Source organism: Bolinopsis microptera, chromosome 6 (assembly GCF_026151205.1).
Source record: "Bolinopsis microptera isolate Bmic1 chromosome 6, MBARI_Bmic_1.0, whole genome shotgun sequence".
Lineage (NCBI taxonomy): Eukaryota > Metazoa > Ctenophora > Tentaculata > Lobata > Bolinopsidae > Bolinopsis > Bolinopsis microptera.
The window spans coordinates 15,438,036-15,561,874 of NC_087077.1; the positions used below are offsets into that span (position 1 = coordinate 15,438,036).

General features: G+C 38.2%; 2 protein-coding genes and 1 long non-coding RNA gene across 3 annotated transcripts in view; 2 read left to right on the forward strand and 1 right to left on the reverse strand.

The window, feature by feature from the left end:
• The window catches only part of LOC134817431 (neurofilament heavy polypeptide-like), a 7,878-nt gene extending 5,005 nt beyond the window's left edge, over nucleotides 1–2,873 (forward strand). The window contains exon 7 of the mRNA XM_063826573.1: nucleotides 2,586–2,873. Coding sequence (XP_063682643.1) covers nucleotides 2,586–2,873 — 288 coding nt within the window. The remainder of the gene's footprint in view (nucleotides 1–2,585) is intronic.
• Nucleotides 2,874–38,480: 35,607 nt separating this feature from the next.
• Nucleotides 38,481–121,402, reverse strand: LOC134816359 (general transcription factor 3C polypeptide 3-like). Its single transcript, XM_063825172.1, has 20 exons — nucleotides 121,259–121,402; nucleotides 119,087–119,224; nucleotides 100,789–100,915; nucleotides 100,272–100,362; nucleotides 99,844–99,980; nucleotides 99,499–99,621; nucleotides 99,084–99,233; nucleotides 98,595–98,703; nucleotides 98,179–98,302; nucleotides 97,497–97,646; nucleotides 97,160–97,264; nucleotides 96,873–96,961; nucleotides 95,455–95,616; nucleotides 43,396–43,490; nucleotides 43,013–43,199; nucleotides 42,721–42,881; nucleotides 42,204–42,352; nucleotides 39,849–39,957; nucleotides 39,332–39,519; nucleotides 38,481–39,174 (listed from the first exon to the last, which is right to left on the reverse strand). The coding sequence occupies exons 4-20, from the start codon at nucleotides 100,335–100,337 to the stop codon at nucleotides 38,672–38,674; spliced, it is 2,607 nt and encodes an 868-aa protein (XP_063681242.1). The 5' UTR covers nucleotides 100,338–100,362; nucleotides 100,789–100,915; nucleotides 119,087–119,224; nucleotides 121,259–121,402; the 3' UTR covers nucleotides 38,481–38,671.
• Nucleotides 116,187–117,276, forward strand: LOC134816285 (uncharacterized). Its single transcript, XR_010160394.1, has 4 exons — nucleotides 116,187–116,267; nucleotides 116,415–116,520; nucleotides 116,852–116,957; nucleotides 117,125–117,276. It is a non-coding gene; the product is annotated as an uncharacterized LOC134816285 (long non-coding RNA).
• Nucleotides 121,403–123,839: the final 2,437 nt, after the last annotated feature.

Genomic DNA, 123,839 nt, shown 5'->3' on the forward strand with positions numbered 1-123,839 from the left:
TTACTATCTCGAGGGATGGCAGAAGAGAGGGTTGGACTGAGGGAGAAGGAGTTTTACTATCTCGAGGGATGGCAGAAGAGAGGGTTGGACTGAGGGCGAAGGAGTTTTACTATCTCGAGGGATGGCAGAAGAGAGGGTTGGACTGAGGGCGAAGGAGTTTTACTATCTCGAGGGATGGCAGAAGAGGGGGTTGGACTGAGGGCGAAGGAGTTTTACTATCTCGAGGGATGGCAGAAGAGAGGGTTGGACTGAGGGCGAAGGAGTTTTACTATCTCGAGGGATGGCAGAAGAGAGGGTTGGACTGAGGGAGAAGGAGTTTTACTATCTCGAGGGATGGCAGAAGAGAGGGTTGGACTGAGGGAGAAGGAGTTTTACTATGTCGAGGGATGGCAGAAGAGAGGGTTGGACTGAGGGAGAAGGAGTTTTACTATCTCGAGGGATGGCAGAAGAGAGGGTTGGACTGAGGGCGAAGGAGTTTTACTATTTCGATGATTCGTATTTGTTATAGTTGCTTTAATGATATAATTTCTCAGAATTGATGTAAATAAATGATGCAAAGAATTACGAGGATCTAGTCAAAACCGCTTTTTATTGTGTAGAAGTTCAGCAATGAAATATATATATATAGTGACTACATAGTGACTATATATATATATATAGTCACTAAATGTAATTTCCTTTAATTCATTAAATATTTCTAATTAATAATTGTCTAAATATGCTTAATTATAATAACTTTTCGTAGATGTTAACAATATTGATTTCTCGGGATATGATGGTCATCTTATCATTAAGGAGCTTAAAGTGGCAGAATGCTCTAATTTAAGAGAACTTAATACGCGAATATTATTGAATTGGACTTGATTCAAAGAGGAACGTATATAATAGAAATGTATAATCGAGAAGACATCAATTGGGCTGCTGTTACCATACCATCGATTCTTCTTCTTCGTAGGGGGCAGTGGTCTTTACTACTAAGGAATAGATCAAAACCACTATAAGATAGAGCATTGGAGCCCTGTGCTTACCCCGGTAAAGTTAATCTATGAAGAAAGCAAGGTTAAGCCTTGTCCTCTCCACATTTGGTAAAACGTTTTGTTGCTTGTATAAAGCCGATGATCCTTGGTAATGAGAACTTGTCCACTATATCTGTCACACTGAGGTAGAAGGAGTCAAAGTATCCTCCTCGCTGGTAAGACCATTTCGGGCACTGACCAATAAAGTGGTTCATTGTCTCCTCTTCCATGAGACAGTGTGGACAGGTTTTAGGGACAGTTGTCGGCTTGTACTTATTGATGTGATAGTTTAATTCACAATGTCCCGTGAGGAATTGTGTTGCTGTTCTTGTACCATCGATTATAAAGACCCATCCTTCAGATCCTAAGTAGTTCGATAAGTACCTTGAGACATGTCCCTGGTGACGTCATATCCCTGTCATCAGCAAGCTGTAGAAAGTGTCCTGTACAAGCCAAGTTTGACATAACTAACTATGATTCAGAGACTTCAGTACATCCTATGTCCGGTATTTTAGACGTGCTAGGTTTAGACGATAGCATTGATACGTCACAACCCTGTCATCAGCAAGCTGTAGAAAGAGCAGTGGCTCTGATGACAGAGGCTACAATCATGCAATGTATTCGATATATAGATTTATAATTGAATAGTAATACTAATACAAGTTAAAACGTTAATTAACATTCATCCCAGCAAACTGACCGTCCAACTGAGATCGGCAACAGATCTCTCAGAGGTTGTAAGATCGGGAACCTTTGACCTAACTACAAGCAGTAAAATGAGCAAGGAGAGAAGGAGGTACAATTACCACGCAATCGTCACGATGCACTAAGCTAAGGGGACAACCTCGAAAGTTCGAATAAGGGACTTATAGTTTTTTAACTATAAGGTTTCCGAACTACCAGTAACCTGCACGAATCATTGCTGTTGGCATCTAAATGTCCTAATCTGCTTAATTTAGAGATAGAATTTGAAGCCGGTGAGAAAAGCCAAACCTTGAACAGTTTTCTGCAACTTCCGTCAACTGTAACAGAGTTGCGGTGCACCGGTCCCGTACCGGAATGGTGGCTAGCTTCGGTTAGCAAACGGTTTCCGAACCTGTCGAACGTGGTGTTACGCGGCAATAGTATAACAGCTACAGGAGAATTCCTTGTGGGAGCCCCTCTGGTTTCTATTGAGCTGTCGGGTTGTGTGGGGATCCAGAAGGGGACCATACGCAAAGTGTAGATGATATGCAGCCCCTCTTTAGAGTGGATAACATTCAACGACAGGTGTACTTTTTAAAATATTCATATTGTTGTAAATTATTATATCACATGTAACATTTGTTCATACAACAGAACGATTTTAGAAGGAAGCAACCTCTTTAACTATTGAAACTCTAGTATAATATAGGAATCTAAAGCTAATCAGCTCTTTAACTATTGAAACTCTAGTAATAATACTACTATTATATAAATCTAAAGCTAAGAGAACATGTATCACATTTGCAACGTTTTTATTATGCTTTAACATAATGCCACCTTTCTTGGATTACCTTTTTCCACGACACCGATTTTGCGTATCCAAAGAAGATTACATTCTACGATCGGGGCCTCATTTCATTATCTGTTGTTGTCCCGAACAATGCTAACGGCGAGTACATCCGGGTCATATGCAATAAGAACATCTACATGACGGGTTATGATCCGGTGGAGGGCTTCCTTAGTCCGAAGCACTCCTTCAAAGTTGAACTCGAACAAGGAGAGAAATCTGGTCAGATGATGGTTACGGATGCAGATTTTTACCACTGCTACACATGTGGGCTTATCCCATGGGATAACGACGAAGATGTTGCGGAGGGTTTGGCTATGTTTTGAACTGCATTTTAAAAAATAATAATATTGTTGTAAAAAACAATATAATTTTTTAATTAAAAACAATAGATTTATATTTGAATAGTAATACTAATACAAGTTAAGACGTTAAATATCATTCATCCCAGCAAACTGACCGTCCAACTGAGATTGGCAACACATCTCTCAGAGGTTCTAAGATCGGGAACCTTTGACCTAACTACAAGCAGTAAAAAGAGCAAGGAGAGAAGAAGAAATCGTTGTAAGATTTTATCCTATAATATATAAGCATTGCAATGGATACAGATTTTGGGTAAATACGAAAAGAATATTTACAAATCTGGACTAGTATAAATCTTACAAGTATGTGGTCTTTGGCAAAAAAAGGATGTCAAGGCTTGCCTTTTAAACACTGTCAAACATCGATTAGGAGAGAAGGAGGTACAACCTTGCAGTCATCACGATGAAACTAAGAGGACAACTTCGAATAAGGGACGTTGGGAAGCAATAATATAAGGAACTTTGGAAGCCCAAAACAGGAGATTTTTCATTTTTTAACCGTTGCATATTTACAACCAACAATTTCAAATCATTTGTGTTGTCAATAGAAATAGGTATTTATTTATTTATTTTATAGAAGCAGACGCATCATTCCCTAAGGAGTGGCATGACTATTTCAGCAATTTCCCTCCAATGCCGGAAAAGATCGAAATCACGGCTAATATGATCTTCATACACCACTCAACGGGCAAAAGAACTGCGGTTTGGTGCCGAAAAAGCTTCGAAACTGAGTCAGGTAAAGCACAAAATTTTCGTGATATTCGACAACGATATGGTCGGGCTGGAATTAGCCAGAACTGAAGTTGTGCTGGATAAACCCATTTATCTAGGAGCCACAATTATGAAACTGGCTAAAGTTAAAATGTATCAGTTTTGGTACGACGTGTTGACGTGTTCAAAAAGAAATGCCCCGACGTGCAGCTGTGCTTCACCGGTAAATACTTTTACACACTTGTTGCAGGTTGCTAAAGTTAATTATAACATCAATCAAGTTTATAGACTTAATAATTCAAATTAACGTTTATTAACGTTTAAGAGTAACACCAAACCCTGTTTCAGATACAGATTCGTTTCTCTTCAAGGTAAAGACAAAGAATTTCTTTGCGGATCTTGCGTAAACCTATAAATTTGATTGTAATGTTTAAGTTTCAGATGTAGATATTATTTCTAATTGTAAAATACGTCCAATTTTGTCTTGTATAAATTCCCCTTCTGAGAAGCTTACTTGGATTGTTTGTCTCCTCTGCTTAATCATGTTCCATCTCACCTGAGTAACATACACACTCACCTATAAGAACTTCAAAACATGTCACAGCAACAACTCGCAGGTCTCTCATTCTTCACATGGCTGACGTCACAGCACTGTACACAAACATCAACATCAGTGGCTGCATTCAATACCTCGTTACACTCACTGAAGAACATTGGGAAGACCTTGACACCTGGGGTCTATCACTCACGCACATCCACATGATCCTTGAATTCGTCTTCACCAACTCATACTTTACATATCACTCAAGAGTCAAGACTCTACCTCCATAAAATTGGTCTCTTCATGGGATGCCAACCATCACCAATTGGAGCGATAGTGCGAGTATATATGTTCGAGAGAAGATCGATTTATACTTATCTACACGTCTCATTCTACCGGAGATATGTGGATGATGCCGGGAGTCTAGCTATAGCTCCAAAGAAGAAGCTCTGAGGTTAGTGCAGTCCATCTCAAACGAGGACCCAGACCAGTTACTCAAGTGGGAATTCGACTATCCTGAAAGCCGTCAGGATTTCATCGCATTCCTCGACACCCAGATCAAGATCGACGAGCAGGGAACACTTATACACCACAAGTTTTACAGAAAGAAGCAGAAAAATAAGATCACACTAGTGTAATATGTAGGCTGTTCACAGCAGGGTTTAGGCTTTTTAAATCTTTTAGAATATTCTAGTATAAATGTAAGAAAAACCGTTGGGACGGAGTGTAAGTAGGTAGATTTAGCAATAGGTTTTAGATGGTTTTGCGGAGTAGGAGACGTGTTATGCGGGAACATTAGTTAAGGAGGTTATAGTTGAGATTGTTCCGCGCGATACCACGTGGGTTGCCATGTCATGGTATCACGTGACGCAATGGTCTTTGGTGATCGTTTGCCCCGTTACGGGCAGTTCTTCGAGTGGCTTGTTAGGTAAAGTTTATAAAATTACCGCTGCCGAATAACACTGTAACGTGGCCGGTTCGTCACTAGTATAGTTTTGATTGACTGTAATTCACGCTTCGAAACTTCACGCTAACAGTAACAGCCACTACAATGAGGGAACAAAAGTAGCCACCATCAAGAACTTCATTATGTCATGCAACGAAAGTTGTGAAAGTGGCTGAGGATCAGGACATGGAAGGCTATACATAGATGCAGAATCGAGGGTAAGTTAATATGATTTTGATATATCTTTTCCTTTCATTATGCGAATATAAAATTACTACAGTTAAGTAATAATTATCATAGGGAAGATAGTATTTTTATTTTTATTTATTTGATGTTGCATCATGCATGATGATACTACCGGAGACGAAAGAAGACTTTAATCCCATTTTATGCAGTACTTTCAAGAAACCTGAACCAGTTGTGAAAGTTGCTGAGGATCAGGATATGGAAGGCTATGTTGAGTTGGAAAAGCACTTTCGCTTCGGATTCAGAGAGGATTGATAGACTAATCAAAAATGGAAGCGGATTGGCTGTGATTGATGTAAACAGTGTTTCTGTCAAAATGACCAAGTAAGAATAAAATTTGTTATTTCTTTAGCTCTCTTATTTAGGTTAGATAATTATTATAATTATAAGATTGACAGCCATTCTCCCTTTAATTTGATTTTGAATGAGATATCTCGTCAGATACAACCCCTAGCGGAAAGCAGTTGGATGGAACTTCCTGCAGCAATAGCTCATAAGACACACTCGCTTCTCAAAATTAGGAATATGTCTGGAGTGGAACCTCGTCGCAGCATTGGAAGTCATGCTTGGTTTGGGAAAGATTAAGAAATTCAACCGTTCCAGACCAGATTACTACAGGAAGCATTTATTGAAACGGGTCATGACAAGTGTCAGTTTCCCTACGCCTATCACACACGTTAGAATTATAATCAGCGTATGCCGTATTTAAGATATTTGTATATTAGTTATCAGTTTTAAAAATCTAATCATTCATGACCAAGAAGTTCAGATTCATTTATTCATATGCTCATCTTAACTCATCATTGGAGAAACTTGTAGCTAATCTCCGTTCGTCAGGCCCAGGAGCCTAATTCGAACCAGTCCAACGATTCCTTCGACTAAAGTATGGTGTAGTGGATCCTGTTAAGCTGGAGCTCCTCCTACGTAAAGGAGTGTATCCCTATTCGCATATTACATCCTTCGAAGTCTTTGAGGAGACGGAGTTACCGCCCATCGCTGCCTTCTATAACGACCTCGCCAATTAAAAGGGGCCTGTACAGAGGAGGACTACAACGATCGGAACAGAAAAACAACATTAATTACAGATGTAACCTATACCACGCGAGGAATGGAAGTTGTCCTGCTACCGTTACTACTTCACGCACAGAAAGTCTGGAAGGAGTTCGATCTGAAGAGTCTCAATGGGTTCACCTCTACATTTCCTCTGACGTTGTTCTCCTGGATTCGGTGCTGCATCAGTATATGACAGAGTGTTTAACATCATATAATCTAGATCCTGTTCATTACTATACCGCTACAGGTCTTACATGGGATGCAGGCTTTAAATATACTAAAGTTGAGTTAGAATTATTTAGTGATCCTCATGATATGTATACTTTCATTGAGCAGGCTATTCGAGGAGGTATAAGCACAATCACGCATCGGTATGCAAAGGCGAATAACTATAATCTCCCAGATTATAATCCTGAACTGCCTGAAAGCTACTTCGGATACATCGATGCTAACAACCTCTACGGATGGGCAATGTGTCAGAAACTTCCTACAAGTACATCGGATGAAAATAATCTCAATGAGATGATAAAGCTATAAAAACAATAATGTAATTTAATAATTTATCCGTTTTTGATTCGTTCGCAGTATAATGATATAATGTGACCTCTGATTGGGCTTTTTAGATTTTCATTATATTAACCAATATATCCCGTTTATTCACAACTTTTATTTGTATGATCTTTCTGTGATTCGGTTATTTACACAGACAATTATACAATAACCCTCTTTGTTACAGAAATCGAACAGGAAAAATGTCTAGGTATGATGCGCTATTTCAGCTAAACAAGAATAAAGTACTTACTTGTACTTGATTAGGTCTCCTCAATCATTCGAGTGGCCTGCACCAATGAACTCCCGTTTGTGACGTATCATCTCCCTCCAAAGTTTGCGGTCACTAGCCATCTCGCTCGCTCCTTCTAGGTCTATGTCAGTGTTTCCTGCAAACGATGCAGCATCTTCCAGCAAACATTTCCTCCAGTTCTTTCTTGGACGGCCCCTAGATCTTCTCCCATGGGCAGGGGTCCAGTTAAGCAGGTACTTAGGAAGCCTAGTGTCTGGCATTCTGGTGACATGGCCAAACCAACGCAGGCGGTTTGCTCCTATGTACGTCTCTACTGGATTTATCTTTGCACGCTCCAGCACTTCAGTGTTTCTAACCCGATCGAGCCATCTTATCCTAAGTATTCTCCTCAAGCAGCGCTGATGGAACACCTCAAAGCGATGTAGCTGCTTTTTGGTTGTGTTCCAAACCTCACTACCATATAACAATATTGTCAAAACCGCTGCCTTATAAATCCTGATCTTTGTATAAGACTGGATGTTGCGGTTTTTCCATATATTACTCAGTTGATTGAAGGCTCCGGAAGCTTTCTGAATCCTAGCTGACAGCTCACGGTCGATAGTACCGTCGCTGGAAATAATTGTACCTAAGTACGTAAAGTCACTAACTTGCTGCACTGGCGTGTCTTCAACAGTGATGTTCACTGTGGCTTCTTTCGTGTATGGCCGTTGAGAGGTTGCTTTACCAATGACCATAGCCTCAGTCTTTTTACCATTGATTCTAAGACCTCCCTGAGCACCATACATACACAAAAGGTCTGTTGTTTCTTGAAGACCTTCCTCGCTGTTATCCAGTACAGCCATGTCATCTGCATAATCTGTATCTAACACAGTGATATCATCAACAAGCGGACTGATAGATCTTTGAAGAACCGCTCCGTGGGACACCACTTTGTTGCTTTCTGTTCTCTCAGCAGCCACATTGAGGCAGACATTAAAAAGTGGGGGACCCTGAATGTCTCCTTGGCCACTGCCTGAACTTACTTCAAACCATTCTGATAGTTCACCATTGTGTCTAACAGCACTAACAGTTCCATTAAAGAATGCCTGTATTATTCGGATGTATTTACATGGCAGGCCATAATGACTGAAAGCTTTCCAAATATAATTCCTGTCGATGGAATCAAAAGCTGCCTTGAAGTCCACAAAATTTACATACAGGGGGAGATTATATTCGATGCAGTTATGTATAATAGTGCGGAGTGAATAAATCTGATCAATGCATGATCTGTTCTTTCTAAAGCCACACTGATTGTCTCGTAGCAAACTTTCTAAACCGTCACTCATGCGTTGTAATATGATGATTTGATACAGTTTAGATGCTGTAGATCTTAGAGTGATCCCCCTATTATTGGAGCAATGAGAGGTATCACCCTTCTTTGGTACAATTATCACGATGCCTTTCAACCAGTCGTCAGGCACTGCTTCTGAATTCCAAACTTTAGAGAACAATTTCTCCATCCTATCCACAAGACCACTTGCCCCATACTTTAACTGCTCATTAGAGATTTCGTCAATCCCAGCACTTTTGTGGTTCTTCAATTTTTTGAGACAGTTTAAAATCTCAAGTCTTGTGGGGGGACCATCACCATCACCAAGATAAGGAAAGCATGGAACCACTTCAAGATGGTCCAGGTCAGACATATCCGCATTCGTGGGAGGAGGGTTTAATAGCTCCGAAAAATGTTCTCCCCATCTCTCTCTCTGAGCAGAGGGATCAGCAATCAACTTCCCGGATTTGTCTCTTACAGCAGTTGATTTTCGATTCTTCTTACCGGACAGTGTTTTTATCCGTTGCCAGACTTCCCTTTGACGGCCATGGACAGCAGCTGTTTCCAGATCTGCTGCAACCCTAAGAGCCCAATTCTCGTCGTCTTTCCTGCAGCTCTTTTTGACAAGTTTGTTGGCCCGAGAATAAAGGCAAAGGTAAATTGTCCAAGGTATGTAAACATGCTGCATTACTATTTTGTTGAGATCTATACACGATCATGCAATATTAAAGCTCAGGTGGGGAGAGTCCAATATTTATATTGTTGTAAAACAATATAATTTTTCAATTAAAAACAATAGATTTATAATTTAATAGTAATACTAATACAAGTTAAAACGTTAAATATCATTCATCCCAGCAAACTGACCGTCCAACTGAGATTGGCAGCAGATCTCTCAGAGGTTCTAAGATCGGGAACCTTAGACCTAACTACAAGCAGTAAAAAAATCAAGGAGAGAAGGAGGTACAACCACGCAATCGTCACGATGCACTTAGCTAAGAAGACAACCTCGAATAAGGGACTTTTGGAAGCAATAATATAAGGAACTTTGGAAGCCCAAAACAGGAGATTTTTCATTTTTAACCGTTGCATATTTACAACCAACAATTTAAAATTATTTGTGTTGTCAATAGAAATATCAAATAGGTATTTATTCATTTATTTTATAGAAGCAGACGCATCATTCCCTAAGGAGTTGCATGACTATTGTATGACTATACACCACTCAACGGGCAAAAGAACTGCAACGGGCAAAGGAAGTTTTAAAAACTGATGAAGTAATGTATAAGAGAACACTCTTTCTGATCGTCTTTATGAATTGTTGTATTACCAAAACGAGTTCGTTAATGTTCTCCTTGGTCATTTCAAAGAACTGCGGTTTGGTGCCGAAAAAGCTTCGAAACTGAGTCAGGTGAAGCACCAAATTTGTATCCCATGAAGAGCTACAGGCTTTACATACGAGCATACGAGCATTTCCTCGACATTTCCTCAATCAAACGATGCGCAACATATGCTGCAAACATCATGATCAAAGTGCAACTTTGAGCGCTTCGTGATATTTGACGAAGAGATGGTCGGACTGGAATTAGCCAGAACTGAAGTTGTGCTGGATAAACCCATTTATCTGGGAGCCACATTTTGGAACTGGCTAAAGTTAAAATGTATCAGTTTTGGTAGGACGTGTTGACGCGTGTTCAAAAAGAAATACCCCGACGTGCAGCTGTGCTTCGCCAGTGAAAACGATGTGATCCCCAATTGAGTTCTAACGGATCACCGCAATCGTTAGGATTTGACGTGACACCATGCATGATAGATTAGATCAAATAACCATGGGTATAACGAGCCCCAAACAGACCTATCCCCACCACCAATCACCGACTTAGAACCTCTTCTACTTCAAGACCTACCCCACCCCCTCCTCCTCCCGCTGTTCCAGGACTAGCTCCTCGTACCGCTGCTGCTCCTCAACCGCCTCAACCTCCAGCTCCTCAACCTCCAGCTCCTCAACCTCCAGCTCCTCAACCTCCAGCTCCTCAACCTCCAGCTCCTCAACCTCCAGCTCCTCAACCTCCAGCTCCTCAACCTCTGGAGCAGATACACATTTCTCGGAGTCACTTCTCAAGAAAGCGATGTATCGCTGAAGCGGCAAAAGTTGACCTACCAGGTGTCCAACACGCACTGCTGCAACTACGAGACGTCAGACTTCCTAGTGTTTACACCTTCGCAAACGAGATCTGCAACCGTAATCTTGCCACTCTTAGGACCCTTTGTACCCAAGGCGTCGTCCTAGCGCCCAAAAACAATTACACTGCTCCTCCACCACGAAGAAATTGAATGTAATCAGTTTTCAGTATTTTTTTATTTTTCATAAAAATGTTGTAATCGATTTTGGAACTTACTTTCAAATAACGTGTTTCAAATAACTTGTTTCAAATAATTTGTTTATTTGGCAATAATGAATTATAGCCGGTCTGATTTAGAGTCGCCTAGAGCAGGTTAGTACTAGCCGGTTAGTAGCCGGTTAGTAGCCGGTTAGTAGCCACTTGGTGGGTACTAGCTGGTTAGTAGCCGGTTAGTAGCCGGCTACTAACCAGCTAGTACCCACCAGCCGGCTAGTGACCGCTTTTCAAGTGTCGGCTAGTAGCCGGTTTGGAACTAGAAGGTCCGCTTTAGAGCCGGCTAGTGACCGGTTAGTAGCCACTTGGTGGTTACTAGCCGGTTAGTAGCCGGTTAGCAGCCGGTTAGTAGCCGGCTAGTGACCGCTTTTCAAGTGTCGGCTAGTAGCCGGTTTGGAACTAGAAGGTCCGCTTTAGAGCCGGCTAGTGACCGGTTAGTAGCCACTTGGTGGTTACTAGCCGGTTAGTAGCCGGTTAGTAGCCGGCTAGTGACCGCTTTTCAAGTGTCGGCTAGTAGCCGGTTTGGAACTAGAAGGTCCGCTTTAGAGCCGGCTAGTGACCGGTTAGTAGCCACTTGGTGGTTACTAGCCGGTTAGTAGCCGGTTAGCAGCCGGTTAGTAGCCGGCTAGTGACCGCTTTCTAAGTGCCGGCTAGTAGCCGGTTTGGAACCGGCTACTAGTAGGTCTGCTTTAGAGCTCGGCTAATAGCCGGCTAGTGACCGCTTAGTAGCCGGTTAGTAGCCACTTTGTGGTCACTAGCCGGTTAGTAGCCGGTTAGTAGCCGGTTAGTAGCCGGCTAGCGACCGCTTTTCGAGTGTCGGCTAGTAGGTCCGCTTAAGAGCCGGCTAGTGACCGGTTAGTAGCCGGTTAGTAGCCACTTGGTGGTTACTAGCCGGTTAGTAGCCGGTTAGTAGCCGGTTAGTAGCCGGCTAGTGACCGCTTTCTAAGTGCCGGCTAGTAGCCGGTTTGGAACCGGCTACTAGTAGGTCTGCTTTAGAGCTCGGCTAATAGCCGGCTAGTGACCGCTTAGTAGCCGGTTAGTAGCCACTTTGTGGTCACTAGCCGGCTAGTAGCCGGTTAGTAGCCGGCTAGTGACCACTTTTCAAGTGCCGGTTAGTAGCCGGTTGGTAATGTGAAGTTGAGGAGCTGTTATGTATTACAAAAGTGGCTACTAGCCGGCTAGTAGCCGGTGTTCATATGGTACTGTGCAGGGACGTTGCATAGACGTTGCATAGACGTTGCATAGACGTTGCATAGACTGACCGTGCAGGGAGTGTGCATAGAGTGTTCATTGTGCAGGGACGTTGCATAGACGTTGCATAGACGGTTCTTTTGTTGTTGCATGGACGTTGCATGTGCATAGACGTTGCATAGACTGTCCGGAGCTAAACGACCAAGTTGCCTATTCGGCAACTTGAATATTAGTTAAGGAGTTTATAGTTGAGATTGTGCCGCGCGATACCACGTGGGTTGCCATGTGGTGTCACGTGACGCAATGCTCTTTGGTGATCGTTTGCCCCGTTACGGGCAGTTCTTCGAGTGGCTTGTTAGGTAAAGTTTATAAAATTACCGCTGCCGAATAACACTGTAACGTGGCCGGTGCGTCACTAGTATAGTTTTGATTGACTGTAATTCACGCTTCGAAACTTCACGCTAACAGCCGACACAATGAGGGAACAAAAGTATCCACCATCAAGAACTTCATTATGTCATGCAACGAAAGTTGCGAAAGTGGCTGAGGATCAAGACATGGAAGGCTATGATGAGATGGAAATGATCTCAATGAGATATAGACGTGCAGCTGTGCTTCGCCGGTAAATACTTTTACACACTTGTTGCTAATGTTAATTATAACATCAGTTAATATTGGTACGAGAGAGAAATTGTATTACTTTATAACCAAACTTCTTATTCTGTTGTTATATCTGTGTTTCATTTCTAGTAATAACTTAATAACTAAGTAGTATCTTAAAACTTAGAGACGGTAACATGTTCTTCCGAGTGTAATGCCACCTGTCAGGAGTCCTCTCTAGAATAACAGATCTAGTGGACCCTGTATCTGTCAACAAGACCTGCGACCTCCTGGGAACAACAGCATAAAACTTTTACGATAAGATAAAGTTATCAGAACTGCAGCACCTTGATCCCAGACGGCTACAGTCCCTGAACAATGTGCAATTACACTCTCAGCTCTCAATTATTATAATTAGAAGATTGACAGCAATTCTCCCTTTAATTTGATTTTGAATGAGATATCTTGTCAGATACAACCCCTAGCGGAAAGCAGTTGGATGGAACTTCCAAAAAATGCGCGGACCTTCACCGAAAACAGTAGACTCAATGATACAGACCTCAGCGTCTGTTGAGGTGCAAACAGACTTATTAGCTTATAGAGGAAACATGGTATCATTCACGAATGATAACATTCCAGGGCCGGTCAAGTTACCTCAAAACTTCACCCTTAATCTGGAGCACATCGTTACACAAGCGGTAAAGATGGCTGGAAGGAGAGAGTACCTGCAGCTGGGCACAAGATTCGTGACCTTGCTGGGACAAGGATTCAACGCCATCTAAAGTTACCCCAGTCCAGTCCTTCTACTAGGAGAGTGTTGCAGTTGCTACTGCTTAGACGTGACCAACACCCTAGGCTGCCTATTAACGGGATACTGACTTTAGTAGCTGAGGAACTCGTTACCGTCTTTGCTGAATCAGACTTTTTGATATCTTTGAACAGCAAAGCTAACATATTCAAGTATGTAGTTTCAGTTTCCCTTGTAAATATTGTTGGTCATCGTGGCTTTTGTAAACTACGTATTATAATGGAACCTTCCACCGACATTTTTTTAAATTACGGGGCGAATTCGACCTTGTTAAGATGGAGGTTACGAGTATCAATTTAAACAGGGGTATATTAAGTCCCCGCCTGCAATAGATGCAGAATCGAGGGTAAGTTAATATGATTTTGATATTATCTTTTCCTTTTATTATGCGGATATAAAATTACTACAGTTAAGTAATAATTATCATAGGGAAGATAGTATTTTAATTTTTATTTATTTGATGTTGCATCATGCATGATGATACTACCGGAGACGAAAGAAGACTTTAGTTCCATTTTATGCAGTACTTTCAAGGAACCTGAACCAGTTGTGAAAGTTGCTGAGGATCAGGATAAAGGCTTTGTTGAGTTGGAAAAGCACTTTCACTTCGGATTCAGAAAGAATTGATAGACTAATCAGAGATGGAAGCGGATTGGCTGTGATTGATGTGCACAGTGTTTCTGTCAAAATGACCTAGTAAGAATAAAATTTGTTATTTTTTTGGCTCTCTTATTTAGGTTAGATAATTATTATAATTAGAAGATTGACAGCACTTCTCCCTTTAATTTGATTTTGAATGAGATATCTCATCACATACAACCTCTAGCGGAAAGCAGTTGGATGGAACTTCCTGCAGCAATCGCTCATAAGACACACTCGCTTCTCAAAATTAGGAATATGTCTGGAGTGGAACCTCGTCGCAACATTGGAAGTCATGCTTGGTTTGGGAAAGATTAAGAAATTCAACCGTTCCAGACCAGATTACTACAGGAAGCATTCATTGAAACTGGTCATGACAAGTGTCAGTTTCCCTACGCCTATCACACAGGTTAGAATTATAATCAGCGTATTTAAGATATTTGTATATTAGTTATCAGTTTTAAAAATCTAATCATTCATGACCAAGAAGTTCAGATTCATTGATTCATATGCTCATCTTAACTCATCATTGGAGAAACTTGTAGCTAATCTCCGTTTGTCAGGCCCAGGAGCCTAATTCGAACCAGTCCAACGATTCCTTCGACTAAAGTATGGTGTAGTGGATCCTGTTAAGCTGGAGCTCCTCCTACGTAAAGGAGTGTATCCCTATTCGCATATTACATCCTTCGAAGTCTTTGAGGAGACGGAATTACCACCCATCGCTGCCTTCTATAACGACCTCGCCAATTAAAACTTAAAAGAGGCCTGTACAGAGGAGGACTACAACGATCGGAACAGAAAAACAACATTAGTTACAGATGTAACCTATACCACGCGAGGAATGGAAGTTGTCCTGCTACCGTTACTACTTCACGCACAGAAAGTCTGGAAGGAGTTCGATCTGAAGAGTCTCAATGAAATGGTTCACCTCTACATTTCCTCTGACGTTGTTCTCCTGGATTCGGTGCTGCATCAGTATATGACAGAGTGTTTAACAACATATAATCTAGATCCTGTTCATTACTATACCGCTACAGGTTTTACATGGGATGCAGGCTTTAAATATATTTAAGTTGAATTAGTATTATTTAGTGATCCTGATATGTATACTTTCATTGAGCAGGCTATTCGAGGAGGTATATTAAGCACAATCACGCATCGGTATGCAAAGGCGAATAACCATAATCTCCCAGATTATAATCCTGAACTGCCTGAAAGCTACCTCGGATAAATTGATGCAAACAACCTCTACGGATTGGCAAAGTGTTAGAAACTTCCTACATCGGATGGAAATAATTTTAATCTCAATGAGATGATATAGCTATAAAAACAATAATGTAATTTAATAATTTATCCGTTTTTTATTCGTTCGCAGTATAATAATATAATGTGACCTCTGATTGGGCTTTTTAGATTTTCATTTACCGATATCCCGTTTATTCACAACTTTGAATCCTTTCCAAACATGGTTACCAGCTACGATATCCTCTATCATATGCTCGACTACTTTACTTATGTAACGACCAACTTCTACCTCTTCTGGGGCTTAACAGCCTATGGAGGCAAATGGCGATGGATCGGGTCACGGTGTTGAAGATTACGAGCAACAACTTACGCGAAACGTTGCTGTTGGTGACAAACTGCCCCAAACTATCGACTTTGGAGGTGATATTTACAGGCGGTGAAGAAAGACAGAGTCTGAACAGCTTCATTAAGCTCCCATCAACTCTGACAGAGCTGCGGTGCACCGGCCCTGTGCTGGAATGGTGGTTGGCTTCAGTCAGTAAACGGCTGCCAAACCTGGCATCCGTGGTGTTATGTGACAACACGCATCTTTGAGGGCAAGGCAAGGGTTCTCAACGTGATATCCGGGGATAGAAGCTACGAGCTCGAGTTCGATGTTCGCGGATGGCGGTATAGAGCCAGCATCAAAAAGAAGCGCCCACACATCGAGTGGGTGATATACGCCCTACAACGCGATTTGCTCACTGGAGCAAAAGTTATGCTCGCAGCAACTCTGCGGCATGACCTAGAATACAGTCCTGGAGTTTTTAAGATAGTTGTTTGGCGGATTGCCTTGCGCAGAGACACAACATTTCGTTTTACAAATAATATTTTCAGATGGACTTGTTAATATTTAAGTCAAGATATGTAATATGTTACTGTTAGATATATATTTAGTTTGATTTGAATAAAATTAATGAATTTCTCACATTTAATAAATAAATTACGACAACGAAAATCATGCTATATAAAGAATAATTGTAGAAAATAATCTAGCAATGATATAATACGGACATTGTCAACGTAATAACCGGGGACATGAGCTACGAGCTCGAGTTTGATGTCCGTGGATGGCGATACACAACCATCATCAAAAAGAAGCGCCGACACTTCGAGTGGGTGGAATACCAGCTACAACGCGGGTTGCTAACTAGAGCAAAAGTTATACTCGAGTCTATTAAGCTAGTCCTTTGGCGGATAGCTTTAACCAGCAACTTACATATCTCAACCAACTCATTCACCACCAGCCTACCTAACGCAACCAACCCCTTCACAGCCCCATCCAGCGACGGAGCCTCGACCCCCATTCTCAGTCCTCCATTTTCCTCAAGAAAACGAGGAAATCCATTTTCCCCCGTGAAACGGTCGACAAAAGACGGCGACTGAACCCCGACACAACGACAAAATCCGTTTTCCTCCCCACCTGGTCCGTTAAAACGGTCTGTATAAAGAAGTCTTACTGTAGAGTAATTGAGTAGTTTACATACTAGTAGTTTACTAGTAGTTTACTAGTAGTTTACATACATTATACAGATTTTATAATATGCAGTATTTTATAATATACAGTATTTTTACTAGATAATAAACGTAGAATTTAATTTGCTGTTTACTAAATGAATGTTATCTTTGTTTTCAAAATACACAGCACACTCAAATACAGCTAGTGATGTCAAAAAATTATATCAAAATATTGAAGGATTATTAAAACCAAAATATTTGCCCAATAAAATAATTTCTGTCTAATTGTACATAATTCTGATTGCAACTTTAAGACCCTGTTGGACGAAAATATTGACTCATATAATCTCAGTCCTGCTCCATTTTCTTCAAGAAAACGAAGAAATCCATTTTCCACCGTGAAACGGTCTGTGAAAAGACGACGTTTACTGTAGTGATTTAGTAGTTTTTATATAACGGTTTTTCTATTATATTATAGTATACGGTATTTTGACATTATAAAAATATGATAATCGTAGAATTTAACTCTTTTCATTCCCTTTCTACTTTCTTATCTAGGTTCGATAATTAAAATTATTTTATTCATGAGATTGAAAGCGAAATTTATCCTTTAATTTTATCAGATAAAAGCCTCTATTGGAAAGCAGCTGGATGGAACTTCCTGGACCAATAGCCCATAAGACCTCTTCTCTTCTCAACATTAAGAATGTGGATGACAACAGATGCCTGGAAATAATGGAATGGAACCTAATCGTTATCAATTGTTTAGGGTGTTAACTGGCAGGTGATGTTTGAAGTTGATGAGATGATGAGAAGTATAAGGAGTGTTCAGGTAAGGATTATTTAGGCCAGACAATTGCTAAATTTAACTATCAGTTCCTTAATCAATTGCGCTTTCTAAAAATACTGGTGAATCATCAAACTATTAATTTGTTTTCACAAAGACCTGATTGTCTTCAAGAAGATAGATAAGAAAGTAGCTACCTTGTGTACCACTAACAAAGTCTTACAAAGACACACTTGGTACTTGACCCAAGAAAACATCACCATCGCCCTATTTGACGACAGCTAACAGCTTGCCTGCCTATATATTTATATTTGCAATTTTAAATACATTTGTCGACATTCGCTAATGGATTTGTAAGACTGATAAGACGACTGGCGACTGCACTGTCCAAGCTAGAGCTCCCACAGATAGACGAGTCATCAACCCTTGCCGACTTTGTTAGACCAAGATCACGACTCCTATTCGACTAGGTTGGCGTCTCAGCGGACTTTCTAAAGGAGCTAAAAGAGGACAGGTGGCCTCTGACAGCCGACTATCATAAAGTAAAATCGGCGTTAAACAACATATCGTCGACGAACGATTCTGCAGAACGAGCTATTGCCCTGATGACCAATTATACAAGGGTGACGAGATGGAGGATTTTCATTTCGGTTTCAGAGAGGAAGGATCAGTTTGTTCAAAGTAGCCAGGTACCTTGTTGAGAAAATATTTAATATTTTAGAAAAATTCTGTTACCTAACAGAATACCTTATTCCTTTGGCATTATTTGACGAGTCCATACCAATGGAGATAAGGAATAGCATCGCTACCAAAATCAGCATGCTGTTATTGCTGCCATCAGCCTGGCCTTCCCACCCTCAACAAGAAGTCCTGCTAAGTAGACTTCGCTGGAACCAGATCGGCCCTACTCATCGGACTCCTTGAAGTACCTCTCTCCTTCTTGAGTAATCTTGAGTGGACTAAATCGTCAGAATACAGAGGGGCACCTAAGATAGCAGAGCTACACTATCTATTCTGTGATAGACAACAAATGTTTTCGCTTATTTTTATATTTGGAGTGTGGCTATTGGCTAAGCATTATTTACACCAGAATTATCCAATTGACAGTGGTACTGTTCTTACAGATTTTAAGAAAGCTATAATGAACTCTTTTCGGGACATTCTGCCAGGATGGAAGGTGTCACCGTGTCAGAAATTTATTCTCCTCCCTTCACTCCAGAACAACATTTATTCGTCTACTTGAAGAAAGAGAATGGCGAGTTCTACCCTCGGCTTTCACAACTTTTTTAAACATCGAGCAGCTTAAGGGATTTCTGCCAGGATGGAAAATGGGCAACTGATTCTTCCATCTCTGTCAGTCTATTCAGAAGAATATCAGCAAGAAGTTTAAAATAAGATATTTTAAAGATTAGATATTTGCTAGAGGAGCAAGGCTGGTAGAGTTTTTTACTTTCTTCGAAATAACTTCATCCAATCTAACTATCCTGATTAATCAAGGACAAAGTTTCCATGGACATTGCACAATGCGTGTTCAAGATCAGACATAAACAAGCGTTTGAACAATATCCTGATTAATGATTACATTGTGAATTATTTCGAGAAAACCTTCTTAGTGACAGTCACTGTAGACAGCGAGGTGCGTTCCGATGTCTTCTGATTAATCAGCTGGACATTTTATTATCAATCAATAAATCGTCTAAATTTAAAACAATATACTTTGAATCAAATTAAAATATATATGGCCATTGTAAATTTGCTTTGTAATTTGGATAGAAGTTTTTGTTTCTGTAATTTCAATATGACAGGAATTTTTTAATATAAGTTGGTCAACAGATTTGATTAAAACTTTACAACAGTCGCTGTTCCAATGGATTATTCCGGAACCCGGACTTAAAGGCTAAATAATTACCGCTAATTACTGCTCAGCGTGTGTCGGGTAAAGGATTTTGCAAACTTTTGACCAAGTAAAATAAAGTGGTGGGGATGGATCAGAAGGTTACAGAAAAGAAAGTCAGTCTGAATAAAACAGAGATTATTTCCGGAACCCGGACTTATAGATTACACAATCCTCTTTAACAGCTGGTTTTAACCTCAACGTAGGTTGGATCTGATTGCGGAATCTATATCACCATTGTTGTATATTTATTGCAACGTGGGTAGAACCTGCAATCGATATGATTTTGATTACATTATTTTACACTTCATGTTTGTTGAGTATAATATACACATTCAAAATATTTTCTTATATTGATCAAGAATTACTAATTATTAATTAATCATTGTAATAGTTATGCTAATGTTATATGGCATTTATTTAATTTGCTCAAATATTTAACGCAATGCTACATTCAAATATTATTTCAGCTGCACTTAATGGAGGTGACCATGTCTATTAAGAAAAGAGGTGGTACCCAGTGGGGAAACGACCGCCCCGCTATGATACCAGCGTATTGTAATTAGAGTTGTTCTTATATTATTTTATACCCTCGGCAGCTCCCACCGGTCCTGTTTCGGCCCCTTATCCTGGTTTGAGCCGCACCTTCACCATCGACGGAGAAGTTTCAAAGTACGACAGGATCCTGGCACGTGTCCGGAATGGTGCTACGAAGAAGGAGGCACTCGCTGCAGAGGGGATATCTGAGTCCTTTTTCGGCAGGAAGCGCTGCATAGCAGAGGCAGCGAGGATTGACCTACCTTCTCTCCGACATGGTCTCCTCCAGCTGATTAATCCCACACGGAAAAACCTTCTACCAGTGGCCAGGGACATCTGTAACCGGAACCAAACTGCGCTTCGCACACTCCACGCTTCAGGAGAAGCACTCTCTCCCAAGAAGATAGTTACAGTAATACTTATAGTTTTTAATGGTTATGAGATATTTTAAATTTATTTCTATTGGAGTACTAACCTTATCTTTACTAGGTACTGATGATGACCGAAAATATTCTGCCCATGTTGTAAAGATTTAATTGGAACATTTAAAAACTCATTCGTTTGTCTGATTGCGGGAATTCCTGACTTTTGATAAAGTTATAATTCCTGCAGTGTCTTAAATCTTAAAATCGATATTTTTATTTAGGTAATTTGATTCTCGATTTTTTTAGATCTTCGTTTGTTTAGTACTAATTAAACTTACCAACTTAATTCCATTGTAGCTAATGATGTAATCTTACGAAGTATACACTTGCGTGTTTCACTGTCTAGCCCACCAACCAAGATCAATCTTTATATTTTTGTACGAAGCTAACTAAAATAATGGGCTAGACTGAGATCTGTCCCTTTGCCACCTGTGAACACTCAAACTGCATATAGGACATTTGAACAGTGTCAACACAGTAAAGAATGAGCTAGACCGAGGCAAGGACCACGAAGAATTTACTACAGGAAGTTAGACATGAAGATATAAGATATGACTACCCCGATCCCTGCAGCTGACTCCTCCCAAGCTACTCCGACTCGGGGCAACTTTTCTGCATTTAGAAATACATTATTGGAAAAGATCCAGAAGGCTAACAAGAAGCCATCAATCAGAGCAGTTCGAATGACGACATTAGGGACAAAAAAGGGAGAAAACAGCAAGCCCATAGTGCAGCTAGTTACTAGTTACTAGTTACTGCTAGACTTAGATGGATGAGCATGATGTCAAGGCAATAAGCTCATCGACAACCATATACTGCTTCAAGCTGGAAGGTTTGATCGATTGAGGATCACTACCAGTTTTAGTTGTTATAATATATGTGTTAGAAGATTATTATTTGTTATATATATATATGTGTTATAAGATTATCAATTGTTATATGTATATTGGGCCAGTTGGTAGATCACCGACTACCTACCTACTCCAACAAGTTCCATTATGCCAAGATCTACAAGAACAAGACGAGGACGACGACCTGCTGGTGAAACCCCTCCTACCTGCCCTCACTGTGGAAATGATGGTCACATTTCTACCCTCTGTCCCCGGACCTCCTACTCTACATCAGCTCCAGCTCTAACCTGCCGGTCATGCGTGCACAACGTCCAGTCTGCAAAGGAAGGAGACGCTCCCTACGGAATCCTACACCTCATCATTCCCTGTAGCGATCACTCCACCACTACCAACCCTCCTCGGGATACCTCTGCTGGTGCTGCACCTGCTCAGGACGCTTCTGTCACCGACCCTAGTCCTCCACCAGCCCTCCAGACGACTCCCTCCGATGCTGACCCTCCCGTCCAGCCACCAACCTCTGTTTCTATTCCTGTTGGCAGAAGAGTAAACGGAGTCAACCCCTCTCTCTCCCTCCAGCGGTACCAAAAAGTCGCCAGTCTGGTTCGTGGTGGCGATAACCTGTACGCTGCTCTGGACTCCATTGGAATCTCGAGAGGAAGCTGGAGAGCACAGAGGCTAATCGCAGAGTGTCAACTCCTCTACACTGAAGCCCTGGCAGACAGGATTGACGAAGACAACGCGGAGAAACACGCCGACGTTCTCCATATCTCTAAGGACCTCCTGTCTATGAACGGGACCAGAGAGCAGCTTCGAGGCTTTTCACTGAATTTCTTATAGCCGGCTCCTGACTATCGTTCAGTACGATGTAGTTGAGTTAATATCTTATAACCGGATTATAGCCACTTTCAATACCAAAACGGCTAATAGCAGGCTTATAACCGGCTAATAGCCGTCGCTCAACAACAAATGTGAGCGGCTACTAACCGGCTATAAGCCGGCTTATAGCCGGCTATAAAAATTGTAGCCGGCTATATATTGTAGCTGATGTAATAAGGTGAAGAAGAAGGAACAAGAGATCCCAAGGAGAAAGGAACAACAGAAGGTGTGTTGGAGCAGCAGTGTCCAAGTAGTGGGTGTACTTGGCCTGAGAAGTCCTTTGTGGATAGTTCGGGAGAACACCGGTTTTTTTAATTATTGTAGTTGAGTGTGTGAAAGAGAGAAGAAGTAGTAAGAAGTTGTAAGTAGTAAGCGTAACGAAGATAGAAGAGTCACTTAGAAGAGTCACCTAGAAGAGTCACGTATTTTGTATAGACATAGTTTTTAGTTATATATTTTAGGAAGTAAACACTTTTAGTTCGGGTATTATTTAGTGATATTTTAGTGTAGTAGTTTTAGTGATATTTTATTTAGTAGTTAGTTAGTTGTTATTATATACGCTAATGTAGTTTCACAATTTCAATATTTGCATTATAATTTCCTATAGTCATGTCCCTTTACACTTTACGGAATGGCAGAATATACTTTTCGGAGTCAGTGAAGACGTTTCTGCTTCAACATGTCGTCAAAACTCCAAGAAAGAGAAGGAACTGCCAAGAATGGAGGGACCTGTTAATAACACTAGGGATTCCAGATCCCGATGACAAAGTTATTAAAGCAGCACAAACATTTTGTAGAAACTCTAGGCATAACCTCAGGAGAGGACAAAGTAGGAGCAGTAGTTCTATTGTGTTCTAAATATTTTCAATAGTAGTAATAATAGTATAATTTTAACTAGTATATGTAGTAGTAATAGATTGGCTTTTCAAAATTCCTGTTCAAATCCAAATACTCAATATTTCAATTTTGGAAAATCCAAGTTCGCTAAATTTTCTGAATCCAGCATGTGAAAAGGATTTAATATCTTCTATACGCCTTAAAATCTTTAAGTTTCAATACAATTTACCTGAGGACCCCAGGCTATTATGTTCATTAACAAATAAAGATTTGGCGGAATGACAGGCTGAGCGCGGCCCAGTAAAATACAATTAAAACTGAGAGAAGTTTTAATTACTGCAGACCCTCTGTTTGGAATCAACTACTTAATTTAGTTGTGATAATCTAATTCAGTCGTGACGAATATAAGAAATAAGGAATAAAAAGAGATTTAAAAAATAAATAAATGGAAGGTAGAACTAGAAAGGTTAAGTTAATAAGATAACTACAAAGCCGTATATCACTTCACCCTTGAAGTCGATAACTGAAGAGAAAACTTTGGTGGTGAGACCTATAGACCACTGTATTTCAGATTGGACGAACACTACCGTAGTGCAGCTAATCCAACAAAAAGGTTCATGAAGATAAACCATAAGCGAAACATTACAAAAAATTCATCCTCAATACATAGGTTCTCCAAGATTAAAACTTCAAATCTTCGATAAAGGAACTTCACTTATTAACAGAACAATTAAAGAATCCCCGATTTTTAGTTAATAAAAAACCAACACTTAATAACAAAACAGAGTTGAACAATCTAGTACTGACTTTTAGTTGAATGACGTGTATAATGGCAGTTCAATAAATGCACAGCGGAGACTTTGATTGATTCAAAGGGAGAAAATATTTGCATTTGTTACGCTTTTTACGCTCTGCAAATAACCATTGTAATCGTGACGTGGTTACTCCTTATTGTCGATGGCGTGACTAGTATTGTTGCTGGAATATTTTCGTGCTATAAAGGAACAACAGGTTGTTACAGACTATCATCTGGATCGTCTGACTGTTGGAAAGACTCCTTCCAAGAAGAAGAGGTTTTCCAGCAGTATCCTGTACGACGTAATAATATTGAGTAATAATATTGAGTCATTTGTAATTTTCTGAAGAATTATATTATTAATCGATTTGATATGTTATTACCAACCAATATTACTCAATTGAAAACAGTACAATTTTAATAAAATTACAATATACAGGTGGTTCTACTAGGCTAACTGATTGGTTCCCTAATGTGAGCTTCTCTAATTTCCCACGGTGCTTCAAGCTTGCATGTTAATTACTTGATGACGTATATTGTGGATCATATCACTTATTTATTTATTTATTTCTCTATTGATGTATAGTCAAGACGTGAGTGCTAGGGCTCTCATTGACAAATTTATGTTTAATCCTGTTTAATCCTGTTTATCACTCCGGTTTAAACTCCTCAAAACTCAGCTCGCAAACAGCGTCGCTGATACTATCAACAACACCGATGATTCACGCCGTATGTTTGAAGCTGTCAGACAATTATCAAATAAAAACAATAAATCAACATCAGTATTTGTACATAATGAAGATAATCTGTTTGTAAATAGTAATGTTGATAAATGTAATATTGTCCGTGATTATTTTAAACAGCACTACACCAGCTGCTCAGTCAAAGAGCCAGCTATTGAGCCAATCATTGGACCACCTCAGCCTTTGAAGAACCCCATCACAGTTGAAGAAGTTGAAATGGCTGCTCAGAAGCTCAAAAACAAAAAAGCTCTGGGCCCAGACGGCATTCCAAATGAATTCCTAAAATTTGCCTCGCCTGCCTTTTATAGCACATTTGCAGAATTTATTAACCAGTCCTTTGAAAAGCATGAGCATGTCCCGTCCTTTTGTTTATTAGTTCCAGTTTTTAGTTCAAGATCATCAAGTATTCACCTAACAGAAGCCTTCAACAAACGGGAGTTTGTAAGAGATATTGTAGTTTATCCTAAGAAGTTAATTTAACAGTTTAATCTAAAGAAGACTTTATTTACATTTAATTTAGTATAGTGATGGGATATATATAATAGTATCCAGTTAGTAATTCAGTAGTATAGAGTGAGTTGAGTCATTCAGTCATTCACTCACCCTACATAGTGTTTGAGTAACAAGAGAACCAAAGTAACACAAGTTTATCCATTATTCAGTGTATTACTAATAATGATCACTCCGGTCCCAAAGTCTGGCAGTATGTCACCGGTAGACACAAGACCGTCAAAACAATCAATTCTCTGAGACCATTATTTTGAAAATTAACGGACAATAATTTCGTTTACATTGACATACTGCAGAACAATGTGCGTTTGTCTTTTTCAAGAACGATTATTTTTCAGATTTATGAAACCCTGGTAGTCGCAGTCTTAATTTACAATCGTAGCTGCTGGGCTGCATCAAGGCAGCTATTAAATAAACTTGATGTTTGTCACAGGAAAGACCTTAGGCATATCATAACAATAAAATATCCTAACATGGAATTGGAAGGATATGAAGCTATGGAATCACAGTTTCATTTCGGATTCAAAGAGGACTCCTTTAATGAAAGCTTGCCTAGATTTTCAATTGATTTAGCAGTTGTGAGTGTTGATGGCATCAACCTATCATCGAGGTTCATTCTCAAAGAAATGTCAATCAGATTGGAGGACGAGAACTCCTATAGACATTTCGTGTTCAACAAACCCGCGGATCTGGAGATGGCAGCCAAGGACAAAAAGACAAAAAGCTTTGCAAAGAGGATTCTAGGAGCAGCTGGTATTAACGACTTTGCAGCTGGTTCCCTAGATTATTACTCCTATATATAAATATCCTAACATTATCAGAAATGACACACTCTACAAGAAATGTGAAGTTAATGTTTTCCTCCTAAACAGTAGTCCTACCTAGTCTCTACTACCGGATATTATCCCTAAAATCATTATCTTATCATGAGACTGATAATTGATAAACAGTGAACCTCTCCAGGATCTCAAATGAGAAGTTGTTCCACCCATAATTGTGCACAATCTACATCTCCTGTGTCAAAGATTCTTAACTAAAATAACCGAGGTATAGTTATATTGACTACTAACATTAACTACTAACAAAGGTATTCATAAGTATTGCAAGTACCAGTGTGGACTGTGCAATACGACAAAATGATCCAAAAAGAGAAAAAGATAGAATATCTACTAAAACTGATAATTTACAGTTTTATGTCACGATCACACCAGTGCTATACCAGTGCTAATACCATTGCTACTACGACAGTACATAAACGTGTATTTAATGCATGCTGTTACATCCACATTTGATATATCTATCTAAAGTCCAAACCACCCTAAATTTAAATTTAGCGCACAAACGTGCATTAAACTTTTGAAGGAAAGAACGTTAACTGAAAAGCAAATTTTAAGAGAATACATAGTAACTAACTAACTAACTAACTAACTAACTAACTAACTAACTAACTAACTAACTAACTAACTAACTAACTAACTAACTAACTAACTAACTAACTAACTAACTAACTAACTAACTAACTAACTAACTAACTAACTAACTAACTAACTAACTAACTAACTAACTAACTAACTAACTAACTAACTAACTAACTAACTAACTAACTAACTAACTAACTAACTAACTAACTTACTAACTAACTAACTAACTAACTAACTAACTAACTAACTAACTAACTAACTAACTAACTAACTAACTAACTAACTAACTAACTACTAACTAACTAACTAACTAACTAACTAACTAACTAACTAACTAACTAACTAACTAACTAACTAACTAACTAAGTAACTAACTAAGTTACTAACCTCAAGCTCGGGCTCCCAGGGTTCCTCACCGCAAGACAAATACCAAAACAGTTTACCAATTTAAAGAGTTGGAATTTCAACAAGCTGATTTGGGGTGCAACGATTCAAACTGGTTTATTTGCTGGAGAGTTTTTGATAGAAAATCATGCTCAAAATATACGGAGTATGATGACTGTGACTTTGCGACAAAACCTAGTATAAAACAAACTGTTTTCACTCCTTGCATAATGCATACCTATTAAGTCGTTGCACCCAATTTGAATAGATAATAATTAATAAAAAAATAGTTAGCATGCTTTGAGCTCTAAAAGATATCTTAATTGCCAAGAACATACAAAATAAAATTATATATTCTAGAAATAGAACAATATATCAAACTTACATGCACCATGATATATGAAAGTTGACCTCAAGAAGTTATCTGAATCAGCTGAAGCAGTTGAGTTATGTTCATTCTTTTTCCGGATCAATGTCTTCGGTTAGTGATTTCTTCAAACTATCTAGGGAAAAAATTATGTAAACAATCTAGGATACTAAAATTTAGACGACGAGATATTGATGTTATTTCGTTGAAAAATATTTTACAGTTAAAACTACTTTACAGTAACATACAAATTTTTTAATTAAATTCGTCGTCAAATTTTTAAAGTGGATCGGATCTTGATCGTTATAATTGAATTAACACTATATCAGAATATGAGTATGACGTAGAAATGACGATACGTGATTTAACTATTTACTTTTATTAGAAACTGCTATCAATGAGTGAAAGAAACATCAATGATGATTAGTCAGGTGATTATAGGACAGACGTATATTTTCAGTGTATAAATGCTTTGATTTTTATGAACATAACTTGACTGAGGTCTGACGTTCCGAATCAATTACTTAGGTAACCTGTGATCGTATTCGTTAAAGTTATTTTGGTGACCTGTCTCGATCGTGTTTTGTTCCAAAACTATGATTATAAACAAGATTTTAAAACGTACAAAAACGATTGCATAGGAATTTTCAATTTCCATCCACATCTAATATACATATATAGCCAAAGAAACTAAAAAGATCTTTTATGATATTCTTATAAAGTTAAAAATAAAACAAAGATTGTTTGTAACCTTAAAATCGATCAGAGGTGAGTTAAACGTCGCCCTACCCGTGCCCCAAAACGTCGTACTCCAGAATCTCGTGCCCCATGTAGAGCCAATCTGCTGATCGTGTCCAGAGTATTCGTGACAAGTACTAAAACTGCGATACATTGTGATAAAAACCAAAATGTCTAACGTAATGTAACACCACTTATGATTACGAGGATTGTAACTGTAAGCTTCAACCGTCAATATTTCGTGATTTCTCGGATAAATGCTTAAATGGCAACAATAGCAAAACATTAAATTAGTCAATATGCAGCTATCAGCTGGTATCTGAAAAAACATCACTTGAGTGGGATCAGAAATAAAACCTGATATTGATCGGCCGCGTCCAAATCAGAGTGTCCAAATCAGCGTGTACAGTGTGTGCAGTATATTATTCTTTTGAATAACTACTAGTAATAGTACTACTCGCTCTGGTAGGTACTACTATAGTTCAGTGTGAGCTAGTGAGAGAAGTGAGAGAGATGGTTATCACTTATAAATACAACTAATTCATTACCAATTGCAATAGTAAAGTTATGTTACTATGAATTATAATAAGTAGTGAAAACTGGAAGTGAAAGGTGTTTAGAAGTTAAGATTATTAGATTATTTTATAAAATCAAAACTGTGCTAACAAAAAACTAGTTTAGAAAGCTTGATAAGGGTAGCAATTGTCAGTCCGTGACCCTCATCGTCCAGGTACGGAAATGGAAAGTTTTGCAAATGCTCGTGTTTCAGATCGTCATAATTATGGTGGATATTATTAACTATTGTCGTTGATATAATGAGAGTTTTATAAAACAAATGTCGAATCGTTCTCAAGATTTGTTTTCAGTTATATTGGCGGTATTATATATTATGACAAATTACGAGATATCCTGACAAATTAAGAGTCGATATCCTGACAAATTAATAGATATCCTGCTAGATACGAGATATCCTGCTAAATACGAGATATCCTGCTAAATTACGAGATATCCTGCTAAATTACGAGATATCCTGCTAAATACGAAATATCCTGCTAAATACGAGATACCATGACAAATTACGAGATATCCTGACAAATTAAGAGATATCCTGCTAAATTACGAGATATCCTGCTAATTTACGAGATACCATGACAAATTACGAGATATCCTGACAAATTAAGAGATTTCCTGCTAAATACGAGATATTCTGTCAAATTAAGAGATATCCTGCTAAATTACGAAATATCCTGCTAAATTACGAGATATCCTGCTAAATACGAGATATTCTGTCAAATTACGAGATATCCTGCTAAATTACGAGATATCCTGCTAAATTACGAGATATCCTGACAAAATTAAGAGATTTCCTGACAAATTACGAGATATGATCCTTTCAAATTAAGAAATTTCCTGCTAAATACGAGATATTCTGTCAAATTAAGAGATATCCTGCTAAATTACGAGATATCCTGCTAAATTACGAGATATCCTGCTAAATACGAGATATTCTGTCAAATTACAAGATATCCTGCTAAATTACGAAATATCCTGCTAAATTACGAGATATCCTGCTAAATACGAGATATTCTGTCAAATTACGAGATATCCTGCTAAATTACGAAATATCCTGCTAAATTACGAGATATCCTGACAAATTAAGAGATTTCCTGACAAATTACGAGATATGATCCTTTCAAATTAAGAAATTTCCTGCTAAATACGAGATATTCTGTCAAATTAAGAGATATCCTGCTAAATTACGAGATATCCTGCTAAATTACAAGATATCCTGCTAAATACGAGATATTCTGTCAAATTAAGAGATATCCTGCTAAATTACGAGATATCCTGCTAAATTACAAAATATCCTGCTAAATACGAGATATTCAGTCAAATTACGAGATATCCTGCTAAAGTACGAGATATCCTGCTAAATTACGAAATATCCTGTCAAATTAAGAGATATCCTGCTAAATACGAGATATTCTGTCAAATTACGAGATATCCTGCTAAAGACGAAGATATTCTGTCAAATTACGAGATATCCTGCTAAATTACAAGATATCCTGCCTAAAATTACGAGCATATCCTGAAAAATTAAGAGATTTCCTGTCAATTAAGAAATATCCATTATCCTGCTAAATACGAGATATTCAGTCAAATTACGAGATATCCTGTCTAAATTACGAGATATCCTGACAAATTAAGAGATTTCCTGACAAATTAAGATTATCCTGACAAATTAAGAGATTTCCTGACAAATTAAGAGATACCATGACAAATTACGTGATATCGCCCCACCTAATCTAGGGGTCCCGTGAAAAGTAAAACACAGCACGAATTAACTCTTCAAATTCTCCACAAAGAGAGCACTATAGCTAGAAATAAGAATACTGAGCCATACCACGTGATACCATTAATTAAGAGATTTCCTGCTAAATTACGAGATATCCTGCTAAATTACGAGATATCCTGACAAATTAAGAGATTTCCTGACAAATTACGAGATATGATCCTGTCAAATTAAGAGATATCCTGCTAAACTACAAGATATCCTGCTAAATACGAGATATTCTGTCAAATTACAGATATCCTGCTAAATTACGAGATATCCCTGCATAAATTACGAGATATCTGAACAAATTAAGAGATTTCCTGACAATTACGAGATATGATCCTGTCAAATTAAGAGATATCCTGCTAAATACGAGATATCCTGCATAAATACGAGATTATCTGTCAAATTACGAGATATCCTGCTAAATTACAAGTTATTCTGTCAAATTACGAGATATCCTGCTAAATTACGAGATATCCTGACAATTTAGAGAGATTCCTGAAAAATTACGAGATACCATGACAAATTACGAGATATCGCCCACCTAATGCTAGGGGGGTTACCGTGAAAAGTAAAAACACAGCACGAATTAACTCTCAAATTCTCCACAAAGAGAGCACTATAGCTAGAAATAAGAATACTGAGCCACGTGATACCCACGTGACCACCACGTGCCCTGGAAAGCAGGCACTGATTACCAGATAACCGATCATCTGATCGACAACTCAAACTTCCCGCATTCGCAATAAATAGGAGTTACATTAGCTGTTATCTTACAGTGTTACATTATCTGGCAGTGTTTTACACTGCACTGCATTTTGTAGGGCTGAATTATTGGACTATTATATCATATGTATATTATCACACTGAAAAGTCTGGTCAGTTAAGGATAATCACCTGCATTTCATTGTGGAGGGATGAAAATATATGTGGGGTCTTTTAAAGGTTTATAGAATATAGAGTCGCTTCAAACGCGTCAAGACCCAAAAATTCAGAATGGGAAACCGCTCATTTGGTCACACTCTTTTGTGTAATATTTAAGATCGAATCAGTTTTTCGCCGATCAGGGATCAGCATGTTAACTCTAAATTTGGAATCAGTATTCAAAGATACATTCAACATTGCATTGGGGGCCGTTTTAGAAACGTTTTGACGTTTCAGTGTAACTGTAAAACTGAAAATGATTAATACGCTTTATATCTAGAGACTGGGTTAAACTCTGACATGAACGGTAACCCTCTATACCTAGCTCTCTAGTATAACTAACGAACGGCAAGGCGCATGAAATTGACATAGTCACTTATAGTTAGAAATTAGAATGCGTGACCTTCTTATACAAATGTGACCTGCTAAGTGCTAGGCTATAACTATAAGTGCGTGACCTATAAAAGTGTATGTGACCAAGCTAGGTCTGCTAGTGCTAGTGCTCCCGCTAAGTCTAAATCGTTCACGGCCAATTTTTTTAGAAATCTTGTGAAACGATTTGTTAACGATTTGTGAAACGATTTATTAATTTACGTACTTTACTTTTAGGCTTAGCTTTTATATTTATAGAGTATAGACATAGTTCGACACGCACTTTAGTTCAACAACTAAAACTTAACTAGCTGTAGGTTTACAACCTACCAGGACGCGCGCCGAGTTGGACTCGTCGACGGTCCAATATATGGAACAGATATTTTACGAGTATCACCCGTTAAGAACTTAAGTCCGCCAAAATTGAAATTACCCCTGTCGATTTTCAATACGTGTCGAACTAGTATAGAGTCCAGGTAGCTGAATTAAGTTCGACAAATATTTTTGTGCCTGTGGTATTATTATTAATGGGGACTGATTTTGATCGTACGCGTATTCTTCCGTGATCACAATTCAAAATTCCCATGGCCATGGCATACACTGCTACTGCTACTGCTAGCTACTGCTCACTGCTAGTGGTGCAGTGCTACTCGTATGACATTAACTAAAACTTGTAACTGTTGCTATTGCACGCTATCGGATGATGTAATGCAGTTGACGGATGTTTGATGTTAGTGTTTGTTACTGAGTTTCAGTTACTCGTCTAAATTTCTTCGAAGTAGCGCCCGAGCCCCCGAGGCAAGTGCTACAAATAAAAGTAGCGCGGGCAGGGCCAGTATTCTTATAGTCCATTGGCATTAATATTAACAATAAACAAGTAATGCAGGCAAATGACTAGGACAACAAAATTTGGTATTTTTAATAAATGTGTTGTATAAGTTGCAAAACTTAGCTTAGAATATTCAAATAAATTGACTAAAATATAATATAATTCTGATAGAAATTATATTATATTAATATAATTAGCAATAAGGTTGTCTGGTTGCATATACTTGTAGCGCAATGCATTATTGACATTGTGTATTGTAGGTTTGTAACCTAAGTACAGCTACCAGGACGCGCGCCGAGTTGGACTCGTCGACGGTGATCCTGTATTTAATATTTGAAACAAATATTTTAAGAGTACAGAGTATCACTCGTTAAAATGCACTACTAACTTGAATACTACTTTTACTGGGCGGCGCTCATTCTGCCATTCCGCCGAATTTTTAGTATGTTTCAGTTTATTATTATACATGTTTATGATAATGAAGGGCACGATTACAGATTAGATTTTGACGGCCGTTCTGTGTACATTTGTAAATGCTGATTTCGATTTTAATGATAAGTATTTAAAGTTAAGCCTAAGGCTAAGGGGCACAAATTTTTACTTCAAATCTTTATATTATATATTATCTTTACGATTATTTAAAAACCAAAACTAATTCGAATCTTTTGTTATTTCAATTTAATCATAATTCGTCAAGAAATGATTTTCATACTATGTAATTAGTAGTACTAGTAGGTGTTATAGTTATACGAAATCAACGTAAAAAATACAATTACATAGCTTACTCATAAAACAAAAACGTATATACATGCGGGTCGGCCTCAGGTAACCAACTACTGGGCCGCATAAAGATCGGCGAGATGCATTAACAATTAATGATTAAGTTTAACGGGTGATACTCGTAAAATATTTGTTCAAAATAAAAAATATTAGACCGTCGACGTCGACGCTTACCTGGTATGGGGAGGCCCAGGCTATTATGTTTATAAATAGATATTCGGCGGAATAACAGACTGAGTGCCGCCCAGTAACTAAACGTCGACGCGTGCACTTCACACTTGCAGCGTGGACTTGGAGTCCGACTCTTAGTCTTACTCAGCGCGCGTCTTGGTATTACCTGAGGACCCCAGGCCCAGTAAGTCTTGGTACTGGTAGGTTTATTGTTAATGTTTATAACCTACCAAGACGCGCGCCCAGTTGGACTCTTCGACGGTCTTGAAACAAATATTGTACGAGTATCGCCCGTTAACTTTTGATTTGTGACGCTTGTTAGAAATGCAGACACATCTGACATCGCACTGTTATGTTGTCAGTTATGTTAAATTGTATTTGTAAAGTTTGTAAACAAGACAACATACTTCACTTATTTGTTTGTTAGAGCTTTCGCTGACGTGGAAAAACAAGCCAATATCGAGTTTTGTAGCCACAATCGCCCCGGAATAAAGCAGTAAAGGAACGTGAGGTGTGACCTGAACCAAAGATAACATTATATGTTTATCGAGAGATTTAAAGCCAAGATAATTGGTTAAAATAGGAGCAAGGTCAGTGGCAATTCTTTCACTGGGTGTACGGCTATATTTTCCGCTTCCTAGTTCTCACTTTTGTACACCGAGTTTACACTTTGTGTTTTTTTTCTGCCCCATGAGTTTGTAACTTTACTATGGATTTTCAGATTAATAGATGTGGATACTGGTGGGGAGGTGAAACACATTTGTTTACTTTAATAGTAAGCACATGTTCAGCGGGTTGAGGAGGTGAAACACATTTGTTTACATTTTTAGGGTAAGCACATGTTCAGCGGGTTGAAGAGATGATACACATTTTGTATTATAGAAGGCTTGTAACACTTGTAACGCTTTCTTGTTACCCCCCTTTGAAGACCCGAATTATTTTCTGAACGAAAGCTCAAAAATAACCGAGAAATCGACCTTCTTATTAACTCATTTTGATGACTGTTTCTGACCTAAAATTGCACGAAAAATCGATTTAGTTAGGTTTCAGAACCTATAAACACTTCCTTATCCCTTAAAATTGATGTTTTATAGTTGATACGAGCAACAAGCAACATATGTTTTGATCCTTCGGTTCTACTCATGACCTAAGGAGTTAAGCTGAAACCGAAAGAGCGAGGCAATCCTCACCTTAACTGATCAAACTGGTACTAACACAATTTTCAGATAGAAATGTTCTTTGCGATACGTTTATTGCAGCTTTGCAACTTGAGTGAAGACCAGAGTACGAAAACACACAGCAGGCAAGCAACTCACTTTTGGTGACTGTTCCTCACGAACATTCTGATCCTGCAACATAACAACAAGGAGATCGTCTCCTTAACAAATTGAACAGGTAATATCACAATTTCCAGAGCAGAGCATGATAACAAAGTCAAAAGAAACATATTGAAGGTAGGTTACGAACACCACAATAATATAACAATCATACTAACAGCAGAATTAAATTTATTCTGACGACTGGCAGCCCTGATGTGCTCCGTGATCCTTAACGAGCGACCAATTGTAATAGAGGTGTTATGTCACGTGACACCGATACGTCCAATCACAAACAGGAAGAGTAAGCGGATGGATATCGTATGTTTACTTTCCTTATCTGTATTTGACCCTCTGTTCAAATTGTTATCTCTACCAAAGCTTGGCTCGGCAAGGTCAGCGTGCAATATCGGCACCGTGCAATATCGGCACCGCGGTACACACGCCATGATTACGTCATGAACTAAAAATAGTGTGATCGTTACAATATATAACCGTGCCCACTGCCCACGTACAATACAAACTGTTGGCCGTTGGGGGGGGGGGGGGGGGGGGCGGGTTGCTTACGATAGGCTGTGGTCGCTCCTCCAACTGACTGTGGTTTTTACCGTCCAATCATGAACAAAATATTAACATTGCTTAGTTATAGGGGGGGGGGGGGTGTCACGTCCGTCTATGTCCGCTTGTCTCATAGAATCCAAAAAGGACAGGACATAGACGGACATAGGCGGACATAGACGGACATAGGCGGACATAGGCGGACTCGGACGGACATTTGCGGACCCGGACGGACATTGCCGGACTCGGACGGACATTGGTGGACATTAGCGGACATATAAGAGGTCTAAAGAATCAAGATCTCACCAATATTCCCAATATTTAATTAAATCCAGTCACCAAATCCGGTCGCTAAATCCAGATCTATTTGTGTCGTCAACATATCTTTGAAACAGTTACACAGGGTACACAGTAGGCACAGTACCTATTTAACGAAATATAGGGAATATAACTTATTAATCACACTAAAGCTATTAATAGCTTTAACTTATTTTATCAAATTATATAGGGACCCAGGAAAAGGCCCCAGGAGGAGGAGGATGACTGGGGAGGAGGAGGACTGTTGAGGACTGATGAGGAGGACTGAGGACGAGGAGGAGGAGTAGAAGGAGAACTGAGGAGGGGAGGAGGAAGAGGACTGAAGAGGACTCAGGAAGACCCAGGAGGAGGACCCAGGAGGAGGACCCAGGAGGAGGAGGAGGAGGACTGAGGAGGATGACTCAGGAGGAGGAGGACTCAGGAGGAGGACTGAGGAGGACTGAGGAGGACTGAGAAGGTGGAGGACTGTTGAGTACTGAAGAGTACTGAGGAGGATGGCTGAGGAGGATGGCTGAGGAGGATGACTGAGGAGGATGACTGAGGAGGATGACTGAGAGGGAGGAGGAGGATCCGGAAGACCCTGGAGGAAAAGGAGGAGGAGGACCCAGAAGGAGGACCTAGGAGGAGGAGGAGGAGGAGAACTGAGGAGGATGACTCAGGAGGAGGAGGACTCAGGAGGAGGACTGAGAAGGAGGAGGACTGAGGAGGATGGCTGAGGAGGATGACTGAGAGGGAGGAGGAGGAAGAGGAGGAAGAGATCTGAGGAGGAGGAGGAGACGGACTGAGGAGGAGAAGGAGGACCCAGGAGGAGGACCCACGAGGAGGACCCAGGAAAAGGCCCCAGGAGGAGGAGGAGGACTGGGGAGGAGGAGGACTGTTGAGGACTGATGAGGAGTACTGAGGACGAGGAGGAGGAGTAGGAGGAGGACTGAGGAGGGGAGGAGGAAGAGGACTGAGGAAGATCAGGAAGACCCAGGAGGAGGAGGAGGGAGGAAGAGTAGGAGGAGGAAGCATCTAAATGTTATTTCCATTTTTGTCCGTTTTTGTCCATTTTTGTCTGTTTTTGTCCGCTCTATTTTTTGTCCGTTTTGAAAATATAGGGTACCGAACGGACAAAAAACATGATATAATTAGCAAAAATTGAACATTTTATTTAGCAATTTAGGTGTCCATTAAATTTAATGTCCGCTAAAGTCCGTATATGTCCGTCAATGTCTGCCAATGTCCGTCTATGTCCGCCTATGTCCGCCTATGTCCGTCTATGTCCGCCTATGTCCGCCTATGTCCGCCTATGTCCGTCTATGTCCTGTCCTTTTTGGATTCTATGAGACAAGCGGACATAGACGGACGCTTGGAGGAGCGACCACAGCCTATCGTAAGCAACCCGCCCCCCCCCCCCCCAACGGCCAACAGTTTGTATTGTACGTGGGCAGTGGGCACGGTTATATATTGTAACGATCAAACTATTTTTAGTTCATGACGTAATCATGGCGTGTGTACCGCGGTGCCGATATTGCACGCTGACCTTGCCGAGCCAAGCTTTGGTAGAGATAACAATTTGAACAGAGGGTCAAATACAGATAAGGAAAGTAAACATACGATATCCATCCGCTTACTCTTCCTGTTTGTGATTGGACGTATCGGTGTCACGTGACATAACACCTCTATTACAATTGGTCGCTCGTTAAGGATCACGGAGCACATCAGGGCTGCCAGTCGTCAGAATAAATTTAATTCTGCTGTTAGTATGATTGTTATATTATTGTGGTGTTCGTAACCTACCTTCATTATGTTTCTTTTGACTTTGTTATCATGCTCTGCTCTGGAAATTGTGATATTACCTGTTCAATTTGTTAAGGAGACGATCTCCTTGTTGTTATGTTGCAGGATCAGAATGTTTGTGAGGAACAGTCACCAAAAGTGAGTTGCTTGCCTGCTGTGTGTTTTCGTACTCTGGTCTTCACTCAAGTTGCAAAGCTGCAATAAACGTATCGCAAAGAACATTTCTATCTGAAAATTGTGTTAGTACCAGTTTGATCAGTTAAGGTGAGGATTGCCTCGCTCTTTCGGTTTCAGCTTAACTCCTTAGGTCATGAGTAGAACCGAAGGATCAAAACATATGTTGCTTGTTGCTCGTATCAACTATAAAACATCAATTTTAAGGGATAAGGAAGTGTTTATAGGTTCTGAAACCTAGCTAAATCGATTTTTCGTGCAATTTTAGGTCAGAAATAGTCATCAAAATGAGTTAATAAAAAGGTCGATTTCTCGGTTATTTTTGAGCTTTCGTTCAGAAAATAATTCGGGGCCTTCAAAGGGGGGTAACAAGAAAGCGTTACAAGTGTTACAAGCCTTCTATAATACAAAATGTGTATCATCTCTTCAACCCGCTGAACATGTGCTTACCCTAAAAATGTAAACAAATGTGTTTCACCTCCTCAACCCGCTGAACATGTGCTTACTATTAAAGTAAACAAATGTGTTTCACCTCCCCACCAGTATCCACATCTATTAACCGTATGTTTACTAATATGACATATTCTTCTGATATCAGTTTATTAAATTTTTGACTTCTGCTAGGTGACACTCCTGTGGATGGCCCTCAAAGGCCGAAACTAGTTGAGTCTTCAGCAGATCACCCTGGAATACGTCGTATCATTTGTTTGATGACACTTAACTCACTTATTTGTTATTACTCTTAAAATATTTGTTCCAAATATTAGACCGCTCGACGAGTCCAACTAAGCGCGCGTCGAGTTAATTGAATGCCTTCTCTATTATATATTATATACCCTACGAAATGAGTCTATAATTTCTGCCAGTTGAAAATTTAAATACACACTTGAATAATAAATAACTGAAACATTCATGATAAAATAACATCTTTCAACTTCAATATCGTTCAACTTCAATATGCAAAATAACAATATCGAAAACTCAAATAAAAATAAAAATCAAGAAATTGAAACGTGTAAAGAACATAATAACATCGCAGTGAAAATTTTGTCAGACTACAGAATATCGGTACAACAACTGTCTTGCTAAGTGTTCACTTCCACAAGCCTCATAAATCTGACACATATTAAAAACTGCCTCCCTGGTCAGGTCAATATCCTTTAATTCAACATGATCTCCAGTTTCTAACATTTTCTCACTACCCTCCTCAGGAGGGTTTATCCCCTCGGGAGGGTTTATCCCCTCGGGAGGGTTTATCCCCTCGGAAGGGTTTATCCCCTCGGGAAGATTTGTTCCCTCCTTAGCAATACCACCATTCTTATTTGCGGGACTGTTTTCACGGCTGATGTCATTTTCAGGAGAATTCTCATTGTTACGAGGTGTAGTCTGACCCGACTTAATATCCCCGGATTTGTCTCTGTTCCTGGCGATGCTCCTGTTCATCTTGTCAATCTGTAGCTGTACTTCTTTGGGGGATGAAGGTGGGGTGGCGATGACTCTTTTGTAGTAGAGTATCGCGAAGTGGAATAAACCCAAGTGGTGGTAACAACGACCTGGAAGCATGTTTTAAATGTTAATTAATTATCGAATTAATTCGCGTGTGTAAAACGTTTACGATAATATTATGTGCATTTAGCAGGAATTTGTTTACAATGGACTACATTTTAGGGAAGTGAGTATCTAACTAAAATGACGTAATAAAGAACATACCAATATTATAGTAAGTTTCCTGACAAGGCCCCCTCAGTTGATGGTACATAAGAACACACGCAATGGCCTGCACCGCCATCTCATGACGACGTGAGACGAACTCAAGTCCCTTGCTGCACGCGTAGTGTAGGTAGAAGAGGGACAGGTGGAAGTAAACGGTGCTGTCTTTGGGTCTCTGTCCTAACATCCTGGTCAGTGGTCAAGTATCAACACATTGTTAACGTTATCGTCATGTTAGCATGGTATATCATTTAAATCATAATGTATTCTCTAAATAATAACTTCTATCTCAAAAGTTTCAACATTTCAAGGGGTCATCCAACTCCACATGTTACGCAATCACTGTTGGAGAGGGGATTTCTAAAATATAAATGCTTACGCTAGCATACGTTTAACACAATAGTTATGAGTAAAACTGAAAAATTTGCCAAAAAGTGATGACGTAATATTATGTGAACGATCCCTAATTATTACTGTCTATAAAGCTATAAGAACTGGTATAAAGATGATAACTTACTGCCGGAAGAATGCGATGGCTGCTTTATAGTGCCGAGAATAATAACTGTTCTGCATGTTGAGGAAGAGACCGTTGAAAGAGCCTCTGTTCTTGTGAAGCCATCTTACACCTGCGAAAATGTATTTTGGTTACTCATGGTTACTAATGGTTACTACTGGTTACTACCGGAAGAGACCGTTGAAAGACCTGTGAAGCCATCTCACACTGTTCTGTGCCCTTATATATTTTATTTTATGATTCCAATACAACCACTTTTAACCTGACTACAACATTTTATTTAACAAGAAATGCGGCCGCTTTTTTTTGTGCATGGCCGCTCAATTTCCCGATCCGTGATGGCGTATTTTATCATATTCTATACAACCTGGGGACCCCAGTTTTTACTGTTTGTAAGTATGCAGATATGGCGAAGTGACAGGCCGAGCGCCACCAAGTTAAGGGGGGGGGGGGGGGGGGGGGGGGTGGGACAATGGATATTTTTTTGTGAAAGTTGATTTCGAGATAGCAGTTGACCAACAAACTAGGACCAGTGACCGAACTTTTGAGGGGGTCCCGGACCCCAACCGCCAAACGGTGCCCGCGGGGCAGCCACGCCCATATTTGGTCCAAATTAGGCCCAATTTAGCCAAATACCCTGAACATGCCCAAAACCCAGATTTTAGGTGCTCTACTTGTAGCTAGTGGTCTCCTAAACTCGTATATGAAATTTCATCAAGATTGGACAAAAAATGACTGAGTTATGGGCCAAAAACCATATGCCCATATTTGGGCATACTCACCAAATTTGGTAGATTTCGTCCCATAAATTGAGCAAATATCAATATTTTTGAATGAAACTTACTTTATAAGAAAGGTAAGCCTTAACTACATATTCTCTGTAAGTTATAGCTTTGTATTTGTTTAAATGTGGATACTAAGGCGAAAAAACCACAAAAAATGAACTAAATTGCCAGTATCTTGGTTCGCGATATTCGCGGAATTGATCTCATTAAAATTGTAACAACTCAATCAGTTTTCAAAATTTTTGCATGAAATTTTCGGAATCGACTCAAAATCGCATTTCCACCTTATTTTGAGAACAGATTTTTGATTTAGGCCTCCAAAAAAATTTGGCTGCCAAATTCCAAAATTTTCCCGGAAAAGTTCAGAATTTGGCCGCCAAATTTTTTTGGAGGCCTAATTCAAAAACCTGTTCTCAAAATAAGGTGGAAATGCGATTTCGAGTCGATTCCGAAAATTTCATGCAAAAATTTTGAAAACTGATTGAGTTGTTACAATTTTAATGAGATCAATTCCGCGAATATCGCGAACCAAGATACGGGCAATTTAGTACATTTTTTGTGGTTTTTTCGCCTTAGTATCCACATTTAAACAGATATAAAGCTAAAACTTACAGAGAATATGTAGTTTAGGCTTACCTTTCTTATAAAGTAAGTTTCATTCAAAAATATTGATATTTGCCCAATATATGGGACGAAATCTACCAAATTTGGTGCGTATGCCCAAATATGGGCATATGGTTTTTGGCCCATAACTCAGTCATTTTTGTCCAATCTTGATGAAATTTCATATACGAGTTCAGGAGACCACTAGCTACAAGAAGAGCACCTAAAATCTGGGTTTTGGGCATGTTCAGGGTATTTGGCTAAATTGGGCCTAATTTGGACCAAATATGGGTGTGGCTGCCCCGCGGGCACCGTTTGGCGGTTGGGGTCCGGGACCCCCTCAAAAGTTTGGTCACTGGTCCTAGTTTGTTGGTCAACTGCTATCTCGAAATCAAGTTTCACAAAAAAATATCCATTGTCCCCCCCCCCCTTAATATAATTCCATATTGAATTTGAAAATTGTGTATATTTTTAAAAACCATATGCTTATTGTTTATGCAACCTGGCAGTGACACCCGACACGGATGTGTGCAAAATAGTATAAGTAACTCAAAATAATAATAGTATGCTATCAATTAGTATAGTGCCTAGTGGGATATGTACATGGTGAAATTAACAATGTACTTGGTCAGTTCAGCGCCGCGCGCCAACAATTATTTAATTCGTATTATTCCGCAAAATAACTTTGCGCAGGTAGTCAGGTGGGCGATTACAGTGTGTGCAGGCAGGTACGGTCGCACGCAGGTACGGTCGCAAAGCTACCATATACAAAAAAAAAACCTCGTTTGCTAACCCTTGTCCTTGACTCTTTTGTGCCTTCGGCACTTTGAGTCATGGATCGGGAAAAAATTAATAATAATTCTTTCTGGTATGACTTGCTACTCATTCGAGGAATATAATATTAAATCAAATAATCACGATGTTAATTTTTTCTGAGTGCAAATTAATGTTTTGCGGTTTTTATAAATACCCAGTCGATGAAGACGGTATTGAGGGAGTCTGTGTCGGATAGAGTAGAAAATATTCCAGATTCCGGGCGTATCTGGGTGGTTGTAAAGAAGGGCTCCGATATTTTCAGAAATGTAATCTCTCTGGTTTAGGACTCCAGCCAGGTATAAACTGAAATATTAAGTTTTACACGTGATCAGACGATTGTTTATCACTAACTACTGGTAACCAAGAGTTACTACTGGTTACTACTGGTAACTACTGGTAACCCAGAATTACTACTGGTTACTGCTGGTAACTACTGGTTAAACGTCGCTTGTTTATCACTACTAATTATGACCATTCGTGTTGTCCAAGCACAAATAAAATACTGTTTAACTATTGAAACAATTCATTCACAGTAACACGAAGCCGGGTCATACCATTGCATGATACCTAAAACAATTTAGTCTCTCCGAATTTCCTCACCTGGTTACTATTAGTTACCACTGGTTACTAACAGGTTACTACTGGTAACTATAGGTTACAAACTGCCTCACCTGTGTATCTGCATATCCTTGACAGTGTGCAGGACGTCAATGAGTCTGGAGGCGAGGGCAGCGAGACACAGGATAAACCCGTGCTGCAGCCTGTTTTCAGCCATGCAGCAAGCTAACATGTCAACATACCAGTCATACCACTCCTCCCTGGTTAGCATGTCCTGTGAGATAGTTACTATTGGTTATACATAATCGGTTAGCATGTCCTGTATCCACATATTATAATGTACCAACCATACCTCCTAAAATGTCCGCAATATGACTAAAATAATAAAAGTGAAGGATCCCTTACCCGGTAAGCCTCACACTGACCAGTGTTGTGACCCAGTTTCTGCCTGGTCACGTGACACAACATGTTGAAAGCTGAGGATGACGTGTGTGAACCTCTGAGGAATTCCCCGGTTACGATCTGCTTTACGAGGGACTTGGACTTCTGCACCTCGATGGACTCGAACAGGGCGGTTTTTATGACGTTGTAACTGTGGAGAATTTCGTTGAGAATACAGTTTTTTTGAGCTGGCATGTTTTTAAAACGTGAGACTCGAAAACAAATAAAAACTCCATATACACTAGAAGACAAGAAACTAATTAAGATTAAATGAACTAGAAGATAAGACACTATACTAGAAAACAAGAGATTAGAAGACAAGAAACTAAAAGATAAGATAAACTTACCCCTCGTCAAGGGCAGATGAGTAGTTGTTGCTCGTTATCAGCTCGTTGGATCTGTGGTAGGATAACTTCACTACATCTGGTCGTACACTCAGCTCCTACCGGTGTGTATACTGGTTACTACTAGTTAATACTGGTTACTACTGGTTAGTGGTTACTACTGGTTACTTTAACCGTAGAACGTAAATTATTGTATTGCGATTAAACTATTAAATTAGGCCTATATACTATTATACTATGACAATACAGCTTTGTATCGCTCTTTACTTAGTCAAAAGGGACTTTCACTATTTCTAACGTATGTTATTTCAGGTGCTTCCACTATACAGCTTGCCTTTTTCGCACTATACTAATGCTTTTCAAACAAAGTTACAACGAATTCTTCATGTAGTGCATCCTGAGTTTGGACAGGATATGCCCGTTTAAAATAAGGGCCCTTATAACAATAATTTAATAAGCGAGTTTGATTCTCATACGAATCACATCAAATAAAGTTAAATAAAAACGAAAAATAACGATATTAGTGATCGTTTCCTTACTTTGACAGTGCTAAAGTCAGCGTGAATGTTAACAGTGAACTCCTCTTGGTGCTCTGCCAAGTGCACTTGTTGCAGCGAGAAAAGTCTTAGTTTAGCTGTTTCGTTAGATTCGTCAAAGGAGAGAACATTCTCGTAACACCTAACTGCCTCCTTCCAATCTCCCTGATAACGGTGGTTACTATTAGTTACTAATGGTTACTATTAGTTACTAGTGGTTACTATTGGTTACTATTGGTAACTGTTGGTTACTAGTGGTACAACTGGTTATTAAATATGAATGGTTACTATTGGCAACTAATGGTAAATAATGGTAACTTATGGTAACTTATAATATGATTAATAATAACGAATAATAATAATTAGCAATGATTTTAAACCTGATCCTCGTAGGAGAGACCCAGCTGTACCCAAGTATGAGGGTGATCAGAGTTACACGACTTCGACAGTAGCTCGTACAGAGGGCGTGCTGGGGGTTAAGTTTTAAGAATTTGTTTCTTTTTTCTCTTCTTTTTAAGTTTTAAGGCTTGAGCAACGAAGATATATTAATGCAAGGTCTTCAAGAGATATAGATGGAGCTAAAAATACTCAATACAGAGTGCTTTCTTCATATTATATTATATACAATAGCCGAAAAGACCCAAACATTCGAAAAATGACTTCTTACCTGCATTGATGTTGTTGGTTTCAAAGTAAGCGTCAGCAACGAGCAGAAGCCCTTCATTGGTGTCTTCTTTCGTCAGCAGGGGACGCAACAAATCTTCTGTGTTTGCTGAGATAATTGTGCTGTGATAAAATGGCTTTTAACAAGCTCCAAACTCAAACCTCGGGGGGAAATACTCTGGGTCAAGAGGTCACTGGTAATAAATCCTGGGGTTTTTTTTTCGATACAACTGCAGCAACCTGTCAAAGAGAACCCAGACAACTAGGTAAACTACCACAGAAGATAAGAATTTTTAAAAAGATAAGAATTTTTAAAAAGATAAGAATGTTTAAAAAGCTCACTATGATCGTGGTCTAGGTGAATGAGAGAAGCGACAAGGACAGCACGGATAACACAGGGACATTCCTCATTAGAGATCTTGTAGTGTTTGGCATCTACAGGTATGTTGGTAGCAGCTGTACTGTCTCCTGTTTGTAGCTTCTCTAAACGATCTTAGAAAGTGGCATATTAGTAATAATTAGTAGTAATAATTAATTGATGTTAAATTATCGCGAATTAGGGGTTTATTCTCAATGTTTATATTTAAGTATTTATCATTATCATTGCAAAAAAATGTTAAATTAACTGAAAATTAGAGCTTTTCAGCAAGACCAATAATAATTGACTTAAATTAGAGAACCAACTATAAAGACTCTAACCTTGCACCTGATCGTGGATATTATTATCAACTAGAATTAAAGAACCAACAATAAAGACTCTAACCTTGCACCTGATCGTGGATATTATTATCAACTAGAATTAAAGAACCAACAATAAAGACTCTAACCTTGCACCTGATCGTGGATATTATTATCAACTACAATTAAAGAACCAACAATAAAGACTCTAACCTTGCACCTGATCGTGGATATTATTATCAACTAGAATTAAAGAACCAACAATAAAGACTCTTAACCTTGCACCTGATCGTGGATATTATTATCAACTAGAATTAAAGAACCAACAATAAAGACTCTAACCTTGCACCTGATCGTGGATATTATTATCAACTAGAATTAAAGAACCAACAATAAAGACTCTAACCTTGCACCTGATCGTGGATATTTTTATCAACTTGAATTAATTAAAGAACCAACAATAAAGACTCTAACCTTGCACCTGATCGTGGATATTATTATCAACTAGAATTAAAGAACCAACAATAAAGACTCTAACCTTGCACCTGATCGTGGATATTATTATCAACTAGAATTAATTAATTAAAGAACCAACAATAAAGACTCTAACCTTGCACCTGATCGTGGATATTATTATCAACTAGAATTAAAGAACCAACAATAAAGACTCTAACCTTGCACCTGATCGTGGATATTATTATCAACTAGAATTAAAGAACCAACAATAAAGACTCTAACCTTGCACCTGATCGTGGATATTATTATCAACTAGAATTAAAGAACCAACAATAAAGACTCTAACCTTGCACCTGATCGTGGATATTATTATCAACTAGAATTAAAGAACCAACAATAAAGACTCTAACCTTGCACCTGATCGTGGATATTATTATCAACTAGAATTAAAGAACCAACAATAAAGACTCTAACCTTGCACCTGATCGTGGATATTATTATCAACTAGAATTAAAGAACCAACAATAAAGACTCTAACCTTGCACCTGATCGTGGATATTATTATCAACTAGAATTAAAGAACCAACAATAAAGACTCTAACCTTGCACCTGATCGTGGATATTATTATCAACTAGAATTAAAGAACCAACAATAAAGACTCTAACCTTGCACCTGATCGTGGATATTATTATCAACTAGAATTAAAGAACCAACAATAAAGACTCTAACCTTGCACCTGATCGTGGATATTATTATCAACTAGAATTAAAGAACCAACAATAAAGACTCTAACCTTGCACCTGATCGTGGATATTATTATCAACTAGAATTAAAGAACCAACAATAAAGACTCTAACCTTGCACCTGATCGTGGATATTATTATCAACTAGAATTAAAGAACCAACAATAAAGACTCTAACCTTGCACTTGATCGTGGATATTATTAATCAACTAGAATTAAAGAACCAAAATAAAGACTCTAACCACTTGCACCTGATCGTGATATTTTATCGCTAGATTTAACAGAACCAACAATAAAGACTCTAACCTTGCACCTGATCGTGGATATTATTATCAACTAGAATCAAAGAACCAGCATAAAGACTCTACCTTGCACCTGATCGTGGGGATATTACTTTATCCAAACCTAGGGAATATTTTGAATATAAGGGAAACCATACCAATAAAGGGACTCTAAAAATTACCCTTGCAAACACGCTGAATCGCTGGTATATTTTCATTATTTCAAAAACTAGAATTTAAGAAACCAACAATCAAATAGGACACTTCTACCTTGCACATGATCGTGGAATATTTATTATCAACTTAGAAATAAAATAATAAACAACCCAACAATAAAGGGACCTATAAACCGTTGCACCCTTGATCGTGGGATTTTTATTATTTTTCAAACCTTAGGAAATTTTTAAAGGAACACAACCAAATAAAAGACTTTCTAAATAACCCTTGAACCTGATCGTGGATCTTATTATAAATAGAAATTAAATGAAACCCAAAACCAAATAAAAGGACTCTAAAACCTTGCACCTGATCGTGGATAGGCTGGGTTGGTGGTTTTTTAAAGCTCAGGGGAAAGGGGGGCGCTCCCACCATTAACACTTTTACTTTGCTTACTAGGGATCAGGCAAATGGCTTAGAAGGGAGGGATTTATTCTGGTAATGCTTTTTTCCCGATAAAGTTTATTCAAACTGTTGCGTGGGGATTTTCGGGTGGTCAGGTTCAGAGCAATGGAAAATACAAGTAAATATTTTTACTGAAGTAAGTTTTAGTAAAGGTGTTTAGTTGGAATTCGGTTCCTAACATCTAATTCAAATTTGAGGAAAAATAACCATAGGGACAGGTTGCTTTTTTCGTTCATATCTAACCATTACCCCACAGCTAAGCACATAACCACCTCTCACCTTTTAGGGAAAAAAATCCCCCATTTTCCTAAATTAAGTAAGACGAAAAAAAATATGCGTTTAAAAGGCTGGTTTTTTTCAGATACACTAAATAAAACAATTTCTAAACAGTTCACCAGATACCTTCCGTTATCGAGATACATGGAGTGAAAAATAACCTAAAGGGGGGGGTACATTAATGGAGTGTCCTACTTACAAAACTTTGGACGACTTTGTCCATGGGGCGGCCCAAAGCTCCGGGGTGGGCTCCCATTTCCAATACAGACCCTCCTGTTACGTTTCTTGGCCCATAAAAATCTTCCTTTTTTCGAATATCTTTCCAGTGGGGCATTCTGTTTTGAGGGTTTATTTTTTTGTATTTTACGGGCGGTGGCCCACAAGGGGACCTGGCCCCACCTACCACAACCCCTTTTATTAATTTAACTTCTTGGGGGTACCGGTTTACAAGATATGGGGGTCCAAAAACTAGGGGTTTCGCTGAAAAGGTTCGTAAAAAAAATTTTGTTCGAAATTTGTTAGTGTGGTGGTGGGCAATTCCCTGGTCCTCTTCTCTTTTTTCACCTATGTTTTTGTTTCGTGTAATAATCGGGAAAACCAATTCAGGGGAAACCTATTCGTCTGCTTTTAACCATTAGCAAGGGTTTTTCCCTTTAGCAAAGGTACTTTGCCAAAAAATTATTTTAGAGGTCTTTCTTTTCCCACAACCAATCGATTTTCTTCATCGGATTTTTTTTTTTAGGATGCCAAAGTAAAAAAAATATTGTTAGGGGACCGCGGGGGGGCACCAAATAAAAAATTCGGTATAACTACGGGGATTTGTTGGTAAAAATTCGGGGTTTTTTAACTGTTCCTGGTCTTCTCATTGGACGTTTTTCAAACCATAGCTTTTGCTCTAAAAAATCAAAAAAACTCCTCTTTGTCCCAACTTGTTTCCGGGATGATATTGTAAATAAAAGTTTTTTCCGACTAAAAGGGGGGATAAATCCGGATATATAGGGCACCAGTTTCTGGGGGCAGTTTTCTCTTCAGAGTAGCTTTCCTCTTCTAATGAAACCTTAAAAGGTTTCACAAAATAAATGGGAAAACATAAAAGTATTGTTTACACCCGGGTCAGTTATAAAATAAAATCTTCATATTCTGTGACTCAAATTTAATTTATATTGTTCCAGTGCCCAACGGTGGGATAGCCACAGAGGCACGCTGTTTAAAGAATACACCAGTTTCGTATTTTCAGTTTGTTTGAATGGTGGAGTTATGAAGGTTTTTAAAAGGAGGCAGGGGTCGTTGTTACGTTAATTCTATAATATTCATTATCTTTAACTTTGTATTTGGGGTTGTGGTGGTTTTTTTGGGTATTAAGTTCCAAAATTGTCCTGTATATATAGTAGTAAATGGGTTATTGAAATAAAGGGAATTGGGGGACAAAAAAAAAGACCTTTTGATTAACGGGTCGTCAATGAAGGGGGCACCCCCTGTCTCTAATATAAGGTGGGAGAATACCGCCAAAAGCTTTACTCCATTTTAACCCGATTATTCTCCATTTTTCCTTATCGTTGAGGTTTCAGTTTTTACATTTTCTTGTGACCTAAGGACCGTAACCTTAAGGTAAGGGGACTGTCACTCCTAAAAGGATAGGTACCTCAGTTAAGGGACAATATATTTCTGTTGTGTTCGGGTATTCAAAAAATAGTTTTGCAGAATATGGAAAGGATTTTTTCCTTTTAAAAATGGGGGCGTAATCCAAAAATACATTGGTATAGTAAGGCATTTTTTTACATGAGGAAATTGATGGGGGATAAAAATGACCTGGGCTTACTAGTTAGATGGGTTGATAGACGATAAGCTCTGTAGCTATATGGGTCTTACTAAGGGTTACTTGCGTAACTATGTTTTTTCTAACCCTTTTCGAGGGAGGGGGGGTCCCCCTTGGCCAGAGGGATGAGCGGAAAAACCAGGGGGACCATTTACTGGGGGAAGTGAATTTTGTAACACGTACGTTATTTCCTCTTCGTAATATACATACGGGGTGGGACAGGGGGTATGGGGGGGATCTCGTTTGGGGGCTGGGGGGAGACTTGTCCGGGAATATTCCCGTATTATCTGTTTGGAAGGGGGCAGAGTTCAGATAATTAGAAAAAACCCAGGGGGGGTATCATGGGGGACAGCTTTCAAACACTATCAGGGGGGTCGTTCAACAATAAATTACGTAACCTTTACTTTTGGGTACAATTTTTTTTTAAATTCCTATGTCCGTTATTCTGGGTTTACCACATAAAGCGATTAATTTGTTTTGTCAAAATTTGTTTACACTGGGGCTTAAATTCATTTTTGGAGGTAAACCCCCCTGGGCCCCCTCCCCCCCTCGGATTGATTACCGTATTAATATGGTGAATTGTGAGAACGGAATCCCCCCAAACACTGAATAACATGGGGAAAATACAAATGTTCAACTTCTATAGGTGTTGTACTGACATTAATATTTCCTCTTAAAAACACGGGGGTAAACTGGGGGGGGGGGGGGACGTTTAATGGGCGGTTTTTTTCTGTACAACCATCCTTTTGCCGACAGCATGATTTAGCTATCTTTCTAATCAGTAATTTGGATAAATTTCATCCGTCAAGCATGAAAACGTGCAAGAAGTAAATACAGGCTGGGGAAAAAATTAGATTTGAATTATTTAGATTTGGGAGAAAAACACATCCTAAACTCAAAAATTCTAAATAACTGTTTCCGCCCACCCCCTCGCGCGCTCCTCTCGAACCTCTCAACCTACCACCACTCCCCCCTATTAACCCACACCCCGCTATCTAAATGGTTCTAGAAACTCAGTTTTCCCACTGCCCTTCTATCCTCCTCTCTACTATTCCCACCCCAGCCACGCTCGTAGGCTGCCCCGAGGCCAGCCACTGCAATTTCAAAAGTAAAAAATCACGCGCACCCCGGGAAATCCAATACCCCTCGCCCAGCATCCCCCTCCGAGCCTACCCACCGTTACTTCTTCCCGTTATGCAATTACGGAATTTTCGTACGAAACCGGAACAAATTTGCTCTTACAAAAAATACACTGTACCACTGGCCACCTGTTTTAAACCCACTTCAACCCAATATCGAGGACGCCTAATATTAGTTCACGTTTAAACTTTAATAGTTAATTATTGGGCAGACTGTTTAGAGGAAACATCGAATTATTCCTCTTTCAAAATCTTTAAAATACCTACACGTACGCTATGTATTCCGTAACTTAGCAAGTCTTCCCGCCTCTGTCTTCCCTGGACCTTCCCTCGTTAAACCAAAGTCTCTCTCACTCCTCGGCCCCCCCCGTGCACCAGCCTCGCTCCTACCCACACCACACCTCCGACCCTACGCAACATCCCCGCCCACCACCCGACTTCCTCGTTCTGAGATCATACCAGGATTCAACTTATTTGCATCAGCCCTTCCTTTTTCCCCTCTCCCCCCACCTCCGCGCCCGGCCTCTTAATTCCTAATCCCACCGCGACGCTCCCCCTCTCCTCTCTCCGTCCCACTCTCACCTTCCGCAGAACATTTTATGGTGGTGCCCCCCCCGCGCGCCAAACCCCCCGCAACTCCCGTACGGGGGGACTAACCAAAAACCCAGTAACAACCTTATGCTTGTTTACCCGAAAAATAGATTACAAAATTAAACAGGAATCATATTTGGGAAAACGTTGGGGCCTCGTGGAAACTGGCGAGTGTTTTTTTATAATAAACTATTAATATTGTTAATTACTCCCATTAATTTTTCCAAAGAATTTTATAATCCCACGTTACATTTTTTAAGGCAAAACTAGTTAACCATTAAGTAATGGTATACGGCTTACTTAATTGGAAGTTAGGGCGGCTCTCTTCCTAAAAACACAAAGAGGGAAAAAACTATACAATGGGACTTTAGGGGGATATTTCTCCAAACAAAAAAATTATTCTCATTTTTCCTTTAAAAAACTGCCTATATCTTGGTTAAACACTAAACGGTACTAAAATCATATTATACTTACGGGACCTGGGGGGGGGGGGACCCCATGGGTGGTTACACTCCCGGGAACATCAGGGATTGGGAATATTCTATACTTATTAAATCTGTTTAGAATGGGTAATTTCAATCCGGTAAAAAATATACGTAAATAAAAAATTTTCTGGGAAACATTACTTTGCAGGGGGCCACATACTTCGTGGTAAAAACAAACGGCTTCGATAAACCCATATAATAACCGGCAGGGTGGCCCCGAAAAGTATAATGCTCACCACGGCATCCCTTTTAATTAAAAACACTTCTCGGTTATTTCGGGTCCCTTAGGTTTTGATGTAAGGGGGGTTCAGTGGTTTTGGGAATATAGTGAAGAAAAATTTATGGTGGGAGATACTGAGGGAAAACATTTTTTGTGGGCGAAAAAAAGTTGCTGGGATATTAAACAGAGAAAAAAGAGGGGAATAAACTTCCTCAGTTGGCTTAACATTTTTATTTTTCATATGGGGGGGACTGGTTTTCATTATGGTCATATCTTGGTGGAAGGTTCCTTTGAGTGGAGAAGAAATAGTAAGGAAATAAAGGGAAAAGGTAGATATGGGCAGGTATGTAAGGTTATAATGTTAATTATCTTTATGTACGTCCCGCCCACGTGGCCCAAATCATGTTTTACAAATATTGTATGTTCATGGAATGAATAGTGTGTTGTGTTTCCATCTGTTGTTGGGGCTTCCTTTTGGAGGGGGAGGGAGGAATTTTTGATGGACTTTTTTCTATTGGAGTTGTTAATGGTGGGATTTCTATATTTCTAAATGAATTAACCCCTTTTTCTGACATTTAAGTGCAATCGTTGTTTTCAAAAACTTTTTGTCAATGTTTAATTTAAATCCCCCCCAATTAGTTAATTATTCATGAAACGGGAAACCCTTTGAGGGGCATATTAAAGCGTTTCTAATTTCTCTTTTGGTTTCAATACAGGAAACTTGATTTATGGATATGGGGGGGCCGCGAAAATCTTGGGAAAATAACAACATACTCAATAAATTTTTGGGAATTGGTTTAGTATATATTCCCATACTTCATAGCCTATTTTTTCCTTTTTAACCCAAAGATAATTCATACGAAACTTTCGAATCGATTGTAAAATATTGTTTTTTCCTTGCAGCAGGGGCATGGTGATGATCTGGTGGAATAAATAAAATTTTCCCCTCCTTTACCATATTTTTTTTTTTAAATTGTTAAATTAAGGATATTCAGGGAAATGTCGGGGGAAAAAGTACAAAACATTAGTTAGGTTTGGTTAGATAAACAAAAACTTCCTTTAAAAAACCTAAAAACGCTTTAAAGAAGGGCAATTGGGGATCTGGGCCCAAATTCTGGGGGACTCTTTGGAAGGAAGGAAAATGGTCGCCCTTTTGAATCTCACGCCACTTAGGGGAAATTCACGGGAGCACCGCCCTAGGGAATATTCCTCGCGGCCCTATTAGGGCTATATAAGGGGTTCAGGGGACCACTATTCTTTAAAAACTTAAATTACGTTTGCTTTCTGGGTAGGATTGTAGGGGAATAAGGAACTGGTCGGACCTTGGAATCCTTTTCACGCCCGTAGAGTCCGGGGAAACCCCATTTTTTTTTAAAAACCTAAAAAGAGAGCAATGACTGTCTAAGGTGAAAGGGTCTTGTCCTGCATGCTTGTGCAGCATAGTATTAATAACAACTTGCTGCAGTAATTTTAGTAATTTTTTCTTGGTTCGAATTTCTTATTATAAATCCTTATTTTTCTCATCATTGCTTTCGGCCAGAGAATATCTGCAAAACAAACGGGGATGTTTATTACTATATGTTTGATGTTAAATATCTAAAGATTTTCTTCGTGATTAATTTTTTTATCCAAAAAAAACCCACACTTTGGGGGTTCAGGAGGGCGGGACTGTTGCCACGGTAAGTTTCCTTTTTTTTCGGCCTCGTTGCTAACCAGGGCACGAGGTAGGTTTTTAACTTTATTGATAGTTTTGGAGGTGGACCCTTCAGTTTGTTAAAATTAAACTATAAAGGGAGTTAACCGTAACGGCAACTAGTCACTCCTGTTTTTCGCTCCAATTTAGGGTTCATGGTCCGTTTATTTTTTCTAGATTTTTCCCATAGGAAAAAAAGGCCCAAAAAAAAGTAAAGAGAGGAAACTAGAATTCTGGAATTTCATTGTAAATCGATTCCACCCCATTGGGGGGGCCCTCAGTTAAAACTTGCCCACTAGGGATCATTGTTGGCTTAAGGAGGAAATTACTTTTAACTTATACAATAACTATTTGCAAGGTGTCCCCCACGTTTAAACTCTTGTTAAAAATATTTTACCGTTCACTTGTTTATATCCGTTAACGTGGGAGACCCCAATAATTAATAACAGGACTTTTACGGTCAATTCCTTTTATATTTCCAAACAGGTTAAAGGAAAAAATGGAAAACAAAAACGCGGCAACGTTTTACGGCCCCCCACGGAGTGTTTTTTAAACCACGGGGCCTGCTGGCGGAGCTTAGGCCGGCGTTATTTTATTCCAAGGGTTACAAGTGGAGCATAGTTCGTATTTGTTCGTTAGGCCATAGGAAGGATCGATTTTAAAACTCCAAAGTTAGGGAATATTTTTTAAACAGGATGCTTGAGAGGGACTGAGGAGGATTTTTCAGGGACACGACTCTGGGCAGATGGTTTGTCGTATTTTTGGGAGGGATTTCCTGAGGGAAAAATCAAAAATTTGGGTAGCAAAAAAACAAAAAATTGTATTACCCAAAAATGTTTAGTCTGGAACTTTATAAAAAAGGTTTTTTAGTTTACCAATTATTTTTTTAATGATATTCGTTTTGCTTTTCACTTATTTTTATGGGGATTATTTGTTCATGAGGGGGGGGGGTGACCCATTCCAACTCATTTTCGTAGGGGTGGAACGGTGACTGGGGGGTGGACGGAGGGATTGGACGACAATAAAGTGATCCCCCCCCCCCCCCCCCACCCCCCCCCCCCCCCCCCCCCCCCCCCCCCCCACCCCCCCCCCCCCCCCCCCTCACCCCCCCCCCCCCCCCCCCCCCCCCCCCCCCCCCCCCCCCCGATTAATTGACCCTAAACCCCTATACACTAACCCTAACCCAAAAACCCACTTTAAGGCAACAAAAAACCCTAAATAACCCTAACCCCTTCAACCTAAAACCCTAACCCCAATTAACACTAAGGGGCAAACAAATCCCCTAAAACCCTAAAAACCCTAACCCTAAAAACCCTAACCCTTTTTTAAACCCTAAACCCTAACCCTAGTCCCTAATAACCCGTTATATATACCTAACCCTAAACCCCCTAACCCCCTTTAACCCCTAACCCCTAAATACAACCCTTAACCCTAACTACCTACCCTAAAACACTAACGGTGCTAAACCCTAACATTGTCGGGGGTCAATTTCGTATTGAAAAGCCCTAGATTTTTTTCGCGTGGGACAATTGGGGAACCCAGTCAAGCTAGTAATTCACTTTCTGGGGGGTAATTTGTCGGGGGGTTTCAAAATTAGGTTCGCGGGGTACGATGAGGGGGGTGGCGGACCAAAGTGGGGGAAGGTTGGGTTGGGTTTGTTTCCCGTACAAATTTGATATACAAAACACTCAAAACAATTTCCTTTCTTTTATCATTAGAAATTACCATTTCTTCGAACTGAATGTAAAAAAATAACGGGGGCCTTATGAATTGTTCGTTATAAGTTGCGCATTTTCCTCGTAAATTTTGGCAGTAGCGTTGTTTTATTTTACTTGTAAGAAAAGGTGTGTTTATTGATTAGTAAAATCTGGGGGGGGGGACTCGAACACCCGGAATTTATAGGGATTATTTAACAGGAAATTTCACGGAATTTGTTATGGGTTTGTTTTTTTTTGAAAGATGATAAAAACCGCCCATGTTCCATTTTAAAATTCAATAGTCGAGACCAGGGGGATTTTCAAAATTCCCCACGATCGATTACAGTGGGATCTAGGGTTTTTGTAGGGGTTAGGTTTGAGGGGGGCCTGGTATGGGCTGTAAGTATTTTTTTTTGTTGATCAATTAGTTATACATTGGAATCCTTTTTAATGAATTTTTTCCTTTTATCTGCCACCATGTCCCACGGATTCCATCGCCTTTTTTTTTTTTACTAATGGCAGGGAATAAACCTGTCTAAACCCTTAAATATGGTGTCCAAGACACCAAAAGGGGACTTAAAATAAATTTTAATTACTATTTAATTTCGGCGGTTTTTTTGACCACCCCACTTGGAAGGTTTCATATATTTTTTGGGCACAAATAAAATTTTTAATTTTCCTTGGGCCATTTTTTTATTTTTTCCATTGCTGATTTTGAAGGGCCATTTAAAAAACGGGATTTGACCCAGTTTTCAAAATAAGATTGTATAGGTATTACAATATAAATATGTATATTCTTCTACGGTTTTTTTTTTTGCGGAAAGTTTTATCGCGGTTTAAAGTTGGATTGGGCCGTTTGGGCCAGTGGTGTCCCAGTAAAAATGGCACGGGGATCCTTATATTTTTGGGGAAATTTACCGTCCTTCACAAAAAAAATCTTATTTCTGTGGGAATCTTATTGTAAATAAAAAACATTTCTCTAGGTACCAACTATTTCCTAAACCACCACCTTTTTACCTGGGGACCCCCAGGCTATTAAGGTTAGAACAGGGACGATTCTGGGGAAAGCGGGGGGGGTGCGGCCCCCCAGTTTTAAAAATAAGGCCACCCACAGTGTGTCCCCTTTTGTCCCAGGGGGGGCGGGGGCCGGCCTAATCGGTCCTCATTACTTGCCAACTCGGCCAAAACGGTCTGGGCCCTCTTCCACGAGGGGAAAAGTGTTAAATAGCTCGCAGGTGGTATTTTTAGGGTAAGGGGGGGGAGGGACGCTGACTGGAGGGATTCACTCTCTGGGGAAAGGAAGGCGGATTATTATATTCTACGGATCTGCTCAGTCCTGATCAACATAAATGGGGGCGGAATTGTTTATAGTGAATTTTAGAATGACCGCAGGTTTTATTAGGGAAAACGATTAAAAAAAAAAAAAAAATCTTCACATTAGAAATTCTTGTTTTGGGCGCTTCCTTTTTGTTAAAACTTGGCCGCTTATGTTCCAAAAACAGTAGCACTGGGGGACTATTTGTCAGGGGGGGGGGGGGACTATCAATTCTTTTTTTCCGTAGGGGACGAAAAGTGACAGTGAAGGTGCAGGGCAGATTTTTATCCCACGATCCTTCACCAAAAGCTTATCTTCCCGGGGGGGTTGGGGCCTGGTTTTTCTGGGGGAAAAAACAACAATTAATATTCAATTTTATTCATATTAATTCCCAAAATCTGCGATTGTACTTTTAAGGACGGGCAAATTGGCCCTGATTTCCTGTAACAGGACCACCACTTGCGGTGGCCCCAAAAAAAATGTTTTAGGTAAACAATGAATATTTTCAAAAAAACCTTACGGTGCTTTCCAGGTTGAGGACATGGGATTCTCTTCCACAAAAAACCCCACAATTGGGGGGCTGCCCCAAACAATCCCATGAGCTAATCGGGCATTAGTTTTCACAGGGCTTATCTGAGAACCTCGTACAGAGGAATACGGGTTTCATGGGGGCGGGTGGCCACGGCGGTCTGGGGTAACAACGGTTGAGGGGGGACGCAAAAGAATCACCTCCAGGTTTTCCTTTTTCTTGTAGGAATCAGTTTACCCACTATGTTAAAGGGGGGGTTAGGGGGGGTCCAGGTTTTTTCTTTTTTTGCACGCTCCCTCCATTTTATATTTCTTGAAAACAGTGTACACATTTAATTCCATATTGGTTTTTTTGGGGGGCCGGGCTGCTGCCTAACATTTAGACTTAAAAATTGGGGGTCTTAAACAACAATAAAACCGCCCTTTGCTTGCGCCTAGTGAACGGCGTCGGGGGGGAGCTGTAAAAAATTAGTTTTTATAAAAAAGTCTTCTTCCTTTGATTCATTGGTTTTATTACTAATTAATTAAATTATAACTAATTACTAAAACTTCTTATTATTAATTTGTTTTTCTGTTTTCTTAAGGATTAGAAAAACTTCTCGTGAAAAAAAATTTTTTAGAGGGGTGGGGACAGGCTTTTAAATATTTCACAAATCTGTGGTCACCTAATCCCAATGTTCCTAATCAAAACTTCCACGACAAGTTGATGTTGTTACCAGAAATTATCAGGGGGACCCATACTGTTCGATTTTAATATCTTTTCAAGAATTCTGTTCAAATATTTTTTTGGGTTTCTTCGTGGGTCTTTTGTCGGGAAGTCCGCGGAGGATAATAAAAAAAACATTACGGCTCAAAATCGGTTAATAAAAAACAATACCGTAATTAAATATTTTTGGTTTCAACATTAAAGTATTAGGTTAAATTATTTTTTTTGTTTGTTTATATAAATGTGATTTATCGCTCTATCAGTCCTAATAAATAACCTTTCCATAAAGAAAACAATTAGATATTACCAACCATGAAAAAAAAAACAGACCAGTGATCAGTAATTTACGGGGAACTTTTGCCTTTGGGTTTGGCCCTTAAAAGGAAAAGGGATAATATTTTTAAAAAATAATGATACATTTCAATTTGATTTGTATTTTATTAACCGTAGCCTTACCTTCGTTATGAACACGGGGGGCTTCGTGGGAGGGAAAAGAATTTTAGCCCAAAAAAATACACGCGTTGATAGGCAAAGGGGTTCTGCCATTACAAACGTGAGGTTTAGTAGGGGAGGTTATACAAAAACATATTTTTGTAAGGTCAGGGTGGTTTTTGGTTGGGCACATATTTAATCTGATTTTTGCTATTGTTATTTATGTAAAAAAGACCGCTTTGTTCATATATACATATTCCATACTGGCCCAACAGTTGCAAAACTTTTAGGTTTTTTAAAAACGGAAAACTTAAAAAATGTAAATTTTATGTTTTAACTATTTTTCATTTTTGCTATTTAACATTGTAAAAAGTGGGGTAGGAAAAAAACCCCCCCCCCCCCCCCCCCCTAGGAAAATAAGAAAAGCGGCTTTTTAAAGTGCTTTCCTCATGCCCCCTCCATACTCCTGGTTGGTTAACGGGGGGGAGTGCCCCAGAAATTAGGAAAAATAAACGCTATTTAAAGGGGGGTGGTGTTTGGGGGTAGGGCTTTTTTCTGGGAAACATCCATTAAAAACTGGGGTTTGCAACTAAGTCGGGGTGTTTCCAGATTTAAAAAGCGTCTTATTGTACCATTTTATTAAAAGCGATTATTAGGCGCTTATAAAGTTGGTTGCATTTTAAGCTGTTTCTAATTTTTTGATTTAAAAAATCGCTTAAAAGGCCCGCTTAAAAATAAAAAAGCGATTTTTTTTATTTTTCGTCAATTTGGGGGGGGGACGGTTTTTTTTTTTACTAAAATCTGTTTGAAATAAAAAGTGTTAAATGGACTATATTTAAAAAACAACCGCATTTTAACCCCACCCCACCCCTTTAATGGTTTTTCAAAGGGGTACTCAAAAAGGAGGGGGACTAAAAAAATTCATTTTTTACCTAATTTCATTTCCGCGTGGGTTTTGGGGGGGTGGGGGGGACCACCACATAGGGTCCATAATCTTTGGGGAACTTTAAAGTTTTACTTTATTCCTTGGGCCTATTTTATATTTTTGATTGCTGCATTTGGTATGGCCATTTAAAGGCATTTGTAATATTTTACCAGTCAAAAAACATATAATGTTGTATATCTTTTTAGGTTTTTTGCGGGGAAAAAATGCCGGTGGTTTTAAAGTTGATGCACGTTGGTGTTCGTAACCCTGCCTTTATATTTTTTTTGTAAAGATTTGTTGCAGTTTTTGGATTTACTGTTACCCTTTAATATCATTAGATAATTTTTGTGAGCTTGCTTTTAGGAACTTTGGTTTTTTCCTACATTTTTTTTTCTATAATAAAAAAATGTTGCTGGGAAATAAATTTGAAATTAGAAACCGGACTTAAAGTGGGCAGTAAGGAACAAAACGGACAATTCCCGTTTGACCATTGCTATTAAAAAATGATTCTTCGGTTCCGGTTTATTTTTACTGCAAAACTGTGGGACCCCTTTTTTTAAAAAACTTTTCTTGCGTTAGTATTTAGCTTTAGGGTTTCCGACCGTAATTCTCTTTATTGTAATATAAGGTTTGTAATATTAAGAGATAAAATTCAAAGGAGAACAATAGGTACACTAAACCAATAGCTGTTAAAATTCTTTTGCTGATGTCCTTTTTCGGATCATTAGAGAATACTGCCTGAGCGGAAATTCTCAATGAAAGTAAGGATTTCATTACGATTATTTTCCAAAATTTATTTTCCCAACAAATATTTCTTATTTGTAGGCACAACTTTGCAGGCAAGCCAAAAATTAATAAACATTTTTTGGGAAAAATTATTAAATATTGGTAGGTCATTTTTAGGTGTTCATTTATGAGTTAATTATTATGATAAACCAATTATTTCATGGGTAGATTATAAAGGAGTAGTAAATATAATTTTTTCTGCCAATTGTAATTGGCTTTGGTTCCACCCGCGTACTAATTTGGGCCAAAAAAAACTATAAGGATAAATATTTTATTTTTACATCGTTAATATTAACCAGATGGGATGTGTTACTGTAAAACTTGCTATCAAAAATATTCCCCGTGGTACAAAAACCTCATGGCTGGATAAGCAGGTACAAAACGCGATTGTTGGAATAATCGGGACTTTAATTTCTAGGAAGGGGGAGTACTTCTTTCAAAACTTTTAAACGGGAATTATAGTACGCTCGGGGAGGGGTCGTAATGTGATGATGTCCTCTACAACCTCACAGGGAGTCACCAGCTAGGATCACTCTTCGTCCGCTTCTACTCTAATCCTCAGTTACCTTTATCAGGTAACTGCAAAATTGGAACTATGCTAACTTCCCTACTAACCTCCTTACTGCTACAAGGACAGGTATGGAGGGTAACCTTAACCTAGAACCTCAGGTATCAGACTAGTGGTTACACTGTAACGAGAAGTGAGATGATCAACACCCTGATGTCAGACTCAACGTGTAGTGCAGTGACTGGAGCAACAAGGTGGAGCGAGAAGTTGCAAAGATTACGGTTCCAATCCTGACACTGCATCTGACTACTACCAGCGTCAACCAGGTAGCTGTTGTATTTTGAAGATTTTAAAATATTTAAATGCTATTAAGTTAACTTTTTATTTCAATACGTAATATTATTTACCCATACCTGTGAACCTTTAATACAATACGAATTTATGGATATTTTTCTTTTAATCGATATAATCGAGCCCTGTTTTGGAGGAATAAAAAATATATGGACTAATTTATATTATCAAGGTTTATGTACTGGACTGAAGCTGAGTGGACAAGACTATTGAGACAGCAGCTAAAGTTTTCCATTAGACCCAGGAACCGTTGTGAAAGTGACTTGTTCTGACTCTGGAGCTCTCAAAAAGAGGGAGCAGTGAAGTGACCTGCACAGTGGGGACCGTCTTCACTTACTCTAAAGAAACCTTTTTGTCTAAGCCTAGGTAAATTCTAAAATAGGATAATTTTCAAGGAGATAACCCACGCCACATCAATTATCAATAGGCCGCTTGTTTAAGTGTTTAGCGACTAATGTGGTTTTAAAAGGATACACACACTTTTAAAAAGAAATGCAGCCGGGATTTCTAATGTGAATGGTATCCATATTAAATTTTTTTATTCCATAATATTGATATGATACATTTTTATTTTTTTTAGCAACTATTCTTTAAATTGTAACTACAATAACTACGGTACTAGTAGTGTGACTACGTAACTAGTAGTATAATATGGTAACTTGAGTGAACCATATTAAACTAGAAGTGTAATATGGTAACTAGTAATGGAACATTATTTTCAGTTTCGCAAATGGACTCGCCATTTTTAGCAAGGTTGTAAAAAAAATAATTAGAAATAGCTATGGCATTCTAATGGATTTGTATTAAGGCTTAAACTTTCTATAATTAACGCGGAAGTGAGGTACAATATTCGTTAAATAAATGTCGTAATTTCGTAGGTTTACTGCGCCGTTGCAAAATAAGCTAAAAGCAACAATAAGAGATTGCACGTGTGCGAGCAGAAAAATTAACAAACAGCGTGTCGAGTCATGCCTTTATAAGTTACTAAAAAACCCGTGGGTCACAGGAAGGAAGCAAATAGATTTCATAATTTAATCAACTTCAAAATATCCTACCCAACCGGAGATACACCAATTAAAATGTAGCTCGTACTCAAACACCGCGTAATTACCACAAAACAGATCAAAATGTTACATACATATTCATTGGTAAGGTCTCCTCCTAGTCGTTGGAGTGGCCTGCATCACACACATCGCGTTGGCGGCGTAACATATGTCTCACTGGTACTCGGTTGGTAGCCAAAGCTCTGTTTGTGGTCGCTGTCGTGTTTTTCAACACCTGAAAACTTAGCATCATCTTCGAGTACGCAGACTTCCAGTTTCTTACGGGGCTGCCCCTTGACCACTCTTTCCATAATTTGGGCCTTCCAGTTCAACCAGAACCCTCGTAGTCTAGAGTCTGGCATTCTAACTACATGTCCCATACAACGTAAGCCTGGCCAGCACTGATGAAAGTCTCAACTGACTTATTCCAGCCCTACCTATGACTTCGTCGTTGTCACATGAAAGAACATTTAATCGAAGGTCCTTCTCAAGGAAGTTTGTGAAAACCTCGAACGTTCATCTGCTTTATGTGGTGTTCCAGACATCAGCTCCATACAACAAGATGGTGAGGACGCAGCCCTAAAGATCCTGATCTTGGTTGGAGTCTTTATAGTTCTGCAATTCCAATGTTCCAGACTGATGAAAGGCGCCAGTTAGCCTTCTGGATACGGACATCAGTCTCTGTTGATTGCCCCATCCCCACTGATAGTTGCACCCAGGTAACAAAGTTGCTAACCTGCTCGACGGTTCACCCTCAACCGACAGCTCAATACAATCAGCCTTATGAAAGGTCGCTGGGAGCGCAACTTGCTTACAGCCATGCATTGGGTCTTCTTGCACTTATTCTGAGCCCAGCGTAGAGCTGTTATGACTAATAGGATCATTGATACCTGTAGACCATCCCCTGAGTTTGTCCATAATAGCCATGTCATCAGCATAATCGTGTCAGAAAGACCTTTTCCTCACCGTCATCTCTCTTTCAGCAGCACTGCACCTTGACTGATGATCTTGTTGGTCTCATCCAGAAATGCAGAAAATTTAGGCAGAAATTAAAGATCAGAGTGCTTGTATATGTCACCCTGACATGTGCCTGAGTTAACATCAACCAGTCTGTCCAGCTCCCCATTAACCTCACCACTCATGGTACCTCCCAAAAAATGACTGACGATATTCTGACATATTTTTCAGCAGCCCATAGTGTCTCATACTGCACAAATAAAGCCCTTCTGATAATCCGAACGCTTGCCCTTGGAAATCCATCAAAATATGTAAAGAGGAATGTTAAACTCAAGACAGTTATGAATAATAGTTCGGCGAGAATAAATCTGATCAATACATGAGCGGATCTGTCTAATCCCACTGATTCTCCTGAGGAGCACACTCATACCTGCATGTAACCGCTTAAGAAAAATCACTGAAAAAGCTTGGATGCTTAGACCTTAAGGTGATTCCTCTGTTGTTCCGCAGACTGAATTCTCCTTTTCTTCCAAATAACATGACCACCCTTTAACCAATCTCAGAACAGTCCTCTTCCCACACTTTCTTGAATCACACTCTAGTTGATCAACTAGAGCACTCCGCACCATACTTCAGTTGCTCGTTAGTTATCCCTCCAATTCCTGGGCTTTTGTTGTTCTTAAGCTTGTCGAATAACTAATCTCGTTCTCTGTGGGTGGTCCATCCGAACCTAGAGAGAGTTTTAAAGGTGGGGTGGGGGAGATACTTGTATCAAGGTCGGGCAAGTCGACACTTGATAATGGAGGGTTCAGAAGTTCAGAAAGTGCTCCTTCCCACCTATCCTCTGCTGTTGGGGATCCGTGATCTCCTACCGTCCTGTCCCGACACAAATGCTTAGGCTTCTTTGTTCTTACCAGAGATCTTCTTGATCATTGCATACTTACGCGCGGACCCTTTGCTCGCTGCTTCCTCAAGATCAGTAAGCTACTCTAACTGCCCAGTTATTTCATCTAGCTGCTGCTTTTCTTGACCTAACTTATTAGTTAGACTACTCTGACCTTGAGCGTCTGATTTGGTCTTTGCGCTTAAACTGTCCCGCTGAATCAATAAATCCTGTCTTCCGTGAACAGTGTTGCTCCTTGCCGTTCCGAGTCTTTGCCTAGTACCTCCATGAACATCAGTGACGGTCTACTGAGATTACGCACATAATCATCGAGTCACCTCACTATCCAGACTTGCAAATGCGGTTTGAAGAGCCCCATTACTCTGTATCCGTAGTACTATCCCCAGGCGCTCAATGGCAGTCACATTGCCTGGTTGCGTGATCTTTTCACGGACTGAAGTTTTGATTTTCAGCAGTCCGAAACCAGATAATGATCGAGCCGATGTCCTGCCCCCACTTACCCTAACACAAAAAGTACTAACGAAACCGCTTCCAATGCAGATATGAGCTATCTGATGACCGTGAGCCCGTTGGGGTAGCCGCCATGTTCCCTTGTGAATGTTCTTGTACCTCGAAAGAAGTTCCCCCGATACAGCTGTTCGTCGCACAAGAAATCCACAAGTCTTGTCCCGTTGTCCATTTGATGACTATGGAGGATTCCCCCCGATGACCGCTTCACTTCCAAAACAGCCTGCTGTTACTTTTTGCATTAAAATCGCCGAGCAGAACATGATACGTGACGAGGTAGCCCATCAATGTTCTGTGAGTCCTATAAAACTTATCTTCTCACTCTCCTCTGCACCCATCAGTTGAGCATAGGCCACAACAACAGAGATGGTGATTGCTTTACAAATGCAGCCTAGCTTTAAAACCCGCTCCGAGTGGGAGTGAACGATATCAGGAGTTGTCGATTCGTTCTGAAAGACTGAGAACGACTCCCTGTCTCTTGATCCCGTCGACTCTACCGGCAATGATAAGACTGCCATTTCAGAAGTGGTGCCAGAACCAGGCATGTGAGTCTCAGTGAACCCCAAAAATCCAATCTGTACTTATCAATGTTTGACTAAGTTGTAGGGCTGTGTATGAGCTGACAAAGAAAGAACGTTCCATGATCCCAATCGTAAAAACTGTTGCAATAATTTACTGGATTAGATTTGTTGAAGCAGGTCCACAGGATGATCATTGACTAATAAATCTGGTCGGTGACGAAGTACCCCTCTTCTCATCAGGCGACTGGGGTCCCGTATGCTTTGCCCCCAGCCTCCGTCATACTGGAACCATCCGTACCTTGAAATTGGAAGTAGCACTCGTCCATTGATGTGTGTGTTGTTTTATATTTTCAGTAGCGTTGTTATTTGAGTGGAAGGATGCTGGCCCTCGCCCCCATGAAACCGCATGCATCCTAACGAGACCAGATGTCCCGTTATATTTTCGAACTGTACGGTCTAGACCGCAGTTGTTTCTGTTACCGTTCACCGTTTAACTGGAATCACCCAGAACATGCTACTAACTTAACTGCACCTCAGAGAAGGGTGTGCTCTTCACCAGCAACTACGATCTTGGGCTCGAGAGGTTGTGTAAGACACTTCACGACCCCTGAGTTTGGAAAACCCCTCAAAAACCACATCAAACCATATCAAAATGACGCTAAAACAATCATTGCACGTTGCCACGTTGCGAGTAACAATCGTCTTTACCACCGTTACTATCGACTTTTTGCTTTAACTAATTTGCACGTGGGCGTCGTACATACATTTATATACAGAAAAAATTTTTAATAGTTTGGAACACAAAACAAAAAAATGAAAAAAATCTTGTGCGACGGTAGGAGCCAAATTCGCTTCTTACTACAAATACACTTTTAAGGAGGCTTCTCATCAGTAGCCGCACCTCCTTACTCGTTCTGAACTGGAATTTTATGGGCTTTCCAGACGGCCAACCGAAGTATACCATCCCCCTCCTCTAAGAGTTCATCACAAGTACACCCACCTTGAAGATCTTTGAACCCATACACACCCATTGGCGACAAACCTGAATATAATCTTACATGCTCCCGAAGGAATCCCGGTTTATGGCGTTCTAAGCGTCACCAGTACTTCACTAGAGTCACCAGCGCTTCACTGTAGTCATCAGCCATATCACTGAAAAGTGTACAGCACTACAGTTGTGGAACACAACAAAAAATGAGAAAATCTTGTGGCGAGGGTAGGACCCAATGTCGTTTCTACCAATAAAACTTTAAAGAGCTTCACATGAAAAAACAGTAGCGCCTACTCCTTACTCGGTTTTCCTGAACTGGAATTCTATTGACGCCAGACGCCAGACCGAGTATTACCATCCCACCTTCTAGAGTCATCACAAGTACACCCACCTAGGAAGATATATTTTAAATTATAAAACAATCCCGGTTTTTCGGTCACGGTGAAAAATATTCGCTTTGTTGTAGTTCTAAAACACTCTCCCAGATTAAGTTGAGCAAGGCACTGTGGTCTGTGAAGCAAAGCAAATTTGAATTCCTCTAATTTATTCTGCCTCCACAGAATAATTGTGCGGATATCACAGACTTTAAGTTGGGGGTGGGAGGGGGTGGCTTTAGCTCTAGTCCATTCAGATACTGTCCTGCTGTCATGGAAACCGATTCATGAAATCGTGCCATACCTTAGAGCCTAGTAAAGTGTCCTTTGCGTTAAGTAACCCTTTTGTTTTTCCTGTTAACTGCACTGGTCTTTCCTATTCTTATAAAATAAATGTGCATCTTCAATATATTGATATTTAGTAGGTAGTAGCTGCGCCTTTTTTTGCGAATCACAACTTTGGACAGATCACAACTAACACTTACAGATTACTACCTAATCGGACCTTATTGGACGGACATTACTTGAACGCTGGAGGCCCTAGCGTTCATCTTAATGTCCGTTCAAATAAACTCCGTCCAATTAAGTCCGTCAAAGTTTAAAGTCCTTGAATTTTGTCCAATGACCACTTTTTAATTTCATCAATTTCATAGCTATCATTAGACTAAACAATATCGTTTAAAAATCATTTGCTAAAAGTATAAAAACGTCAAAAAAAGATAAACAAAACTCGAATTTTCTGATGGTTTTGATTGCCTTCTAGTGTTCATATTAATGACCGTTCATAATTATGTCCTTCAAGTATGTCCGTCCCAAATATGGTCCGATAAGTTATCACATCTAAGCCATCGTCCTAGTATGGTCCAGTTCTCCGTTACAGAATCAAATTTAGCTCATACGGGAGGATTGTCTCGAAATTATTCCGTCCCTTAAATCGAGGTATTTTTGAAATTCTGTTACATCATTCTTTTTTGCTATTCCGCCAATCATAAATCCGATATTCTCATCTCTCCACAAATTTGTTCTCAGATTACATTGGTAAGTCGTATATATTTCTGACTGTTATCTAGCAATATTTATCGGATCATCCCAACCCGCCCGGGTCGATATGGCTACGATACGTGACAATGAGGCATTCAATTAACTCGACGCGCGCTTAGTTGGACTCGTCGAGCGGTCTAATATTTGGAACAAATATTTTAAGAGTAATAACAAATAAGTGAGTTAAGTGTCATCAAACAAATGATACGACGTATTCCAGGGTGATCTGCTGAAGACTCAACTAGTTTCGGCCTTTGAGGGCCATCCACAGGAGTGTCACCTAGCAGAAGTCAAAAATTTAATAAACTGATATCAGAAGAATATGTCATATTAGTAAACATACGGTTTGATAGAGATAACAATTTGAACAGAGGGTCAAATACAGATAAGGAAAGTAAACATACGATATCCATCCGCTTACTCTTCCTGTTTGTGATTGGACGTATCGGTGTCACGTGACATAACACCTCTATTACAATTGGTCGCTCGTTAAGGATCACGGAGCACATCAGGGCTGCCAGTCGTCAGAATAAATTTAATTCTGCTGTTAGTATGATTGTTATATTATTGTGGTGTTCGTAACCTACCTTCAATATGTTTCTTTTGACTTTGTTATCATGCTCTGCTCTGGAAATTGTGATATTACCTGTTCAATTTGTTAAGGAGACGATCTCCTTGTTGTTATGTTGCAGGATCAGAATGTTCGTGAGGAACAGTCACCAAAAGTGAGTTGCTTGCCTGCTGTGTGTTTTCGTACTCTGGTCTTCACTCAAGTTGCAAAGCTGCAATAAACGTATCGCAAAGAACATTTCTATCTGAAAATTGTGTTAGTACCAGTTTGATCAGTTAAGGTGAGGATTGCCTCGCTCTTTCGGTTTCAGCTTAACTCCTTAGGTCATGAGTAGAACCGAAGGATCAAAACATATGTTGCTTGTTGCTCGTATCAACTATAAAACATCAATTTTAAGGGATAAGGAAGTGTTTATAGGTTCTGAAACCTAACTAAATCGATTTTTCGTGCAATTTTAGGTCAGAAACAGTCATCAAAATGAGTTAATAAGAAGGTCGATTTCTCGGTTATTTTTGAGCTTTCGTTCAGAAAATAATTCGGGCCTTCAAAGGGGGGTAACAAGAAAGCGTTACAAGTGTTACAAGCCTTCTATAATACAAAATGTGTATCATCTCTTCAACCCGCTGAACATGTGCTTACCCTAAAAATGTAAACAAATGTGTTTCACCTCCTCAACCCGCTGAACATGTGCTTACTATTAAAGTAAACAAATGTGTTTCACCTCCCCACCAGTATCCACATCTATTAATCTGAAAATCCATAGTAAAGTTACAAACTCATGGGGCAGAAAAAAAAAACACAAAGTGTAAACTCGGTGTACAAAAGTGAGAACTAGGAAGCGGAAAATATAGCCGTACACCCAGTGAAAGAATTGCCACTGACCTTGCTCCTATTTAAACCAATTATCTTGGCTTTAAATCTCTCGATAAACATATAATGTTATCTTTGGTTCAGGTCACACCTCACGTTCCTTTACTGCTTTATTCCGGGGCGATTGTGGCTACAAAACTCGATATTGGCTTGTTTTTCCACCTCAACGTCAGCGAAAGCTCTAACAAACAAATAAGTGAAGTATGTTGTCTTGTTTACAAACTTTACAAATACAATTTAACATAACTGACAACATAACAGTGCGATGTCAGATGTGTCTGCATTTCTAACATGCGTCACAAATCAAAAGTTAACGGGCGATACTCGTACAATATTTGTTTCAAGACCGTCGAAGAGTCCAACTGGGCGCGCGTCTTGGTAGGTTATAAACAAAACATTAACAATAAACCTACCAGTACCAAGACTTACTGGGCCTGGGGTCCTCAGGTAATACCAAGACGCGCGCTGAGTAAGACTAAGAGTCGGACTCCAAGTCCACGCTGCAAGTGTGAAGTGCACGCGTCGACGTTTAGTTACTGGGCGGCACTCAGTCTGTTATTCCGCCGAATATCTATTTATAAACATAATAGCCTGGGCCTCCCCATACCAGGTAAGCGTCGACGTCGACGGTCTAATATTTTTTATTTTGAACAAATATTTTACGAGTATCACCCGTTAAACTTAATCATTAATTGTTAATGCATCTCGCCGATCTTTATGCGGCCCAGTAGTTGGTTACCTGAGGCCGACCCGCATGTATATACGTTTTTGTTTTATGAGTAAGCTATGTAATTGTATTTTTGACGTTGATTTCGTATAACTATAACACCTACTAGTACTACTAGTACTAGTATTAGTCAGTGTAATAAGCGCCAAGCGCGAGCACAGAATTTTTTTTCTCCGATCGTACAAAATTTTATACCAATGTTTTAGTCAAGATGTAAATAATTTTTATCCACCGGGTAGCAATGTTAGCTCAGCGTTCATCAAGATCGCGATTTTTACGCCGCGCACTCGTAAAACGCATGAAAAAATCGAATTGACAATAGAAATCGAGCGCTATGCGCATATTATTCGCTTTTTCACTGTTATTTTCTGGTTGATTTCATAAACGTTTTAATTTTGTTTGAAACTCTCGAAACCAAGGATTGTCCACTATTTTACTGCAATTATCTACTTGAAGTTTCTTTTGTTTTATCAAACAGTTTAAAGTGGAATATTTTCTGTGCTTGAATATATACTGTAATTACATGATAGGGCCTTGCTAATGTAAATTGGCAATTACAGATCACTTAAGTTTCCAAATTTATCGCTCAGGTTATGACCTATCTTAAAGTTCAACTGCTTGGTTAAATTAAAGCTGGGCCCAAATATCATTTTTGCAAAGAATTCATTCAAAGACATTTTAAAGCAAGTAAAGTAAGTAAGTACAGCACATAGAATATCCTAGAACTTAGAAGTATATTGTTATTCACTTGATCTTTGATTTCATTCTGTGTTTCGGAATTTAGGTCCCCTGTGTTTTACTGACCAAATTAAGCCGCAAGTCTATGACTGCCTACCTCATTTTAACTTAATTAAAGAAGTATAGAACTGTATGATGTATGTCTCTCTTACTTTATCCGTTTACCACGTCTGACCGGTTGCCATTTTTCACTCTATGGTTATATACTTCTCTGTACATAATTCTGACAGCAAATATAAAAGTGCCAAGTGGGTATCTATGTAATTTTCGTATCATTTTGAATTTAATGGTTACCTTCATACCCAAAGTTTAATGTTAAATCTCACTGTACCATATTCATTAACTTATAGCTTATAACATATGATATGTTTTGATTTTATGTCCCTATACTAGAAGGGTATTCTTCTAACAGTTTTTGACTGACTTGAATGTCCTGCACAGCAGTTTGAAGCTTTTTTAAATTAGTTTTGTTCTTATTGTATTGCTGTGTAAATTTAATTCTAATTCTAATTCATTTCTAATTCTCACTTTAATTAATTCTCACTTCGTTACTTTTCATAATGAATGTTTTTGGCACATCAGAATGAGCAAATGAATCGGGAGAAATGCTTCCTCTGACTCTGTCAAGTAAGTACATTATTTCCAATGTATTTGTTGTTTTGATAATCTTTCTTCGCTCTTATGAGTGGGTCAATCCTTTGTTTTGATGATATTGTTGACGAAGTGAGAAGCTCCACTCAGTGTTTTGAAAACACTGAGTTGAGATTCTCACCTTCTCTCAGAATAGATAAAGGGAACCATCAGAAAATAATTTGGCTTCGATGGAATGAGAAAATTCGAAACAACTTCTGCCCGGGGTTGGAGACCTGGAACGGTTCAAGGGATCCACCAGAAACAAATCTGGCTTTGGTAGACTTTCTGAATATCTAAACACACACACTCATCTCCACTTCTGATATAACTCGGTTTCTGTTTGGAGTAAGGAGCTGATTTTAGGCATCAGGCTGTTGAGTTATTAGCCCAAGACATATTTTTACGCTCTCGCGAGTAGCAATTACAACAGCTAAAATCAAATTAACTCGGTTTCTGATTGGAGTATAAAAGAGCTAAATTTGGGCATAAAATCATCATATTAAGTAGAGCGTAATTAACTCCTCAGACTTCAGGTTAATCAGTTACTACTGTTATATGACCACACCCTTTTGAGCTCTCGTGAGTAACAATAACAGCACTTACAATCAAAATAACTCAGTTTCTGATTAGAGTAAGGAGCTAAACTTGGGCATTGAAGTGTTCTAAATTATCACATTGAGTAGGTAGAATGTTATTTAAAAATCTCAGACATCAGGTTATTGAGCTATAACAGCCCAAAAACTATTCTTACGCTCTTGCGAGTAGCAATTGACGCACTTCATACTAACTGTTCATCTTGGACATGAAATTGTTCAAAATTATCACATTAAGTGGGGTAGAGCATGGTTTTAAAGTCAACATGCTTTAGATTGTTGAGTTATTAGTCCATATCCTATTTTACGGATCATCACATTGAGTGTCGTAGAACATGGTATTAAAATCTTCAGACTTTATGCTGTTGCATTTAAGAAAATATATGAATTGAAATGTGGTATTTATATCCCGACAACACAAGTAAGGTGGTTAACCATGTCAGAGCGGCTGACTGTGAGTGATGTGACCAAATGTGTAAAAGTGAACAAAAGCATTATAACTCATCATAAGGCAAATAATGTTTTAGATAATTATATTAATATTATAAATCAAAGTCTTATGATATTGTTATTATCTTAACAGTTACTGTTGTAACTTACAATTTTAAATTTATATTCCTTATATTCCTTGTATTCCTTGTATTCCAGTACGTAATATAGGGTGTTAAAGCTGGTATTTCAATATTTGCTCAAGTTTCACAGATATCATCAATTGAGTATTGTGACAAAGTAAACTTATTTGTGCGACTGTATGATATTATCATAATTCCCAGTACTTCCAGATCATCAAGTAATCCTACTGCACTACTCAGCATTCCTTGTCAGGGTGTCCTAAACATTCCTCATATATTTTCTTAAATGCAACAGTATTAAGTCTGAAGATTTTAAAACCAAAATTGAGCAAATATTGAAATACCATGGCTTAAACACCCTATATTACGTACTGGAATACAAGGAATACAAGGAATACGAGGAATACAAATTTAAAATCTTAAGTTACAACAGTAACTGAGTAACTGTTAAGATGATAACAATATCATAAGGTTTTGATTTATAATATTAATATAATTTATTGAAAAGAAAAAGAAAGATTTTGAAAATAAATATTTAGTTTACAGTCCCCCTGTTAATGCTTAATTAATTAACACTATTACAACCACGCACCAGTCACATAAATTATTATGTGGTTGTAATACGTTTACAGTGCCACAATTGAAACATCGCAATACTGAATACATGGTAAAAAATAGATTAATTATGTCACCAAAAATATTATAACTCTGTTTAGTCCTTGCTGGAAGATAATTAGTTTGTCCAAATTTGTATGATGATAAAGTTATATTGAATTCTAATAGAGGTATGGTGAACTACAAAATAGGGCATGCATTGTTAATTTCGTCACATAATTTGTTGTGAAAGTTTGATAATTTTTCGTTCACATCCACATCCTTATTATTGTTGGAATTGATTAATACAAGAAATATAGTAGCCCATACCAGTTTTCTGCATTAAATTTATATTGTTGAGGCACAAAATGGTAATTCTGTCACATTTTTTGTGACTAAGCAAAATTTAAGGTAGCATTGTTAAACTTGAGGTTTGATGTGCTGGACAATAATCTACCACTTATTTTTAAAAGAATATTGAATTCTAATAGAGGTATAGTTGTTCAAAATAGGTACAAGAAAGGTTGACTTCGTCACATCATTTTTTTGACAATGTTAATATCAACTGTCCTCTCTTGGATCAATCTGACCAAACGTAAAACGAAGGCAATCGGTTTAAATCTCATATGAAATATTTTCAGGTACTGATTCTATAACGAAGTCTAATCGTCATCTTCTTACAGTGTTCGATGTCTGTGTGAAGGTAAAATGGTGACATCCTCTGGATCAGGCAGAGGTCGAGTGTTATCGGGATTACTACAGATTGATGATCCCGCTCATCGGAGAAGATAAAGGCCTTGCTCAGCAATGGGTAGGGTTTGCAGTTTAGATAGCCATGTGGCACGCTGCAACTTAATTATTCGAGATTCTTCTCGAATAATTTTCAAGACTTGATGTCAATTTATTATTGGAGAAAAAGAAGATTTATGAGGGTGAATAGATGCCAGGGTCGGATTGAGTTGACAAAGCTCAAGATGAAAAGGTAATTTAATTCTCAGATCATAATGTTTTGTTGCATTTACCTAGAAGTTAATTGTTTTGGAAATATGCTGTGTAATAAAGGTTAGTATAGTTCTAAAAATATTGAATTAAAGTGGACGCCATCCTTTAGAGAAATTTAAATTTATTACCTTCCCAATCTCGCTTTAACTCTGTATTTTAATGTATTCTTGTGTAAAATTGTATTGATCCCGTTTGATGCGACAAGGTAAAATGCTCTTATCAGGAAAGGAATTTACTCAACGTTTCAATGTTACAACATCGTATTCATGATCTCAAATTAGTTGTTATATAGTAGTGTTGAAAGTATTAAAACTGTATGTTAACAAGCATTTAGTTCTTGGAAAGAATTGGCTTATATCTCATAAACTAACAATGATTATTTCAATTCAATCAGGATAAGAAGATTAAGAAGCACAAGTTCAACTCCAATACTTGTTAGAACTGGAGAAAGAAGTACCACACCGTACTCAAAACCCAAACGAGATATCATTGATCTTATTGACGAGGAAGAAGCGATGAAAGAACTGCAAGACTGCAAGAGCTCTTAGACAGCTCTCCCTCAAAAAGTACAGCCAGCACAGACAGTTTTGCATATGCTAAAATTGTTCATATGGAATGTTTTGGCTCATCGCTCTAAACCGAAACGATAACCATACATATCAATATCTTCAAAATCAGTATCTAGGACGTGTAAGGTTAGGTTTTATATTTATTCGCATTTTGAGATGTAACGGCCTTTTCCACATTCAATAAATCTGTCGGAAATCCGAATTTATCTTATTGCAATCACTTGCTAATATATATCAGTTATCTGCGCTTATCGGCAACGGGCCGTTATATTCTATTAATGCTTTTCAAACAAAGTTAAAACGAATTCTTCATGTCGTGCATCCTGGGTTGGACAGGATATGGCCGTTTAAAATATTTCCATCACGTTACATTACATAATTCTCAATAAATGTAATAGATTTTTAGTGTTGTAATTAGTTTAAAGTTTTATTCGGTCTCGCAGCTCTATTCTATATTTGCCTAACTCATTTAAGAGTGAGCAGACGACAGTATAAAAAACAGCAGACGACATGGCGCCAATTTGGGGAGGACCAACTCCATTTCAACGGATCATACATCTTACATGATTATATATCTTAAACGTCGTTTTTGATTTATTAGATTTGGTCCATTACATAAGCAATTAAACGGATAGTAATTATACATCATGTTGCCAGTTATGATAATCCAGGATAACTGCACTGGATAAAGGGAATAAAGGTCACTTTTCCTTAACATTTTAAAAGCTTGCACTAAATGCACATACCAAGGTAATTTATGTAGTTAAAGTGGATACCTCCCGAACTACCGTAATTTTATGTACTGAACGGATTAAAAATCTTAAATACGTCCTTCGAGGTCACATTTCACAGGACAAAAAATGCCTACCCATTTTATTTGAATATTAATAAGTTATTTGAATATTAATAAGTCTGGCATTAACCTGAATTATTCTTAATATCATAACTCGCAAGGTCTTGTGAATGGGTTAGGGAACGTATTTTAACTTAAAAACTTTATTGCTGATATCTTACTGAGAAGGAAATCTGCTGTATTTTTGTTATAAATTTATTCGAATCATAGTATATAATATTATGAGTAAAGGTTTTTAAAATATTTCTTATCTGATGATGTGATAAAATTGTTTATGAGAAAGAAACCAGTTTTGAGGCGTACAAATGAAGAGGACTTAAAGACTGTACATTTTTCACCGTTGAATAAAACTTAAATATATGGAATGATTAAAAAAAGCAGCCGCAACCTTGCTATTCAGCAAGTCTTGTTGTATGAAACAAATATTATATTGACTGCTAGTAAAATAGACATTTCAAGTTTTAAATTTTAAACTGTAAAAGCATCTCTCGATTCGATTCGATTAAGGGTCTGATTATATAGCTTCATATTCGATCTGAGCTTCATATATGACTGTTAATGACTGTACATATGTTTTAATTGAAATTAAGTTCAATCAAATGCAATCAAATGCGCCGTTTATTTTTGAAAACGCAAAAATAGCAGAGAAATTCCCTCTTCCATTAGACATGTAACTTAAACTTCAGTTTGACTTCTGTACTGCTGTTACTGCTAGGAAGGCATTCTTTTTATTTTACATACAAGCTATAAATAATTGCTTATTTTACGGATGTAGTATATCTAAGATTTTATCCAGTATGTATAATATACATACTGGATACAATGTTAGACTTCAACTTATGGCTCTGAACTTGTACTCACCGGCCTCACTATAGTTTAGCATGGTTTAAGTAGATAATTAAGCTAGTAGCTGAAAAAATAAGCATGAAACCTGTAGCTTAAAGTCCTTAAAGTCTGATAATAAAATTCTGGTGAAATACCGGACTTGGATATTAGAATTAGAATTAAATTTGGATATAAACTTATATTGCACCGAGTGCCCATTTCAGAAAATCACCGAGCACCAGCTCATGTATAATTTAGGCATTTAACCGTTACTAAACGCGCTCATGCCACAACGTTCCGAAAGATATCGCTCTGTCAGAATAAGAAACTGAAGGGCAGTCGTCACTCACCAAATCATGGTGCAAATTGTATTGGATCTCATAAGAGTTGCGAAAATAACAAGAGAGCTTTTCGAATATGTTGCAAGAAAATCTGACCGAAAGGATCGTGGCCGTACTGCAAAAAGAAAACGTTCGCCATTTTGTTGTTTGCTGAGAATAAGAACCATATGCTTTTTGGACGAATTAGCGCTGGCGCGCGCGCCAAATTTATTAGTTGTATGTAAAAAGTTGATGCGTTAACACTTAAATCTGAACGTGAACTCTTCGTAGCGCGGATCACTGGAATTTTCATTTTGAAATAACTCGCATACCAATGCAGGAATTCATAATATGAAGGTGTAGTACTCATAACATATTGATGAGATAAATATTGGTATCAAAATTTTACCAAAAAACTCATCGGATGATGGTAAGAAAACGTTTTTACACATTGACAGTCAAAAACAAAAAAAATAATATCAGTGTCAAATTAAGCGAGTGAAAATTGCTACCCGGTGGTTTTCGATGTTTCCGTATCCCCCGCACACTTTAAAAAGCATACAAACGATATTCGGACAAAAAAATTCTGTGCTCGCGCTTGGCGCTTATTACACTGACTATATAGTAGTACTAATTAGTACTAATTACATAGTAGTACTAATAGTACTAATTACATAGTATGAAAATCATTTCTTGACGAATTATAATTATGATTAAATTGAAATAACAAAAGATTCGAATTAGTTTTGGTTTTAAAATAATCGTAAAGATGATATATAATATAAAGATTTGAAGTACAAATTTGTGCCCCTTAGCCTTAGGCTTAACTTTAAATACTTATCATTAAAATCGAAATCAGCATTTACAAATGTACACAGAACGGCCGTCAAAATCTAATCGTGCCTTTCATTATCATAAACATGTTTACTGGGCCGCGCTCAGCCGGTCATTCCGCCTAATTCTTTTTTATTATGTTTATGAACATAATAGCCTGGGGTCCCCAGGTAAAAACATGTATAATAATAAACTGAAACATACTTATAATTCGGCGGAATGGCAGAATGAGCGCCGCCCAGTAAAAGTGGTATTCAAGTTATATTAGTAGTGCATTTTAACGAGTGATACTCTGTACTCGTAAAATAGTTGTTTCAAATATTAAATACAGGATCACCGTCGACGAGTCCAACTCGGCGCGCGTCCTGGTAGCTGTACTTAGAGTTAGGTTATAAACCTACAAGTACAATACACAATGTCAATAGTGCATTGCGCTACAAGTATATGCAACCAGACAACCTTATTGCTAATAATATTAATATAATATAATTTCTATCAGAATTATATTATATTTTAGTCAATTTACTTGAATATTCTAAGCTAAGTTTTGCAACTTATACAACACATTTATTAAAAATACCAAATTTTGTTGTCCTAGTCATTTGCCTGCATTACTTGTTTATTGTTAATATTAATGCCAATGGACTATAAGAATACTGGCCCTGCCCGCGCTACTTTTATTTGTAGCACTTGCCTCGGGGGCTCGGGCGCTACTTCGAAGAAATTTAGACGAGTAACTGAAACTCAGTAACAAACACTAACATCAAACATCCGTCAACTGCGTCTGCATTACATGATCCGATAGCGTGCAATAGCAACAGTTACAAGTTAATGTCATACGAGTAGCACTGCACCACTAGCAGTGAGCAGTAGCTAGCAGTAGCAGTAGCAGTGTATGCCATGGCCATGGGAATTTTGAATTGTGATCACGGAAGAATACGCGTACGATCAAAATCAGTCCCCATTAATAATAATACCACAGGCACAAAAATATTTGTCGAACTTAATTCAGCTACCTGGACTCTATACTAGTTCGACACGTACTGAAAATCGACAGGGGTAATTTCAATTTTGGCGGACTTAAGTTCTTAACGGGTGATACTCGTAAAATATCTGTTCCATATATTGGACCGTCGACGAGTCCAACTCGGCGCGCGTCCTGGTAGGTTGTAAACCTACAATTAAGTTTTAGTTGTTGAACTAAAGTGCGTGTCGAACTATGTCTATACTCTATAAATATAAAAGCTAAGCCTAAAAGTAAAGTACGTAAATTAATAAATCGTTTCACAAATCGTTAACAAATCGTTTCACAAGATTTCTAAAAAAATTGGCCGTGAACGATTTAGACTTAGCGGGAGCACTAGCACTAGCAGACCTAGCTTGGTCACATACACTTTTATAGGTCACGCACTTATAGTTATAGCCTAGCACTTAGCAGGTCACATTTGTATAAGAAGGTCACGCATTCTAATTTCTAACTATAAGTGACTATGTCAATTTCATGCGCCTTGCCGTTCGTTAGTTATACTAGAGAGCTAGGTATAGAGGGTTACCGTTCATGTCAGAGTTTAACCCAGTCTCTAGATATAAAGCGTATTAATCATTTTCAGTTTTACACTCAAACGTCAAAACGTTTCTAAAACGGCCCCCAATGCAATGTTGAATGTATCTTTGAATACTGATTCCAAATTTAGAGTTAACATGCTGATCCCTGATCGGCGAAAAACTGATTCGATCTTAAATATTACACAAAAGAGTGTGACCAAATGAGCGGTTTCCCATTCTGAATTTTTGGGTCTTGACGCGTTTAAACGACTCTATATTCTATAAACCTTTAAAAGACCCCACATATATTTTCATCCCTCCACAATAAAATGCAGGTGATTATCCTTAACTGACCAGACTTTTCAGTGTGATAATATAATAGTCCAATAATTCAGCCCTACAAAATGCAGTGCAGTGTAAAACACTGCCAGATAATGTAACACTGTAAGATAACAGCTAATGTAACTCCTATTTATTGCGAATGGCGGGAAGTTTGAGTGTCGATCAGATGATCGGTTATCTGGTAATCAGTGCCTGCTTTCCAGGGCACGTGGTGGTCACGTGGTGGTCACGTGGTATCACGTGGCTCAGTATTCTTATTTCTAGCTATAGTGCTCTCTTTGTGGAGTTTGAGAGTTAATTCGTGCTGTGTTTTATTTTTCACGGTACCCCTAGATTAGGTGGGCGATATTTCGCAATTTGTCATGGTATCTCGTAATTTGTCAGGAAATCTCTTAATTTGTCAGGATATCTCGTTATTTGTCAGGAAATCTCTTAATTTGTCAGGATATCTCGTAATTTAGCAGGATATCTCGTAATTTGACAGAATATCTCGTATTTAGCAGGATAATGGATATTTCTTAATTTGACAGGATTATATCTCGTAATTTGTCAGGAAATCTCTTAATTTGTCAGGATATCTCGTAATTTAGCAGGATATCTTGTAATTTAGCAGGATATCTCGTAATTTGACAGAATATCTCGTATTTAGCAGGATATCTTGTAATTTAGCAGGATATCTCGTAATTTGACAGAATATCTCGCATTTAGCAGGATATCTTGTAATTTAGCAGGATATCTCGTAATTTAGCAGGATATCTCGTATTTAGCAGGATATCTCGTATTTAGCAGGATATCTCGTAATTTAGCAGGATATCTCGTAATTTGACAGAATATCTCGTATTTAGCAGGAAATTTCTTAATTTGACAGGATCATATCTCGTCATTTGTCAGGAAATCTTTTAATTAATGGTATCACATGGCTCAGTATTCTTATTTAGTTATTTCTAGCTATAGTGGCATAGTGCTCTCTTTGTGGAGAATTTGAGAGTTAATTCGTGCTGTGTTTTACTTTTCACGGTACCCCTAGATTAGGTGGGCGATATCTCGTAATTTGTCATGGTATCTCGTAATTTGTCAGGAAATCTCTTAATTTGTCGGATATCTCGTAATTTAGCAGGATATCTCGTAATTTAGCAGGATATCTCGTAATTTGACAGAATATCTCGTATTTAGCAGGATATCTTGTAATTTAGCAGGATATCTCGTAATTTAGCAGGATATCTCTTAATTTGACAGAATATCTCGTATTTAGCAGGAAATTTCTTAATTTGACAGGATCATATCTCGTCATTTGTCAGGAAATCTCTTAATTAATGGTATCACGTGGCTCAGTATTCTTATTTCTAGCTATAGTGCTCTCTTTGTGGAGAATTTGAGAGTTAATTCGTGCTGTGTTTTACTTTTCACGGTACCCCTAGATTAGGTGGGCGATATTTCGTAATTTGTCATGGTATCTCGTAATTTGTCAGGAAATCTCTTAATTTGTCAGGATATCTCGTAATTTGACAGGAAATCTCTTAATTTGTCAGGATATCTCGTAATTTAGCAGGATATCTTGTAATTTTGCAGGATATCTCGTAATTTGACAGAATATCTCGTATTTAGCAGGATATCTCGTAATTTGACAGAATATCTCGTATTTAGCAGGATATCTCGTAATTTGACAGAATATCTCGTAATTAGCAGGATATCTCGTAATTTAGCAGGATATTTCGTAATTTAGCAGGATATCTCATAATTTGACAGAATATCTCGTATTTAGCAGGATATCTCGTAATTTAGCAGGATATTTCGTAATTTAGCAGGATATCTCGTAATTTGACAGAATATCTCGTATTTAGCAGGATATCTTGTAATTTAGCAGGATATCTCGTAATTTAGCAGGATATCTCTTAATTTGACAGAATATCTCGTATTTAGCGGGATATCTTGTAATTTAGCAGGATATCTCGTAATTTAGCAGGATATCTCTTAATTTGACAGAATATCTCGTATTTATAGCAGGAAATTTCTTAATTTGAAAGGATCATAGCTCGTAATTTGTCAGGAAATCTCTTAATTTGTCAGGATATCTCGTAATTTAGCAGGATATCTCGTAATTTAGCAGGATATCTCGTAATTTGACAGAATATCTCGTATTTAGCAGGATATCTCGTAATTTAGCAGGATATTTCGTAATTTAGCAGGATATCTCGTAATTTGACAGAATATCTCGTATTTAGCAGGATATCTTGTAATTTAGCAGGATATCTCGTAATTTAGCAGGATATCTCTTAATTTGACAGAATATCTCGTATTTAGCAGGAAATTTCTTAATTTGACAGGATCATATCTCGTCATTTGTCAGGAAATCTCTTAATTAATGGTATCACGTGGCTCAGTATTCTTATTTCTAGCTATAGTGCTCTCTTTGTGAAGAATTTGAGAGTTAATTCGTGCTGTGTTTTACTTTTCACGGTACCCCTAGATTAGGTGGGCGATATCTCGTAATTTGTCATGGTATCTCGTAATTTGTCAGGAAATCTCTTAATTTGTCAGGATATCTCGTAATTTGACAGGAAATCTCTTAATTTGTCAGGATATCTCGTAATTTAGCAGGATATCTTGTAATTTTGCAGGATATCTCGTAATTTGACAGAATATCTCGTATTTAGCAGGATATCTCGTAATTTGACAGAATATCTCGTATTTAGCAGGATATCTCGTAATTTGACAGAATATCTCGTAATTAGCAGGATATCTCGTAATTTAGCAGGATATTTCGTAATTTAGCAGGATATCTCATAATTTGACAGAATATCTCGTATTTAGCAGGATATATCGTAATTTGACAGAATATCTCGTATTTAGCAGGATATCTTGTAATTTAGCAGGATATCTCGTAATTTAGCAGGATATCTCTTAATTTGACAGAATATCTCGTATTTAGCGGGATATCTTGTAATTTAGCAGGATATCTCGTAATTTAGCAGGATATCTCTTAATTTGTCAGGATATCTCGTATTTAGCAGGAAATTTCTTAATTTGAAAGGATCATATATCGTAATTTGTCAGGAAATCTCTTAATTTGTCAGGATATCTCGTAATTTAGCAGGATATATTGTAATTTAGCAGGATATCTCTTAATTTGACAGAATATCTCGTATTTAGCAGGAAATCTCTTAATTTGTCAGGATATCTCGTAATTTGTCATGGTATCTCGTAAATTAGCAGGATATCTCGTAATTTAGCAGGATATCTCTTAATTTGTCAGGATATCTCGTAATTTGTCATGGTATCTCGTATTTAGCAGGATATCTCGTATTTAGCAGGATATCTCGTAATTTAGCAGGATATCTCGTAATTTAGCAGGATATCTCGTATTTAGCAGGATATCTCGTATCTAGCAGGATATCTATTAATTTGTCAGGATATCGACTCTTAATTTGTCAGGATATCTCGTAATTTGTCATAATATATAATACCGCCAATATAACTGAAAACAAATCTTGAGAACGATTCGACATTTGTTTTATAAAACTCTCATTATATCAACGACAATAGTTAATAATATCCACCATAATTATGACGATCTGAAACACGAGCATTTGCAAAACTTTCCATTTCCGTACCTGGACGATGAGGGTCACGGACTGACAATTGCTACCCTTATCAAGCTTTCTAAACTAGTTTTTTGTTAGCACAGTTTTGATTTTATAAAATAATCTAATAATCTTAACTTCTAAACACCTTTCACTTCCAGTTTTCACTACTTATTATAATTCATAGTAACATAACTTTACTATTGCAATTGGTAATGAATTAGTTGTATTGATAAGTGCTAACCATCTCTCTCACTAGCTCACACTGAACTATAGTAGTACCTACCAGAGCGAGTAGTACTATTACTAGTAGTTATTCAAAAGAATAATATGCTGCACACACTGTACACGCTGATTTGGACACTCTGATTTGGACGCGGCCGATCAATATAAGGTTTTTATTTCTGATCCCACTCCAAGTGATGTTTTGTCAGATACCAGCTGATATAAGCTGCATATTGACTAATTTAATATTTTGCTATTGTTGCCATTTAAGCATTTATCCGAGAAATCACGAAATATTGACGGTTAAAGCTTACAGTTACAATCCTCGTAATCATAAGTGGTGTTACACTACGTTAGAAATTTTGGTTTTTATCACAATGTATCGCAGTTTTAGTACTTGTCACGAATACTCTGGACACGATCAGCAGATTGGCTCTGCCATGGGGACGAGATTCTGGAGTAAGACGTTTTGGGGTACGGGTAGGGCGACGTTTAACTCACCTCTGATCGATTTTAAGGTTACAAACAATCTTTGTTTTATTTTTAACTTTATAAGAATATCATAAAAGATCTTTTTAGTTTCTTTGGCTATATATGTATATTAGATGTGGATGGAAATTGAAAATTCCTATGCAATCGTTTTTGTACGTTTTAAAATCTTGTTTATAATCATAGTTTTGGAACAAAACACGATCGAGACAGGTCACCAAAATAACTTTAACGAATACGATCACAGGTTACCTAAGTAATTGATTCGGAACGTCAGACCTCAGTCAAGTTATGTTCATAAAAATCAAAGCATTTATACACTGAGAATATACGTCTGTCCTATAATCACCTGACTAATCATCATTGATGTTTCTTTCACTCATTGATAGCAGTTTCTAATAAAAGTAAATAGTTAAATCACGTATCGTCATTTCTACGTCATACTCATATTCTGATATAGTGTTAATTTAATTATAACGATCAAGATCCGATCCACTTTAAAAATTTGACGACGAATTTAATTAAAAAATCTGTATGTTACTGTAAAGTAGTTTTAACTGTAAAATATTTTTCAACGAAATAACATCAATATCTCGTCGTCTAAATTTTAGTATCCTAGATTGTTTACATAATTTTTTCCCTAGATAGTTTGAAGAAATCACTAACCGAAGACATTGATCCGGAAAAAGAATGAACATAACTCAACTGCTTCAGCTGATTCAGATAACTTCTTGAGGTCAACTTTCATATATCATGGTGCATGTAAGTTTGATATATTGTTCTATTTCTAGAATATAGAATTTTCTTTTGTATGTTCTTGGCGATTAAGATATCTTTTAGAGCTCAAAGCATGCTAACTATTTTTTTATTAATTATTATCTATTCAAATTGGGTGCAACGACTTAATAGGTATGCATTATGCAAGGAGTGAAAACAGTTTGTTTTATAATAGGTTTTGTCGCAAAGTCACAGTCATCATACTCCGTATATTTTGAGCATGATTATCAAAAACTCTCCAGCAAATAAACCAGTTTGAATCGTTGCACCCCAAATCAGCTTGTTGAAATTCCAACTCTTTAAATTGGTAAACTGTTTTGATATTTGTCTTGCGGTGAGGAACCCTGGGAGCCCGAGCTTGAGGTTAGTAACTTAGTTAGTTAGTTAGTTAGTTAGTTAGTTAGTTAGTTAGTTAGTTAGTTAGTTAGTTAGTTAGTTAGTTAGTTAGTTAGTTAGTTAGTTAGTTAGTTAGTTAGTTAGTTAGTTAGTTAGTTAGTTAGTTAGTTAGTTAGTTAGTTAGTTAGTTAGTTAGTTAGTTAGTTAGTTAGTTAGTTAGTTAGTTAGTTAGTTAGTTAGTTAGTTAGTTAGTTAGTTAGTTAGTTAGTTAGTTAGTTAGTTAGTTAGTTAGTTAGTTAGTTAGTTAGTTAGTTAGTTAGTTAGTTAGTTAGTTAGTTAGTTAGTTAGTTAGTTAGTTAGTTAGTTAGTTAGTTAGTTAGTTAGTTAGTTAGTTAGTTAGTTAGTTAGTTAGTTAGTTAGTTAGTTAGTTAGTTAGTTAGTTAGTTAGTTAGTTAGTTAGTTAGTTAGTTAGTTAGTTAGTTAGTTAGTTAGTTAGTTAGTTAGTTAGTTAGTTAGTTAGTTAGTTAGTTAGTTAGTTAGTTAGTTAGTTAGTTAGTTAGTTAGTTAGTTAGTTAGTTAGTTAGTTAGTTAGTTAGTTAGTTAGTTAGTTAGTTAGTTAGTTAGTTAGTTAGTTAGTTAGTTAGTTAGTTAGTTAGTTAGTTAGTTAGTTAGTTAGTTAGTTAGTTAGTTAGTTAGTTAGTTAGTTAGTTAGTTAGTTAGTTAGTTACTATGTATTCTCTTAAAATTTGCTTTTCAGTTAACGTTCTTTCCTTCAAAAGTTTAATGCACGTTTGTGCGCTAAATTTAAATTTAGGGTGGTTTGGACTTTAGATAGATATATCAAATGTGGATGTAACAGCATGCATTAAATACACGTTTATGTACTGGCGTAGTAGCAATGGTATTAGCACTGGTATAGCACTGGTGTGATCGTGACATAAAACTGTAAATTATCAGTTTTAGTAGATATTCTCTCTTTTTCTCTTTTTGGATCATTTTGTCGTATTGCACAGTCCACACTGGTACTTGCAATACTTATGAATACCTTTGTTAGTAGTTAATGTTAGTAGTCAATATAACTATACCTCGGTTATTTTAGTTAAGAATCTTTGACACAGGGGATGTAGATGGTGCACAATTATGGGTGGAACAACTTCTCATTTGAGATCCTGGAGAGGTTCACTGTTTATCAATTATCAGTCTCATGATAAGATAATGATTTTAGGGATAATATCCGGTAGTAGAGACTAGGTAGGACTACTGTTTAGGAGGAAAACATTAACTTCACATTTCTTGTAGAGTGTGTCATTTCTGATAATGTTAGGATATTTATATATGGGAGTAATAATCTAGGGAACCAGCTGCAAAGTCGTTAATACCAGCTGCTCCTAGAATCCTCTTTGCAAAGCTTTTTGTCTTTTTGTCCTTGGCTGTCATCTCCAGATCCGCGGGTTTGTTGAACACGAAATGTCTATAGGAGTTCCTCCAATCTGATTGACATTTCTTTGAGAATGAACCTCGATGATAGGTTGATGCCATCAACACTCACAACTGCTAAATCAATTGAAAATCTAGGCAAGCTTTCATTAAAGGAGTCCTCTTTGAATCCGAAATGAAACTGTGATTCCATAGCTTCATATCCTTCCATGTTAGGATATTTTATTGTTATGATATGCCTAAGGTCTTTCCTGTGACAAACATCAAGTTTATTTAATAGCTGCCTTGATGCAGCCCAGCAGCTACGATTGTAAATTAAGACTGCGACTACCAGGGTTTCATAAATCTGAAAAATAATCGTTCTTGAAAAAGACAAACGCATATTGTTCTGCAGTATGTCAATGTAAACGAAATTATTGTCCGTTAATTTTCAAAATAATGGTCTCAGAGAATTGATTGTTTTGACGGTCTTGTGTCTACCGGTGACATACTGCCAGACTTTGGGACCGGAGTGATCATTATTAGTAATACACTGAATAATGGATAAACTTGTGTTACTTTGGTTCTCTTGTTACTCAAACACTATGTAGGGTGAGTGAATGACTGAATGACTCAACTCACTCTATACTACTGAATTACTAACTGGATACTATTATATATATCCCATCACTATACTAAATTAAATGTAAATAAAGTCTTCTTTAGATTAAACTATTAAATTAACTTCTTAGGATAAACTACAATATCTCTTACAAACTCCCGTTTGTTGTAGGCTTCTGTTTGTTGTAGGCTTCTGTTAGGTGAATACTCATTACTCGATGATCTTGAACTAAAAACTGGAACTAATAAACAAAAGGATGGGACATGCTCATTCTTTTCAAAGGACTGGTTAATCAATTCTGCAAATGTGCTATAAAAGGCAGGCGAGGCAAATTTTAGGAATTCATTTGGAATGCCGTCTGGGCCCAGAGCTTTGTTGTTTTTGAGCTTCTTAGCAGCCATTTCAACTTCTTCAACTATGATGGGGTTCGTCAAAGGCTGAGGTGGTCCAATGAATGGCTCAATCGCTGGCTCGTTGAAATGATGCGGTATGTAGGAATTATGTATAAAATAAAACGTCACCTATCGATTCAAACAAGGCTACAGATATATCAAAGTTTTGTTCAATCGCATTTAAACTTCTGTTCAATTGTATGGGGGTTTGCAGCAAAAAAACACATTGAATCACTCTTCTCACGACAAAAATAGGGTATCAGGGCAGTAATGCCAGGTCACATTAATTACTTTTACAAAGACGGTCGACTGCCAGAACACACAAAACAATTTTTCAATAACAATGATATACTCACGGTGCACAGTGTTATTGTAAAAAACACAGTAATTCTCATGCACCGAATCAAACATTTCCGTAGCTCAGTCCCTCAACAAATCTGTATGACTATCCCAGAAAATACACCCACTGCAAACTCAGATCACGTGACTGCAGCTTCTTGGTTAGCCGAGTACAACACCACACATTTCAGATCTTCGATGTTCTTCAAAGGACCCCTACTCTCAATTTATGCTGTAAATGCAAACATAAGCACCCTACCCACACTTTTTCCATAAACCTTTTTAAATCGGCTACAAAACGCATGCTCTTGAACCTGCAGAGTGAAAATGACGATGACACGTGGCCCAGTTTCTTATTACATAATATTCCAGGTCTAAGAAGGTCACAACGTGTCTGAAAGTTACTGGACACAACGGTCATATTAGTTTAGTGAATTAGTTAATTAGTTAATTAGTTAATTAGTAAATCAGTTATTAGTCATATGATTATTATTAAGTACTATATATTACATGATATATATACATATTGATATATATATTTGCACACAAAAAAAAACCAGAACAAACTGAGCACAGACTAGCGGCAACTAATAATTAATGATAAGCCCACACACCTAAATTCCAGTCCATATTTACAACTGCCACATTCCCCACTATCACTATTTTCCTATCATCACAAACCGTAATTAATTGGTTTCAACAATCACAAACACTAAACATATCCAAACCTAATGGCAAGGCCATAGCAATAACTACTATATCCTAAATCAGTCCCTAACAAACATACGCGAGTCTAAGGGCTGTTGGAAGCACAGAGGCTCCATATTTTGTTTTAGCAATAAACCATTTTTTTCATTTTCCTTTTTTTTTAAATTTATTAACTGCGTGCAAATTTGTGATTCAGATTGATTATTTATATATTAATATCTTATGAATATTTAATAAAGTTATAATATTATACTCGTAAACATTGGCTGGCTTACAACCAGCCCCCAAACAAACAAACAAACAAACTACACTCTGGAATAGTTGTTGGCTACCAAATGGTGGGTCCATTTTCGCCTTAGAAGAGTGGGTCCTGGCAAACCAGAATTGGGGGTCCTCTAAACTAGAATATAGGAGATATGGCAACCATAATTGTGGGCCTGACTCTAGAATAGTGAGTCTGGCAACCCGAATGGAGGGTCATCTACCACTCTAGAAGAGTTGTTTCTGGCAACCAGAAAATGGTGGGTCTTCACTCTAGAAGATGGGTCCTGGCAACCAAATGGTTGGATCTTACCTTTGAAGAGTGGGTCTGGCAACCATAATGGTGGGTCTACACTCTGGAAAGTGGGTCCTGGGCAACCAGAATGGTGGTCTTCTGCCCTAGAAGAGTGGGTCTGGCCAACCAGATGGCGGGTCTCACCGCCGTCGAAGATTTGGGTCCGGCAATCAGAATGGTGGTCTGCAATCTAGAAAAGGTGGGCAGAGGGAGAATTCAGGGGAGATAAAACCGTGTAATTGTCGACGTTGGGGAGGATAAATATTTTTAAACAAAGCTTAAAACATTGGAATAGAGGAGGAAGTGCTTGATGAATCCTTTCAAAGGTAGACAAGCCAAAGATCAAATAAATACGTATGAAATTAATAAACTTAAGATATATAATTGAATGCAAACCTCAGTTGATTTCATCTTTTAACCCAATTGAAGCTTGACTTATGTCTTCAGGATATTCCCCTTTTTTCTGCTCTGAACAATTTTGCCTACTCCATGATGTTTAAAAGCATGTGTTTGTCATATTATAGCTCCAGAGCTCCTGATCCCCTAAAACCATTTTGATTGAGCAAGACAGTTAAATCAAATATTCTGGAAACTAAAATTAAGTATGTTCACAGTTAAACATCCAAAAAACATAATCATCAGTAGGAAGTAGTGGACCAGAAATCCAATGCCACAATAATAATAATTAAATTGACGCTTAAGAACACCACTATTCTAATGATAAACGTATTCTCCAGCAGTGATTAAATCTACAGAAACATTCATGATAAAAGTTAGGACTGGTCATTGTATCCTATTTACTTAAAAATATTATATTAAAAATGAAAGGGTGAAGCTTAAAATTGAAGAACTCACACTAAATTAACTAAAGAACTACACTAAATGTAGCCAACATCAGTCGATGATAAAGTTTTTCAAGTTTCATGCTGAGACAATTTGAATAAGAAATTTTTTATTTAATGATACAGTTGTTTATCCTTAAATACCTTTGTCCGCGCTATAAATACTGGGGGTCCAATAACATGTTTGCCATGTTTTACTCTTCATCTCCCTTCTAACCTTCTCAGCCTACAAACTCTTCCAATCTGAAAGAAACTTGTGAAGTGCAAAGCGTCTTTGCCCAGAAAGTTGGTTTAAACCTCATTTTCAACATAGTCCAAAGTGTGTTTTTTTTTTCACAATTAAAGTGGTTACATTTAATAAAGTGGATATATTTCAAGTAATTGGTAACAATCTAAGCATAATTTAGTACTAGTGCAAGTGGTTCTTACGTTACACAGAGAGACATGTCGAGTAGATAGATTCTTCCGATCTCCACAAAATACGAAATCATCACTATCATGATTGTTGTTGTTAATAAGTACTTTGAAATTCAGAACATTCCCTAAATAAAAAATGTGTTGGATGAAAAGTTACGATTGTTTGATCACAATTACCTAAGTAAAGTTACGATATGCAAATTATCATTTACAAACTAGTCAGTCAATTCAAAATTAATTTTAAATCAAGTTTAGCTACAGAAAGCTCGAAAAGGGTTTCCTTTAATTCAGTACAGCTGTAATGCAAATGAAAATCAATACACTTCATGCTACATGAAGACTGACGAAGGTCTCCTCCGATCTAGTCGTTGAGTGCCTGCTTCTCCACATCGCGTTGGCGGCGAAACATATGGTCTCCACTGTACTCGGTAGGTAGCCAAGCGTCCTGTGTCGTGTTGTTGTCCGATGTTTCCAACCACCTGTAAACTTAGCAGCATCTTTGAGTACACAGGTCTTCCAATTTCTCCGGGTCGCCCATGACCTCTTTCCATAATTGGCTTCCAGTTCAACAGAAACCCGGTACAGAAGCAGCTCATGGGAGCTGGCCTGGCAGTTTTTGTTGGGGGTCCAATCGATGGACTGGGGGGGTGGGGAGGGGTGCTTGGGAGCCGGCACAAGCTGAATTCCTCCAAACTAACGATTACATTACACGCAGGGCCTTGTTATATGTAATGTGTAACACTTAACAGGCGACAGCAAAACAAAAACACACACTTATAACACATGGTCGAAACAGGGACAATCACACGTTACGATCTCAGCCGCGCAGTATCATAGCAGTCAATAGTTCAAACTGCAAAGGTCCTGGACCCTCAATTCGAGGCAAATCATAATAGTCTATCACTGTAGTGGGATGCCATGACGGCTTTGGAACGTTTACAATTAACTATGTTTTAAAACTACGCCGGCGAGAAGTCCAATGGTAGGTTGGACCTCCCTACAACAACAAAATTTTCACGTAGATCATGCGTGCTCAACATTAAAACGTAGATAGAGAAAAAAAGCTTTCTATTGCGATTTGTTATTTCCTAACACTATTACTAATACTATTTCTATATTTAAAGCCGCAACCCACCAAATAATAAGTATAGGCGCCACGGACGCCTGGACGCCCAAAATAGCCGCCTCTGCTCGTAGTCTAAGAGTCTGGCATTCTACCTACATATTCCATACAACGTAGCCTGGCAGTACTGATGAAAGTGGACACATTAAAGAACCATTCAATCCCTCAGGATACTTCTCAAGGAAGGTCTGATGGAAAACTTGAATCGTTTTCAGCAGCTTTTGGTGTTTTGAAACTCAGCTCCATACAACAAGATGGGAGGACAGCACCCTATAGAATCCTGATCTTGTGGAGACTTTAATTAGTTCTGCTACTCCACATGTTCCAGAGCTGAATGAAAAAAGGCGCCAATATCCTTCCTGATACGACCTCCAGTTCCCAGTTGATTGTCCCATCCCCACTGATAGTTGCACACATGTAGACACAGTTGCTTAACCTGCTCCAACGTGTATCACCCCTCAACGACAGCTGCTTCCAACCCTGCACAAGTAAAGCGGCCATTTGTCATGTGTCATAACAACCTTTTCCTCTACTGTAAACCCAATCTATAAATGTTTTTTTGCCATGAAACGGAACCATACTCGATCCGAACTCATATTCCCCACCTCATCATAGCATATCGCTTCAGCAATGTTACAAAGGGCATAACCTCCATCAGTTTAATGTAGTGAAATGACCTGGTGTGAATGCAGTAGTGTATCAAATACAAGTTGGAGAGGATCAGGTCAGCTTAGACAGCATCCATGATGTTACACAAACCCTCTGGGACTTTACTGCGCCCAGTCTCCAAAGGTTACATAAATTCTACTACACAAAAAAACACAGACACAAACACCAACAAGAAACTTATAAACACTACTAGCTCAGAGAGGAAATGAGTACCCGGCTCAGGAGAGTATGTCTAAACAAGGGCCGCCCTTGTACGAACACACTCGGCTAGAATCAGTGCAATTCGGACACTACTATGCAGCAAACCATTCTAAATCAAATACTAAATGAAATAACCAATCAGATCTCTTTCATGGACCAAATGTGTGATTTAGTGGTAAATACATATGAATACAATTATTGAAATATCTCAATGCTTGCCAAAGGATGCCCTTTCGGTACACGTAATAAAAATGCTAGTAAACGATAGCTCCTAACAAAACTCGTTTTCATTACTGCTTACAAACATATCGTAGAACGGCCAATATAGTGCTTTAATGAAAAAAGTTACTGAGCTCAGCAGGACGGATTTTAATAGCATACAAGGCCCCCTCATAAGAGGTAATTCTTGGCTAAGAATTGCGATTCATAGCTTAAGTTTTTTAAACCTTTAGGATATTGCTATCACCTTGCAAGCAAAAACTAACAAAATAAACCTCGCAGGTAGATCAAGAAGTTCACAGGATCTGTCAGTCACCCAAACAATAATACTTCACAAACTTACATAGCCTCGATTTGGAATTTTATTTGCCGATTGAGGAGCCGCGCCATCAAAATAATTCAACGGAAAGCAAAAATCCAAAAATATGAATATTTGTACTTTAACAATTTATAAGTCATTCAAAAAATTTTTTTTATCGCAAAAATATAACAAAATTAATACAAAATAATATTGTGTACTTGAGAAACGCAACATTGAACATATTTTAAACTAAAAACATGTTTTTTAAATTTTTTTCGGCGCGGCTTGGCTTTACTTTTTGAATAGCTCGATGAATAAAGTAATTACAGTTTTAAGCTAACACAAAAGATATCTTTTTCAAGAGTCAAACCAAAATCAATAAACAAACATACGGCAAAAAATAAAAAATATTATGTAATAGTGAAATTTGGTTGACGATGTCAACCCATCGAGATCTTTGCTCTTGGCGAAGCAAGAAATTGCTAGTTCGCGCGGCGCGACCTCGAAGCGGCCGAACGGCCTCCAATAGTGCAATGATCAGAAAAGAAACATTAGTTAAATTTAATTTTAATTTAAATTGTTATTCATTAAATGCAGAATTATTAATTGTTAATTTTCGTTACATTTTTTGCGTTAAAAAAAGATTTTGAATTACTTCAAAATTGTTCACGTACAACAGAAATTGAATATATGGAATTTTTAGCATCCCGTTGAAGTTTTTTCATGCGCGGCTCCTCAATCGCAAATCCAATTCAAAATCGAGCGCTACGTAAGATTTGTGAATTATTACTGGTTTTTGTTGCACCTGCAGAATCCTGTGAACTTCTTGATCATACCTGAGATGTATTATATCGTTTAGATTTTGGCCTTGCAAGTTTGATATCAATATCCAAAAGGTTTATAACTTCATGTCTAGTATCCAGCAATCTTGAAGCAAAGAAATACCTTTTATTATATCACGAGGGGCCCTGACTGCTAACAAATTCCGTCATGCTGAGCTCAGTGCATTTTATAAGGCAGTTTTCTAAATTGGGCAGTTCTCGATATGTTTGTAACATAATGCAAACGAATTTTTGGAAGAAGCTATCGAGTTTACAAATCGCCATGCCGAATTATATTGTGCTGTGTTGAAGAGCAGTCGGTTGAGGGTGAACCCGATTTGAGCAGGTTAGCAACTTTGTCTACCTGTGTGCAACTATCAGTAGGATGGACAAACGACAGAGACCTGGATGACCGTAACCAGAATGCCTAATAGGCGCCTTTTCATCAGCTCAGGAACAATTGGAACAGCAGAACATCAAGACACTAACCAAGATCAGGATCATAGCATGCTGATCCCTCACCATCTTGTTGTATGGAGCTGAAGTCTCAACCAACACCAAAAAGCCGATGACACGCTTCAAGGATTTTTCCATCCAGACCTCCTTGAGAATATCCTTTAGGATTGAAATGATCTTTCATGTGACCCACTTACATCAGTAACTGCCAGGCTACTATTGGCGTATGGACAAAGTAGTTAGAATGCCAACTCTAACAACCGAGCAGAGGCGGCTATTTAGGGCTTCCCAGACCGTACCGAGGACGCCCTAAAATTATTATCTGGTGGTTTGTGCTTAAAAAAGAAATAAGATGCCAAATTAAAAAGTGTTAGGAAAAATGACAAATCGCAATATAAAGCTCTATAATCACTATCATCCGTTTTAAAGTACGCGCACGCATAGATCTACGTGAAATTTTGTGTTGTAGGGAGTCCAACCCACCCCCCCCATCGGACTTCTCAGCCGCCAGTTTTAACACAAAGTTAATTGTAAACGTTACAAAGCACTTCGTGGTCATCCCCACTACAGGTAAAACTATTAGGATATGCCTCGATTTGAGGTCCAGGACCCTTTTGCAGTTTTGTAACATTGACTGGTATGGATACTGTGTGCGCTGCTGAATCGTAACACTTGTGGGAGTCTGTTTCAACCATGTTATAAGTTTTTGTTTATTGTTTGCTGTCCCGCCTTTAAATGATACACATTACCTAAAACAAGGCCACTGCTGTAATGTAATCAGTAGTTTGCGAGGAATCCTCTGATCCGGCTCCCAAGCACCCCTCCCCACCCCACCCCCAGACCCATCGATTGGACCCCGCAATACAAAACTGCCGAGCCAGCTCCCATGATCTGCTCTGCTACCGAGTTAGCTGTTTGAAAACTGGAATCCCAAATAATGGAAAGAGGTCAAGGGGCAGACCCCTGAAGAATATGGAATACACTGAGTACACCAAGATGCAGGTAAGTTTACAGGTGTGAAACAACGACAACAACACAACAGACGCCTTTGGCTAACCAACCGAGTACAGTGGACGGACCATAAGATACCCGCCAACGCGATGTGAGTTGATGCAGGCCACTCCAACGACTAGGACGTAGGAAGACCTCTTTCAGTCTTCATGTAGCTGAAGTGTATATTATTACATTGCATTACAGCCTGTCACAGAATTTATAGGGAACCCTTTTCGGGCTTTCTTTACTAAACTGATTTTAAATAAGTTGAATGACGACTAGTTTGTCATAGTGGCCTAATGGAGCAATCGTAACTTACAATGTAATTTGTGATCAAACAATGTAACTTTTCATCAAAACCTTTTTTATTCTATTCTTTAGTCTCTCTGTGTACGTAAGAACCACTGCACTCAGTAACTAAAATTATGCATAGAATGTTACACAATATCTTTAAATTACCACTTTAAATGTAACGCACTTAAATTGTGAAAAAAAAACACACTTGACAAATGTTTGAAAGGAGTGTTTAAACCACTATCTGACAAGAAGCTTTTCACTTCACCATTTCGTTCAGAATGGAAGAGTTTGTATGCTGAGAAGAGATAGAAAGGAGATGAAGAGTAAAACTGGCAAACAAGTATTGGACAGTAATTAAAGCTCGACACCGGTATTTACAATAACAACTGTATCATTAAAAAATAAATTTCTTATACCAATTGTCTCAAGCCTGAACTTGAAAAAACTTTATCAATGACTGATGTTGGCCTACATTAGTGTTAGTTCTTTAGTATATTAAGTGTGAGTACTTTACCGGTGTGCATACTGGTTACTACTGGTTACTACTGGTTACTTTAACCGTAGAACGTAAATTATTGTATTGCGATTAAACTATTAAATTAGGCCTATGACAATACAGCTTTGTATCGCTCTTTACTTAGTCAAAAGGGACTTTCACTATTTCTAACGAATGTTATTTCAGGTGCTTCCACTATACAGCTTGCCTTTTACGCACTATACTAATGCTTTTCAAACAAAGTTACAACGAATTCTTCATGTAGTGCATCCTGAGTTTGGACAGGATATGCCCGTTTAAAATAAGGGCCCTTATAACAATAATTTAATAAGCGAGTTTGATTCTCATACGAATCACATCAAATAAAGTTAAATAAAAACGAAAAATAACGATATTAGTGATTGTTTCCTTACTTTGACAGTGCTGAAGTCAGCGTGAATGTTAACAGTAAACTCCTCTTGGTGCTCTGCCAGGTGCACTTGTTGCAGCGAGAAAAGTCTTAGTTTAGCTGTTTCGTTAGATTCGTCAAAGGAGAGAACATTCTCGTAACACCTAACTGCCTCCTTCCAATCTCCCTGATAACGGTGGTTACTATTAGTTACTAATGGTTACTATTAGTTACTAGTGGTTACTATTGGTAACTGTTGGTTACTAGTGGTTCAACTGGTTATTAAATATTAATGGTTACTATTGGCAACTAATGGTCAAGAGTTTAAATTCCCAAATAGTCAGACTGAGCAGGTTGAGCTGTAGTAAAACACAGTACTGAGGTGTTAAAACATTTTCATTACTATCTTCAGTAACATCCTGAATCAGAAACTCGGTTAATATCAGTTCCTACAAAGTGTAACATTGGAAATGAAATGACACAACTAAAAACGATATGAATATTTTTTAAAAACATAACTCTTGTGCCCCAATGCAATAAAAAACATTTAAGATAAATCCAATAATGGAATCCCAAACGGGTCCAAGGCATTGAGCCCCAATGGACGTATAGTTCTTAGTTTCTGAATATAACGGTGTTCATCCACTTCTAGAGTTCTTGGGCTACTATTACTGAGAATTGACACTTTATAAGCCTGGTTGAAATTGTCACGTTGTTTCATGTTATGAACTTCTAAAAGGTGTTTACCCAAGCTGAATCCGTCGTCGTTTTCTTCAGGGACAAACGTATTGTCCGAAATGAGTTTGTAGTAATGGGCGCGATGTTCGTTTACTCGTGCCCTGAGGGGCTGCACCGTTCTTCCTACATAACACATGTTACAAAGTTGGCAGCTGAAGAGGTATACAACATTGTAGCTGACACATGTACCAGACACTGCTTTGGCTCGCTGTCCATTGACTGTTATTGATGGATGTGGAGATATGATGTTACAGGTACCGCAGTGTCTGCCCCCACATGGTCTTGTGTGAGGTTGGGTTAAGTCATCCGCAAACTGTTTTGCTTTGACTAACTTCCTTCTAAATGATGTTCCAGTACGTCTGACGAATTTGAAGATAGGGCGTGATGTACCGGCTCTAGATGATATTGGGGAGCCTGGGGTGTTTCCACTTGTATGGGAACCAGATAATCCTGAGAAGCTCCTGGTTCTACTGAGTTCTGGTTCCAATCTTTGCACCGATTCTACTAACTCTTGATCACTGCCAAATGTTGAAATAACGCGGACTGCTGGTTCTGGAGACTTTGGTACCAGGACATTGCTGTTTGAGTTGTCCAGTGGTTTGAGACATCTTTCAAATGGCAACTAATGGTAAATAATGGTAACTTATGGTAACTTATAATATGATAAATAATAACGAATAATAATAATTAGCAATGATTTTAAACCTGATCCTCGTAGGAGAGACCCAGCTGTACCCAAGTATGAGGGTGATCAGAGTTACACGACTTCGACAGTAGCTCGTACAGAGGGCGTGCTGGGGGTTAAGTTTTAAGAATTTGTTTCTTTTTTCTCTTCTTTTTAAGTTTTAAGGCTTGAGCAACGAAGATATATTAATGCAAGGTCTTCAAGAGATATAGATGGAGCTAAAAATACTCAATACAGAGTGCTTACTTCATATTATATTATATACAATAGCCGAAAAGACCCAAACATTCAAAAAATAACTTCTTACCTGCATTGATGTTGTTGGTTTCAAAGTAAGCGTCAGCGACGAGCAGAAGCCCTTCATTGGTGTCTTCTTTCGTCAGCAGGGGACGCAACAAATCCTCTGTGTTTGCTGAGATAATTGTGCTGTGATAAAACGGCTTTTAACAAGCTCCAAACTCAAACCTCGGGGAAAATACTCTGGGGCAAGAGGTCACTGGTAATAAATCCTGGAGTTTTTTTTTCGATACAACTGCAGCAACCTGTCAAAGAGACCCCAGACAACCAGGTAAACTACCACAGAAGATAAGAATTTTTAAAAAGATAAGAATTTTTAAAAAGATAAGAATGTTTAAAAAGCTCACTATGATCGTGGTCTAGGTGAATGAGAGAAGCGACAAGGACAGCACGGATAACACAGGGACATTCCTCATTAGAGATCTTGTAGTGTTTGGCATCTACTGGTATGTTGGTAGCAGCTGTACTGTCTCCTGTTTGTAGCTTCTCTAAACGATCTTAGAAAGTGGCATATTAGTAATAATTAGTAGTAATGATTAATTGATGCTAAATTATCGCGAATTAGGGGTTTATTCTCAATGTTTATATTTAAGTATTTATCATTATCATTGCAAAAAAATGATAAATTGACTGAAAATTAGAGCTTTTCAGCAAGACCAATAAAAATTAATTGACTACAATTAAAGAACCAACAATAAAGACTCTAACCTTGCACCTGATCGAGGATATTATTCTTAACTAGAATTAAAGAACCAACAATTAAAGACTCTAACCTTGTACCTGATCGTGGATATTATTATCAACTAGAATTAAAGAACCAACAATAAAGACTCTAACCTTGCACCTGATCGTGGATATTATTATCAACTACAATTAATGAACCAACAATAAAGACTCTAACCTTGCACCTGATCGTGGATATTATTATCAACTACAATTAAAGAACCAACAATAAAGACTCTAACCTTGCACCTGATCGTGGATATTATTATCAACTACAATTAAAGAACCAACAATAAAGACTCTAACCTTGCACCTGATCGTGGATAGAGCTGGTGGTGTCTAGCTCAGAGCGCACATATACTACTGCTACTAGGTCAGCAAATGCTAGGAAGGGAGGGATTCTACTGTAATGCTTCCCCGATAAGTACAACTGTGAGGGGATTTACGGGTCAGTCAGCAATGGAACAAGTAAATATTTGAATACTGAAGTAAGATAGTAATTTGTTTAGTGAATTCGTTCATTAATTCAAATTTTAGAAAAATAGAAGGTGCTTTTCTTCATATCCCGCCATCCACCTTACACTTAGAAAAATCATTCCTAAAATAATAAGACGAAAAATATGGTTAAAAGCTGTTCATATACTAATAAACACTTTAACAGTTCACCAGATACCTTCCTTATCGAAATACATGAGTGAACCTAAAGACATAAGAGTGTCTACCTTACAAACTTTAACGACTTTGTCCATAACAGCAAGATCCGGGTGGGCCTCAATCAGACTCACGTACGTCTTGGCCCAAAACTCTTCCTTTTTCGAATCATCAGAGCATCTGTTTGAGGGTTAATTTTGTATTACGGGGTGACTCACAAGTGACTACCCACACACAGCCCTTTATAACTCTTGGAATCTGTTTATAGATATGGGTCAAACTTAGATTCGCCGAAAGGTTCGTAAAATTTCGTCGATTAGTGGGTGTGGCATACCAGTCCCTCTTTTTCACTATTTTTGTCATAAAATGAGAACACTTCAGAACTAATCAGTGTACCTATAATAGCAAGGGGTGTACCCTAGCAAGGTATGCAAAAATATTTATTCTTTTTCCCACAACAATCGATCTCATACGGACTTTTTAAGGATCAAAGAAAAATTTTGTAGACGCGCCAAAAATCGGTAAATCGGGGTTTGTGGTAAATCGGGGTTTTACTGTACCTGGTCTCAAAGATGTTCACCATAGCTGTTAACTCCTCTTTGTCACTGTCCGATGATATTTTGATGAGTTTCCGATATCCGATAGCCAGTTTACTTGCAGTCTCTTCAGACAGCTTCTCTTCTAACGAACTTACAGGTTTCACAAAATAACTGGGGAAACAAAATGTTTACACGCAGTTAAAAAGAATTCGATCTGCTCATTTAATTATATGTTACAGTGCCACAGAAGCCGCTGTTAAAGAAACACCAGTTCGTTTATATTTATAAATAAATAAATAAAAATGGACCTGTTATTAAAGATAAAGGAGCAGTCATTTACGTTAATTCTATAATATAATATCTTCATGTTTGGGTTGAATTAGTCCAAAATACCTTATATATTATAATATATGGGTTTTGACAAGAATTGACAAACCTGATTACGTCCTCAATGAAGCCCCTGTCTCTAATAAGGTGAGAATACCGCAAAGCTTTACTCATACAGATCTTCTCATTTTCCTTATCGTTAAGATCGGTACATTTCTGTGCTAGACCGTACCTAAAAGTAAAACAGTCAATCATAAAGATAGTACAGTAAGACAATATTATGTTGTTCGGAATTCAAAATAGCGCAGAATGGAAAATGCTTCTTAAAATGCTTAATCAAACATTTATAGAGCATTTAAATGAGAAATGATGGGATAAATTACTGGCTACAGTATGATGTGATAGCGAAAAGCTCTGTAGCTAATGGTTACTAGGTTACTGGTTACTACGTTACCATTTGAGAGGGTCCCTTGGCCAGAGATGAGCGGACACCAGGCCATACTGGAGTGATTTGTACAAGTCGTTTTCCTCTTCGAATATAACGGATAGAGTCTCGTAAGGGGCTGGACTGTCCGGAATATTTCGTATTATCTGTCGGAAGCAGAGTCAGCAAATTAGAATCAGGAAATGGACAGCTTCAACTAAAGGGTCGTTCGCATATTACGTAACTACTTTTTGGACAATTTGTACCCCCCCCCCCCCCCCCGCCCTCCGTAATCAGGTTTACACATAGCTATTGTGTCAGAAATACACCAGCGTAATCATTTGGAAACCCCCCTGGCCCCTCCCCCCCTCGGCTGATTACTTAATAATATGTGAACGACCCCAACACTGAACAGAAATACAAATGTCAACTCTTGGTGTTACTGACATTAATATTACCTCTAAACAGACGTTAATGGCGGTTTTTCTGTCACCTTTTGCGACAGCAAGATTAGCTTCTCCCATCAGTAATTTGAACTCATCCGTCAGCCTGAAAGTGCAAGATGTAAAAACAACTGGAAATAGATTTTATTTATTGATTGAGAACTCATCTAAATTCAATCTAAATGTTCAGATAGAAAAAACTCTAATCTAAACTCAATCTAAATGTTCTAGAAATCCGTTAAATCTTTTTTAATCTCGAGTAGGTGCACGAGTTCGAGTAGGTGCATCAAGTAACCGCACGAAAAAAAACTTAGCACTCTTCACGTACTTCTCCCGTAGCAATTACGAATTCGTACGAACCGAAAATTTGTCTACAAAAACACTGTACACTGCCACCAGTTTACCACTCAACATATCGAGAAGCTAATACAGGGTGGCCCAATTTGGAGACGAATTACGTTAGTTATTAAGAGGTTGCGTGTGGGTATTCACTTTTGGGCCACCCTGTATTATTAGTAATATAATTGCAGACCTGTTAGAGAACTCGATCCTCTCAAATCTTCTACCACGTTTGTTCCGTACTGCGAGTCTCGCCTCGTCTTCCAGCACCTCCTCGTTAAAGTTTACTTCCTCCGTATCCAGACTCTCATCCTCCTCGTCTGATGATTATACATTTTCATATTAATTTGAATACTTACAGGTTTATTTAAGGGATTTGTTATTAAGAATAATGGTGCCGCTGAGACCAACCCATAATCTTAGGCTTCTTACCCGAAAAGATAAACAGGAATCATTGAAACGTTGCCTCGTGAGGAGCGAGTGTTTTAGAACATATTCTAACATAAATTGTAAGAATGGGTAATCAATCAGTAAAAACGTGAAAATCTGAACATACTTCAGGCACACTTCAGAAAATCAACGCTCGGACCAACCACAGAGTGGCCCAGAAGTAACTGCCCACACGCAACCCTTTAATAACTCACGTTATTCGTCTCAGGTTTATGTAGAGGTTCAGTGGTTCGAAAATCGTGAAGAAGAATATGTGAGAACTGAGAAACATTGTGGCGAAAGTGCCTGATAATAAACAGAGAAAATGTCGGAAAAAGAGAAACTCCTCAAGTACTACATTTATGATATCATATTGACTGGTCATATGGCTTGAGTCTTGAGAGAGAAGAAAAATAACAAAAAGAAACGGAAGACATGGTATGGTTAATGGTATGTAGGTATCTATACTATAATTCAAAGAATTATCTCTACTATAATTCAGAAAATTCTTTTTGTTGTACGACCGCCCACGTGCAAATAGATAAGAAATAGGTAGTTGCATAATAACCATAGTAACGAGGATTGTTACACGCACGTGCACGTGCAATGATTGTTTTAACGTCATTTTGATCGGTTTTGTTGATATTACGCTGTGTTTAGTACGAGCAACATTTAAATCGGCTGTATCTTTGGTTGTGACGGATATTTTTTGACGCGATAAAAACTGACTGCCAAAGAAATAGAAAACTACTAGATTCATCCCTGTACAGTGGCGTAACGAAAGGCCCTGCTGGCCCCGCTGTGCAGGGGGGCGCCGTCTTAGGGCTTTAGGGGGGCGCCAAATCGTCGTTTGAATGTGGGACAATTTCGAAAACTTAACTAAAGTACTAGCAAAACTGCGCGTTTTGCTCTAGATACACACTTTTTTAGAGATTTTACCGGCGTATTCTTTAAAATCACCTAATTTGTTCAATTTTAGGGAGGGGCACCAAAAGGGGAGAGGGCGCCAACAGGGGGCGCTTTTTTCGGCAGGGGGCGCCAACAGGCAACGTTACGCCACTGTCCCTGTAACCACGGGCTTTCCAGTTCTGTATAATGTATAATGTATAATGTACGACCGCCCACGTGCAAATCATGTTTACAAATTGTAGTTCATGGAAATGAATATTTGTGTTCATGTTTTGCTCCTTTGAAGAGAGAATTTAGAGACTTTTTCTATTGAGTAATGTATTCTATATTTCTAATGAACCCTCTGACATAGGCATCGTTTTTTTAATTTTTTAATGTTTAATTACCCCAATTAGTTAATTATTCATGAACAGAACCTTTGTGGCATATAAGCGTCTAATTCTCTTTGGTCAACAGAACTTGATTAAGATATGGCGCAAAATCTGGGAACAACTCAATAGCAAGCAATGACTGTCTAAGCTGAAGGACTAGTCCTGCAGCTGTGCGGCATAAGTATAACAACTTGCAGCAGTATTTCTTATCTTGTCGAATTCTAACTTGTTCTCATCATTGCTTCGCCAGAGAATCTGCAACAAACGAGTATATTATATTTGAGTAATATCTAAGATTCTGTGATTAATTTTTTTACCAAACCCCAAAACTGGGTAGAGTCGACTGTGGCCACTGTATTTCCTTTTTCGGCCAACGTTATACAGCGAGGCACGTTTACTTATAGCGAGGTACTTCTGTAATAACTATGGAGTTACCGTAACGCAACTGTCACTCCTTTATCAGCTCCAATAGTTCATTGTCCGTTTATTTCTAGATTTCCATAGAAGCCACAAAGTAAGAGACTAGATTCTGAATTCAATGGTAAATCGATTCACCATGCCCTCAGTAACTTGCCACTAGGATCATTGTGCTAAGAGAATACATACTATAACTATTGCAGTCACGTTAACTCTTGTTAAACTTACCAAGCCTGTCCGTCCTTGTTAATCTCATACGGGATTACAAACAGACTAAGTCATCTTTATATTCAACAGGTTAAAGAGAAAAGAACAAAAAGCACCGTTTAGGGCACCACGAGTGTTAACCGGGCTGCTGCGAGCTTAGCGTATTTATTCAAGGTACCAAGTGAGCCTAGTCGTATAGTCGTTAGCCATAGGAAGATCGATTAACTCCAAGTAGAATTATAAACGATCTTGAGGACTGAGAGGATTTTCAGGAAACGACTCTGCAGTGGTCGTTTTTGAGGGATACCTGAGGAAAATCAAATTTGGGTAGCAAAAATTGTATTTACCAAAATGTTAGTCAGAAATTTATAAAAGTTTTAGTTTACAATAATTTTGATGATATCTTTTTGACTTTCAGTATTTTTATAATTATTTGTCAGACCCATCATCCTTTCGTAGACGACTGACGAGGGATGGACGACAAGTGACCCCCCCCCCCCCCCCGATAATTGACCCTAACCCTAACCCAAACACTAGCACAAACCTTAACCCTAACTCTAACCCTAACCCTAACCCTAACCCTAACCCTAACCCTAACCCTAACCCTAACCCTAACCCTAACCCTAACCCTAACCCTAACCCTAACCCTAACCCTAACCCTAACCCTAACCCTAACCCTAACCCTAACCTTGTCGGGGGGTCAATTGTCGTATTAAGCCCTAGATTTCGCGACAATTGACCCCAGTGTAATTACATAGGGGGTCAATTGTCGGGGGGTCAATTGTCGGGGGTCAATTTTCGGGGGGTCAATTGTCGCGGTACGCTGACGAGACAGTGAAGGTGGTGTGTTGTTCCTTACAAATGATAACACTCACATCCATCAACCTTAGAAATTCCCATTCTTCTAATTATTAAAAAACGGCTTATGAATTGTCGTTCTAACTCTAAGTTGCATTTCCTCGTAATATGCAGTAGAGTTGTTATAAAAAGAAGTTTGTTAATAACTGACTCGACCGAATTATATCGACAAGAATTTACCGTCTTCGAAAAAACTATATTCTATAAATCTGTGTAAAATATCTCAGTTCACTATTTCCTAATAGTTAAATAGTACTGTGTGTTCCTTTGTCAGGTTAACTAGTTAACGTTATAAGGTTATACAGATTCACAGCATATGGTTTTTTTGAAGATGATAAAACCGCGGTAATATAATTCAGTCGAGTCAGAATTTCTAAATTCACGAGTGGGATCATTATTGTAGGTATGTTGCCTGTTGGGCTGTAAGTATTTTGTGAGCATGATATCATTGAATCTTTAAATGATCTTTATCTGCACCATTCACGATCCCTCGCCTTTATTATTTTACTAGCAGGAACCTGTCTAACCCTAAAATGGTGTCAAGACACAAAAGACTTAAATAATTATTACCTATTTAATACGCGTTTTTGACACCACTTGGGAGTTCAAATTTTGGGCACTAAAATTTTTATTCCTTGGCCAATTTTTTATTTTTCATCATTATTACACATTTGCATTCGTTACACTTTTAAAGCTCCTCGATTTACCACTGTCACCGTGACGTGGTTGTTGCTTTTAATCGCTGGCGTGGCCAGTATTGTGGCTGGAACTGGTCCTGCCCCTCCGCCTAACCCTATCTCTAATTCTCTGGACATATTGGAACTGGAATTGGGACTGGATTTGGATTCTTTTGGCTTAAAACCGGGTTTGTGGTTCTACTCGCACTTATATCGTACAACGATCAGGGACCCGATTATGTTTAACATCAGTTGTAAGTGTACCTACACACTCAACCACCCGTGTAACTGCAACTCTTCGCTCATCTGTTTAAATGAACATTTGCATTTTTCTTACACGCAGACGTACTTCCGGTGTCTTGGAAATTTCTCATATTATATACCGATGCTACACACTATGTGGAATAATGACGTATTGTTTGAATGTACTTGTGATATTTCGAATGTGACACTTGCAGTGGCCCCACGCCCAGACTTCATGCATGATGATCATCTGATAGGAGAATATCACACGAACGATGGAGTCCACCTTTCAACAAGAGGCAAAGAGGTCATTCTAGGAAACTTCCGTCACAGCATCCATGAAATGACAAGACTGCTTCTCAACAAGCCAAAGAAAGTCCGTTCTACAGGGGGATTGGAACCTTCTCCTCTTAGTCGAATGTGATTACACTGACATAGATTCTCATTTATACACATTATACCATGACTAGAAACACACAAAAAAATACACAGGTTTCAATTAATAAAAATAGCATAAAAATACTTTCTTGGAATATCCAATCGCCTTCATCAGTAGATGGGAGCAAATTTGAAATAGAATCATTTCAAAATGTTATCAAAGATCATGACATAGCCTGTCTTCAGGAAATTAGGAGAGAGGTTCACTTGGTAGGATATCGATCAATCTGCAACATAAGGAAAGACGGTAAATCAGGAGGTGTCGGTATCCTCATTAAAAATGAGCTTATTGAAGGGATTGAGTTTATCAAGAATACAGAGTGTTCAGACTACCTAGTTTGTCGACTAGACAAGGATTTCTTTAACCTATCAGAAGATACATTTATAGTTAACGTTTACATTAGACCATTTAATTCATCAGCCTCAAACCCGACTGACAATGGCAAAGATGCTCTAAAAAACATTGAAGACGTTGTGAACGAACTTCGGGAGGAGGGGGAAGTCATATTGTGTGGGGACTTTAACTCTCGTATAGGACAAAAAACGGGTATGATAAGAGAAGACTCAACCAACGTTGTTCCCTTACCAGACGATTATGAGCCTGACAACTTTCTCCCCCGAAACTCACTAGACTCTATCACAAATACTTACGGTACACACTTTCTTAACCTAGTCAAACATAACCAACTCACTATTCTGAATGGCCGTACCCTAGGAGATCTTGTAGGAAACTTCACAAGTATCCAAAAAAATGGGTGCAGCGTTATTGATTACATTGCAGTGACCAACTCCACAAAGATCAGAATCAACTACTTCAAAATCTTGACATTCACCGAGCATTCTGATCATAAGCCCCTCAGTACTGAATTACAATGCAATAGATTCGCGATCAACAAATGCGCCCCATTACAGGACACTTATCAGACAGCGCCAACCAGATACATTATCAACGAAGAGAACAAAGACGACTTTTTCGAAGCTCAGTCAGAAAATCTATCATTGACCTTAATCCATGAACTTCAATCGAACATCGACTTACTCACCAATCAAAATAGTTTAGCAGACAATGACCGTAATTATGAAACTGAACTCAAAGACATTAACAAACGACTTTCAGAACACCTTCGCGACATGGCCTCGAAGTGTTTCAAACAAACCAAACCACCCAAAAAATCTCACACCTCAAACAAACCTTGGTTTAACTGGAAAACGAGATTAGGTAAAAGAGAATTTCGTAAAGCTACAGATGCAACCTCAAAATTCCCGTCAAACAACCTTATACGTGAAAACTATTATCTTGTCAAGGGTAGTTATAAGCGTTTGAAGAACTCTGCCAAAAACGAATTCTTCGCACGTATGAATGAGGACATAGAGGGGGGGAAAATTCTCAACTGGCAATCTTTCAAAAAACTAAAAAATCAGAAAAAGGAAACTTTAAATTTTGACAGTCATGATATGAATAGATTCGAGACTTTTTTTGGTAACCTATATTCCGATAACCACAAAACAATAAATGAAAATAAAAAAGTTTCTATGATTGATCAAGCTGACTTGATAAATCAAGGTGCAACTCATCCTGAGTCACTCAACTCCTTAATCACCAAAACAGAACTTGACTCTAGTATAAAATCCCTAAAAAATGGTAAAGCTTCCTCACTCGACATGATTAATAACGAAATTATAAAATCTCTGGACACCAATCATAAATTGATTATGTTGAACCTCTTCAACGCCTGCTTCTCACAAGGAATTTATCCCTGGAACGTCAGCATTATATCTCCACTTCATAAAAAGGGTAATAAATCAGATCCTGACAACTACCGTGCAGTTGCTGTCAGCAGTGTCATAGGAAAACTATTTTCAACTATTCTCTTAGAACGACTCATTCGCTTCCGCTCTGAAAACTGCCCTGATCCACCTAACCAACTAGGCTTCACAAAGAAAGCTCAAACATACGATCACATACTAACCATGAAAACTATAGCTTCAAAATATAAACTTTTGGGGAAACCTGTATATGCAGTATTTGTTGATTTTAAAAAAGCATTCGACTCAGTCTGCCGTCAAGCCCTTTTCCTCAAACTCGCAAAAAATGGCATAACTGGAAACTTCTACAATGTCCTCAAAAATATGTACTCAAACTCGTACGCTTACATAAAATTATCTGGTCACCTCAGTAAACGCTTCCAGATACGTAAAGGTACAGAACAAGGTCACCCACTCTCACCTGATCTTTTTAAAGTTTTTCTCAGTGATATGTCCTGCCTCCTAGATTTTCCAAATTGCCCCGTACTTTCAAATTTGACTGTTAGCCACCTACTGTGGGCGGATGACCTTATACTCCTTTCACTCGACCAGGAAACCACTCAAAAGCAACTTAATATTCTCGGTAATTTTTGTAAGGAGTGGGGCATTGAAATCAATGAACTCAAAACTCAAGCAGTCATCTTTGGTAAGAAAACGTTAAAACAGGACATACAAAACATCAAATTTACACTCAACGGATCTAATCTTGAAATTGTTGACAGTTATTGTTACCTTGGATTTGAACTTCATCAATCGGGTCAAGTACAGATCGCTCAACAAAACCTTAAAACCAAAGCAATGCGTGCATTTTTTGGCCTGAAAAGGGTTGTCATGCGTTCAAAGTTATCTTTTAAAGCACTCCTTACACTGTTCGACTCTCTCATCAAGCCCATTCTATTATATGGTGCTCCGATATGGACACCCACTAGTACGATCAATAAATCTCTTTGCAAAACGATTAACTCGACAGAAGCAACCGCTACTAACTTACTTAAAAAAATCAGCGCCTCTCTGCAAGAAAGAGTGCATATTTCATTCCTAAAATGGGCATTGGGAGTCCATCGTAAAGCATCAAATGTAGGTGTTTGGGGAGAAACAGGAAGAATTCCTTTGATTTATCAATCAATTCGCTTAACGTTAAATTACTTCAAAAGGCTAAATACAAAATCAAAGTCGAATTCGTTTGTCACTGCAGCCGTAAAAGAACAAAAATCACTAAACTTACCTTGGTATCGATACATAAAACCACTCCTTGAACTAGATGAAATTTACAAACTAGATCACGTAACTGCGCACCGAATTCTCAATACAAATGCAGCTAACAAAGCCGCGCCCAACCCTGTAAGTGATCACAAATTATTAAAAGACTCCCTCATAAATCAGTCAAATTTTAGTCAATCCATCAAACCACTATGCAGCAAAAAGTATAGAATTCCTAAAATCATCGAAGCTCTAACCAATCAATTCAAAAAATGTTGGCAATATCAAAAATCTACTTCTTCTAAACTCTCATTCTATCACTCAATCAAACACACCTTCAACCGAGAGCCCTACTTATACTTATGCAAAGGCTTTTCTCGTCGTTACAGTACCACAAAACTTAGAATCAGCGCACATGATCTCCATATTGAAAGAGGCAGATACTCCAACACACCCCGTGAGCAAAGACTATGTGGTTGGTGCCAATCAAGTATGGGCGTTGAGACCATCGAAGACGAGTCGCATGTTCTTTACATATGTGACTTGTATTCAAAACAGAGGTCGAAATTAGTCAAAAATCTTTCTCAAATGCCAATCATTGAAATAAGCAATGAAATCACCGACTCCAGCAATATCAATGAAACAAATCTCAAAGATCATCTCATGGAAATTTTGTCTCCTTACTCAACTGTAATTCCTCAAAATCGCCAGAGCCTCCATATTCACTGCCACCGCTCACTTGATATTCAACCAAACACCCCACAGTATACTCAATTTCAAGAAAGGCGCTCCTATGCTGTCAACTGTGTGTGCACTTTTTTCCTTCGCTGCTCCGAAGAGCGAAATAGCTTCACCGAAGATACGCGTCAGCGTAATTCAAATGCACGAAACTTAAACAATTTTACTATCAATTTGGTGAGAACCTCGCGAATTAGTCATAATTAAGACTCAAGGATAACCCTGGCCCTGACTTCAAGCAAAGATGATTGTTTTCATTAACTTCTGTAAACAATTATGACGGTCCATGATAATGGATCTATAATTTAATTTTAATCCTGTGTAATCCTGTGTAATCCTGTGTAATCCTGTGTAATCCTGCTGATTTGAAATTGAAGGCCATTAAAGCATTTGACCCAGTCAAAAAGATGTATAGGTTTACAAATAAAGTATATCTTCTACCGTTTTTTATTTGCGGAAAGTCGCGTTAAAGTTGATGCCGTGGTGTCAGTAAAATGGCACGGATCCATATATTTTGGGGAATTTACCGTCTTCACAAAAATCATATTCTGTGAATCTTTGTAAAACATCTCAGTACACTATTTCCTAACACCACTTTACCTGAGGACCCCAGGCTATTATGTTAGAATAGAGATTCTGAGCGCCGCCCAGTAAAACAGCACTGTGTGTCCCTTTGTCCAGGCGGGCCTAATCGGTCTTCATTACTGCACTCGGCAAACGTCAGCCTCTTCCACGAGAAATTGTAATAGCTCGCAGGGTATAGGAGGGACACTGACTGGAGGATCTCTGGAAGAGGCGATAAAGATTCTCGACAGCTCAGTCCTGATCACATAATGGGTCGAATGTAGTGAATAGAATGACGCAGGTATATAGGAAACGATTAAAACTCACATAGAATCTCTTGTGCGCTCCTTTACTTGCGCTATTTCCTAACAGTGGACTGACTATTTGTCAGACTCATCATCTTTTCGTAGACGAGACAGTGAAGGTGCAGCATTCACGATCCCTCACCAAAGCTCTCCGGCCTGGTTTTCTGGAAACAATTAATATTCAATATTCATACATTCAAATCTGCTGTGCTATAAGGAGATGGGCCTGATTCTTTCACAGACCACTTGGCTGGCCCAAATTTTCTAGTAACAATGAATATTCAAACCTACAGTGCTACAGGTGAGACCTCATTCTCTCACAAACCAATAGGCTGCCCCAACTCATGAGCTTAATCGTGCATTAGTTTTCAGCTTATCTGAGAACCTTGTAAGAGGCATCGCCGCATCGGGTCATGTGCGGGTGCAAGGCGATGGGTACACGTGAGACACAAAGATCACCTCGGTCCTTTTCTTGTAGATCAGTACACTATTTAAGGGTTAGGGTCAGGGTTTTCTTTTGCACGCTCTCGTATTATCTTGAACAGTGTACAAACAGGAGGTGACCGGGATTGGCAATTTTGAGCTATCCCGGTCCCGGTCCCGGTCCCGGTCAAATGCTGATTTATGGTCCCGGTCCCGGTTAATTCAGGATTCTTGGTCCCGGTCCCGGTCCCGGTCCCGGTCCCGGTCCCGGTCAATCACTCAAATTTGCCGGGATTTTGACCGGGATCTTTTACATAATTTCATTCACTGTGATTTTAAGTTTTTCCTTTCATTCATTGTGAATTTCATCTTTAAACATCCTCTGAGCCAAATAAAACAATGTTTAAAATTGCTGAACAAGTTTGAGTAATAAATTATGATCATGAATTAACCAGCAATCGACCGGAATTCCCGGTACCGGGAATCCCGGTACCGGGATTGGCAATTTTGAGCCATCCCGGTCCCGGTCCCGGTCAAGTCACATTTTTCATCCCGGTCCCGGTCAAATGCTGATTTATGATCCCGGTCCCGGTCCCGGTCAAGTCACATTTTGTATCCCGGTCCCGGTCCCGGTCAGGCCTCAAATCATGTCCCGGTCACCTCCTGTGTACAAATTATTCAACTGACGCCGGCTGCTGCACATAGACTTAAATTGGGTCTACAACGCCATCCTGGCCTTGTGCATCGCGTCGGGGAGCTTTAAATAGTTATAAAAGTCTTCTTCTTTATCATTAGTTCTTACTAATTAATAATACTAATACTAACTTCTTATTATAACTGTTTTTGTTTAAGGAAGAACTTCTCGTGAAAATAATATTTTTAGAGACAGGCTTTAATATTTCACAACTCTGTGTCCCTAATCAATGTCCCTAATCAATTCCACGCAGTGATGGTGTTACAGAAATACTATACAGGGACCATACAGTCGATTAAATATCTTTTAGATTCTGTCAAATATTTTTGTCTTCGAGGTCTTCGAAGTCCGCTGAGATAATCAAACATTAATAAAATATTTTTGTCACATTAAATATTTAAGGTACAAATATTTTTGTTGTTATATTTGATTTATCGCTCTATCAGTCCTAATAAATAACATACATAAGAAAATTAGATATATCAGAAGCCAACACATGAAAACGACAGTGATCATTATTACGACTTTGCTTTGGTTAGCCCTAAAAGGAAAGGATAAATTAAAATAATGATACGTTTCAATTTGAATAAGTATTATAACAGTATAGCTTACCTCGTTATAAGTTATAACACGCATCGAGGGAGGAAAGAATTTAGCCCAAAAAACCGCATTATAGCAAGATCTGCATTATAACGAGGTTTGATTTTGAAGGCAAATTATCACATACCGAGCTTGTGTTATAAGCAGTTTTGTAGAGTTAAACACATATTATGTAAGGTCAGTGTTTGGTGCACATATTCTCTTGATGCTATTTTATACTGAAAGAGCTTTGTCATATATACAAATTCATACTGCACAGTGCAACTTTTAGTTTATAACGAACTTAAAATTGTAATTTTATGTACTATTTTCATGTTGCATATTACATTGTAAAAGAGGGAGGAAACCCCCCCATAGGAAATAGAAAGCGCTTTTAAGTGCTTTCTCAATGCCCCTCAACCTGGTTGGAACGGGGGAGTGCCCAGAATTAGAAAACGCTTATAAGAGCTTTTCTGAACATCCATTCACCTGGGGTGCACTAGCGGAGTCAAGATTTTAAAGCGCTTATTGAACCATTAATAAGCGATTATAGCGCTTATAAGTTGGTTGCAATTTAGCTGTTTATAATTTTATAAATCGCTTAAAAGGCGCTTAAAAAGCGATTTTTTAATTTAGTCATTTTGACGGTTTTTTAAATCTTTTTGAATAAAAAGTGTTAAAATGACTAAATTTAAAAAACGCTTTTAACCCATCCAACCCTTAAATGGTTTTAAGACTCAAGAGACTAAAATAATTATTACCTATTTAATTCGCGTGTTTGACACCACATAGGTCCAAATTTTGGGAACTAAAGTTCTTATTCCTTGGCCTATTTTTATTTTTGATGCTGCTTTGAAGGCCATTAAAGCATTTGAATCAGTCAAAAAAATTTAAGTTGTATATCTTTTACGGTTTTTGCGGAAAGCCGTGTTAAAGTTGATGCCGTGGTGTCAGTAAAATGCCTTTATATATAGTAAGATTATGATGCAGTTGGATTACTGTCCCCTTATATCATGATATTATGTGAGCTTGCTTAGAACTGCAGTTTTTCTCAATTTTTTCTATAAATTGTTGCTGAAATAATTAGAACCGACTTAAGTGCAGTATGAACAAAAACGACAATTCCGTTACATTGCTCTTAAAATGATTATCGTCGTTATTTACTGCAAAATGTGACCCTTTTTAAACTCTTGCGTAGTATTTAGCATAGGTTTCCGACGTATTATCTTATTGTAATATAGTTGTATTATTAGTGAATCAAGAACAATAGTATACAACAATGCTGTTAATCTTGCTGATGTCTTTTCTCGTCATTGAGAATACTGCTGAGAATCTCAATGAAGGTAAGATCACTACGATCAAATATTTTCACAAATATTTCATTTGTAGCACTGTATCAGCACGATAACATTTTTGAAACTATATTGTAGTCATTTAGTCATTATGAGCTTAATATATTGAACCAATTTATCATGACGTATAACAGTAGTAAATATAATGCAATTGTCATTGCATTGGTCATCGAGTATAAATTTGCACTATTACATAATATTTTGCTCATAATGTCTACCAGCTGATGTGTACTGTAAACTGCTATTAAATATTCACGTGGTCAGCACCCTCAGGCTGGATAGCAGTACAACGCAATGTGTATATCGACTTTAATCTGGAGAAGTATTCTCTCAACATAACGACTGATAGTACGCTAGGGAGTAAGGATGCCGTGAGAGTGGAGCTCTACCCCTCACAGGGATACATGATAGTAGGAAGACTCTACCTCCGCTTCTCCTCTTATCCTCAGTACAATATCGGGTACTGCAACTCGTACTACTACAGCTTCCACACTAACCTGCCTCCTGCTACAAAGAAGGTATTGAGGGTAACCTTAACTAGAACCTCAGGTATCAGACTAGTGGTACACTGTAACGAGGTGGAGGTGCTCAACATCCTGATGTCTGACTCAACGTGTAGTCGGAGTGACTGGAGCACAAACTGGAGCGGAGAAGTTGCAAAGATACGGTTCCAATCCTCTGACTCTGCATCTGACTACTACCAGCCTCAACCAGGTAGCTGTGTATTTTGAAGATTTGAAATATTTTAAATGCTATTAAGTTAAATTTTTATTTCAATACGTATATATACGTATATCACATACGTATATCACATACCTGTGAACCTTATATACGATACGAATTTATGGATATTTTCTTTTTAATCGATATAATCGAGCCCTATTTGAGGAATATAAAATATATGGACCTATTTATATTATCAAGGGTTATGTACTGGACTGAAAGCTGAGTGGACAAGCACTATTGAGACAGCAGCTAAGTTTCCAGTAGACCCAGGAACCGTCGTGAAAGTGACTTGTTCTGACTCTGGAGCTCTCAACAGAGGGAGCAGTGAAGTGACGTGCACAGTGGGGACCGTCTTCACTTACTTTAAAGAACCTTTTTGTCTAAGCCTAGGTATATTCTAAAATAGGATAATTTCAAGGAGATACCACATCAATTATCAATAGGCCGCTTGTTTAAGTGTTTAGCGACTAATGTGGTTTGAAAGGATTACACACACTTCTGACAAGAAATGCAGCCGCATTTCTAATGTGAATAGTCTCATATTAAATTATTATATTCCATAATATTGATTATGATCATTATTTATATTTCTATGCAACCCTATACTTATTGCAAGTTGTCATGGACCTCTTTGCTACGTGTTGTATGTCTCTCTTGTGCAAGCGAAGCATTCGCGCCGCCGCGCCAGCTAAAAGTTGCATATTCCTTTTGCGAACGCGAACCTTACTGGGCGGCAGTCAGCCTGTCACTCCGCCATATCTTCGATCGTAAACAAACAATAAAGCCTGTGGTCCCCAGGTTAACTCAGATATCAAATAAAATACAACAAGTATACGTGTCATATACATACCTGCTTTATTATTTTATTATCTAACACTTTCAATATCTATCTCGCAGGCTTTAAGCTTTTAAGGATAACCTCGGTTTATATTTGTAGTTAAAACTTTAATTCAGGTATAGAAGTAGAACTTTGTAATGAAGCAGGCAAAAGTGCGCAGAGACCAACCTGATGAACGATCACCCCTCCACAATAGATTAGGATTAAGTATTTCAGTTTTTTCTCTTATAAAAAGTGGGGTCATAGTGGTACCATAGGCAATAACAAGATTTTACGTCCAGTATATACATCAGTTTATTCAATAAATGAGATAACAACGCGTGATTGGAATTAACAAATTATGATTTTGAACTGGATTATCAAATCATTCATTCACATAACATAGTGCAGTATTAAGTATTAAATCTCACGTCTGACTATAATAAGGTTTTACTGTTGATAATATGTTAGTGGTTGCATTATTGACTTATTAAAGTTACACTTTCAGAGAAACGAGGCCTGTATAGTGCATACATCCAGAAGCAGTCAGAACAACGAACCACTAAGAAATTACCTTGATATCGCCCTAAATTACTTCCATCTATGAGGTTAATATTTCATTTATCAAAGGTTCAGTCTCAATCTTTTTAGACCATGCAATTTAATGTTAAATTTCGTAAATTAAATGTTCATGCTTATTATCATACTGTTACTATCATAATAAGTCCTTCAAATACTGTAACATAAACTAAATTTACCACCATATGCATAGGCTTTTTACAACTTGACTGAATATTCGATATCTTCATGTTTCAGAGCAGTTGGTGGTTACAATTTTACTCGTACTTGTCAATTTTGAAGATTTTGAAGCTGCGAACGACAGCAGACAGGAACCACTGCACAGGGAGTTCTGACAATCATTTCGAAATCTTTTATGATTTAACTTTCTTTGCAATAATCTCTCTTATTCAATGATCACGAATTTAAACGATGTTTCTGTTTTAAAACAACAAATTTTTAAATTTATAGATTCTAGCAATCTAGTAGTGATAAATAATTTCCAATCCCCAGGAAATTTCTCGAAGAACCAAGACACGGATGTGTGCACATCAGTCGAAATGCACCGGTCGAATTTTTACTTTGTCCTTAAAGCGATTTGTCCATTAGAGCGATTCAAATGAGGAGACAGTTTTCTCCCACAAAAAGTTGTGACAAAAAATATCTTTCATTTATTCATCACTTTTAAATCAATATATTATTATCTGGACGAACTAAAAACGGGAGAAAAAAGTTGGACGCTTGTTTCCATGAAAATTTTGACCGGTGCATTTCGACTGATGTGCACATAACCGCGTGAGACGAAGGACAAAAAGTTTACTAGTGGGTGGAAAGTAACACACACCTAAGGAAGGTAAATATAATAATTTAAATGAGACAACAACAATCGACTAAGATCAACAAAGAATTATATTCGTCAGGATCCAATCAAACATTTAACTTGATTAGCCAGATAATGATCAACTAATATTAAAATCACTATTGTGACGGTACATAAGACTTGTTATAGACTCAGTATCATTATTTATCATTTCAGAGAAGCAGCCAGCATGTTGGCAGGCAAGATAAATTGAGAGAACTCATTATAGATGAACCATTTCCTTATCTTCTCCGTGATCAGGTCATTCAAATGAAATTTTAATATCATGTTTTCTAATGAGTCGTACTCGTACTTCTAGTACAATAATTGTAAATTTCATCTGGCCTAAATTTACTTTACTGTATTATGATAATATGTAAATATATGATCCACAATGACAACTTCTCCTTTTAGTTTTACGGTTGAAGTCAGTAGTGCACGGTACCCAAACTGAACCACGAGAAATCAGCTCTATCCTTTCGAGTACCGACACGGTTTTAACGTAAGTTTGCACTTTACAGATGTATATGATCATTATCTTGATAATTGTATGTAACAACAACATATCGAAAAAAAAAAACATTGCAAAAATCATTGCATTCGTTCTAGTATTATAAATAGTATTGGTAGTGATAACTGATTATTTCAGAATTCAGACCAGTAAGACGTTAAGGGGCGGACGACGATAAAATGTTTGAGTAACAGTAAGAAACTCGTAAAGTAAACCAACTAAACAAAGTGAAACCTTGAAGTAGGTGAGTAATGAGTTATTAATCAAATAAACTATTTAATGTAAAATCCGGATTGGAATATTATTTATGAGTCGCATAGTTGAAATGTTTTCTTGGGTAAATTTCTATTGATCCCGTTTGATGCGACAAGAAAAAGGCTCTTATCAGGAAACGAATTATTCATGATTTCAAATTTTTTGTAATATAGTAGTGTTAAAAGTATTAAAATACCCAAGAAAACAAACTTTTGAATGGCCGTTTCTCGCAACATTTTAAGATTTAAGTGATTTTGCTACAAAAGTATGTATTATGTAAGTACCAAGATAGTGACTTAATATTTCAACCTTTGCCTCAGAGCAGCTGTTGGAGAGCCAAGACAGAGTTCCAACAATCAGACCATCTCAAATCCTTATCTCACTAATCAGCCTCAGCTTTAAAAGAAAAAGATTCATTCAATCTAAGTGAGTTTTGAAACATAATGACGTAAGGGAAAGTGAACTCCTATGTCTGATATAAATATTATATATCATGAATTCCATTGTGTATGTTTTAACATGTTTCATTGAACCCGGGATTTAATATTTTACTCTACCGTTAAAAATATACGACTTGAATTTGAATTTTTCAGAGCCTCTGCAGGAGACAATAATATCTGAAACTATGAACAGACACAAATCTCACTATCCCAGCCATCTCAGAGGGAAACCAGGAACAAATCTCACTATCCCAGCCATCTCAGAAGGAAACCAGGAACAAATCTCACTATCCCAGCCATCTCAGAAGGAAACTAGGAACAAATCACACTATCCCAGCCATCTCAGAAGGAAACTAGGAACAAATCACACTATCCCAGCCATCTCAGAAGGAAACTAGGAACAAATCTCACTATCCCAGCAATCTCAGAGGGAAACTAGGAACAAATCTCACTATCCCAGCCATCTCAGAAGGAAACTAGGAACAAATCTCACTATCCCAGCCATCTCAGAAGGAAACTAGGAACAAATCTCACTATCCCAGCCATCTCAGAAGGAAACTAGGAACAAATCTCACTATCCCAGCCATCTCAGAAGGAAACTAGGAACAAATCTCACTATCCCAGCCATCTCAGAAGGAAACCAGGAACAAATCTCACTATCCCAGCCATCTCAGAAGGAAACTAGGAACAAATCACACTATCCCAGCCATCTCAGAAGGAAACTAGGAACAAATCTCACTATCCCAGCCATCTCAGAGGGAAACTAGGAACAAATCTCACTATCCCAGCCATCTCAGAAGGAAACTAGGAACAAATCTCACTATCCCAGCCATCTCAGAAGGAAACTAGGAACAAATCTCACTATCCCAGCCATCTCAGAAGGAAACTAGGAACAAATCTCACTATCCCAGCCATCTCAGAAGGAAACTAGGAACAAATCTCACTATCCCAGCCATCTCAGAAGGAAACCAGGAACAAATCTCACTATCCCAGCCATCTCAGAGGGAAACTAGGAACAAATCTCACTATCCCAGCCATTTCAGAAGGAAACTAGACACAAATCTCACTATCCCAGACATCTCAGAAGGAAACCATGAGCAGACACAAATCTCATTAACCCAGCCAAAGACGGTAGGCGATCGGAACTATCAAAAACAGTAAACATTTCAACACTAACATATAAATATCGTGATGTATTATAAAAAACCGTTAGACTATCTGCGAAATCTATTCTATCAATTATGATGCTCCTCATATTAAGTATGCCTCTTACTACACAGTGTAGAACGAAATTATCTCGAATGCAAAGTAAAAAGTTGATTAGAATCGGTATATCTAAATGTTTTCAAGCTTCGGTTTTATAGTTAAAAAAGCATATTTTTCACGTTCATTTAAATGTTGAATAAATCTTTGAGCATCAGTTAAAATTTACCGATATCTGATATTTAATCTTATGTTTACAAATTGTGGTTCATGGAAATGGATATTTGTGTTAAAATGTTTTGCACCTTTTAAGAGAGAATTTAGAGAATTTTTCTATTGAGTAATGTATTCTATATTTCTTATGAACCCCTCGTTTTTTCAAATTTTGTAATGTTTAATTACCCCAATTAGTTAATTATTATTTATTTATGAACGGAAACTTTGCGCCATATGAGCGGGGAGGTCAATATTGATTGTGTTTCAATTCATACCAACAGCATGAGTTTGTGAGAATGAGCCAGGGAACAGCTTTCTAACTTTAAACCGAACCATTTGCCGTTTAGGCTAACTGAAGCAGCTTTCCCAGAAAGGAGCTTATTTTAGTTCAAGAATTGGAAACTGTTATGAAAGCTGAGGGAAAATTGTTCAATTATTAATCCAAACGTGTCTAGAAAATTGTGATTTCTTAACTCGAAGCATTCTCATTGTATGACGACAACGGTAAAAAGAGGGAGTGTCGTGCCACTGCACATCTACTTTAATTTCTAAAATGTTACGAAACTTTCAGAAAATGTAAGATGTTGCGTGAGAGCACTGAGCAGTTACTTCTGGGCCAACCTGTATGAAGTCGATAAAACAACACTTTTTCACTTCACGACAGAGATTAATACAACGAATATTTGGTCTTCTAACCGGAATATTTGTCGTCCCGGTCGTCGTCCTCAAGAGCCTCGTTGTCCGGGTCGTCGTCCAGATCGTCCCACTGATCATCCCCCCACTCCTCATCCAGGAACTCTCCTTCTTCCTCCCCGTTATCTTTACTCAGATCAACTGTCGAGAAGAAGAGTATTATAAAACGTTATTGGTGTCAGGATTGTGGGATTATAGAGGCATAATTTTATAATTTCACTATGAATAGACAGTAATAATGTAATAATAATGATATATATAGATATCACCGCAGCCTTGAGGGCGGTACTAAATATTGCACGCGCGTGCGCGTGCTATATTTTATATCTCCACGAGGGCGACAGCCCGAGGCGGAGATATTTTCGTATAGCACGGAGGGCCCAACGGGCCCGAGTGCAATACGATAGTTCCGCCCTCATGGCGAGGAATGATATCGTGTATATCCATGAGCGGGCGCTTCTCAAGTGTAGTTGTAATGCCACTAATTAGATGATCATTTACTAAGTTTTATAAATGTAAATATATCAACAATGCAATATCCACAAGTGGGCGTTTATCTGTATCACGCCCACTTGTGGATATTTTTTTTTTCCAACAATCACAGCAAATTAATGTACAAGATTTCAGAAATTTTACGAGAAAATCATGTTGCTTTTAGTTTAAGATGTAGAACAGGCCAAAATTACTGACTATAGAACGAAAAACCGGCCGCTATCAAACAATGTTTCAGCTCATTGTTTCATGTACATATAATTTTATTGTAAACGATCAAAATATAGGCCCTCTCTCCCTCTCTCCCTCATCTCCTTATCTCCTTCTCACCCTCTCTCACTCTCTAACTCTCTCCCTATCTTCCTTTCTCCTTCTCCCACTCTCCTTACCTCCCTCTCTCCCTCTATCACTCTCTCTTTATCTCCCTCTCTCCTCATCTCCCTCTCTCCTCCTCTCCCTCTCTTTCTCTCCCTCTCTACTTCTCTACCTCTCTCCCTCCCTGGAACCAGAACAAGCACCGCCAGTCGCCACAGAGCAGCTGCTACTACCACGTGAGTTGTCACGTCATTATCAGTTACCATGGGGTAACCAGGGTTACCCGGGTAACCAGTTACTAGAGTTTCTGTAGCAGCTACTGAGTGACTGGACAATCAAAAGTAGTAACCCAGAGAGCTCGAGATCACAGTCTGATCATGGACATTGAATATGAAAGTTAAAGATCAAATTTATAACATCAATTTAAATGGCAGTTTCAAAACAAAAACAGGGCAAAATATCTTTCGGGAACACAATAGAATAACACGTAAAATGTCGGCCTAAATTTCAAGGTTTATCAACTGAAATAGTGAACTGAAAATGGTAAACACAAAACAATTATCGATACTGAAAAATATCACCGGCTTAGACTTAACGTCTCCACGAATTTGGTAACCATAGTAACAGTGTGTCACGTGTTAATTATGAGCCAATCATGGCAACCTGCGTGATATAAGGTGAGCTCAGAGTTCAGAGTTGATACATTCTTTACATCCACATATTGCCGTGGGAACTATTAAAGTGTACTGTGTAATGTGTAAGTGTGGATCAATAACACTGTTCAGTGTTTAGATTTCATATCATCTGCTCACGAGATGTATCATCAGCCCTACCGGACACAAAAATATATCGCTACTGGACAAATTTCATGCGGGCTATATTGGCTGTATTGTTACTTGTCACGTTAAGTGTCGTCTGCTCGCGTGCTGTATTTTAAGCGGGCTGGACGCGCACTGTGTCTTGTAACATCGGGCTGCGAGTGCTCAGATGACAAAATATAGCCCGCTGGTGGATATCTTACTATATATAAAGCGAGACGATATATATATATATATATATATATATCTGTGCCATTTTACTGACACCACGGCATCGACTTTAACGCAACTTTCTGCAAAAACCGTAAAAGATATACAACTGAAACTTTTTTGGCTGGGTCAAATGCTTTAATATCCTCCAAATCAGCATGAAAAAATAAAAAATTGGCCGAGGAATAATGATTTTAGAGCCGAAAATTTGGACCCCCAAGTGGTGTCAAAAACGCCAATTAAATAGGTAATAATTATTTCAGTATCTTGAGTCTTGACACCGTTTAGGGCTATATTTCACGGGTTCCTGCTAGTAATAATAAATAGTAATGCAACGTACCAGCGTTAACGTGCCCGGTATCCAGTGAGTCGAGGTAAGAATAGGGGTGTCATTCAAATAAGATTCTTCGCTCTTTCTTTCTGAGTCTGACATAAGTCTGTCTAGCAAAATCTTTTACTTTAAAGCCGTTTGATTATCCAGCATAGTGCGTCACAAGTAATATATATAAGTGCAACAAGAAGAATAATATAATTATTTTTTAAAGGAGTTTTTTAACAGTCATTGCCCAAACATCGTTTCAAAAAGTATACAGTAGTGTAAAAAATTGATTTCCAGGTAGAACTAGATGCACGAAAAAAGCTAAAACTGGTTCTCATATTATGACAGATCAAAATAAAAAAGTACATAATAATTTACACACAACAAATTAAACCCTAAAGATCAGTTATTGAACTATTGATGTCCCCCTGAGATTTTTGATAACCACTCTCCCTCCACATGACGTATAAAGTTGCTGACACCATTAAAAACACAGATATTATCACGTTGTTCCGGAAACTAGGATTCTTTGCGCTCACGCTGTGCCAGTAAATATTATATTCATGGGACATCAGCTTGCTTTCCTTCACAACAGCTGGTAGATCAGGGGAGTCCTTTTTTAAAACTTCAACTGATTTTGGTTGGGACTTTCTCCATTTAGCGAGGCCGTATTTAGAATTTGGCCGCCAAATTTTTTTAAAAGCCTAATTCAAAATTCTGTACCAAAACTTAAGGTCATGAGACAATTATTCTACGTTAATTCTGAAAATTTCATGAAAAAAATATTGAAACCCTATTGAGTTCTATTGTTTTGAGCGAAGTCAGTTTTGCAAATATCACGAACTGAGATATGGGCAATTTTGTTCATTTTTTGCGATTATTTGAACACAGAATCCACAGTTAGGTAGATACTGAGCTGATAATCATAGATAATGTGTAGTATAGGCTTACCTTCCATATAAAGTTGGTTTCATTCAAAAATATTGATATTTGAGTTTTGACCAATTTATGGGCCAAAATCGATCAAATTTGGTGCGTATGCCCAAATATGGTCATATGGTTTTTGGCTCATAACTCAGTCATGTTTTGTCCAATCTTGATGAAAATTCATATACGAGTTCAGGGGACCATTAGCTACAATTAAAGCACCTGAAATCTTGATTTTGGGCATGTCCAGGGCATTTGGCTAAATTGGGCCTAATTTGGACCAAATATGGGCGTGGCTGCCCCGCGGGCACCGTTTGGCGGTTGGGGTCCGGGACCCCCTCAAAAGTTTGGTCACTGGTCCTAGTTTGTTGGTCAACTGCTATCTCGGAACCAAGTTTCACAAAAAAATCAGGGTGAACCCCCCCCCCCCCCCCCCCCTTAATTGACTTCATCGTTGATAATTGTTCAATTGATGATGGAAAACTTAAAAGTTTCCGGTGCTGCGAGGTAGCAACCAGATGACTGAGAAACAAGGGCTCCTCCACAGTCCACATCCTTGTTCGGATCCAAAACGAAAGTACCTGGTTAGATTGCCTAACAGGCAATTTGGTAATCTAGCTAGGCACACTTACTTACTTTCGATGAGCTTCTACGACTTGCACCAGTTCCTGGTATGACTCCTCGTCTCTTGTGATGTTCGTGTTGAGGCGGATTGCCAGAGCCAGAGCCTGCTCAGATGAGTCATTTAGAGGTGACAGGTTCTTCAAGGCTGTCTTCACAGTGTCGTTCTCAGAAGTCATCTGCCAGTCAGGAGAAAGCAAGAAGCCGGTCTGAATGCCAAGAAGATCAAAGAGAAGTCTGGATCTATCTCCAACAAATTCTGTGTTGACTGACTTTGCAGAGAAGGACGGTAAGGTTGGCTTCCGGATCTCCAGGTCTTCTGAGTCTAGTTCTCCAATCCTGGACGCTAGCATGTTTCTCGTTTCCATAGGAAGGTCCTCGTTGAAGAGAGAGAAGACTATCGATTCTTCTGTTAGGTACCACGGGTGACGAAGGAACACCGTGGAAGTGGCAATAAATATCTTCTTGTGGATCGATCTGAACTTGATCTGCCGTTTGTAGAGCAGTAGATCGTTCGAAGCTGCTGTAAAGAGTGAAGGGGCGGCGAACCAAGCCTGGATGTAGACGAAGATCACAAAGTGGGACATCTTTCCTATCTTCTTCTTGGTCTGCCAGTGAAGCTCTGGGAGTTGGTGCATGAGAAGGACCATTTTAAGGATATAAACTTTACATCTGTTCGTATCTGTTCACATCTGTTCACAGGAACTTAAAACTGTTCTAAGAGGCTTATAATATTTCGCATGGAATTAACTATTCTAAGATTTCATAAAATTATAATTATTTTATAATTTCTATGTTATTTCACTTTCAGTTAATTATAACTTAAACTGCATCAGTTTATCTTATGAATATGATACTTTTTACATCATTTGTAATGTTTTAATATCATTTCAGATTAATTTTTAAAGTGCATAAAGGCTGCTTATTAATTAGGAGTTTTCTAAACTGTTTTTTTAAACAACAGTTTCTGACATTGTTGTTTTATTGTGTGACAAGAAATACAAACATGTAAGGTAAATAACTAAATCAAAATATACAATATCATAATTAATAA

Bases quoted from the DNA above. Each gene is read 5' to 3' on its own strand.
- LOC134816359 (XM_063825172.1), bottom strand. From the start codon at position 100,337: ATGGGAGAAGCTAATCTTGCTGTCGCAAAAGGTGACAGAAAAACCGCC. The intron at 98,303-98,594 runs GTAGACACTCTT...ATCCCCTCACAG, and splicing joins AAGTCGTTAAAGTTTGTAAG to TTGTACTTATCGGGGAAGCA. The intron at 97,647-98,178 runs GTTAGAGTCTTT...CCACTTTCTAAG, and splicing joins TATCCACGATCAGGTGCAAG to ATCGTTTAGAGAAGCTACAA.